The sequence below is a fragment of the Ricinus communis genome, chromosome 7 (assembly GCF_019578655.1).
Source record: "Ricinus communis isolate WT05 ecotype wild-type chromosome 7, ASM1957865v1, whole genome shotgun sequence".
NCBI classification, from domain to species: Eukaryota; Viridiplantae; Streptophyta; class Magnoliopsida; order Malpighiales; family Euphorbiaceae; genus Ricinus; species Ricinus communis.
The window spans coordinates 1,407,516-1,545,034 of record NC_063262.1 but is presented as its reverse complement, the minus strand read 5'-3'; the positions used below and the strand labels follow the sequence as shown (position 1 = coordinate 1,545,034).

The 137,519-nt window shown below is 30.9% G+C and overlaps 20 protein-coding genes and 1 long non-coding RNA gene across 30 annotated transcripts in view; 14 read left to right on the top strand and 7 right to left on the bottom strand.

Annotated features, from left to right (window-relative positions):
• Positions 1-3,852: 3,852 nt before the first annotated feature.
• On the top strand, positions 3,853-7,006 carry LOC125370729. 2 transcript variants are annotated; one of them, XR_007216820.1, is made up of 4 exons: positions 3,881-4,330; positions 4,444-4,519; positions 4,759-4,833; positions 6,614-7,006. It is a non-coding gene; the product is annotated as an uncharacterized LOC125370729 (long non-coding RNA). The 2 variants fall into 2 exon arrangements; XR_007216819.1 differs by having other exon boundaries at positions 3,853-4,330; positions 4,444-4,833.
• Positions 7,007-20,365: 13,359 nt separating this feature from the next.
• Positions 20,366-21,381, bottom strand: LOC8269101 (trans-resveratrol di-O-methyltransferase-like). The gene has a single exon (XM_048376533.1). It carries the CDS (start codon positions 21,379-21,381, stop codon positions 20,779-20,781), a length of 603 nt encoding a protein of 200 aa, XP_048232490.1. The 3' UTR covers positions 20,366-20,778.
• A 2,688-nt stretch (positions 21,382-24,069) lies between these two features.
• Positions 24,070-25,811, bottom strand: LOC8266236 (probable O-methyltransferase 3). The gene is made up of 2 exons (XM_048376310.1): positions 24,935-25,811; positions 24,070-24,555 (listed from the first exon to the last, which is right to left on the bottom strand). Exons 1-2 carry the CDS (start codon positions 25,700-25,702, stop codon positions 24,253-24,255), a joined length of 1,071 nt encoding a protein of 356 aa, XP_048232267.1. The 5' UTR covers positions 25,703-25,811; the 3' UTR covers positions 24,070-24,252.
• Positions 25,812-37,764: 11,953 nt separating this feature from the next.
• LOC8269102 (trans-resveratrol di-O-methyltransferase) lies at positions 37,765-39,844 on the top strand. Its single transcript, XM_015718419.3, has 2 exons — positions 37,765-38,647; positions 39,260-39,844. The coding sequence occupies exons 1-2, from the start codon at positions 37,877-37,879 to the stop codon at positions 39,560-39,562; spliced, it is 1,074 nt and encodes a 357-aa protein (XP_015573905.1). The 5' UTR covers positions 37,765-37,876; the 3' UTR covers positions 39,563-39,844.
• Positions 39,845-52,112: 12,268 nt separating this feature from the next.
• LOC8269103 (trans-resveratrol di-O-methyltransferase) lies at positions 52,113-53,678 on the top strand. The gene is made up of 2 exons (XM_002517787.4): positions 52,113-52,929; positions 53,123-53,678. Exons 1-2 carry the CDS (start codon positions 52,114-52,116, stop codon positions 53,423-53,425), a joined length of 1,119 nt encoding a protein of 372 aa, XP_002517833.3. The 5' UTR covers position 52,113; the 3' UTR covers positions 53,426-53,678.
• Positions 53,679-55,411: 1,733 nt separating this feature from the next.
• Positions 55,412-57,613, top strand: LOC8269104 (trans-resveratrol di-O-methyltransferase). Its single transcript, XM_002517788.4, has 2 exons — positions 55,412-56,263; positions 57,192-57,613. The coding sequence occupies exons 1-2, from the start codon at positions 55,484-55,486 to the stop codon at positions 57,498-57,500; spliced, it is 1,089 nt and encodes a 362-aa protein (XP_002517834.1). The 5' UTR covers positions 55,412-55,483; the 3' UTR covers positions 57,501-57,613.
• A 3,256-nt stretch (positions 57,614-60,869) lies between these two features.
• LOC8269105 (trans-resveratrol di-O-methyltransferase) lies at positions 60,870-62,429 on the top strand. Its single transcript, XM_002517789.3, has 2 exons — positions 60,870-61,681; positions 61,875-62,429. The coding sequence occupies exons 1-2, from the start codon at positions 60,914-60,916 to the stop codon at positions 62,175-62,177; spliced, it is 1,071 nt and encodes a 356-aa protein (XP_002517835.1). The 5' UTR covers positions 60,870-60,913; the 3' UTR covers positions 62,178-62,429.
• Positions 62,430-63,974: 1,545 nt separating this feature from the next.
• Positions 63,975-66,497, bottom strand: LOC8269108. Its single transcript, XM_002517792.4, has 2 exons — positions 65,604-66,497; positions 63,975-64,460 (listed from the first exon to the last, which is right to left on the bottom strand). Coding segments are annotated over exons 1-2 (696 nt in total). The 5' UTR covers positions 66,299-66,497; the 3' UTR covers positions 63,975-64,459.
• Positions 66,498-69,172: 2,675 nt separating this feature from the next.
• Positions 69,173-72,827, top strand: LOC8269109 (MLO-like protein 12). The gene is made up of 14 exons (XM_002517793.4): positions 69,173-69,551; positions 69,700-69,757; positions 69,850-70,049; positions 70,288-70,404; positions 70,530-70,590; positions 70,716-70,804; positions 70,883-70,957; positions 71,060-71,148; positions 71,270-71,319; positions 71,402-71,442; positions 71,541-71,714; positions 71,818-71,853; positions 71,934-72,062; positions 72,159-72,827. The coding sequence occupies exons 1-14, from the start codon at positions 69,435-69,437 to the stop codon at positions 72,552-72,554; spliced, it is 1,632 nt and encodes a 543-aa protein (XP_002517839.1). The 5' UTR covers positions 69,173-69,434; the 3' UTR covers positions 72,555-72,827.
• A 1,089-nt stretch (positions 72,828-73,916) lies between these two features.
• Positions 73,917-74,939, top strand: LOC8269110 (fasciclin-like arabinogalactan protein 6). Its single transcript, XM_002517794.4, has one exon. It carries the CDS (start codon positions 74,012-74,014, stop codon positions 74,750-74,752), a length of 741 nt encoding a protein of 246 aa, XP_002517840.1. The 5' UTR covers positions 73,917-74,011; the 3' UTR covers positions 74,753-74,939.
• Positions 74,940-77,751: 2,812 nt separating this feature from the next.
• LOC8269111 (prohibitin-1, mitochondrial) lies at positions 77,752-81,949 on the top strand. Of its 2 annotated transcripts, none has more exons than XM_002517795.4 (6): positions 77,752-77,908; positions 78,442-78,629; positions 79,751-79,867; positions 80,511-80,681; positions 80,992-81,204; positions 81,513-81,949. In XM_002517795.4, the coding sequence occupies exons 2-6, from the start codon at positions 78,453-78,455 to the stop codon at positions 81,705-81,707; spliced, it is 873 nt and encodes a 290-aa protein (XP_002517841.1). In that variant the 5' UTR covers positions 77,752-77,908; positions 78,442-78,452; the 3' UTR covers positions 81,708-81,949. The 2 variants fall into 2 exon arrangements, with proteins under 2 accessions (XP_002517841.1, XP_015574012.1); XM_015718526.3 differs by having other exon boundaries at positions 77,770-77,908; positions 78,408-78,629.
• Positions 81,950-85,062: 3,113 nt separating this feature from the next.
• LOC8269112 (glutaredoxin-C9) lies at positions 85,063-86,010 on the top strand. Its single transcript, XM_002517796.4, has one exon. It carries the CDS (start codon positions 85,222-85,224, stop codon positions 85,669-85,671), a length of 450 nt encoding a protein of 149 aa, XP_002517842.1. The 5' UTR covers positions 85,063-85,221; the 3' UTR covers positions 85,672-86,010.
• Positions 86,011-86,231: 221 nt separating this feature from the next.
• LOC8269113 (protein ECERIFERUM 16) lies at positions 86,232-90,459 on the bottom strand. Of its 3 annotated transcripts, none has more exons than XM_002517797.4 (5): positions 90,303-90,459; positions 89,547-89,992; positions 88,656-88,768; positions 87,753-87,857; positions 86,232-87,024 (listed from the first exon to the last, which is right to left on the bottom strand). In XM_002517797.4, the coding sequence occupies exons 2-5, from the start codon at positions 89,926-89,928 to the stop codon at positions 86,320-86,322; spliced, it is 1,305 nt and encodes a 434-aa protein (XP_002517843.1). In that variant the 5' UTR covers positions 89,929-89,992; positions 90,303-90,459; the 3' UTR covers positions 86,232-86,319. The 3 variants fall into 3 exon arrangements, with proteins under 3 accessions (XP_002517843.1, XP_015574021.1, XP_015574020.1); XM_015718535.2 differs by having other exon boundaries at positions 88,656-88,765; positions 89,547-89,996; positions 90,303-90,455; XM_015718534.2 differs by having other exon boundaries at positions 89,547-89,996; positions 90,303-90,454.
• Positions 90,460-99,955: 9,496 nt separating this feature from the next.
• Positions 99,956-103,218, top strand: LOC8269115 (zinc finger protein MAGPIE). The gene is made up of 3 exons (XM_002517799.4): positions 99,956-100,685; positions 100,852-101,248; positions 101,828-103,218. The coding sequence occupies exons 1-3, from the start codon at positions 100,565-100,567 to the stop codon at positions 102,783-102,785; spliced, it is 1,476 nt and encodes a 491-aa protein (XP_002517845.2). The 5' UTR covers positions 99,956-100,564; the 3' UTR covers positions 102,786-103,218.
• Positions 103,219-104,808: 1,590 nt separating this feature from the next.
• LOC8269116 (protein N-lysine methyltransferase METTL21A) lies at positions 104,809-105,796 on the top strand. The gene has a single exon (XM_002517800.4). It carries the CDS (start codon positions 104,964-104,966, stop codon positions 105,633-105,635), a length of 672 nt encoding a protein of 223 aa, XP_002517846.1. The 5' UTR covers positions 104,809-104,963; the 3' UTR covers positions 105,636-105,796.
• A 1,751-nt stretch (positions 105,797-107,547) lies between these two features.
• LOC8269117 (homeobox-leucine zipper protein ATHB-52) lies at positions 107,548-108,532 on the bottom strand. Its single transcript, XM_002517801.3, is given in 3 exon segments — positions 107,548-107,657; positions 107,660-107,816; positions 107,818-108,532. Coding segments are annotated over 3 exon segments (594 nt in total). The 5' UTR covers positions 108,223-108,532; the 3' UTR covers positions 107,548-107,625.
• A 435-nt stretch (positions 108,533-108,967) lies between these two features.
• On the top strand, positions 108,968-117,736 carry LOC8269118 (myosin heavy chain, skeletal muscle, adult). 4 transcript variants are annotated; one of them, XM_015718495.3, is made up of 12 exons: positions 108,968-109,316; positions 110,038-110,199; positions 110,737-110,802; positions 110,978-111,121; positions 111,276-111,389; positions 111,523-111,624; positions 111,725-111,910; positions 112,878-113,000; positions 113,648-113,733; positions 114,144-115,836; positions 116,090-116,167; positions 116,283-117,736. In XM_015718495.3, exons 1-12 carry the CDS (start codon positions 109,122-109,124, stop codon positions 117,324-117,326), a joined length of 3,993 nt encoding a protein of 1,330 aa, XP_015573981.2. In that variant the 5' UTR covers positions 108,968-109,121; the 3' UTR covers positions 117,327-117,736. The 4 variants fall into 4 exon arrangements, with proteins under 4 accessions (XP_015573981.2, XP_015573982.2, XP_048233240.1 ...); XM_015718496.3 differs by having other exon boundaries at positions 108,978-109,293; XM_048377283.1 differs by having other exon boundaries at positions 109,157-109,293; positions 111,052-111,121.
• Positions 117,737-118,081: 345 nt separating this feature from the next.
• LOC8269119 (NAC domain-containing protein 73) lies at positions 118,082-120,544 on the bottom strand. The gene is made up of 3 exons (XM_002517803.4): positions 120,066-120,544; positions 119,719-119,908; positions 118,082-119,150 (listed from the first exon to the last, which is right to left on the bottom strand). Exons 1-3 carry the CDS (start codon positions 120,219-120,221, stop codon positions 118,612-118,614), a joined length of 885 nt encoding a protein of 294 aa, XP_002517849.1. The 5' UTR covers positions 120,222-120,544; the 3' UTR covers positions 118,082-118,611.
• Positions 120,545-123,625: 3,081 nt separating this feature from the next.
• Positions 123,626-127,295, bottom strand: LOC8269120 (receptor-like protein kinase HSL1). The gene is made up of 2 exons (XM_002517804.4): positions 124,432-127,295; positions 123,626-124,308 (listed from the first exon to the last, which is right to left on the bottom strand). Exons 1-2 carry the CDS (start codon positions 126,998-127,000, stop codon positions 123,926-123,928), a joined length of 2,952 nt encoding a protein of 983 aa, XP_002517850.1. The 5' UTR covers positions 127,001-127,295; the 3' UTR covers positions 123,626-123,925.
• Positions 127,296-132,067: 4,772 nt separating this feature from the next.
• LOC8269121 (protein DMP7) lies at positions 132,068-132,733 on the top strand. The gene has a single exon (XM_002517805.1). The coding sequence runs from the start codon at positions 132,068-132,070 to the stop codon at positions 132,731-132,733; it is 666 nt and encodes a 221-aa protein (XP_002517851.1).
• A 3,779-nt stretch (positions 132,734-136,512) lies between these two features.
• LOC8269122 (homeobox-DDT domain protein RLT2) overlaps positions 136,513-137,519 on the top strand; it is a 13,152-nt gene continuing 12,145 nt past the window's right edge. For all 3 annotated transcript variants that reach the window (XM_002517806.4, XM_015718484.3, XM_015718482.3), the window contains exon 1: positions 136,513-137,265. In XM_002517806.4, coding sequence (XP_002517852.1) covers positions 137,136-137,265 — 130 coding nt within the window. In that variant the 5' untranslated portion in view covers positions 136,513-137,135. The remainder of the gene's footprint in view (positions 137,266-137,519) is intronic.

The following is a 137,519-nucleotide window of genomic DNA, read 5'->3' as shown; positions in this document are numbered from 1 at the left end:
TTCATTTTCCTCCCTATATTGACTTTTGGTCCCTGAACTTTTCTTCTTTACCATTTAGTCTCTCAATCTTTTAATTACTAACAATTTCATCCTGTAAATTTTCTGATTAACCCTTCAACTTTTCTTTAGCTTTTCAATTAAGCCCCTAACTATTTAATTTGGGCCAAAACAGAATTATTGAAAATATAACCCTTGTTTTTAAATATAAAATTACCAATAAGCCCTTGCCGACATATTTAATTATAAAAATACCAAACATACAAATTTTCATTAAAATCACATATTAATAAAATTATATTTTTAATCCTTATTCCATAATAAATTTTCAATTTAATCCTAACACAATTAATTTAATTAATCAATTTGCTAAATATTTTTCAATTAAAATTAACACCATTAGCTAATTAAAATGTCATTTCTCCAATAATTTTTTTATAGAATATCCTTTACTAATTCTTTCATAACTTTCAATATAGAAATTAATTAATATATTCATATTGGGAGAAAATTGAATGACTGAAAATATAATCCATTTTTCAAAGAATTTACTTAATTAATTTCTTAAAAAAAAAACAAACAAATTAAATATACAAAGTAACTCCCTTATTTTTTCTAGCATTAAAATTCTATTTAAATCATTCCAATTAAATCAAATAAAAATAAAATAAAATTGATTTAAGTAAAAATCCATTTATTATATTATTATTATTAAAGAAAAATTTTGGGTATTACAAATATATACATAATATGAACCTGTCAATATTACAACCACATTTTTAACTCACTCTGAGATATTACAAATGTTGAATGGCTGAGAATTGGTTGGCTAGCTTTTTCCATTAATTATGGGCCACAAGTTGTTCTTACATGTTCAACATGCAAATATTCCTAAAAAATCAACTGAGCTTTGAATATACACCACAATTTCAGGATTTGTTCAATACTATTTATGGCTCTAGATAAGATTAAATTTGTGACACTCTATAATATAAATATACTATAGAAATTATTAAAAAAATTCTTATCTTTTAAGATGTAAATCACTAATTAAATTTTTATATTTAATTTTTTAGAAATTAATGATAGTATAGCTAAATTACTCAATATATATTGTGACTATAGAATGAAAATTAGATTTTATCAATTCTTTTTCAAATAAAAAGTTTATTTCGCTGAAGCTACAGTAAAGAAATTGTTTTTAATGTTGTGAAGCTACTGGAAAACCCAATGAGTTTCCTTTTTTTTTTTTTTTTAATCTTTGGAATGAATTATCTACTCGAATACATCTTATGACTGAAATGGAAAGTGGAAAAGAAAAACATGCAGATGATATTTCATGTATTGGTTTACTCAAGAAATGCAAAGAGGCCATAACAAGTAACAATGGGGAGAGGCCCGGAAAGGTGATAATCATAGACACACTGATGGGAAATAAAGATTGGATTAAGCAATCAACTGAGACCATACAGCTCTATGATCTTGAAATGATGGTCCTTGTCTCCGATCAGGAGAGGACAGAGAAAGAGTGGGCTAAGCTCTTCTTTGATGCTGGATTTAGCAGCTACAATATAAACCCTGTTCTAGGCTTAAGGTCAATCATTGAGGTTTTTCCTTAAGAATATCAAAATCTCTATGTAGCTATTTTTATTCCTAAACAATAATTGATGTAATGAATAATTGAATATCTAATATAAATAAAAGTAATTAAAGTGATTCTCCGGTTATTGTTTGCATTACAGTACTGATTTAATATTTATTTTTCTCTGATTTGTTAGATTGATTTTTCTATTGACTTTTTATCATATTTATTTGTAAAAAAAAAATATCAATTCATTCATCTTTTTAAAAGAAATTTAGAAGTACATTTAAAAACGCAATCCCAAATGGAGCTTGCATGCTCTACAACTTATTTAATTAACTTTTACATAGATGAGTTATTACATTTTTTTTCAAATAATCCAGCGGTGATTATCTTCAAACTAAATATAAAATGTTAAGATAAAATTCAACTAAATAAAGATATACATTTAAATTAGTTAATTTTTTATTAATATTTGCTCCGAGAACTTCTTTTAGTTAGCTTCAATGAGTTCAAGATTACTATTATATTAGGCGTAAGGTCTCTTCATCGAGATTTACCCAATCTCAGCCCTCAAATAATCATAAGTTTCTTTTATTTATGTCTAGTATTATGAAGTTACGCATTAAATTTTTTATTAAGATTTAGATAAGCATAAAATAAAAGATCAAAACTAATTTAATTGATAACCTGAATGTACAAGAATTGTCAAAATTGAATTGGTATACCGGACATCATAAAAAACAACCATGCCCAATCCATCACGCTTTCCAAGCACCTGGTTGAGACCCTCCAAGCTAAAGCGGACTCCATTCTCCCCTTATGCGCATTCTAATCCACACAGGCTTAGGCTTCTTTGTTCTGGAATGTAAAACCTCTGAGAATGACCAAGAAGAGGAGAGTATCTTCTCACTCCTGCTGCACAAGAAAGAACCTCTGGAGTTTAGCACCAGGTTTGCTTCTCAATCTTGATCCTGCATTTGTCAATTCATGGCTTTTCTCTGAATTTGTAAATCTTGCTTCTCAATCTGATTATTATAAACTATTACTTTGGACTCTGGATGTCTAGATCTAGACTGGGGACTACTAACTTATGAGAGGTAAATTGTCCATTCAGTACCAAATCTCTGAACTTAATATTCAATTAACATCCGTATTTTAAGTTTTTTTTTTTTTTTTGGTAATAGTATTTCTATTTCTATTGTTTGACTGGTTTTATTATGAATATTGGGCATTGTGGCGTTATTGAGTTTTTGGACTATTATATATGAAGCTCAAGTATACTTATAATGAACCTGTCATTACTTACGAATTTATAGTTTTATGATTGATGTTTTCAGTTTTTACTTATGAACTATACTTGTGTTTTGTACTTTATACTTATGAAAATAAAATTATTAATTTTAATGTTTCATTATTTTTACTAAATTTTAGAAATTAAAATATAATTATGTAATAATAAAAATAATTTAAATTTAAATATTTGTGAACTAAAACTAAATAGATAAAATATAAACATACATTAAATATAATTAAATGTAATATTCTTATGAAAAATATGAAACATTAATAAAGTTTCATATATATGTAAAATTTTATATTAGAATATATAATATTTCACTATAAAAATACTAACATATTACTAAAAGATAAATTTTATACTGTAATAAAAACTAAATATGAAATATACTTAAAATTTATCTTTTAGTAATATGTTAGTATTTTTCTTACTATAATAATAATAATATAGTAAGCAAATAAAGAGATGGTACACTTTGTATAGTGTAAAGTAGCCTTTATATTTTTTTAAAAAGAATATTCACACATGTATTGTGTGTTTGGTTGATAATGAATTAGAGACACAGGTCCATTCCTACGAAGCCGAGTATATGTAGATTTAATGTGTTGAAACTTATATAATCTCATGTATCATTGAAAATACTCCAAGACATCAAAAATTGTAAAAATAACTATTCGAATATCTATTATATTAAAATTATAAATGTACTATAATTTTTGAAATAATTATTTACTTTTCTAATGAATGGATGTTAACTGAATTTATAATTTATAATTTTAATTAATTAATCTATAATTTATAATGAATATGGTAAATTATTAATTTCAATCCTTATTCATTTCAAATTTAACGTTTCCTCCTGAATCTTTGAATTTTATATTTTATAATATAAAATTATAAAATATTAACAATATTAATAAAAAAATTAGAAAAATACAAATCCTAAAAATAATAGAAAAAAAATGCATACGCTTCTTATTTTCTTTAATACCTTTTCCTATAATATATATTTACAGAAAAAGCAGAAACATACAACACGTCATAAATAGCTGCAGAAATAGCAAACCAGGCGGTGTCCACCGGACAGCGTCCTCCTATTACCGTGACTTGCCGAATCACACATTTGAAAGTAACCTAAACCCTAAAATCTTTACTTTCTCAATTCACACTATCTAATCCCTAAATTCCTCTGTGAAATTTGTTACCCTTTGAGTCCTGAGTCCTTAATTTTTCATTAACCACTTCAATTCGTTTACTGCTTGTTTTCTTTTTTTGGCGTGTAATTATTGAAGATGGACATCGAACAAAAACAAGCAGAGCTAATCGATCACTTCGTTAAAATAGCATAAGCTCTTAAAGGCTCAGCTCTTGGGCCCGTTATCGTTGAAGCCACTTCTCACCCTTCACTCTTCGCCTTCTCCGAGATTCTCGCCGTACCTACTGTTGCTGAGGTCAGCATCATGTCCACTTTCCGGTTTTTTCAGTAATTTGATTCATGTCCCGTAATTTCCCAATTTATGCTATTTATGAATTTGGATTCAGAATTAATTATGGTTCTTTGCAGCTTGAAGGAGTTGACAATTCCGTGTACCTTGATGTGCTCCGGTTGCTCGCACATGGCACATGGACCGACTACAAGAGTAAGCTTACTCTCTATTCTTTTTCTTTGTGTTGCATCTCTCTGTAGTAGTTAGTTATGACATCGACACCTGAAGCTTAATTTTGATGAAAACTTATGTCAGATGCGCTTTATTTATATTCTTGTGAATTAATTGTTGAGATGCTGTGTTCTTAAAGGGATCCGAGATTTTTGGGCTGGCAGACTTTTGCTAGATTAGTTAGTACAATGTATGGAATATAAGCAAAGGTATTTCCAAAGTTAATGCAGGCGGTGGATGAGCTCTTCAATCTTTAATTGTCCCTGAATTTGATTCTCGTCACCGACACTTAGAGGGTAATTACTGAATGTACATGTTATATTTGATATATCAATACTCGCAAGGATATAAACCGAATGTTAGTATAAAAAAGTTGACTACGAGGTCGATTTCATAAAAATCTGTTGAGCAAATATACTATAAAGACTAACCATTACACAAAAATACTTAAAGTAAATCTAAACACTTTAAGCGAATGTTTGAAAATAGTTTTAAAATTTATAAAAGAAATTAAACAAACCGTAAAATAAATATGTAGATAAATGATTAGTATAAACTATATAATAAAATAGTATTAATCTACCTTATACTTAGTACCTTTTATTTTTCTTTAAGTCCAAATCTAATGAATGAAATGGTGATCTGTCTTTTTTCCTAAATCACTATTTTTAACCAAAAAATTTTCATAACAAATATTACTATTAAATTGATATGATGGTCAATCAACAATAATAGGTGAAACTAATACAAGTATAAAGGTAAAAAAATCATTCATTAAATTTATAATATATAAAGTTCATACATAAGTAAAAAGACAAACTAAATACTTATGAAATTTAGTCTGATATATTTAATCCAACGGTCATTGTAATTAAATAGAAAGACATAAGAAATATAAATAGAAAATTAAAGCTTCTTCAAAATTTAGAAATTCTTCAAGTGACGAAGAAGATTGATCTTCACTCTCCACGTCCTAAAAATCTTCTTTGATCCTTGAAAAAATAATGTAAAACTAATTAAATGGCGTAGAAGATGAACTGTAGAGAATTCGCAGAGAGAAAATAATCAATCTTCTTTGTTTAATTTATCTTTACTTCTTATAGAGATTTCTTTTTCAAAGTCCTTCTCTAAACAAAACACTGTTATATTATCTCTTAGTTATCCTAAACAAAATAAACAACTTAAAATGTAATTATCCTTATTTACATCATAACTAATTAATTCCCCATTTGTGGGCCTTCATAAATTCGGCTAGGCTGGTAATACTGATAGTTCATTTATCTTTATTCCGAGCATTTTACAGCGCAATTCAATTAAAGCCCATTTATGTATTTTTGGCTCATATTTTCTTTTTTTTTTTACTAATATCACCTAAAAATAGACAATAAAGATAAAATGAAGTAATAAACACATATTTTTACATATTATGTATATAAAACAATAACAATAAATCACTAAAACGTCTTAATTATATATATACATAATATGAACATGTCAATATTACAACGACACTTTTAACTTACTCTGAAATATTACAAACACTGAATGTCAAGTTGTTCTCACATGTTCAACATGCAAATATTCTTAAGCTTTTAACTCACTCTGAAATATTACAAACACTGAATGTCAAGTTGTTCTCACATGTTCAACATGCAAATATTCTTAAGAAATCAACTAAGCTTTGAATTTACACCAGAATTTCAGGATCTGTTTAACACTATCTGTGGTTCTAAATAAGATTAAATTTGTGGCACTCTATAATATAAATATACTATAGAAAATTTCTAAGATATTTTTTATCTTTTAAGATGAAAAACCACTAATTAACGTTTTAGAAATTAATGATAATATAGCTAAATTACTTAATATATCTTGCGACTGTGGAATGCAAATTAGATTTTATCAATTTTTTTTTTAAAAAAAAAAATTATTTCGCTGAAGCTACAGTAAAAAAAATAGTTTATAATATTGTGAAGCTACCAGAAAAACTCAATGAGTTCCCACTTTTTTTTATTTGATCTTTGGAATGAATACATCTTATGACTGAAATAGAAAGTGGAATGAAAAAACATGCAGATGATATTTCGGGTACTGGGGGACGAAGATTGCCTGAAGTTACTCAAGAAATACAAAGACGCCATGACAAGTAACAATGAGGAGAGGTCCGAAAGGTGATAATCATAGACACAGTGATGGAAAATAAAGATTGGATTAAGCAATCAACTGAGACCATACAGCTCTATGATCTTGAAATGATGGTCCTTGTCTTCAGTTAGGAGAGGACCCAGAAAGAGTGGGCTAAGCTCTTCTTTTGATGTCCCTGTTCTAGGCTTAAGGTCAATCATTGAGGTTTATCCTTAAGAATATCAAAATCTCTATGTACCTATTTTTATTCCTAAACAATAATTGATGTAATGAATAATTAAATACCTATAAAAATATAAATAAAAGCAATTATAATTTATTTAATTGATTTTTACTTAAATGAGTTATTACAATTTTTTTTCAAATAATCCGATGGTGATTACCATCAAATTAGATATAAAATATTAAGAAAAAGTTCAACTAGATAAGGATATACATTTAAATTAGGTAAAAAAAATTTAATATTTGCTCCGTCAAATTCTTTTAGTTAGCTTCAATGAGTTGAAGATTACTATTATATTAGGACTAAAGTTTCTTCATCGAGGTTTACCTAGCTCCAATTCTCGAGTAATTATGAATCTCTTTTATTTATGTCTAGTGTTATGAAGTTGCGCGTCAAAATTTTTATTAAGACTCATATAAGCATAAAATAACAATTGGTATTTATTTAATCAAAAGAATCTAACTAAATGAAATCAAAATTTGAGATGATTTGAAAAACAGCATATCAAATAGCATTATTAATAAATGGCCAATTTGTTGTAAAAAAAATAATCACAAATGTTTTATACTTTCTACAACATCAATCTTTTACTTTGTTTTTTATTTTGAAAAAAAATCAGATTCAACAATTCATATACCATTAAACTGCATTTTATATTAAAACACCATGTACTGCTTAAAATATTAAATAAACTCCTATTACGAAAGAGCTGAGCTTATAACTATTACTTTATTTATATTATGTTAAAATTAATGGCTATTTTCTATTATATAATTTACAGTTTATTAGTTTTTATAAAAATTAAAAATAAATAAATTAATTAGAATATATTTTATATAAATAAATATTATAAAACTTATAAATTTATTAACATCTTTATAATAATTTAGATTTAATTTAACGTTGCTAGTTACATACAATTAGCTATATTTAGATCCCATTCGGATTTTGCAAATGAATTCGAGATAAAGAGGCTTCAAATTTAATAGGATCAAAATGCCATTGACCTTTTTTTTATGCCTTTTTCTCTCTTATAAGTCGGTAAAAGGCTAAAAGGATAATTTGACCCCTGCTTAAAGTCAATAGACAATTTATTTAGATTTTCATAACAAATTTTACTATTAAATTAATATGATTGTCAATCAATAATAATAGGTAAAACTAATACAAGTATGAAGGTAAAGAAATCATTCATTAAATTTATAATATAAAAAGTTCATACATAAATAAAAAGGCAAACGAAACACTTATGGACCAGATTACATATTTAATCCAACAGTCATTGTAATTAAATAAAAAGACATAAAAAATATAAAATAAAAAATTAAAGCTCCCTCAAAATTTAAAAATTATTCAAGGGATGAAGAAGATTGAACATCACTTTCCACGTCCTAAAAAGCTTCTTTGATCCTTGAAAAAATAATGTAAAATTAACTAAGTGTTGTAGAAGATGAACTGTAAAGAATTCACAGAGAAAAGAGTAATCCATCCCTCTTGTTTAATTGGGTAAAGGGTTTCTCAAGAAATCATAAGAAAGTAATTGGAGTATGGATATCTGATTATTATAAACTTAGAGTTTGGAGTACGAATATTTGATCATTCCTAAACCATCACTGTTGGGTTTGGACATTTGACCATTCTGAACTATTAATTTGGAATTTAAAGGTTTAAATATTCTGAACTATTACTTTGGACTTTGGATGTCTAGACTAGGCACTAAGGACTATATAATAACTAACACTTACTTTAATTTTTGGATACTAAGGGGTAAATTGTTCCGTCTCTGCCAAACTTTTGAATTTAATATTTAATTAATATTAGTATTTTAAGTTTTTTTTTATAATAATATTTCTATTTCTATTTTAATTTAGAATATTTACTATTTTGTTAATCTATTTTTACTAACTCGGCAATTGAAAATAAATATTTCTAATTGATTTGCAATATTAGCAATATAAACTTATTAATAGTTTATCTTATTAAACATGTGAATCCACTTTTATATTTTTTTTAAACTGCATATATATATATTTGAAAATAGACTATATGTACTTAAATTATTAGATAGTTATATTATTCATATATGGTAAATTAATTATGAATATTTTATTTTCATGGTAACGTCAGTAAAAATAGACTAGAAAATAGTTATAGGTGTTCTTAATTAAAACAGAAACATAAATATAAATACTAATATTAAAAGAAAGAAAAGTAAGTAACTAGAACCACTTAAATACATAATCCAAACTTTTAATACCGACATAGTAATTTACTCCCATCTTTATTTCCAATTTATCCATACTAACGTCTAACTTAATTTTTCTGTTGTTCATCTCTATTATTTATTTGTTTTCTATGACGAAGATGATGAAGATCCATTTTCATATCTATGAATTTGAAGATGTTCTTGGTGAATAAACTAGCAAGTGGGAGAAAGAAAGGCCGTTACAGGAATAGTAGCTTTGCTATTACAAAGTCAGAAGGATTGAGAAAGATGGAGAAATTTATGAGACTTTATAAAGCCATGAATCCGCAAACGGGTAAGCAAGTATACAATGTGTTATGGTCTTGGGTCCAAAATGCATGAAATTTATTGATATAAGATTTATGTAATGTTTTATTGTTTTATCTATAGTTTTGTACAGTATAATAATAATGTAGTAAGAAAATAAAGAGATGGGATAGGGTACAAGAAAAAATAATGTTTGTATAATGTAAAGCAGCCTTTATATTTAAAGAAAAAAATTAGCACATGTATTTGATAAGGATTTCATTCCTATAATAGCTAATGTATAGTTGTATATTACTTTCCTATTATAATTAGGTTAATTCTTCTATTGTATTTAGGATATTGCAATACTTGAAAATCACGCATACTGCTGGTTATATAAATAGGCTGTAAACAATACGTACAAATCAAGTTTAATATTTTCTGATAACATTAATATGGTATCAGAGCTGGAGGCTTAATAGCAAAATCTTTTTCGATTCTCTTTTTATTTATTTTTTTCAGATTTTTCTCTTCTTTTCTTTTCCTTTTATTTTACAATGAATTTATCATCTTCCTCTCTTGTATCTATTTCTATTCCTTCTCTTAATGCTCTTTCACCGAATATCACCAATCATATTCCCATTACACTTAATGCCACTAATTATTTGCTATGGAAGGCACAACTTGAGCCTCTCTTAGACACCTATGCTTTGGCTTTTCATATTACTGAAGGCGCTCAAGCACCCCTAATCACCATTGACGGTGCTGCCAATCCAGCTTACATTAATTGGTTTCGTTGTGATCAAATGGTTCTTAGTTGGATCATTGGTTCTATATCAGAACAGTTTATGCCTCAAAATTATTGGCTCTACTATTGCTCGGGAAGACTGGAAGAAATTATCTACGGCCTATGCCTCCAGTTCTAAGGCACAGGTTCACACTATTAAAAGTATTATCTATAAGTTGCATAAAGAATCTATTGAATATGTTTCTCAATATATTCAACATGGAAGTCCATGTTTGATACTCTGGCTTCTCTTGGAAGTCCTCTACAAGAAGATGATCTTGTTCAGGTATTAATTAATGGTCTCGAATCTGATTATAGACCCTTCATTCGCTCTTTGGAAAATCGTTTTGATAGTGTGGGATTTGATGACTTCTATGGCTTGTTGTTAAGTGAGGAAACCAGCCTGCTAGCTGAAAAATTGCAGGCTCATTCCTTTTAGCCGTCTGCGTTTTCTGGTCAAGTTACATCCTTTAGTCGATCTGCTCCTTGTTCTTTTCATGGTCACAGTGGACACAATTCTAGGGGTAGAGGACATGGGCACTTTAGGCCCAATTATAATATTGGTTACTCCTCTTATAATTCTTATTATCAAACTATATTTGCTCCCTCTTTGATGTCTTCATTGAATTATTCCTCAACTTCTCAATATTCATCATCATTGACTTGCTTTAATTGTAATGGTATTGGTCATATTAGTCGTACTTGCTCATCACCAAGAGTAAATCGACAGGCTCTTCCTCCTCTTCTACCAACACCTCGTCCATCAATCAACTTTATCCATGCCTCCTCAGCCGAACCATCAACCCTGGATTTTAGACTTTGGCGCCTCTCATCACTTCACTCCAAATTCTAAAAATCTTCAAAATTATGTTATTTATCCAGGCAATGATGGAGTTATCTTTGGCAATGGTAAAACTTTTCCAATTACTACTATCGGAATTTCGGTTTTTCATGTTGCCAATAATTCTTTTTATTTACATAATATTATGATGTTCCAAAATTACAAACAAATTTGCTCTCTATTTCTGGCTTTACTAAAGCTAATCATGTTTGTATTGAATTTTTCGTTTCGTTTTGAAATTAAGGATATCCGCACGAAGGATTTGCTGCTCAGCAGCCCGAGCAAGGATGAATTTGCCTCCTCCTGCACCAAAGTCTGCGTTTTTATCAAATTTTAGTTCTTGGCACAAGCGTCTTGCACATGCCAATAGTTATTCCTTATGGTAATTTTAATAAACAGATATATCAATTGTATAACTTTTAACTAAGTAATTTTAACTATTAAAGGTGAAATTGAAAATTACTTATCAAATTCATGGATTGTGCTTATGGAATGGGTGCAAGAAAAACTAAAATGAGAACAGGGGCTTCATTCAACTTGAACTTGAACTCATTGCAGTACAAAGACGTATGACCCTATCCGATATTTTCTGCATTTATGTTTGTTAAACAAGAAAATACATATATTAGGTGGTGAATTTTCTTTTATTATTTTTAATTCTCTTTGAGCTATATTATTGTTTATGGGTGGAGACTTTGAATTTTTTTTAAATGAGGATTAAATTTATTTACCAATTACCTTAAGCTTTTTCAATTCAGACTTTCTGGACAATTATTATTTATTATTATTATTACACTACAAAAAAGGCTCACAATTTGGAATCAAAGGAAAATTGTTAAACTAAATGATTCTAAATGCTGTTACAAGTTATTTGAATAAATCAAGCATTAATTGGACTATGACCTGTTCATAATGTAATTTTATAGGAAAATAGTATATGCTTTATTGTAGTAGATTTTCTGCAAGTTAATTGTTCCTTCATCTGTATAAATAAATGAATTTAATGATTAATAATATATATTCCTTTCATCTCATATATCATATTCTAAATTTTACGTCAAATTGGTGTCAGAGCATTAATCTTAAAGGTTCTATAAAATTCACAAAATAAAAACATGAAACCCTCAACCACATACAACCACCAAGTAACCTACACACAAGCATAATGGAATCAGAAATTTCTTTCACTGCTATTCTACTTAGATGGAATGAATTATCAGATGTGGACTGTTAAGATGGAAGCATATCTTGATGCTCATGATTTATGGGAAGCTGTTGAAGAAGATTATGAAAAAAACACAACGATTGCTCAGATGAAAAATCATAAAGATAAGAAGCTAAAAAGATCCAAAGCCCGATCAATTTTGTTTACAGCTATTTCATCTATTATTTTCAACAGAATAATGACAATGAAAAAAGCTAAAGAAATTTGGAATTTTTTAAAGCAAGAGCATTAAGGAAGTGAGAAGATAAAAGGAATGCAAGTGTTGAATTTGGTTCGAGAATTTGAGATGGAAATGATGAAAGAGTCGGAAACTATAAAAGATTATGCAGACAAGCTTCTAACTATAGCCAATAAAGTAAGACTCCTTGGTACTGTTTTCTCCAATTTTAGAATTATTAAAAAATTTCTTGTAACAATTCCTAGAAAATTTGAAGTTATAATCACTTTCCTAGAAAACACAAGATACCCATCAAGCATCACCTTGGTAGAATTATTGACTGCACTACAGGCTCAGGAACAAAGAATGCTCATGAGACAAAAAGATACTCTTGAAGGAGCTTTGCTAGCCAAATCCAGAACAATGATAGTGGTAAGAATAAGAAAAAGAAGAATAACAAGTCAGGGAGTTACAACCACAACAACAGCAGCAATAATAAAACCTCTAAAAACTTTTCATCATGTCCTTATTATAAGAAAACCAATCATTTACAGATGAAATGTTGATGGAGGCCAGATGTAAAATGCAACAAGTATGGACAATTAGGATATGTGGAGAAGATTGTAAGTCTTCACAACAACAAGGAAAGCAAAAGCTGCTATTGAACAAGTCGACGAAGAAGAACTTTTCGTAGTATCTTACTTCGCCACTTCAAGCTCAATAGAAAGTTGACTAATTAACAGTGGTTGTACAAACCACATGACTTATGATCAAGATTTATTTATAAATCTCAATACAACCTACATCACCAAAGTTAAAATTAGAAATGGAGCAAAAAAAAAAATAAGTGTAAAAGGCAGAGGAGCTGTGGCAATTAAAGGCTGCACAGGTTTGAAACTAATCCTTGATGTTCTATATGTTCTTGAAATTGATCTAAATCTGCTGAGTGTTGGTCAATTACTAGAGAAACGCTACAAAGTTCTCTTTAAAGACAAAAGTTGCATGATTAAAGATTCAGATGGCAAAGAATTGTTTAGCATTCAAATGCAAGGCAAAAGCTTTGCTTTGAATTTGATAGAGGAGGAGCAAGCTATAGTGCACAAGGTTGAAAGCAATACAATGCTTTGGTATAAAAGGATGGGGCATTTTCATCATGATGCCTTGCTTTACATGAAAAAAAATAATCTTGTGCAAGGGCTCCCTGAATTAGAAGAAGAATTACTTACATGTGCAGCTTGTCAATACAGCAAACAAACAAAGGTGCCCTTTCCAAAAAGAAAATCTTGGAGAGCAATAAACAAGTTGTAATTGGTGCATACAGATGTAGGAGGACCATAGAAAATACCATCTTTGAACGACAGTAAGTACTATATTGCTTTCATTGATGATTATACGAGAATATGTTGGATTTACTTCATGAAATATAAAGCTGAGGTTCTTGACATCTTTTACAAGTTTAAAACTTGGGTGGAAACTCAAAGTGGAAGAAAAAATGCAGATGATAAGGTCAGATAATGGAACTGAATATACATCTAAAAAACTCAGTAAGTTTTATGAAGATGCAGGCATTGAACACCAATTATTGTGGAGCACAAAAATAGAACAATAATGGAGATGATGAGATATTTGCTTCATGACAGAGATCTTCCAAAAAAGTTTCAGGCAGAGGCTGCAAATACGACAGTTTTTTTGCTAAACAGATTGCCGTCAAAATTTGTTTGAAAAAGACTCCATTTGAAGCATGGTATGGTTGCAAATCAAAATTGCGGAATTTGAAATTTTTTTTATTATGGATCCTTGCTTCTGCTATCCTCGAATTGTGTTAAAAACTGGAACTATCCAGATAAAGTTCCAGGAGTTATATAAGTGCTGGTTTTATCGGACAATTTACAGATTCTGTAGCATATAGATCTATTGTATTTATTTTTACTTTTGTTTGTTGTTTTCTCTTGAGACAATGTAATTGGGCTAGTTGGGGTTTTTTTTTTTTAGGTTAAATGGGTAAAGTGTAATGGTTTGGATAGTTTGTTTTCTCAATTAAAAAGAATTAGTAAAATTATTATCATAAAAAAATATCCCTATTATAATATATAAACCACATTCTGACGGAAAGAGAGAATCTGATTGGATTGTTTTGAATTTTGTATCTGAAAAAGAAACAAAAAGGAAAAGAAAAGAAAGCAAGAAAGAAAGAAGATGGTTTTGAAAATGATTTTTATGCTTTCTGATTGATTGGATTATTGTAAATATGATTATTTATGAATCATCAGCTATCATTGATCCTCTTTTCTTGGGCTCGATGTTATGTTGATGGTGATGGGGACTCTTCATCTCCAGCCTCATTCTCTAAATATGTGGTGGAAAAGTATTGGACAAATTGAATAAAGGTAGAAAATAAAAATTGGAAGTGATTTTTCTTTCATTTGGAATAGAAGAAAAAGAAAGAAGGGAGATGGAGAGAAAAATTATTTGTTATATGTATTTATATATCATTAATTAAATTCAAGATTATGAATTTGTAAATAATTAAGATGTTGAATTCGAGTTTTTCAAATCAAAAGATATTTATAATTGAAATAAAAATGTCAATATTTAAAAGTGTGTAAATGATAAAATAGAGTTTTTTCGAATTTAATAAAAACCTTGAATTTGAGTTTAAGTATGGAAATGCGTTAAAATTTTTAAAATAATATTTTACTATTTATAAAGATTTTATACGACACTTTCTAAATTATTTAGACTAATTCTGAATATTAAATTAAAAGATAATCACAACAATCCGTGCAACTAGTAAGTAGTCTAAAATATATGCAAAAAGGCTGAAACATTGAAAAGAAAAAAAAGATTTTTGACATATGTTAATTTTGACAAATAAACATAGTGATGATTTGTAGTTTTTATATTCATTGTATTAATATAAATGAATGATTAATATTATCTTTTATATATTAAATTAATTTAAATTGTACTGTTGTGTGGATTTATATATTTTGTACACATAAAAATTTTAAAGTATTTTGAATTTAATTTTGTTATTAGTGATTTTAGATTATTATAATTTTTTTACTATTAATATTCTATTCTTCTTAATTTAAAAGTTTACAACCTATTTCCTCTTACATTCTTTCTCTCCTATCATTTTTTTCTCTGAAAATAAATTCTATTTTTTATTTAGTAGTGACTAATTTACTATTAGAGTATTACAATATAAAATTAAAAATCTTAAAAGAAATATTGAAGCTAAGATATTAAATATTTTTATCTTTTATTTATCAGCATAGATATTTTATTTTAGTATATTCTATTAAACAAATATTAAACTTTTGTAGCATAACTAAAAGAATTGATTAACAGCATCTCAACTATATTTATATTTGTTGAGGTCGTGATAATCTTTTTATTATTCAAATGTTAATTATTCTCCAAACAAATTAGGTTGTTATTATACTCTCCATTTTTTGGGAGATTATATAATATTTTATTTTTATATGAATTTAAAATAATTATATTTATAGATTACAGAATTTTATAAGTTAAACTCATAAATATGGACTATATTATACGGATTTTCCTTTTCTTTTCCTCTCAAATTTTTTTGAGCTTGACTCATTAGAATTTATTTAGAACTTATTTATTAATTTTAACTTAAATTTTTTAATTTTATTGATTTATTTAACAATATAATTTATTTTATTATTATGTTGAATTGATTGATTTTGAACATTAAATGCTTAATAGAAGTTAATTATACTATATAATAAAAACAAATATATTTTTACACATTAATATATATATATATATATATATATATATATTAAAATAAAAACATTATATATCTCTTATGAGTTTAAACACAAATTCATTAATGAGTTAGCTCACGAATAAGCTTATAAGTCTATAAACGAGTTAGCTCACAAGCTAACGAGCCGAGTATTGACAAGTTTGAATTTAGTTTGTTAATACAATCTGACAATTAACTCTTTTATTCCGTCATTCTGCTGAAATCAACTTTTAGGAATAATTTTATATGAAATGTTGGATCTTGTCCTTAGCCCATAATTTAGCCTTAATAGAATTACATCTTCCAAAGTTAATATGAATCCTCCATTCGGATGTCAATTATCTGTAATCTAAAATTATCTGCGATATGCTATAGGCTTTGGTCCTGCAGTTTAAATTCGAAGTTTGTTAAACGTCTTAGCAATATCCTTTGCACATCTTATTACATAAATCATACTGTGAATCATATTTTTCATGTCAGCATTTACCATGAATAATAATTCAATAAAAAACTAACATAAAAAATAATAAGAAAATAATTAAAATTTACTAATTGTTTATTACAGTGGCTTCTATTATTACTTTGTTTAAAGCAAAGTAATTTTACTTCGGTTTGAAGACCATTGATTTGTAAATTTTTAAATTTTATCTCTTTAATTTTAAATTTAAAAGTGACTAGCTACCTGATAAGTCTTACTACTTAAAAAATATATATATATAATATTATTACTTTTGTGAAATTTAATAATTTACGAAAGATTGATCAATTTACGAAAAATACTAAGTTTTTTTTATAAATGTGAAATATTGAGTTTCAGCCTGGATATAAAGGTAATTCTCCCTATTTTTTCTATTATGGAGCCTTGCTTCTGCTATCCTTGAATTCTGTTAAAAACTGGAACTCTCCAGATAAAGTTCCAGGAGTTATACGAGTGCTGGTTTTTATTGCAGATTCTGTAGCATATAGATATAATATAAATGAATGATTAATATTATTTTTTATATATTAAACAATTTGAATTGTACTGTTTTATGGATTTATATATTTTATACAGATAAAAGTTTTAAAATATTTTGAATTTAACTTTGTTATTAGTGAATTTAGATTATTACAATTTTTTTACTATAGATATTTTATTCTTTTTAATTTAAAAGTTTAAAACCTATTTCCTCTTACATTCTTTCTCTCCTATTTTATTTTGCCTGAAAATAAATTCTATTTTTTATTTAATAGTGACTAATTTACTATTAAAGTATTACAATATAAGATTAAAAATCTTAAAAAAAATATTGAAGCTAAAATATTAAACATTTCTATCTTTTATTTATCAGCATAGATATTTTATTTTAGTATATTCTATTAAAAACATATTAAATTTTTGTAGCATAACTAAAAATAATTGATTAATAGCATCTCAACTATATTTATATTTGTTGAAGTCGTGAGAATCTTTTTATTATTCAAATATTAATTATTCTCCAAACAAATTAGGTTGTTATTATACTCTCCATCTTTTGGGAGATTGTATAATATTTTATGGGTATGATAAATATAAATATATTGTTTTATGGGTATGATACAACCCCACAAATAAAGAGGGCATTAACCCACTCCTGTTTGTTGCCCCTTCACATCAAAAGGTTTATGCCACAGCCCTTTACGATCACTTTCATGTTTAGTCATCTTTGTTTTCCTATCGTTGGTTCAAGTTGAGCCACATCTACATGAATAATTAATGTATACAGTAAATATCATTGATAGCATATATATATATATTGTCATCTCTATTTGTGAGGATAAATTTTTTAATTTCTAATCTTATCCTTTTCTTTTTCTTCCTTCCGCTAAACCTTCAAAAAAAAAAAAAAAACATGAGCCAATTTTATATAATTTTAACTTAATATTTAGTAAAAGCTCATAATCAGTAATTATAAATTGTGATATTTGTTTTATTTATAAAAATTAGTTAGCATTATATAAATTATATTAATAATAATTGAAGTAAAAATATTTTAAATAGGTTTTTGCATGTATATTATATATATATATATATATATATATATATATAATCTAGTGGTTAATCCATAAGTTGAATCAATGACTTATTATATATACTTACTAGATTAAGATTTAAATTGAATCTGATAATGAATTACTTGTTGGTTCTCCAAAACCATATCAATAATAATCAGCTTTTTCTCTTTTTATGTGTAGTAATTATTGGATCATCAGATTTGAGTGCAGCATGCGTAATGCTTGTTTGGTATGCATGATTTTTCATGTAGCTGGTGGCTCAACCTTTGATGTGAAGGGGCAAGAATTACTTTTTGTTTGAGGGGACACAATTATGGCCTTCAAATTTAGACGTGTTCAGTCCTTCGTTTCCAATTTTATTCTATTTCTTCCCTCTTCCATCACTTGCTCTCTTCACATTTCAACTGTCTTTATATCTTTTTTATCATCAATTAAATTTTAATTAATTTTCTGAAAGAGTAAGTTTATTTTCATTCTTCGCTTTTTGGTTGATTGTATAATATTTTATTTTTTATATATAAATTTAAATGATTTTATTTGTATATTACGAATCTTATAAATTAAACACATAAATATAGACTAGGTAAGCGTTTGAAGCTCATCTTTTAATTTACAATTGCAAGTAAATAACATCAATTATAAAAAGATTAACGAAAAAATTAAATTGAGCAATTGACCGGTAAGGTGCTTTAACTCCCGTGAAGAGCTTTTCTTTAAGTGTAAAAGGATTTACTTAAAGTACGGATATATATAGTGGCGGATTGTTTCACGGAATAAATAAAATGTTATCCCTATTACAAAGAATATATATAAAAAAAAGAATTATAAAGAAAAATCTAATATTTTTAGAGGGGTAAAACAACAATTATGAAAAAAATACATGAACCTAAAAAGATTTTAAAAGCTAGGGGATAAATAAAATGTTATCCCTATTACAAAGAATGTAAACAAAGGAATTATAAAGAAAAATATAATATTTTCAGAGGGGCTAAAACAACAATTATAAAAACTACATGAACCTAAAAAAGATTTTGGAAAGCTAGGGGAGGCTATACCCTATATATATATATATAATATTACATAATGGGTTATGTATTTTAATATATATTATATTTTAAATAAATTTAATTATATAAGATTATAAAATATTTAAATTCTTTCACTGTATTTATTAATAACTCACTATCAATATTAAGCTTTATATGTTTATGTTATCTAATTATATTTATTACAATTATTATTTATCAAAAGTAATTAATTTTTAGTTGATAATTATTTTTATTTAGTTTCTTAAAATAATTTTGAAATCAAATCTCCATGTTAGTAAAAAAAATGAAAAGAAAATTATATTTTAGTTTATATTTTTTATTTTTATTTTTATAATATAATATTTTTAAAAGTAACACTATTATATTAATTTTATTAAGATTAAGAAATTAAATTCTCACAATTATAAGAAAAGAAATTAATTTTTTTAGACTAATTTCTTTGCCAACATAAAAAAAGTTTACTTAAATATCTTGATAATAAAAATTATAAAAGTGCCATAATGTTTATAATTCTCACAAATAAGGGTTTAGAATTATAGAAGTTCCACAAAGCTTATAATTGATGTTAAATGATAAGAATTGTAGAAGTCTCAGCCTACAAATTATGCTGTCTGGTTGCTATTTTAATAGAAAAAAAATATATTTTTTTAGTGTACATGTATCTAGAGTTTGCCGGAAAGAGTTTTACAGATGGTAAAATATTATCTCAAGACTTTTAAAGTAATTGCATATTTAGGGTTTGAATTCGAAAATTTTAGTTAAACTAAAAAAAACTCTTACTATCTCATCTACGTTCTCTTAAATAAAAAATTGTGATTTTTTTTTGTACTATTTAGCTTCTTTATAAAAATAGTTTTCATTAAAGCAGCTAAATTTGGTAAGAAGTAGATAGCAGTTGACATCATTTTCAACCAATTTTTTTTCCAATGTAAAGTCAGATTATCATATGTAGGATCCACCCAATCCAGCCAAATAAATTTTGTAGCCCTTTTGGTAGTTATGGAAATGTCTAATTGATTGAATTAAACAAGGGTAATCAGTCCATAGCTTTTGTTTTATTAATATTAAGATGCACTCATAAACATACAAATGCAATTAATCACTAATCCAACCATAAAAGTGTTGAAAAATCACAAGCTCAAAGTTTGACTGAAACCAAATTAATACGACGAGAATACATTATATATTTAAGGATAAAGTTCAATGACAGACCTTAAACCCCATACAGGAATTATCTTATAGTCACTGAAACCAGCATCTAAGAAAGAGTTTGCCCCATTCTTTGCTGTTCCTCTCCTTACCAATTTGCACCGCCATCATTAACACATTAATTAAATGTTGTGTTTCAATATACTCATAATCAATTACTTGTCTGTTCTCCAAAACCATATTAATAATAATCGGTTTTCCTCCTTTCTTGCCTTTGATTGCTTCTTTACTTCGCTTAAGTATCTCTAACCATTCCTCATCGCTCCAGTCATATGCATAATCCATTGTTTTTTTTTTTATCAATAATAAAAATCACTAGCCATAGCTTTATTAAAAGAATTGGTGACCTTTGGTTCATTGCCAGCATACTCCCAAAACCTCATTTCATGAGCAGTATGAAATGGAGTAGCATCATCATTTTGAAACCAAGTGCTCACATAATGCCATGGTTCTGTTAAAATTGGGTCAAGCATGGATAGCAAGAACGGTGCAGCACTCGAATGGTTTTCCTTAAGGAGGAGTTTAGATGCATTGGTAAGAACATACCCTTCTTCTTCATCGTTTTCTTCGATCTTTGCTTTAGCAAAGAAACCAGAATGAATCAAAATGCGCATTAGGCGAGGGATACATCGGGCTTTGGCTGGGTGGACAGGTAAGGCGGCAATGAGCTGGGAGAAGATGGGTCTGCTATGGCTATGGATGGCATCAGGGATGCCTAGCTGAATTGCAGATTTAAGAGACATTGAGTTTATGAAGTTGAATATATGATTCCATATATGTGCTTGAGCTTGAAGCAACTCGTGAGCATCATGCTTTCCATCAGCCATCTTTAGAATTTCTTGATCAGATGGTGTTTGTGTTCTCAAATATATATATATAGAATTATCAACAACTTTGATCATACAAGGCCATAGAATGCACCAATATATAGGTGAAAGGATAATAATATAATGCTTATTAAACTTTGTATTTACGTAAGATGCTTTTTTTGAAGTTTCGAGAATTCAACCTCCGATGATGAAAATATTTTTATTTTTATTTGCCAAGAAACTCATCAAGCTTATCCCATGAGTCCATTTATCAGTTCATATATTAGTTTCTGAAAACTCAATATTTTGATTTGTATCGCCATATAAAGATACTTATTGGTTTTTTTTTTTTTTTTGATAAATAGATTATCTTATTACAAAGATTCCTATTGTTATTGAATATTATTACCATCTTATTTATTAGACGGTAACTACAATATTGCAACATGAATTAATACTTATTTTATTTAACGTATAATATTTGTGTAAATTATAGTAAACTATGGAGCTTTCTTCTTAGTAGCAAAAAAAAAACCTCATGTTAACATTCCATAATCTAGTTACTTTTTTTATTTAGAAGAAATATGTATATTCCATTAATAAGGATTAATAAGTACATCTTGATATAAAAGATAAAAATAAACATCAAACATCAAGAAATACAAGTAAAGAAAGCTACATATAACAATCATCAATCATGTTGAAGGAGCGCTAAATTACAATTCTGTAGGAAGAACGTTCAACTCGGTGGCACTAAGTCATATATCGCTTTATTGATGTATTTTAACGAGCCTGATTATTTGAATGTCAGATTTAATTTTTTTTTTCTATTCACCATTCCCATAGAGGGAGAACTCAAAATCACTATAATGGATGAGCATAAAATTTCTATAAAATGAGAACTCAAAGCTTCTATAATGAAAAATCATAAAGCTTCTTAAAAATATTAATATTTATTTATTATAACTAATTAATAATAAAAAAAAACCGCTGCAAATCTAAAAGTAACCGGCGGAGGGCTAAAAAATGAAATTTTGCTAAGAATAAAAAAAAAGAGAGAAAAATAGGAGAGGCGGCTAAGGTTTTACTTTTTTTTCCCATAGTCTAGTTATAAACAAATTTTCAAGATTCTTTTGATTATTCTTTATTTTTAAGTAGGGTCGGCTCAACATCCTCTATGGCCTTAGATAATATTTAATTTGTGACTTTATTAATATAAATAAATTTTAGAAATTATCAATTTTTTTTTAATTTTTTGAGTTGCAAAATCACTAATTAAATTTTTATATTCAAATTTAAAAAGTATATCTTTTTTAATTGATAATACAACTAAATTATTTACCTTTTGTGTAACATAGTTGAATGCAAATAAGATTTATTAATTTTAATTTTGGAAATTTTTTCTCTAAAGCTACCGGAATGAGAATGATTAATAGAATTTATAAGTTATCTGTGCATTTAAAAAATAATATATCTTTATTTATAAAATTTAATATTGTAACGGATGTTTTTATTTTTTATTTATAATTATTTTTTATAATTTTTAATTCTATAAAATAAATATAGATTATCATTATTAGGAAGCATGTCATGTTTTAGAAAGAATACAATTTTCTTAAATTATCATTATTAAGCAATTTTAACTTAGATATATAATATAATTAATATTTATTTATTTTTAATTTAAAATCCTTTAACGAGTTACTAAGTAGATTATTAATGTTAATTATTACATTATACATCAAATTTATTTAGAATTTTAATAATATCAGAAGTTTACAAAATTAATAATTATTTATATATTAAAAAATCGAAACCTCTGATTTTTAGAGGCTCGCTGTTTTATTGGGCGGCCTTATGGATTGGTCTCAGTAGCCTATGTCTTGAGCCGGTACTATATTTAAGATATATTACAGATATGCAAATTCTTAAAAAAATATCTTTCAGTATCTTATAGATATAATTTTGGTATTTTTTTTCTAATCAAATTATGACAAAAAAAAAATCGTATAAACAAAATATTTTGAAAAAGAAATTGTAAGAATTTCTTTTGACCGGAAAAAGAATTTTCAAAAAATGGTGCGCTATGAAAATTCTTATAAAAAATATAAATACGAAATGGAATTGATGAAGAAGAATGAAATTGCTCCAATAATTAAGAACAGAAGCACTGAGATTTAAAGAAAAAGAAAACTATCAATATAAATTTATTTCTCATGAAAAAATAAATTTGATGTATATAACAAGTTTCTCAGTTTTTTTTTTTTTTTTTACAAAAGAAATAGTTAAAAGAGAAAGATTGGAAATTAAGGAATGAGCATATTTTGATTTTGAAGTTAAAGGTGACATAATATTTTTATACACCCTATTAAAGGGTAATCTTTTACTATGTCTTATAATAATTTAAGGGGTCGCATATATTAATCCCACCCTATAAATTATATCGTCTGGTTGCTAGTTTAATAGAAGAAAAAAGTTATTTTTTATAAAAATATATTTAGAATTGATTTAGAGCATATCGAGCATATGATCCTTATAGGTAGTAACATATTATTTCAAGAGTCTTAACACAATTGCATATTTAAAACTTAAACTCGATACTTTATTTTTATACATCCTCTTAGATTAGAAGAAAGTGAATTGTTTTCATACTATAGACTTTTTTATAACAATAGTTTTTATTAAAGCAGATAAATTTGGTGAGACGTGGATCATAGAGACCATCCAATGCAGCCACAAAATTTGGTAGCCCTTTCGGTAGTAATGGAAATGTCTAATTGATTGACTTAAACAAGGGTAATCAACCCACAGTTTCTGCTTTATTAATATCAACATGTATTCTTAACATAGTATCGTAAACATACCAATACAAGTAGTCACTAATATAACTATAGAAGTGTTGAAAGATCACAAGCTCGAAGTCCGATTGAAATCAAATTAATATAACGAAAATATATTATATATTTAAAGATAAACTTCAATAACAGATCTTAAACCTAATATTGGAGTTATCTTATAGTTACTGAAACCAGCATCTAAAAAGAGTTTGCCCCATTCTTTGTTGTTTCTCTCCTTACCAGTTTGTAATGCCATCATCAGCATATCAAAGAAAAGTTGTGTTTCAACATATTGATCATCAATTACTTGTTGGTTCTCCGACACCATATCAATAATAATCAGTTTTCCTCCTTTTTTGCCTTTAATTGCTTCTTTACTTCGCTGAAGTATCTTTAAGCATTCTTCGTCGCTCCAATCATGCATAATCCACTACTTTCCATCAATGATAAAAATCAAAGTATGTTAATTGGAGTTTAAACTTACAGCCCACTAATTGAAAAGAAGTACTACAATAATATAAAGTCACAGCTCATTAATAATTTTAAGAGTAGAGTTCTCGTTTAGCCCATTTGACCTATGAATTTTTCTTTATTTAAGATAGATGATATTAATTTAGTAATTAAAGTAAAAGGTCACTTTCAAATTCTTTATTCATAAAAGTTAACATATCAAAACTATTAAATTTGTCTAATTTTATAAATTGAAATTCGTATAATTTTTTTAATTATTATAAACTGAATGACATGCATCCTTATTTAAATTAGAAAAAAGAAGAAAGAGATATATAAATTGTAGTTATTTAATGTACCTTGAGTAAAATTGCATCTGCAGGAGGAACCCCCTCAAACATGTTGCCTCCAACATATTTCAAGTTCGCACTGCTTTGCAGACCAGCCACTACATGTGGAAGATCAAATACAATGCAATCCAACTGAGGAAATGCTTTAGCTATGGCTGCAGCCATAGTTCCTGTGCCACCTCCAACATCAACTAACGAATTCAACCCTTCAAACACTCCCTTGTACTCATCAATCAACACTCTCATGACCAGCCTTGCATCACTAGCCATAGCTTCATTAAAAAAATTGTTGAGCTTTGGTTCATTGCCGGCATACTCCCAAAACGCCATTCCATGAGCAGTATCAAATGGAGTAGCATCATCATTCTGAAACCAAGTGCTCACATAGTGCCATGGTTCTGTTAGAATGGGGTCAAGCATGGCTAGCAAGAACGGGGTAACGCTCAAAGGGTCGTCCTTAAGAAGGAGTTTAGATGCACTGGTAAGAACAAACCCTTCTTCTTCATCGTTTCCTTTGATCTTTGCATTAGCAAAGAAACCAGAATGAACCAAAATGCGCATTAGGCGAGGGATACATCGGGCTTTGGCTGGGTGGACAGGTAAGGCAGCAATGAGCTGAGAAAGGGAGATGGGTCTACCATGGCTATGGATGGCATCAGGGATGCCTAGCTGAATTGCAGATTTAAGGGACATTGAGTTTATGAAGTTGAACATATGATTCCATATATGTGCTTGAGCTTGAAGCAGCTCAACTGCAGCATGCTTTGCATCAGCCATCTTTATGCCTTTCTTGATGAGATGGTGTTTATGGTTTCAAACAAATAGATGCAATTAAGAACACATAGAAAGGGGAGAAAATTTGCTCATGCAAGACGTTACAGCCCACCAATTTATAGATGAATTATAGGTGTAATTAGGAGCGAAGGGAAGCGTAGACTAGGGGTAGCCATGGCCACCCCTAGTTTTTTAGAACTTTTAATTTTTCATTATAGTTTTTTTTTTCAAGTTAGTTCCTTTAATAAATATTATTATATGCTTTTGCCCTCTTAAATTTTTTCTATTGTGCCACCCTAAAATGTAGCTGAGTAATTATTTTCAATTTTATCAAAAAATAATTATTTTATTTAGTCATATACCTAATTATTATGCTGATTGTTGCTATTATTTTTTATTAGATTTTTTAGAAGAAATAATATATATATTCTATTAATGAAATTAATAAATTTATTTTAATATAAAAGATAAAAAATATTAAACATGAAGAAATACGTATAAAAAATTTTATTTTCGATAATTATCAATTTTATTGACGAAATAGTAGATTATAATTATGTGGAAAGAACGTTTAATTCGGTGGCACTAAGTCATATATTAATTTTATGCCCGTCTTTTGACGAGCTCGATTATTTGAGCGTTATATTGAATATCTTTTTTTTCTTCACCACTCCTACAGAGGGAGAACTCAATCCCTCTGTGACTAAGGACTATAAGACTTTTATAAAATTAGAATTTAACATTTTATAACGGAAAATCATAAAATATTTTTAAAAAATACTAATATTGATTTATTGAATTAAATAAAAAAATATTACCAATCTAAAAGTGACTTTGGTGAACCAAAATATGAATTTTTAATAAAGAAAATGAGAAACTACAAAAGAAACGTTATGATTGGATTTATTACTATTTGTATAATGAAAATAAATGAAATTTAAAAATTATAAATATCTTCAACATTAAATTTACTTAAAGCAAGATTGTAATATATTAATATAAATTGCTTGTATATTAATGAAAATTTATAATGTATCCAATGGAGACTCTTAAACTTTTTTTTAGCGGATCAATTCTTATATGATATCGCATATACCGCGTGACTCAATTTTTATTTTTTTCCTATATTATAATATATTCTAAATAATCTAAGTCATACTCAATTAGTAAAAGAGTATTGATTCTAGTCTAAATTTAGCTAAAATATTAAATATTATAAATTGTATATAATAATTAAATATTATTATTGATACTAATGGTGAATAGAATTTAATTCTTATTTCACACTAAATTAAAGAATTTATAAAAAGCTTCCAATCTCATTTCCGATTTTTTTTCTCATTTTTAACTTCGAATTAAACGTGTTTAAGATTGAAAGCTGTTAGAGTAAAATATATAACTTGGTTCTTCATTAGTGCTATTTCTTGTGCAGATGGGAGTGGGCAAATATTCAAATAATTGAAAGAGACAATTTACCATTTTTTTTATCAGCAGAGATAATCTTTTTCTATCATGGTATATATAATATATATCTAAAATTAATTTAAAATATTGTCAGATAAAATTTTTATAGGTGATAAAATACTAATTTAATAATTTTAATATAACCATATATTAAAAGTTAGTATCTTAGTTAAATTAAAAGAGATATATTATCGTTCCATCAGCAAAAGTAATTCTTTTCATAGTATATATAAATGTTAAAAAGGATAAATATTACTGTATAAAAAAAGAAAGAGTGGAGGAAGCAATAAAATATACAAAAATGAGACGCAGAAGTAACAGTAGCAGATAAACGTGAATGTGGTCCGACATGTAAGTGAAAATGATGTTTTTAGTCCCCTTGCTGCTATTTGTTCTATTATTATTATTATCACTGTTACACATGACATAAAGCATTTATATGAGCATTTGAGGCTGATTCATTTGGCCAATAAATAATGCATTTCGTAAGTATTTAGAACATGTCTTCATCACACTTCTTTTATTGCAAGATGGGATATTCCTAAGATAAAAACTTATTTGGCTTAATAATAAGCATATTTATCCAAAATTATGATCTCTTCTTTTTTCTTTTCTAAATAAATCTATATTTTAAAATGTAACAATATATATAAATAAAATTTTGAGTATATTTTTTTACATGGCTTTTTTTTTTAAGATATTTCTCTTGATTTATATGAATTATTTTTATAAATTATTCCTTTTTCTCTTAATTTTGTTATTTTTTCTCTTAAAATAAAATATTTTAAAAAAATATTTTATCTAGATTTCTTAACTTTTTTATTAATCTTGCATTTAAATTTTTTATTATCATTTTTTTTATATATAACTACTCATACTTTATTTATATTAGTATGTGATTATTTTATTTATTTTATATCTAAAAATTTTATTTTATATATTATGTAATTCATCAATTATCAACTATCGGCTATAAAAAAACCGAACCACTCAGCTCATTCCACGCAAAGGGAAAAGTAATGTTTCCGAACTCTAATCAGTTTTTAATTGATAAGATATCCTAAGCTAAAATGGTAATATTCATTTCATTGGTGGATTCTAGATATGACGGCTAGCTCCGAGATTTACCTAACCTATGTACAAATTAAAAATAAAACAATAATACTAAAGGCAAATGTCACATCATCCAATGTGATATCCATTAATCACATTATTTGGCTACAAAACAGTTCCACCACTGAAATTTTTTTATTTTATACATCCCTTTTTTTTAAAAAAAATATCAACTCATTATTTTTAAAAAATAAATAATCAAATTAATTTCATAATATTATAATTTTAAAAATAATCAAAAAATAAAATATTTTATAAAAATATTAGCTACCACGTCAGATAAACAAAAGTTAGATGAAAAAATAAAATATTTAATATTTTCTAAAAATTAAAAATTTAATTCAAATTATATATCTGATTGATTTTGATTTGAAGTATCAAAATACTAATTTTATTTTTAATTTGGTTTATAATTTCAAATGATTAAAAACTAAATTAATTTAATTCAAGCCAAAACTAAAAATTGATCTAAGATTATAATTATAAAAGACATTAATACTATTTTACCTTAGCTAATTTTCTCATATTTTATAGATTTTAAAGAAGAGCTTTCAATCATTTTGTTAGGCACTTTTTCTGATGTAATTACAAGATGCCAATATACCACTCCTTATTTTCACTTATAGAGTAGTCGGAAATATTAATATGAATCTTTCATTCATTGTACAAATTCTATAAACTTTTAATATTAATTAAATAAAGAAAGAAGGGTGATGTAATATGAATTGTAATTGTATTAACAGTCATAGTATTAATAATGTTCGGATGCAATTTTAGCTCTGAAAGTGGAAAATAATATGTTTGCCTCTAAGGTATAGTTTGGATTATGAATTTAGTTATTTGTATTAAATATAAATATAAAAAAATTTATTTAAAGATAAAGATAATTTTTGAATAATAAAAATCTACTAAAGAACTCTAAAAGAAAATTCTTTTACTTATCAAATAATAAATTTGAATTTAATTTATAAATTATATAAAATCTTTTATTCAAAATCTCTCAATTTAAATCACTACTAAATTATTCCTTTTTCTGATTTAGTATATAAAGGTACCCATTCCAGTGAGCAAGTTGACATAAAAAGGATACTGCAGATCTTCAAATTCAGTAAATTATTATCCGAATTGTCCTTTCCTTGAAGTATGGGTTCATGCATGGCATTGGAACTTGAGGGAAACTCTCGTGGAAATAAAGTACCAAAAAAAGAAAATTTAATCTGGAACTTCTACAATTGTCAGATTTTGCCAGCTCTACTTGAACATTTTGATTTTGATTTATTGTATATAATAGTAAAGAATGTGATTGATGGTTCAATTCAATAGCCCTTTTAAAAATTTAATGATTAAATATTTTAATTTTTAAAAATTATATAAAATTAAAAATTATTAGTATTTAAATATGTAAAATCGTTTACTTATACGTTAACTTTAATGTATTCAATTTTTTCATATCTTTGTTTCCAAATCAATTAGCTAGCAAAATAGAATAGCATATTAAAGAGTTTCAGCAGTGTCGCCAAGAGTATTAAAGGACCCAGATCATGAAAATTGAGGGTTCCAAGCCAAGATATTATCAATTCAACTAGTAAAATCTGAAACCAAACCTGAGTAGTAGCAGATTATGAGAAATGTATTCTGGGTATGAATGATCTAAAATTATTGATAGGGCAAGGTTATGCCATCTGAATACAGTATAATATATGATGAAGAGAATGATTTCGCCAGATTGATTTTACCATTACATTTTAAGGGATAACTTTCGATTTTGATTTTATTATATGATAGTAAAGATCTTTTGGTAATTTAATTTCAATTCAATAGTCTATTTTTATTATAAGCCAAAGTATATTATTAATCAAAATAAAGCTTAAACTTGCAAGAAAAGTCTAAATGTATCTAAAATACACATGAGATTTAGTTCAAGAGATAAGAGCGAATGCTCTTTGGATGTGTAGGTCTTGAGTTCAAGTTTTTACCTTTGCAATAGATGAGATTCTACCTCTATAACTAACGAGTGTAAAAGAATAATTACTCCTGTTGTGTGGCCCATGGTCTATTGGACTTCCTATAAAAATTATGAAAAAATGTTATTTTTATGGTTAAAAGAAATTTTATTTTATGGTTCTTTTTAAAAAAAAAATTATTTATAGAGTATTTTTCAGTATTTAGTCAGAAAAAAGACACCAATAGTATATTTAAAAAATATAAAAAAATATATTATTTTAATTTATATTATTATGAAGTTAGTTTTTATCTTTTTAGAATTTCGTCAAAACAGAAAATACTAAAAATTATACTTAAAAAGATACTCAATATTTATGTATCTTAATTTATATTATTATGAAATTTCTTTTTCAGAATTTCGAATGAAAAAAGATATTAAAAGTACATTTATAAGATACTTAAAAGGATATTATTTTAAATTGTACTAAAATTGGCCAAATGGAATAGATTTTATTATTTTTATTTTATATTTTTATATTTGATATTTGTGAATTGAATGATTTTACATATTTTTATGGCAACTAAGGTATTTTGATGACATAAAAATGTTTATTTCAAAAAAATATACTATAATATATAAAAAGTACACCAAATGCAGTTTAAATACATAAAAATATAATTAAAGTCAAACTAAAAAGTTTATTTTACAGTAAAAAAATTGTAGCGGATTTCCCGTATGTATTTAAAAGTCTCCAAAAAAATATACATCCAACATAAAGAAAGAAGATAAATAAATAAAATTTGAACCCCATTTGTAAAAGGTGCCGGAGAATGGACCAAAATAAAGTCGAAAAAAATGAAAGGCCCCAATCACATATAACATGTCATTATATGATTAATTACAATTCATGCTTACAAGTCATGACAATGACAAAAGAGAAATAAAGAAATTAGCTAAGGTACGGTTGTGTCAGGATGAACTTTGTAAATCACAATATTAGCACAAAATTTCTTAATTAATAGTTTGATGTAGTTTAAAAAAATTAATTACTGAATAAAAAATTAGTCAAATTATTAAATGCAGTTTTATTAGGATAAACTTCCTAAATCATAATATTGAAAGTGCAAAAAGAATAAAATTGAAATAATTTATGTAAGCCGTTTTATAATTAAGTATTTTTTAATAAGTAAAATACTGGTGACATTTATAGTAGTATCTTTATATTTTATATTTATTTTTAATTTAATAATTTAATTTTTCAAATATTTAATTTTAATTTCATTTCGACTTACTCAATCCGAATGATTTAAAAAATAAAATTACGATATATATTTATACGGACAGTTAAATTAAAATAAAAACTGAAACTAGATGAAATGTATAGTAATTGTGTCAACAATACTCGAACGAGCATGTTCCTGTCCCATCTTTGTTATATTAAACGTGTTCTCTTGTTGCTGAAACATCTTGTCACGTTATTTGGAAATGTGGAGCTGTTCGAACTTTTGGGTTTGGCTGGTTTGAAGTTCTTGATCATTTGTTTATGGTCCAATTATAATGGAAGAAATTCGGTTCTTCATGGGGGTCCCCAACGTGATGTCTATCATCAAGTGGCTTGGACAAAATAATAAATTTCTGATTATGATTTAAATGTGTCTGCAATTTCTTCTTGTCCGGCCCCAGAACAGGTGTCTTTACAAATTATTAGGGACCTGAAATGTTACAAGATTTTTGTGGATGGTGGTTACATTTCTTCAACAGGTAAAGGTGGAGTGGGAGTAGTAATTTTTGATGATGCAAATCTCTTTGTGGAGTCAGTTTCGATGCAATTTGAAGCTGTAGTCTCTCCTGAACTGTTGAAAGAAGAAATGAAGAAGGAGTGGCCTCAGACACTGTACAGGCAGAAAAGCCTGTGCAGGGCAGTTCATTACAGGCCCTGAGAAAGGGAGCAACCATCCCTGTGACAGGGTAAGGCCACTCCAACCTTTCCCAGAAAAGAAAGGGACGTTGGACAGAGATACTAAGGCAACCAAGTAGAATAGGCTACCGTTGTGTATGTACATATAAATACCTACAGAATCAATTGTAAAAAGATAAGAATTAATATACTCAAAAATTCATCATCTCAATTTTCTACATGGTATCAGAGCAGGTTTAACCTGTACCCATCATCTACCAATTTTTTTCCAGCCATGTCTCAAAATGACAAATTAACCAACATAACACTTAAAGGCAATTCCAACTATTTCGAATGGTCGAAATCCGCATACATTGCCCTCAGCGACAGAAGAAAGCTGGGGTACATCACTGGGACCAAGCCACAGCCGAAGCCAGAAAGGCCGGAGGCCCCAACAGAAGAAGAACTAGACAGAATGGAAGAATAGCAAACGACTGACCATTTGGTCATGTCAATGCTTACAAACACCATGGAGACATAGATCTCCAGACTCTGTATCTTACTAGAGTCTTCAAAATCAATTTGGGATAAAATGCAGAGCCTATATGGCCACCATCACAATTTCGCGCACATATTTAGACTCAAGCAAGAGTTGTCACAAGTCACACAGGGGACCAAAAACTCATCTCAATATGCAACAGAAATACTCACAAAATGGGAAGAGTTGCAGAGTTACCTTCCGCCATCAAACAACCCAGAGGAGCTACAACGACGAGCAGAACAAGATCTCGTTTTTACCTACCTGGGAGGTCTGGACTCAAGCTACGAAAGCTTGAGATCACAGATCCTCCTTGGAGGAGAACTCCCCAAAATCGACATTGTCATCGCAACAATACAGTGCGAGGAGACTTGAAGGAGCACTATGAACCCTGCCCCCGACCTTGCAGATAGCCACGCCTTCAACATCCGTCGAGAATCAGCCCGGGCGAGGGGAGGGCCATCGCGCTGTGACCAGCGCAAGGCAGGGTCACTCCTGCGATGGTTGCTGGCACCTCTACCCCCACCTACGGCCATCTCGGGGGTGGGAAGGACCTGGGGGAGTGAAGAAAGGGGGTAAAGGAGAGAAATGGGGTGGCAACGGCCGAAAAGACCATCAACAAGGGTTATATGTCGAGAGTGAGAGTGGGAGCAACGGGAGTGTTTTTTTAGGGTTAAGGGAGTTGGGTGTACATACCGGGTCAAATAAATAAACCCGACCAAGATCGCAACCCGACTCTACGACCCCACCCGACCCGACCCACCTGTCTGCTGCCTCCAATTCTGACCTGATCCGCCCTCCTGAATCCGACCTGACAGTCTCCCTTCAACTGAACCAATTACTGTCTCAAATCCAGGCTCTGGTTCAGAATCAACAACCCAGTGGGTCAGGTTCGGTATCTAACTCATTTAATTCTGTTCCAACAAGAATTAACTCGCTCTCTTGATTGGATTATTGACTCGGTGCCTCCCGATCACATGACTTGGGATTTAATGAAATTGCAAAATTTCTCTCCGGGAAAACCCTTGACATGTGACGATCATTCGAACACAATATTCCAATCCAAGGTAGCGGCAATACTGCATTACTCAATCAAACTCTCAACAATGTCTTATTTATTCCTGCCTTTAAATCTAATCTTTTATCTGTCGGCCGGATCACTAATGAATTCAACTGCAATATTATTTTTTCACCTTCCTCTGTTATGTTTCAGGATCGCACTATAGGGACGATGATTGGTGAAGGATATTATGACAATAGTCTATACTATCTTACGAACTCCATTAGTCAATGTTTTGTGTTTGCCAAAAGGGACAATCAGGGCATGTTGATGCATCTACGTTTTGGACATCCGTCCGACTCTGTCTTGAATACATTATTTTGTTATAATTTAAATTCCAGTCATTGTGAGATTTGTAAATTTTTCAAACACACTCGTCTTCCTTTTCCTCTCTCATCTCGCACTTCTGAAAAACCGTTTGAATTAATTCACTCTGACGTTTGGGGCCCGGCCCCGTCACTGCTTACAATCATTTTAGGTATTTTGTCACCTTTATTGATGATTACACCCGCATGACATGGGTCTATTTATTAAAAGGCAAAAATGAAGTTTTCTCATGTTTTCAAGACTTCTTCCACTTTGTTACAACTCAATACACTGCCAATATTAAAAAATTTCGATCTGACAATGGTACAGAATATATCAATCATCACTTTAAAAACTTATTTAAAAAGGAGGGCATTCTTCATCAGACTACATGCATTAATACCCCTGAACAAAACGGGGTCACTGAAAGAAAAAATCGGCATCTGCTTAATGTCACCCGTACCCTACTCTTTCAAAATAACGTTCCCTCTATTTTTTGGTCCGATGCTCTCCTTACTGCTACTTATCTTATTAATCGTCTTCCAACTGCTAAACTCTGCAATCTCAGCCCTTTAGAACTCCTAAAAAGTCAAAAAATTGAGCTAGGACATATTCGTATTTTTGGATGTACTACCTTTGTTCATGTTAAGCGCCTTCACAAATTTGACAAAAATTCTGCCAAAACCATCTTTTTAGGCTACTCCATTGGCAAGAAGGGATACAAATGTTATGATCCCCTCACTCACAAAGTCTATATTTCCAGGGATGTCACCTTTTTGGAACACGAACCATATTACAAATCTCATGATATTTATAGTACTAACCCGCAGCATTCTCATGGACCATCCACAGTATTTCTGCATATTTTTTCTTTTCCAGATCTCAGCAGTTCCAGTCCGAATCCTCATCCCGAGGGGGAGCCTTCTTCCGATTTAAGGCCAATCCCTTCAGGGGGAGACACTATTGCTAGAAGTGAGGAAATTACAACTCTACAAGAAGCGATTGCCTTAAGACGCTCCACTCGACCAACTAGACCGTCTGTCAAGTTAAGGGATTATGTATCCCATAAGGTATCATATCCAATTTGCAACTTCATCTCTTATGATCACATGTCTCATAACTATCGAGCCTATTTAGGGAATCTCATGGCATACAAAGAACCCAACTCATTCTACGAGGCCAACACTAACCTAAAATGGTGTAAGGCCATGGAGGAAGAGCTATCTGCCTTAGAAAAAAATAACACTTGGAAAATTGTCCCCTTACCATCAAATAAAAAACCTGTAGGATGTAAATGGGTTTACAAGATTAAATTCAACTATGACGGATCAATCGAGCGATATAAAGCCAGATTAGTTGCCAAAGGGTTTACTCAAACCTATGGCGTCGATTATCCGGAAACCTTCGCTCCTGTAGCAAAAATGAACACAGTTCGTATTTTATTATCTGTTGCCACTAACTCAGGTTGGAGTCTATTTCAAATGGATGTAAAGAATGCCTTCCTCCAAGGAAATTTAGAAGAAGAAGTTTACATGACTCTTCCTCCAGGTCACAAGTCCACTTCAGATTCATCATTGGTATGTAAGCTAAACAAAGCAATTTATGGTCTAAAGCAGTCTCCAAGAGCATGGTATGCCAAGCTATACCTTTTTCTCCTTAATATTAATTTCAATAAATGTACCTCAGATTCCTCAATGTTTGTTAAATACAATCACTTATGCACCATTATTATCTTGGTTTATGTTGATGACATCATCATAACCGGAAACAACAATGAAGAAATTGAAAAAGTTAAGGAAAAGTTAAAAAGAGAATTCGACATCAAGGACCTTGGTCAGCTCTCATACTTTCTTGGAATAGAAATAGCCAAATCACAAAAAGGTCTATTTCTATCTCAAAGAAAGTATGTACTCGACCTCCTAAAAGAAATAGGGAAACTAGGAGCTAAGCCTACGTCCACTCCCATAGAAATTAATGTCAAACTCAACTTAGAAGATGGTAATCCACTAGATAACATAAGACACTATTAACGGCTAGTAGGGAAGTTAATTTATCTAACTGTTACTAGACCTGATATTTCCTATGCTGTAAGTATGATAAGCCAATTTATGCATGCTCCCCGTACCAGCCACTTGGATGTTGTTGATAGAATCCTTAGATACCTCAAAGGCACTCCAGGTCAAGGTATTTGGATGAAAAATAATCACTCTAACACTATAATTGGTTTCTCTGATGCAGATTGGGCAGGAAGCAGCGATAGGAAATCAACAACGGGTTTTTGCACATTTGTAGGAGGCAACCTGGTAACATGGAAAAGCAAAAAGCAAAGTGTAGTGGCAAGGTCAAGTGCAGAGGCAGAATATAGAGCTATGGCTTCCACAGCAAGCGAGCTTACTTGGATCAAACAAGTACTCTTCGACATGAGGATTGATCATAAAGAACCTATGTTGATGTATTGTGATAATCAAGCTGCCCGACATATTGCATCCAATCCAGTATTCCATGAACGTACTAAACACATTGAGGTAGACTGTCACTTCATCAGGGAGAAGGTACAATCGGGCGAAATAAAAACTCCATTTGTCAGGAGTCATGATCAGTTGGCCGATATATTTACAAAAGCCCTAAATAAGCTTAGTCATCAGACCATTCTCAACAAGATGGGTTCGATCAACCTCTACGAACCCAACTTGAGGGGGAGTGTTAAAAGAAGAAATGAAGAAAAAGTGGCCTCGAGACACGCACAGAAAAGCATGCGGGCGGTCATCACAGGCCACGAGAAGGGAGCAACCATCCCTGTAACAGGGTAAGGCCACTCCAACCTTTCCCAGAAAAGAAAGGGACGTTGGACAGAAATATCAAGGCAACCAAGTAGAATAGGCTACCGTTGTGTATGTACATATAAATACCTACAGAATCAATTTTAAAAAGATCAGAATTAATATACTCAACAATTCATCATCTCAATTTTCTACGTGAACAAATCAAGTTTATGGCCAAGGAAGAGGGTCTGAAATGTGCTACAATAATGGGGCTTTTCGATTGTGTTTTTTACTCTGACTGTCATAATTTGGTGCCTTTGCTAAATCATAACATTTCCTTTTCTTCTCCTTTAGGTACTGTGTTAAATAATTGTTTAGTTCTTGCTAAGTCTAGCTTTTATAGTATTCAGTTTCAGTATATTAGACGTACTATTATTTTTGCACCTCATTGTGCTGCTTCGAGGGCTCTTAGATTTCCCAAGCCATCTATTTCTGGCTGGCTGATGTAATTGTGGGCATGTTTTGCCCAAACTAATGTTATCTATATTGGCTTTTTCTTCGAAAAAAAATAAAATCGAACGAACACTAAACGGTAAAAGATCTTGCACAAAGCAGTGGTCAGTGTAGCGCTAAAATAAACCAAGTAAAATGCATATGAACCGGACTACAACAAGTTGGAAGTATCAGCTAACAAAAGAATTACAGAGAAGAAAAGAAAAGGAAAACGGAACTCGACCTTTCGGATCCTTCATTATTAGATTAGTAGAGTGTGAACCCCTGAGACACAGGATCAAATGCGCCTCCAGAGTTAAATCAAGTGGCAGATGAGCTCATCAATCTATAAGTAATTCTGAGTTTGATTATGATTTGTAAAATTATGACACTTGAATTTACTTTGAGATTTTACAAACAGTAAATGGGTGAGGATTATCTGGCTAGCTTTTGCCCTTAAATACGGGCCACAAATTGTTCTCACAAGTTGAACATGAGAAATATTCTTTAAAAAAATGGTAATGGCTGATTCCCACTGTTATAAAGAGAGTTTACTGATTTGATGTATCCATCAGCTGATAGCAGGATTAAAATGACCAAATGGAGATAGTTGATGAAGAAAAAATAGATGAGCTAATTAAAGCTCAAACTCATATATGGAATCATACATTCCATTTTATCAAGTCCATGTCTTTGAAGTGTGCAGTTCAACTGGGCATACCAGATATCATCAATAGCCATGGTCAACCCATGACTCTTTCAGAGCTCGTTCTTACTCTGCAAGTTCATCCAACTAAAACCGATCATCTCTATCGTCTTATGCGAGTCCTTGTCCATTCGGGTTTCTTTAATTTGCAAAATGCTTCTGATAATCATAGCCAAGAAGGCTATATACTTACCCCAGCTTCTCGTCTTCTGCTCAAGGACTGTTCTTTTGATACTAGACCCTTTATATCTCTAGCTCTTGATCCAGTTGCAACAGAACCATATAATTATTTAATACCTTTTCTTCGAAATGATGATCCTACGGCTTTTGTCACTGCCTTTGGAGAGACATTATTTGGCTATGCAGGAAATGAAGCTAGGATTAATCATTTGTTTAATGAGTGCATGGCGAGTGATAGCTCAGTCATTGGCAGGGCAGTGATTATTAAGTGTAAGAAGGTATTTGAAGGGGTGAATTCTTTAGTGGATGTTGGAGGTGGCACTGGAAACATGGCTAAGGCTATTGGCCAAACTTTTCCAAACTTGAAGTGCACTGTTTTAGATCTTCCACATGTTGTTGACAAGTTGCAAGGTAGCAACAACTTGAGTTTTCTTGGTGGGGACATGTTTCAGGCAGTTCCTCCTGCAGATGCAATTTTACTTAAGGTATATTACTTAAATGTTTGAATTTTTCCTTCAGATTTATTCATGTTTCTGTCTCATAAATGGGTCACAAAATGTTTCTTCTTTCTTTCTTTTTCTTCTTTAATTAGTTTTGGATCCAAAATTATCAGTTTCTATTGAATCAACTTTAATAATTGCTCTCACAACTTTGTTAAAATTATTTAGGAAGCTTTAGCAATCAAAGACTCTAAATCGTGAATTACTTAGAGCCCAACTTGATAAAAATTTATTTGAGTAATTATTTAAATACAATTTAATATTGAATATATATATATATATAATTTTTATAGTTTTACTTCTTATGGATATAAACATAGCTCTTTTAGATTTATTTGCTAGAGAATTGAAATCGTAAATTTTAGTAGATTTATTATAATTTTTGAAACAAATATTTAATTTTAGTGAATTAATGATTAACTGAATCTATAAGAATATGATGAATTTTCTTGAGAGCTGATTTATAATGATCAAGTCAATTTTCTTGAGAACCGTTGATAAAAAACAATCAAGTTTCAAACTAACATTTACGATTCACTTGCGACGTAAAAATGCTTATCTAACATATATAAAATTGTGATGCCTAATGACAAACAGTGGATATTACATGACTGGCCTGATGAAGAATGCATAAAGATACTGAAAAATTGCAAAGAGGCAGTATCAGAAAAGGGCACAGGAGGGAAGGTAATGATCATTGACATGGTGATGGGAAATCAGTCTTGGGATGACAGTTTAATGGAAGCGCAACTGTGCTTTGACATGCAAATGATGGCTCTTCTTATGGGTAAGGAGAGAAATGAGGAAGAGTGGAAAAAGCTTTTCTTTGATGCTGGATTCAGCAACTATAAAATATATCCTGTGTTGGGTCCCAGAGCTCTCATTGAGGTTTATCCTTAACAACTAATCGATAATCTCTTGTACATTAGCATTTTGCAGTGTACTCGAATTCAATCTTCTCTAATGTATCAAGTACTACAGGACTGATACTTAGATACTCAAGAAGGTGTGCTTAGCTAATAGTACAAGCACTTGAAGAATTGAATTGCAATGTGGTGTTTTGTGTTACAGTTTTTGCCTTATCGATCAGAAGCTTAGTTGCTTAAGTTTAGTCTTGGTCTGTATTTGTTATTATATTTTTCAATAATTGGCAATGGAATTTGTGATTTTCTTTTTTGGTAATAACTTTCTATTGATTAAGCTACAGGAAAGCAATCTTTCTTCCCCTCTAAAGTCTCGACCATACAATTCAGCAAAATGTATATACGGAGTGAAGCTACATACCCCACTTGCACCTTCACAATTATAGGTTAGGATTAGATGATTTGAAGATTTATTTTTAACAAAATAATTTGTATCTTAGAATGGATAAAAGCTAATCTAAGAAACGTTTGGTTTAGCAGTTGAAGATTAGCTTATAAAGCTAATCTATTGATTAGCCTTTTCTTCAAACACTCCCATGAAACAAGGGTACTTCATGCATGATGACTTCTGTACTTCTTTCTTACAGATTATTCCGGGAATAGCAATACAAAAGGAAAGTCAGTTTTTACTTTCACCGTATATAATTGATAAGAGGGCTTAAACTGAAATCTCTTAGTTCCCGAAATTTAGATTTGAGACTTTTTGTCCTCTGTCTTGATCAGGATCGGCCTTGGAAACTCAAAAACATGTCCTACGTGACTGTCCAAGAGCTCAAAAGGTATGGCTTCTTAATTAGTCCACACTGACTCCGCATTATAGATTTGCAACAGCTTCCTATTTCTCAATGGATTCACGAGCTGGTCACTAAGTTTCAATCGAGCCAATATAATTTGGGTGTGATGATTTTATGGGCTCTTTGGAGAGATAAGTATCTGTTAGTACTTCCAAAATCAGGTTCTTAGGGAGATTGAAATTCTGTCCAACTTCAAAAAGATTTTCTGATTGTGCTTATTCCTCCTTGGACAGTTGCTCATCCTGGGGCTGTCAGTCGATGGTAACCTCCCAGTTGAAGCAGAAGCAGCTTTATTAGTGAATCTGAAACAAATTTTCGTTGGGAGTCAAGACTCGTTGTCGGTGGTGGAGCTCTTTCCGTGCAAATACCAAGGATGATAGTGATACTCGTATCACAATCTTAGACTTAAATGGGTATTTAGTTCAGCTGATGGAAAGAGCTGATAGCCGACAGTGTTTGATAACTGAAATAAAAATTTAAACAAGTGGTCTTCAATCAGCTCAATATTTGGTGCTTTTCTGCATCGGAGATAATTACATTTTATATTTTAAAAAATAACTTTTATAAAAAACTCAATAAATAATACAAATAAAATTTTATATTTTTTTAGAAAACAATAAATACTTGTAATGATATCTCACATTAAAAGTGATATAAACATATACAGTCACATTTGAAACCAAATAAAATTTATAACTATAAGGAGATTATAATTTAATGGACGTTTGAATATTAAAATTCTTTCTAAGACTTAATACTTAATCTTATAAATGAAGTGTCAGAAATCAGAGATAAAAGATATTAATATCTTATTATATTATACAAATAAGATCGATAAAAATAAAACAATATTACAGTTAGCAATAACATAGCATAACATATATTTTTTAAAAAAGTTATATATACAAATATTATTATATAGAATAATATTTTCTTAAGATGGAACTTAATAATTTATAATTTATTAAAATAAAAAATTTATTCCTATTTATCATTAGTCCAAATTAGAACCTTAACTTTTTATTATTATGTGAAGTTGTTCCTATGGAGATTTTACCATAATTGTTTGTACTTCATATTATTATTAATTACTTTATATGTTTTGAGCTAATTTATGGAAAGAAATAATTTTTTTTGGTGAAAAGAAAAAAATAATTTATAACTTAATATATAAAGTGCACGTGATGGACTAAATATGTAACACCCGGAATTTTTTTTATATATTTAATAATGAGTTTTTATTTAAGTTAATTTTAGCTTTATTTTTATTCGGTTTAATTGGAATGATTTAAATACAAATTTTGAATGTTCATGTTAGATAAATAAATGAGTTATTTTCCATATCCAATTAGTTTGATTTTTAAGGAGTAATTAAGTAAACTATTTGAGAAATGATTATATTTTGGTTATTCAAATTTTTTTTTCAAATGTATATTTATATAAGTAAAATTATATATTGGAAAATTATGGTAGAATTGTAAAGGATGTTTATAAAAGAATTTTGGGAAAATTGGTATTATAATTGATTAGTAGTATTAAATTTTAAGTTGGAAATTGATTATTTAATTTAATTGTGTGTTAGGACTAAATTGGAAATTTATTTTGTAATAAGGATTGAAAGTATAATGTTATTTTTATGGGGATTTAATGGAAATTTGTGAGCTTGGTATTTTTGTAAATAAATATGTCGGTCAGGGGTATTTTTGTAATTGTGTATTTTCAATAATTCGGATTTGGCCCAAATTAATTAGTTAAGGGCTTAATTGAAAAGCTAAAGGAAAGTTTGGGGGTTAAATTGGAATTTTGATGGATGGAATTGTAAGTTATTAAGAAAGTTGAGGAACTACATTGTAATAAGGAAAAGTTTGGGGGCCTAATGTCGATATTGAAAGGAAAGAAAATCGGGGAAGAAGAAAGGAAGAGAGAGAGAGTGCGGGAAGAGAGGGAGGGGCGTTGCAGTGGTGGCGGCCGGCGCGGAGGCCGGAGGCTTGGCGAGGAGCAGAGAAGCCCGGCGGCTGGGCGCCTTCCCGTTCGGCGGCCTTTCCAAATGATCTCGGTGGCGATCGGCTCCCCCGGAGAGAGCTTCCTTTTGGCCGGCCAGTTTTGGTGGCCGGGAGGAGAGAGTTCTGGCGAAGTGGTGGCAGCCGTGTTTTCTGGTTTTTCCGGCGAGCTCCGGCGGAGGATGGACGATCGGAGGACGTGTCCCGACTCTCCTCAGCTCAAGCTTTGCGATGGCACTGGTTTCGTGGCGATCGGGCTTCGTTTGCAAATTGACGGTCGAGATCGTCCGCAAATCTCTCCGGATGATCGGGTATCAGATCGGAAAATCAGAAGCGGGGATCGTCATCAGCGCGTCGTTGTGAGTCCGTTGGTGTGTTCGGATCGTCGATCGGACTCCGGCGGCCGGAGGCGAGTCGACCGAGCGATCGAGCATCTCGGTAATTTTCTCTGGCCGTTGATCTTAGAAATCCTTTGATTTTAAATTTGTATTTATTGGGTTATATTGAGTATTTGATGATATTTGTGAGTCATAAATAATTGTCTGTCAGTTTGCTTGCCTCGTATTTTGTGCTGTGTGGCGGAGTCGAGAAATAGTGAAGTTTGGGGACCCGACTCCTATTGTTTGAATCGTTAAGTATTTGGAGTGTTTTTCTGGCAGGTCCTAGACCCGTTTTTACGGGGGGTAATGTTCGTGTTGTAGGGGAGGTTCTGCCGAATTTTCGGTAGTTCCTGAGTCGAGGTTCTTAGACAGTCAGTCCTAGGAATCTAGACCTAGGATCTATTGTAATTGTTTCATCGTTTTGATAAATTGTTTTCCGTAACTAGATTGTCAGTTCGTTCGGCTCGCTCCTACCGAGGCACCGGAGCAGAGCTAGGAGGTCGCCAAACCTGTGAGTTAAAGTCATTTAATCATTGCACTATTGCTAAGTTTGATTTTAATATGCTATTTTGAAAGTTTATGTTTAACATGGTTATTAATATCTCAACGTAAATAATTTTTACTGGATTATTAATTATTGAAGATAATATGAGTATTATTATAGTAATGTTATAATAATTCCAAATATTATCAGTTTTCCATCTGAATTGCCTGATGTTTTACTCTTAATTGTTAATCATTAATTTGATATGGTTGAATGACTTCATTATACAATGATATTTATTAAATGGATGATTGCGATTTGGGAAATGTGGCTTGTAGAACATGCCGTCTGATGGGTTACATCAGGACCGCGTGCGCACCGGTAATGATCATGGACATGTAATAAGATATTTATGGGTTTGCCCTGGTCGAGCATGGCTCTCTGGGCTGATTTGAGTAAATTGTCGGAGGTAAGGTCCCTGGTCGAGCATTGCTCTCGGGGCGCCAGTTTTATTGGATTAAGAGAGCCGAATGGCTACTAGATTTCTTATTTGGATACTTAAGTGACCAGACTGGAGGTAAGGTCCCTGGTCGAGCATTGCTCTCGGGGCGCCAGTCTTATTGGATTAAGAGAGCCGAATGGCTACTAGATTTTGGGGTTTAGGGTTCTACCGAGCCACTCGTCCCGTAAAAGTAAAAATATATTTTTATTTATTTATTTATTAATTTATTGTGGTATGATTATAATATGGATTGTATTTACGTGCATGGTTGATATTTTGATTCGAATGATTAATATTTTATGTGAAGGAAATAGTAGGGTATGATTATAGTATGGTTTGATATACTGATTTGAATAATCTATGTTTTTTTTTTATAAGAAGCAATAGTCTCTAGATTATTTGATTTTAACTCACTCTCGAGACTGACAGTCTCATTTTTACTGTTTTTCAGATTCGTGACTGTTAGTCCTCTCGCGACTCTTATTCAGTAACCCGACTCCTTCATCATCGGGTGATGTATTTGATTTGGTATGTAAATTGGTAAATCTTAGATTCTCCGCAGTAGTAATAGTAGATGTATCAGTTGTAAATTTTCTGAGTTTCAGGTCTCGCTTAGTTTTTCTGGCAGACCGATTAAATTATGTAAAATGTAGCATTTAAGATAATTTGTGGCTTTAATAATATTAATTTGAGATGAGATTTGTTTAAATCAGTGAGTGTCAGGCTTACTACGGATTTCGGTGGCCTTAAGCCTACCCATTTCCTAATGCCGGTCACGAGCCCACGGGTGGTGTCGTGACAAAATAGCTATCAAAATTTTGAAAAAATAGCTAAATATTATTTTGAAATGAGGGAAAATTTGCATTTTTACCCTTAATGTTTAGATAGCAGAATACATTTACTCGTAAATTATTTTTAGGCGCAATTAAACACAAAATTCACTCCAATATGAAATTTATGCCCTTCAATATGTTTGAAATTTAAACGAACTGAACTTCCGTTTATTGTTGATGACATGGATTACAAATGGCTCCCATTTTTTTATACATATTAATCTTTTCTTTTTTTTGACCATTTTTTCTTCTTATAAATCAGCCTGTGTTGTCACCACGTAACTTCTATAACCATTGGCAGTCCATATTCAATTTAAAAGAAAATAATTAAAAGCACTTAATATTACATAAACATGAATTCTTGCATAGACCTAACTGTAGATATAGTTAAATTTTGATGTATTTTGTCCTTTATTAGTCTTTGCATTTGTCTGGAAAATTGTATGGCAATAAACTCACTTTCATTTTGAATTCTTCTACTTTTTCTTCAAATAATGGAAGTCTCGTCCTCTAAGCAGCTAAGATTGAAAAGGCTGTCAATAGCCTCCATAAGCATGGATCACAAGGGATTTGTCATCTTGCACGAGTTCTTATAAAGTAAGAGTACAAACTTATGACCTTCTCTTTAACCGCTCGTTTGTACTGATAGGAAATTGAAGGTTTATTACAATTTGCTAATTAGAATTCACGAATTGTTGGCTTATGCCATTAAATTTCAAAAAAATTGCACGAGTTCTTATAAAGTAAGAGAACAGTCTGAAATGAGGAGGCAAATAAGAAAATAGCAAGAGGAATGTAATATCCGGAATTTTTCTTTAATAATGATTATATTAATAATAATTAATAAATAAAATTTTTATTTAAATTAATTTTATTTTATTTTTATTGGTTTAATTTGAAATGAGTTAATGAAAATTTTAATGTTAGACAAATAAAGGAGTTATTTTTCTATATCCAATTAGTTTGATTTTTAAGGAGTTAATTAAATAAATTATTTGAGGAATAAATTATATTTTTAGTTATTTAATTTTTCCCTAAATGAATATATATAAATTAAATTCTATATTGGAGAATTATGGAAGAATTTGTAAAGAATGTTTTTATAAAAGAATTTTTGGAGAAATTGGTATTTTAATTAGCTAATGGTATTAAATTTTAATTAGAGAATATTTAATAAATTGATTAATTAATTTAATTGTGTGTTAGGATTAAATTGGAAATTTATTTTGGAATAAGGATTAAAAGTATAATTTTATTAATATGGAGTTTTAATGAAAATTTGTATGTTTAGTATTTTTATAAATAAATATGTCGGTAAGAGCTTTTTAGTAATTTTACATTTAAAAGTAAGGATATATATGTAATTGTATATTTTTAATAATTCTATTTTGGCCCAAATTAAATAGTTAGGGGCTTAATTGAAAAGCTAAAGAAAAGTTTAGGGGTTAATTGGATATTTTTCAGGGTGAAATTATTGTAATTAAAAAAGTTGAGGAACCAAAAGGTAAGAAAGAAAAGTTCAGGAACTAAATGACGATATGGAGAAGAAGAAAAGAGAAAAGAAATCGGGGAGAGAGAGGGAGACCGGAGGAAGAAGAAGGAAGTGGCACTGCATCGTCAGTGGTCGACCACCGCGGGCACTGGGCTGGCCGGCAGAGCGGCTTGCGCATTTAAGATCCATAATTAAGCACAAATACTCAATAATAATAATAAAAATATGATAATTAGTATGTATAAAATGCATACTACCACATACCCCACTTGATCAGGGTGAATCCAATTTGTAAGGTGTGTAGATCGGCCTTGGAAACTCAAAAACATGTCCTATGTGACTGTCCAAGAGCTCAAATGTGATGACTCCGCATTATAGATTTGCCACAGCTTCCTATTTTTCGATGGATTCACGAGCTGGTCACTAAGTTTCAATCCAGCCAATATAATTTGTATGTGATGATTTTACGGGCTCTTTAGAGAGATAAGAATCGGTTAATACTTCCAAAATCAGGTTCTTAGGGAGACTGAAATTCTGTCCATTGCTTCAAAAGAATTTTCTGATTGTGCTTATTCCTCCTTGGACAGTTGCTGATCCCGGGGCTGTCTGTCGATGGTAACCTTCTCCATATGGTGCTTACAACATATAAATAGATGCTTCGTTTGATAATGTTGGTCGAACAGGTCTGGGGTTTGTTATTAGAGACATTGTAGGTAATTTGGTTGGGGCAGGCGTCAAGCGGCTTGATTTTATTCTCCCAGCTGAAGCAGAGGCAGTTTTATTAGCATTGCAAATGGAAGGGAAGTTGAATCTGAAACAAATTCACTAGGAGTCCAAGACTCCTTGTTTGTGGTGGAGCTCTTCCATGCAAATGCCAAGGATGACAGTGATACTGGTACCAAGATCTTAGACACAGATAGTGTTTGGTTCAGCTAATGATAACTGAATTTTATCAATTAGCTCTATTTAAGTGTTCGGTAGACTCTTCTTATCAGCAACTGATAGCTAGAATGAATCCTCAATAAGTGATGTTCAATCAAATGCCACATTTGATTACTAGAATTATTGTTGCTTGCCATAACATAGCCTTTTTAGTTGTTGTCTCTGGACAAAGATATTCATGTTTGCAAAAACAGGGCAAGCAGTAATTTTTATTTCTTTGGAAATATTGCTATACATCAGCGATATATGTGTTTTATATATCAATATAGATAGAGTATCACCCATGTGAATGTATCTTGTCTTGTGTCAAAATTGGTCCTTGATATTGCAAGGATAATTTGCTGCCCAAAAACGTATGAACAGTAAACCTTTAAACAAAATACACTTTCCATGGCTAACCGCCCTTGGACAATATGAGAAAGCTTTTACAGGAAACAAGAAAGTTGAGGGGTAAAAGATATAGCCTAATTATGATCCAAACTGAACCAAATTGAAAATTTCTTTTACCAACTTAATCTCAAAGATTATCATATATAATTGTAAATTGTCCCTCCTAACAATTCTCAATCATGAACTTTAGAGACTGCATTTTGTTATTACAGGCATTCAATCCCCACCAACAACTTTTTCTTTTCTTTTTTGTGGTGGAAATAAACTAATTATTATTTAAAGTTTGAATTCATATTTTTTAACACTTTTATTCAATTATTTTAAACTTTTAAAATAAATACTTATAATTTTAATTTGTTTTTCAAAATACACTTTATGGCGATAATTTTTTGTAATTTATGATAAAAAAAAAAAAGACGAATCGATTGTACTTACTAAAACAATAACAATTACGAATTAACAAAAATGATTTGCTCTAGAAATAACAATATGACCACTACAAATTTCATATATATGCATAATTTCACACATCTTACATCTAAATATAACAAATATTTTATTGACTCACTAATTTTTTCTTACTGTAAAATTTTATGAATTATTGTTAAAAGATATTTCTAAAAATAAATTAAAGATACAAATAATTACTTTAAAATTTTAAAATAATTAAATAAAATTGTTAAAAGATACAAATTTAAAAATATAGTTAGTTTTTAGACCAAATAAAGACGCTGAGGCTTTGCATTCACAAAGAGTTAATAAGTGTTTGATTACTAGATAGGGTTCACCTTAATAACAATCAAATTTGTCTTATTTATCAATGATATTTTAATTACCTATAATTAGTTTTAAGTCTAATTGATGAATAAATTCAAGATTGTCCTTCTACACGGGAGTTAAATTTCTCTATAGAAGTCGAGATAAAATAAAAATTACTTTTATTTTTTTTTTTTTTTTTCATTTTAATTTTTCATAAATCTCAAAATTTAGTGCTGGTTTGTATTATATTTTTTTTTTTTATGCATATTATTATTTATATCATTTTAAGTGAAGATTTATGAGTTTTTTCTTATGGAAGTTTTATTCATTCTTTTAATATGTGTGGATTTTTTTTTTCTGAAAATAATAAAAAGGCTGTTGATGATATCTATACAATAAGACTTGTTTAAAAACTAAAAAATTTATACTGAACGTAACAATTTTTAACGATTATTAAAAAAATTTCTATTAAACACATTTGAAAAACATTGAATATAATTATTGTTTTTATTTTTGTTTCAAAACGTACTTCTAAATTAAATTTAATCAAAATTTATATTTTTTCTTTCAAAAAATCTAATTGATGAAGGATCCAACCTATATTGTTCAAGCAAAATACATAAACTGTGTGACAAATAAATTTATATTTCAATGTAATTTATAAATTAAAGAACAGAAATTAGATCAGATTACAAGAAAGATATAAATTTTTTAATTATCGATATCTATGATCTAAAATAATTAACTAGTGATTATGATATTTATCTAATTAAAATATTATATATTATATTATATTTTAAGTTTATCTGAAAAAAATGTCATTATGCATTGGATATCGGAATCGCGATTGATTTGTTATAGGATAGGAACACATCCAATAAAATATTGGAAAACAATACCAATCACTTACCATTAAAGTAATAATCTTTGAGTTCTTTTTTAATAATGCTAATAATATAGAAAAAAAGTAATCAAATGTCAGTGTATTGCTGATAATATTATTAAAATAGAAAGAAGGGTGACGTAATATGGATCTAAGGTCACTTGCATTTAGTATATGATAACAACAATTATATTAAAAATAATGATATTGACGCAAAAAAGGATAGCGCAGATCTTCCACTTGTGTTGATTTTGATAAATTTGACAAATTATTTATATATATTAATATTAGAATTGTCCTTTTCCTGGACTTTCTATTTCATTTTCCCACACTTTCTAGTATTATTGCCGACAAAATCTATGTTGCTTGGTATTGGTATCTGAGTGGAAGGAATTCTCTTGCAAATTAATTGCCAAAAACAAAATGTGATCTGCAACTCTTTTCACAATCTTCGCGTTTCTCTGTTTATCTTTTAAAAAATTGAGTGTGTAATTATAATAAAGGTGCTAAATAATTTCAAATTAAAAATTTTAAAGATTATAATATAAAAAATTCATACATAATTTAATTAATTATAATAAAAAATTATTCTAATTGATTGCACCTGTTAAATAGGTAACAAGTTATTTAATCTACTGGATAGGATTAAAAGATTTCAATCAAAAAGTAAAAGTTTTATAGGTGCATTAAGGACTCTAAAATAACATATCGATATTATTGAAATTAAAATTTAGTAATTAATTAATTAAAAATTAAAGATTTAGCTAATATAATTGTATATCACTGACGGTATCAATAATTTCTATATATTTGCTGCTTCTTGTTATGTTCTTCGCTTTCTGTTTCATGGTAGAAGCTGAGATTTCCTCATATCATGCTCTAGCCCCATTTGCTTAGTTTAGACGACATGTTTTCTTTTTTTGAAAGAGCAAGCTAGTCTTTTTCATGTTAATAAACACAAACTTGCTTAAAAATCTTGAACTTGCCATAGAAAAAGCAAGATAAACACAAGACGATAAAGGCTAACAACAAACTGTGCATGCTGAGAGGATAAGACTTGCCCTATTTTCTTTTCTTTTTTTTTTGGATATTGAAGAATTTATGAATATGTGTATTTACTATATGATGGAATTCTGAATTCTTTACTCTAACGGTTACTTCAACGGATATTTCTTTATGGAATCTATATATTAACAATCGAAACTCATCAAAATATCTATGCAAATAGATATAATCCATATAAAAAGAAATAATTTTCTTCTTTTTTTTGAATTTCTGTGATGCAAGATAATCATGAACTCAATTACTAAGAGAAATATATTATTTTTGTTTTCATATTGAGATGAAGCCCTTTTTTATAAAAAAAAAAAAAAAAAAAAAGCAGAGAGAAATACCATTTTTTTGAAGGGAATAAAATGGTAATGGCGCGAAGCCATTAAAGCACCAACAATGTCATCAATGAATTCCAACTTACTGAAGGTTCTGGTGATTGCACAATAAAAGTTGTTGATATAAAAGAAGTTATTTGATCCCTGAGAACGTGCAGAAAGTGATTTTTCACATTATTGAAGTTTGTGAAGGTGATCAACGAAGAAAACTAATAGGTGTTTGCGGTGGCAAATTTCACAAGATTGGAGAAATGATTTTGTTAGTCTTGGATAAACAATACATATATAATTTTAATTCTCTTCTATTTTTAAAGCTCTTTGCTAACATAGTCATTAGAATAAATGACATGATAATAACGTCTAGCACTTTATTAATATTTTGTAAAAACTTTGAAATTCAAGTCGACCAAGAGATTATTATTAATAGATAACTATTTTTAACTGTAAATAAGTATTTTGATTGTTAATAAAATACAAGTCATCATTTTGACAATTAATAACAAGAGAAGAAAATGGATTAAGCTCCCTCGGTTGCAATTTAATAGCATAAAAGCCTCACAGAGATCAGCAGCCAGCAAATCAATAGAACCCACGAAATGCCAGCTGAAAATAGCCTTTGTTAGGAACTTTGGCTGCTCAATTTCAATGCACTTGCAAAGGGCAATTACCTTTGCACTTTTCACCGACAGTTTCCTTTCTTTTTCTTGAACAGATAGAAATAATTAATATTCATATGGACTGGACTATAAGAAGTTGTGAGCTAGGTTTGACGGAAATGAAAAAAGAAAATAAGAAAAAATACAAATATACAAATATTTAGAAAAAAAAAAAAAAAAACGTTCTAGAAATATTACAAAAGAATACTTTTATATTTATAGATATAAAATATGGTATAGTATTAGTTTTAATGATCTTTTACTGATAATGTGACATGATGTATAGCATAATTATAATAAATTAAAAATATTAACTCTTGATAAAAAAAATAACTATTTATTATCAACTAAAACATAAGATTAAAAAGATTTAATATCTATAATAATATTAAAAATTAAAATAGATATAAAATTTAACAATATCTACAATTATTCTTTTATTATTTAATTTTTAAGTGTATAATATTTTACATTATAATCAAACTTCTATTTAGTTTTTTCCTTCTTAGTTTGTCTAGGATTTTTTAAAAAATTTATTAAGGATTTCAAAAATAAATGAAAAGTAAGTAATTAGAAACACCTTTAAAATCTCTGAAATATTTTCCAATGATTTTCGAAAAGTTTTGATGTATAACATAAAAGAAATATTACTATTTTAAAAGTATTGGTGCAACCTAAATTTCAAGTATTAAATTTATTATGAACTATTACATTATCATGCCAATTTAGCGTGCATTATTTCAGCTAACAAAAGATTATATAAGTGATATATTGTTGAAGGAAGAAAGCGACCCGTCTGCATAGATTAATAGAGCAAAAATGAGCAAATCCTCCTCCAAATTTAAATCTTAGATAAGCTCTTCAATGTATGAATAATGCTCGACCACTTAAACAGACAAAGAAAAGAAATGCAACTGCTCCAATAAACAATTATACAAGTTAAACATGTTGAACATGAGAAATATTCTTAAAAAGATTGTGGTAATAGCTGATTGCCACTGTTATTTATAGAGGTTATTGGTTTGATGTCTTCATCAGCTCATAGCTACAGCAAGATTAAAAATAATCAAATGGAGTTAGTTAATGAAGAAAACATTGATGAGCTAATTAAAGCTCAAACTCATATATGGAATGAGACGTTCCATTTTATCAAGTCCATGTCTTTGAAGTGTGCAGTTCAATTGGGCATACCAGATATCATCAACAGCCATGGTCAACCCATGACTCTTTCAGAGCTCGTTCTTGCTCTGCAAGTTCGTCCAACTAAAACCCATCATCTCTATCGTCTTATGCGAGTTCTTGTGCGTTCGGGTTTCTTTAATTTGCAGAATGCTTCTGATAATTATAGCCAAGAAGGCTATATACTTACCCCAGCTTCTCGTCTTCTGCTCCAGAACAGTTCTTTTGATACTAGACCCTTTATATCTCTAGTTCTCGATCCAATCATAACAGAACCATATAATTCCTTAACATCTTTTCTTCGAAATGATGATCTTACACCTTTTGTCACTGCCTTTAAAGACACATTATGGGGTTGTGCAGGGAATGAGGCTAGGATTAACCATTTGGTTAATGATTGCATGGCGAGCGATAGCTCAGTCATTGGTAGGGCAGTGATTATAAAGTGTAAGGAGGTATTTGAAGGGCTGAATTCTTTGGTGGATGTTGGAGGTGGCACTGGAAATATGGCTAAGGCTATTGCTCAAACTTTTCCAAATTTGAAATGCACTGTTTTGGATCTTCCACACGTAGTTGATAAGTTGCAAGGTATCAACAACTTGAGTTTTCTTGGTGGTGACATGTTCCAAGCAGTTCCTCCTGCGGATGCAATCTTACTTAAGGTATTAAGAGTGGCAATTTTTGAGAAAAAGAATTTAAGATTTAAGTTTTTAAATTGAACGGCTAATTTAGCTATGAATCCGTGCATCTAGACTGCATTAATAGTTGAAATAAATTATCAAAGTTTTGATTTTTCATTCTCCAATACAATTGTCATTTAACAAATATATAATTGTGATGCCTAATGACAAACAGTGGATATTACATGACTGGCCTGATGAAGAATGCATAAAGATACTAAAAAACTGCAAAGAGGCAATTTCAAGAAAGGGCAAAGAAGGGAAGGTAATGATCATTGACATTGTGATGGGATATCAGACTTGGGATGATAGTTTGACAGAAGCGCAGCTGTTATTTGACATGAAAATGATGGTTGCTGTTATGGGAAAGGAGAGAAATGAGAAAGAATGGACAAAGCTTTTCTTTGATGCTGGATTCACCAATTATAAAATATATCCTGTGTTAGGTCCCAGGGCTCTCATTGAGGTTTATCCCTGATAATTGATAACCTCTTATGCAGTTTGCTCTCTCTTCCCTGATTCGATAGAGAATTAGAGGAACTAATTAATAAATATTTTATATATCAATTATGTGTCCTATACATTAGAGGATCCATACTTAATTACTCAAGAATCAAGCAAATTTTAGGTGTGCTTTAATTAGATAAAGCAACTCAAGAATTTGCATTGTACTGTGATTGTATTACAGTGTTTGCTTTATCGATCAATGAGATTATTATATTTTTCATTAATTGGCAATGGAATTTGTGATTTTCTTTTGGTTTTGTAAAAACTTTTCTATTGATTAAACTTCAAGAAAGCAATATCCCTTCCCCTTTAAACTCTCATACAATTCACCAAATTGTATGTGTAATACATATCCCACTTGCAAGTAAACAATTATATGTAAGCATTAAGTGACAATTAATTTATTTTATTTGGAGATTTATTCTTAATAAAATTATTTGTACCTTAGATTTCTTGACAAACGGATGTTTGATTTTGTTGTTGGAAACTAATTTCAAATCAAAGACATAATAGTGCATAGAGTAGCTAATAGCTAGTTGACAGTTCATTTGGATTTTTTTCTTATTAAAGATAATTAAAAATAAAACAATTTATTCTAAATAACCTTTTTTTTTTTTAGTAATTACTAGGTTTTATTTTTTATATCTTGAAAAATCCTTTTGCTCTATTTATTTCTCTTTTAAATTTATGTTAGTTGTAGGTTCTATAGAAACTAGATGATTTTACAGATTGAAATAAATAGTAATAAATTTATATTTTTTAATTATAATATTGAACTTTTCTTTTATATATATATATATATATATATAGGAGTGAATTCTAGATGGATTATATTAGTTAGATTGATTTTTTAATATCTTTATATGTTTATTTAAAAAATTATAAAATTTAAATCAAATTTATATAAAAATTTATTATATGTAACTTTTATATAAAATACATACTAAAATATTTTTATGTAAATTTCTAAAAAAAAAAAGCTTTTTATATAAATTAATCTAAAATTTTATAATTTTTTAATAAATATATAAAAATATTAAAAATATTATAACTACAGTATTCTAAAATTCATATAAAAGTACAGTGATGCAATTAATGAAAGTGATTTTGATACGAAATTGAGATTTCTAACTATAAATATGAGACTATTCTCAAAAAGAAAAGAAGAAAAAAAATTATAATATGAAAATGGAAATAAACTTATTTTATATCAACTAATAAACTTCAATACCAATTAGTAAAAGAAATCCTTGCGTAATAGGAACCCACACGTTGATAATGAGATAGCAAAGTAGGTATAAGACAGCTATAGAAAGCATGATTTAATTTATTAATTAGTTTTATAGGGCACTCAAATTATAAATTAAAATAATAAAATAATAAAAAGGGTATTAGCCCAATCTAGTGGGGAACAAAGATTGCCCCCTCCATTGTTTAGATGAATTTAGTACATTATTCTATTCATAAAATAGATTCGGTTCATAATATAGAAACTTAAGAATTTTTTTTAATTTCATTTATTGAAAATGAATAAGTTAATTAAATGAAATAATCCCTCCAGCTAGATCAAGGATAAACCCTAGGATTTGAGAGCAAAAGGAATAAGAGTCTGAAAGTAAATAAAACCACCTTTATGTATTTAATCTAGTTGAAGACTTTTAATTAGAAGTTTTAAATTTGATAAAAGAAAACATAAAAGCAAAGGATCTCAGACCCTCAATGATCGAAAGAAAGAAAAAGAAAGAAATAACAGATCTTCACAGTAGATTCGCAATACGCAGAAAAGACTTAGAAAATGCAATTGACATCACCGCCTTCAATCATTAACTGCTAATCTTTACATGAATTTCACATGCAAATTTAAATTTCACATGCATGGCAAGAATGTGGAAAATGATTCATCACCGTCATCACTTGTCCAATGTATATATATATATATATGTACACATATATATGCTATTGGAGATATATAGTAATTGCAGAGTATAGCAATTAACTCGTATTATAGTTTTAAACATTATACAAAATAATGGAGTTGATTAATGGAGACTGTGGAAATGAGCTACTCCAAGCTCATGCTCACGTATGGAGTCATGCATTCAGCTTCATCAAATCCATGTCACTGAAATGTGCAGTTGAATTAGGCATACCGGATATCATCCACAACCATGGCCAACCCATGACTCTTTCTGAGCTTGTTGCTGGTCTACCTCATGTCCTTCCATCAAAATCCCACCACGTCTGTCGTCTTATGCGAGTTCTTACTCATTCAGGCTTCTTTACTTTGCAGAAAGCTAGCGACAATCGCGACGAAGATGGCTACTTGCTTACCAAACCTTGTCTTCTTCTCCTTAAGGACAGTCCCATCAGCGCTAGACCATATTTATTTGCAGTTCTCGATCCTATTCTTACCAAACCATGGGATTGCTTGAGCTCATGGTTCCAAAATGACGACTCCAAGTGCAGCCCATTTAGTATCGCGCATGGAAAAACATTCTGGGATCTTGCTAGCCATGAAGCTAGGTTTAACTCTATCTTTAATGAGGCCATGGCTAGTGATAGCTCAGTTGTCAGGGAGGTAGTTATTAGCAAGTGTAAGGATGTGTTCATGGGGCTGAATTCGCTTGTTGATGTAGGAGGCAGCACAGGAATTATGGCCAAGGCCATAGTTGAAACATTCCCGGAGTTAAAGTGCACTGTTTTGGATCTCCCACACGTGGTTGCTGGTATGCAAGATGACCATAATTTGAGTTTTCTTGGAGGTGATATGTTTGAGTCCATTCCTCCTGCAGATGCAATCATGTTAAAGGTATATATGTTTTGCAATCCCTTTTGTTTATTGATCTCTACTTCTTGTAGAGATTTTTTTTTCAGAGTACTTCTCTAAGCACAGTACTGTTATATTATCTCTTAATTAACCTAAACAAAATAAACAACTTAAAAAATAATTATCATTAGTTACATCATAATTAATTAATTCCCCCCATTTGTGGGCCTTCATAAATTCGACTAGGCTTGCAATACCGATAATTCAGTTAGCCTTTTACAGCTGCAATCTAATTAAAGCTTATTTATGTATTTTTAGCTCATATTTTATTTCTTTTGCCAATATCGTTTGAAATTAGATAATAAAAATAAAGCGAGATAGTAAATATATATATTTTTATATATTATGTATATAACACATACCAATAAATTACTAAAATATCTTAATCATATATACATAATATGAATCTATCACTATTACAACGATACCTTTTAACTCACTATGAGATATTACAAACACTGAATGGCTAGAATTGGTTGGCTAGCTTTTTCCATTAATTATGAGCTACAAGTTGTTCTCACATATTCAACACTATCTGTGACTCTAGATAATATTAAATTTGTGGCATTCTATAATATAAATATACTATAAAAATTATTTAAAATTTTTTTATCTTTTAAGATGAAAACCCACTAATTAAATTTTTATATTTAATTTTTTAGAATATATAGCTAAATTACTCGGTATATCTTGTGACTGTGGAATCCAAATTAGATTTTTATTAAATTTTTTTAAACAAAATTTATTTCGCTAAAGCTACAGTAAAAAAATGTTTATAATATTGTGAAGCTACTGCTAAAACCCAATGAGTTTCCTTTTTTTTTATTTATTTGATCTTTGGAATGAATTATCTACTCGTATACACCTTATGACTGAAATGGAAAGTGGAAAAAAAAAAAAAAACATGCAGATGATATTTCATGTATTGGGGGACGAAGATTGCCTGAAGTTACTCAAGAAATGCAAAGAGGCCATAACAAGTAACAATGGGGAGAGGCCCGGAAAGGTGATAATCATAGACACAGTGATGGGAAATAAAGATTGGATTAAGCAATCAACTGAGACCATACAGCTCTATGATCTTGAAATGATGGTCCTTGTCTCCGGTCAGGAGAGGACCGAGAAAGAGTGGGCTAAGCTCTTCTTTGATGCTGGATTTAGCAGCTACAATATAAACCCTATTCTAGGCTTAAGGTCAATCATTGAGGTTTTTCCTTAAGAATATCAAAATCTCTATGTAGCTATTTTTATTCCTAAACAATAATTGATGTAATGAATAATTGAATATTTATAAAATATAAAATAAAAGTAATTAAAATGATTTAACATTTATTTTTCTTTGATTTGTTAGATTGATTTTTTTTTTTTTTAGATTTTTTATCAAATTTGGTTGTAAGAAAAATATCAAATCATTCATCTTTTTAAAAGAAATTTAGAAATACATTTAAAAATGCAATCCCAAATGGAGCTGGCTTGCTCTATAATTGATTTAATTAATTTTTACATAAATAAATTATTACATTTTTTTTAAAATAATTCGGCGGTGATTACCATCAAATTAGATATAAAATGTTAAAAAAAATTCAACTACAGAAGGCTATACATTTAAATTAGATAAAATATTTTTAATATTTGCTTCGAAAACTTTTTTTAATTAGCTTCAATGAGTTAAAGATTACTATTATATTAGACCTAAAGTATCTTCATCGAGATTTACCTAGTCCCAGCCTCGAATAATTACGAGTCTCTTTTATTTATGTTTAGTGTAGTGTTATGAAGTTGAACGTCAAGATTCTTATTAAGAGTCACATAAACATAAAATAAAAGATGAAAACTAATTTAATTGATAATATGAATCCAAAAGAATTGTCAAAATTGAATTGGTATACCGGACATCATAAAAAACAACCATGGCCAATCCATCACGCTTTCCAAGCACCTGGTTGAGACCCTCCAAATGAAGCCAGCTAAAGCGGACTCCATTCGTCGCCTTATGCGCATTCTAATCCATGCAGGATTAGAATATGAAACCTCTGAGAATGATCAAGAAGAGGAGGATCTTCTCACTCCTGCTGCTCAAGAAAGAACCTCCAGAGTTTAGCACCAGTTTTACTTCTCAATCTTGATCCTGCATTTGTCAATTCATGGCTTTTTTTCTCGTGCAAATGGCAACGGCAATATCATAGTTTTTGAGTCATCATGTGGCGTGCCTCTTCAAGAACCTAAACTCCAAAATATAGTTCATGAATCTATGACAGGATACCTGGTTAATTGGAAAAGTTATGGTAACAGAATATAAAAGAAAGTTTTTCTTTCTAGTACATTTGTACAGCTGAAGTGCAGTAGCTTCATTCCAAAGCTTATATATATATGGTCAATAAGATCACTACGAAAAACAGAGCTTCTTTTGCACAAATATTGTTTTCTGGTATATGGTTAGTTGTAAGTGTAAAGTGGTGTTTAAAAGTTTGACATTTTTAAAATTAATGTTAATATATTGTCTAAGATGTATTTAATAACTAAGTCTAAAAAAAATTACTATGGCAGAAGCTGAAAAGAATTTGAGAATTAGGCAATGGGTAAAGGGTTTCTCAAGAAATCATAAGAAAGTAATTGGAGTATGGATATCTGATTATTATAAACTTGGAGTTTGGAGTACGAATATTTGATCATTCCTAAACCATCACTGTTGGGTTTGGACATTTGGTCATTCTGAACTATTAATTTGGAATTTAAAGGTTTGAATATTCTGAACTATTACTTTGGACTTTGGATGTCTAGATTGGGCACTAAGGACTATATAATAACTAAGACTTACTTCAATTTTTGAATACTAAGGGGTAAATTGTTCCGTCTCTGCCAAACTTTTGAATTTAATATTCAATTAGTATCAGTATTTTAATTTTTTTTTATAAAAATATTTTTATTTCTATCTTAATTTAGAGTATTTACTATTTTGTTAATCTATTTTTACTAACTCGGCAATTGAAAAATAAATATTTCTAATTGATTTGCAATATTAGCAATATAGACTTATTAATAATTTATTCTACTAAACATATAAATCCATTTTTATATTTTTTTCAAACTGAATATATATATATATATTTGAAAATAGACTATATGTACTTAAATTATTAGATAGTTATATTATTCATATTCAAATTAATTATAAATATTTTATTTCTTATGGTAACGTCACTAAAAATAGTTTAGAAAATAGTTATAGGTATTCTTAATTAAAACAGAAACATAAATATATATACTAATTTTAAAAGAAAGAAAAGTAAGTAACTAGAACCACTTAAATACATAGTCCAAACTTTTGATACCGACATAGTAGTTTACTCCCATCTTTATTTCAATTTATGCATACTAACATCTAACTTAATTTTTCTGTTGTTCATCTCTATTATTTATTTGTTCTCTATGATGAAGATGATGAGGATCCATTTTCATATCTATGAATTTGAAGATGTTCTTGGTGAATAAACTAGCAAGTGGGAGAAAGAAAGGTCGTTACAGGAATAGTGGGTGCTCCTTTTGTTGTTTGGAGAAAGAATTAAGAGTTGGCTTTGCTATTACAAAGTCAGAAGGATTGAGAAAGATGGAGAAATTTATGAGACTTTATAAAGCCATGTATCCGCAAACGAGTAAGCAAGTATACAATGTGTTATGGTCTTGGGTCCAAAATGCATGAAATTTATTGATATTACATTTATGTAATGTTTTATTGTTTGATCTATAGTTTTGTACAGTATAATAATAATAATAATATAGTAAGAAAATAAAGAGATGGGATAGGGTACCAAAAAAAATAATATTTGTATAATGTAAAGTAGCCTTTATATTTAAAGAAAAAAATTCGCACATTTATTGTGGCATTTTGTTCATAATTAATTAATTAATTATGGACACGGGTATATAATATAATAATTCCTGTAAAACTAAGTATATATTGAACTACTTTATTGAAATTTATATAATATCATGTATCGTGGGAGATATTCTAAGACACCAACAAATTAATAAATAATTGTTTCGAATATTTATAAAATTATAAATTATAAATGTATTATAATTTTTGAAACAAATTTTTACTTTTCTAATTGAATCTATAATTTATAACTCAAATTATCATTCTATAAATTATTAAAGAGTGAGATAAGTTATTAATTTCAACTCTCGTTCATTTCAAATCCAAAGTTCCCTACTGAACCTTTGAATATTAGATTATTAGAGCCTGGACCCTCGAGCCACGACAGGAGCAAATGCTCCTCCAAAGTTAATGCAAGTGATGGATCAGCTCTTCAATCTTTAATTGACCCTGAGTTTGATTCTTGTCACCGACACTTAGAAGGTAATTCCTGAATGTACATGCTATATTACAACGAAACTTTAAGTCACTCTCAGATATTACAAACGCTGAATGGCTGAGAATTGGCTGCCTAGCTTATGCCATTAATTATGGGCCACAAGTTGTTCTCCCACGTTCAACACATGACAAAAATCCTTAAAAAGATCAACTGAAACATGTAGTGCTAAAAATGGATTCCCACTGTTGTATATATAGGTTATCGGTTTGATGTATCCATCAGCTCATAGCTATATAGCAAGATTACAAATAAGCGAATGGAGTTAGTTAATGAAGAAAACACTGATGAGCTAATTAAAGCTCAAACTCATATAAGGAATGAGACGTTCCATTTTATCAAGTCCATGTCTTTGAAGTGTGCAGTTCAATTGGGCATACCAGATACCATCAACAGCCATGGTCAACCCATGACTCTTTCAGAGCTCGTTCGTGCTCTGCAAGTTCATCCAACTAAAACCCATCATCTCTATTGTCTTATGCGAGTTCTTGTCCATTCGGGTTTCTTTAATTTGCAGAATGCTTCTGATAATTATAGCCAAAAATATGTACTTACCCCAGCTTCTCGTCTTCTGCTCAAGGACAGTTCTTTTGATACTAGACCCTTTATATCTCTAGTTCTCGATCCAATTATGACAGAACCATATAATTCCTTAACACCTTTTCTTCGAAATGATGATCTTACACCTTTTGTCACTGCCTTTGGAGTGACCTTGTGGGGTTATACAGGGAATGAAGCTAGGGCTAATCATTTGGTTAATGATTGCATGGCGAGTGATAGCTCAGTCATTGGTAGGGCAGTGATTATAAAGTGTAAGGAGGTATTTGAAGGGCTGAATTCTTTGGTGGATGTTGGAGGTGGAACTGGAAATATGGCTAAGGCTATTGCTCAAACTTTTCCAAATTTGAAATGCACTGTTTTGGATCTTCCACACGTAGTTGATAAGTTGCAAGGTATCAACAACTTGAGTTTTCTTGGTGGTGACATGTTCCAACCAGTTCCTCCTGCGGATGCAATCTTACTTAAGGTATTAAGAGTGGCACTTTTTGAGAAAAAGAATTTAAGATTTAAGTTTTTAAATTGAACGGCTAATTTAGCTATGAATCCGTGCATCTAGACTGCATTAATAGTTGAAATAAATTATCAAAGTTTTGATTTTTCATTCTCCAATACAATTGTCATTTAACAAATATATAATTGTGATGCCTAATGACAAACAGTGGATATTGCATGACTGGCCTGATGAAGAATGCATAAAGATACTAAAAAACTGCAAAGAGGCAATTTCAAGAAAGGGCAAAGAAGGGAAGGTAATGATCATTGGCATTGTGATGGGAAATCAGAGTCCCGATGATAGTTTGACTGAACTGCAGCTGTTATTTGACATGGAAATGATGGTTGCTGCTATGGGAAAGGAGAGAAATGAAGAAGAATGGAAAAAGCTTTTCTTTGATGCTGGATTCAGCAATTATAAAATATATCCTGTGTTAGGTCCCAGAGCTCTCATTGAGGTTTATCCTTGAAAACTAAAAACCTCTTATTAATTAGCCTTTTTGCAGTTTGTTTGAGTTCCTCTCTTTCTTGATCCAATGGAGTACTAGAGGAACTAATTAATAAATATGCTTTAGCTAATATTGTAAAAGCAACCCAAGAATTTGCCTTGTGGTACAGTGCTTGCCTTATCGATCAAGAGATTAGCTACTTAAGTTTAGCCTTGATCTATTACTATATGTAATATTATATTTTTCAATGGAATTCGTGATTCTTTTTTTTTATTTTGATTTTGTATAAGCTTTCTATTGATTAAACTTCAACAACAGCACTATTTCTTCCCCTTAATTATACAATTCATTAGATTGTATATGTAAGGTAGCTGCATATCCAACTTGCACCTTAATAATTAAAATTGTTCTAAACTAATTTATTATAAATAAATATTATTTAATATTATAGCTATGAAATTTATAGTTGCAGTATTCAAAAAATAATATATTCTAGTCCAAATTTCTTTTTGTAATATATACACTAAAGTTAATTATGAAATTTCTGGATTTGTTTTTTTTTTTGTTTTTGATGACATGATCTCTGCAACTTGATGAATTCGTTAATTTAAACCGATTTAAGAAAATCACAAATTAATTCTCTGAGTTTTGAGATAGCATTAGTAAGCAGTAATGGTTGTTTGCTTGGTGGCTGGTGGAGGTTGAGGCGAGAACGTCCTTTTCCTTCAGGAACCTGTGCTTATCTGTCTTAGTCGGCAGTAGTGCCCTTCTAGGTGGTGATGGAGGCGGAGGCGAGAGAGTTCATTTTCATTGCTCTAAGATAGACGGAGGGAATGAATATGTTCCGGTTGTAAGTATAAGTGGTGTCCATGGATAAATTAAGCGGTCAAATTTTTTATTATAACTTTTCAGTAAACTTTTCAGCTAGTTTACGATAAAATTGCATGAATGGTCATTAAATTTTATCGGCGCTATATTTAATGTTATGAAAAAATAATAAAAAATATTTTAAGATATTCATTCTCTAACTCCACATCACCAATGCTACATGTAAAATTAACTTATGTCATTAAATTTAGTCATAAATTAGACACATAGGCGTTATTATAATTCTCACAACTAACTTACTCTCTTTTTTTCTTTTTTTTTCTTGTTCTCAAGCAAAGTTATAGTTTCTTTTCTATACAAATACAGTATAATTAAATAAATATAAAAAAATAAATAAATCAGTTTTAAAGTTTAGAATAATGCATATATATACAATTGCTGATTAAATTTAAAATACTTTTTTTAAAATGTTATATCATCTAAGTGCGCCGTAAAAATTTTACGGTATTTATTAAAATTTAAATTTAAATAAATCAAAATTTTAATATTTTTTTATTATAAAAATGCAGATGCAGCTTTAGTTTTGCGTTTTGTGGATGGAGTAATGGGCTTAGATTTTAACTAACTGTAGTTTTGAATATGACAATTAGTTGATCCTGCATAACTAGGATGACGAAGGAAGCATCAAGCTATGAAATGCTGTAAAGAGGCAATTCCAAGAAAGGACAAGGGAGGGAAGTTGATCGTAATAGATTTGGTCCTTGAAAACCAGAATGAAGATAAAGCGGCTGCTAGAGCTCAACTCTCATTGGATATGCTGATGAATGGTGATTACTGCTTTTAATGGTAAAGAGAGGAAGGAGAGAGAATGGAAAAAGCTCTTTCTTGCAGCTGGATTCAGTGACTATAAGGTTCATCCTATTTTAATGTCTTGAAAGTACTATCAAATGCTTTTGCTATTTCCACTGTAGCAGCAAATGATAAATGCAATGAAAACAGAAGAACTAAATCATATCATCTTACAAAAGAAAATTTATTTTAAAGTACATCAAAATATGAAAATGAAAGCCGGCATACTGACAAGATGCTTGCTTTGAGAATTCTTAAAACCAATAAAACAGGGAAAAAAGAAAATCAGAGCGAGTAAATTCTACATTCTTCAGGCACCTTAATGTCTATCTTTAAACAGCAAGAAAGATTGAATCACTAAGCAATGATGCAACTTGATTCCCAAATCCTTTTCTTTTTCTACACCACTTAAATGTAAATTGATTGTATTGTTAGGGTTAAAACCCAAAAGATGCCACCAGGTTTGATCCTATCTTCCATGAGTTAAAATGCCACTGATCTCCAAAGTAATAAACCAAATTCCAGGGGGACAAGAGACAGCATCTTAGGTGATGAGGAACATTCAAGTAAGCTTTCAAGATTGTTCCATCCCTGTCCTTCGAAGAGCCTTCATCATCATAAGAACCTCTGCAACCACATTTAACTCGGAGTAAGATATTTTCACACCAAAAAAAGATAATCCAAATTTACGACAAGATCACACTTAGCTTAATCGTGTGCAATATCTCGAGTAAAATTGCAATCCATGTTGTAACAATGACTTGGTTTGACAATGGCACACAATGCCTTCAAAAAACTGCTTTCAGTTCAGAGTCATAACAAGGCCTATCTAATTTGGCGATTCTTATATTTTTATACCCCTATTGTAAGTTCTTCACTTTCTTTTTTCAGCTAAACGCTAATAGCGGGCATCCTTTTTGTTTCATTGCCGAGCTTCTATCTCTTTACAGGACAATTTATCTAACTATAGTTAGCCTGATATTCTCCAGCAAAATACACCACAGCGCAACATTATTCAACACTATAAGAACCTTGGTTCTACCTTAAAGTATTCACAGAGTATGACAATAAGCCTTGCCACCAACACAACATGTGGAGGAATAAAGCACAGCTAGTAGGCCATTGTTGCTACGAGCAACAAATTCCACAAAATCTCAATCCTGACAGCCAAAACCTTTATACAACCTGAACAAAATTTCTTTCCAAAACTTGGGAAAACTCTAACAACCAATAACTTCAGTTGCATGGAAAACTAATGGAACTGACTTACTTGAACTCGATGTTTACTTGATTGATATTGTGGGCAAGAGCAACTAATTCTAGATGTCTACCAGTATCACCACATGCATATTCCACAAAGAATACAATGCAGAACACCATTGCCTCTTGCATAAGAGTGATTTGATGGCACCATCATGCAATACTCTGAAACTTAAAACTGCTCTTGTAATTTCTACAACTCATTAAGCTATGACTAGACAAGAATGCTAAAGCTACTCCTTTATTTTTTTCCTAGTTTCAGGTTAACTCTCCACAATTGCAATCATTGACATCGGCATATTAGAATCTGATCGAAACCTTAAAATATAGACATAATCATGAAATAAAAACCCAAATTCAGGTAAATAAGAACACATAAAGGAAAACATGTAGAATAGCATAGCAATAAAAGCCAACTATACGACATAATTCAATTAAACATGAAACAGCAAACAAAACTTGATCGAATCTAAAGCAGAAGGAAAAAAAAAAAAAAAAGAAAGAACATACCATCCACTAGAATTGGGTCGATTCCCACTAGATCTAGGTCGATTGATAAAATTCAGATCTGACTCACCACCTCTTGTCATCCTGTCATAACCACCACCTGACTTAGGCCTCCCATCCTCCCCATACTGAACGGGAGACCCGGACCCGTAACCGGAATAACCTTGTGGCTGTTGCCTATGAGCTGCATCCTTCCCTCTGACAACTTCCGGTCCAGGCCTCTCCTCTCTCCCAACAAAACCCGGTCTAAGATGCGGCGGCACGAACTTACCGGCGCCCACCTCCTTCTCCGGTATCTGAATCTGAGCTGAAACACACAAACTGGATCCGGTTCGACCAGAAGGACGAAGAGATATCAAGTTCGAATCAGGTTCAGAACGATCTTGATCTTGAATATCAGGCGATTGGGTCGATTTGATTTGCGGAGAAGGTGAAAGAGGAGGTGTGGTAGCGATGTTAGAGATGGGTTTGGGAGTGGGTCGCGTCAGAACCAGCATACGGCCATGAGAGCGTGAAGAAGAAGAAGAAGAAGAAGAAAGGTGGTTTTTGTAAGTATTAGGAGATGAAACTGTTGAGTACAAACCAGAAGGTTGTTTTGATGGGTCGGTGTTAGAAGCTGAATTTTTATTATTAGTGGTTAAGTTTTTGTCATAGACATGGTTAAAATTAATTGATGTGTACTTGTTGGTTCTTGCCATCCACCACCACCACTAGTAAACTAAAGATTGATTCTTTTTAGAAAGATTGAAACTTTAATCGGAGAATTGAATTGGGCTGTTGTTGTTTATGTGTTCTTTTGATTTTTAAAAGGAAAGATTGGGATCTTGAATTTTGGTTGCTTTGCTCTGTTTTATGTTTCAAGCTGTGGGCTAGAAAGAGGAGAGAGAGAGAAAATAATAATAATAATAATAATAATAATAATAATAATAAAGACTCTTGATTGGTGCTGTTGGATCTAAATGTGGGGTAATGGGAATAAGAAACGTGGCGAAACGTGAGTGGAACTTACTGAGAAAACATACAAAGTAAACTAAACATTGAAAAGGAAAAACAAAAAATTAATGTCTTCCGCAAGGTTCTTTGTATTCAAGTTCTAATGGGAAGTGAAAAGCACAGTTCAGATGGAGATGGAGATGGAGAAGGAGAAGAAGAAGAATGTTGTACTTGTACTTAGATACGTTGGGACTGAAATTTTCCAGGATGTTGCTTAAAGAGGTTTTGTCCGTATTCTTCTCATTCCGAAACACGTCTTTCACTGCTGTTTTTCTTTTTCAAGACATTTATGAATTTTAGGAATGAAGATTAACTGACATAGATTAAAATTTAATGAAGTAGTTATAGATTAGCACTAATTGAATGTAGTTCATAATTGAAGATTAACTAACATAGATTAAAATGTATATCAAACACTATTTTTCTTTGGTCGTAACACTTTAGTTAGACTAACCATTATAAGAAGTCATTTTTAAATATTATTTAAGAGAAATTTAATATCAATTGAGGAATGTATTAAAAAATATACTTCTTAAGGTTTTGAATAAAAATTAGTAATTGAGCAATTGCTTTTATACTATAAAGAGGTAAAAACTTTCAAATATATAAAGCTTTATTTGATTAGATTATACATGTCTTACTATACTTTTTATTGTTAGTTAAGCTTTTGACAGTATATTTTTTAAGAGTTTTATGACCCTCTTATAAGAGTATTAATTTTTCTTTCTATAAAAATTGTATAGTTTTCTATTTATGAATGTATTAAATTCTATCTCAATATGAGTAATAAAAAATTAAGAAATTTAGTTCGATATTTAAATAATTTAACTCGTTAAAAATATATATATAAAAATCTATATAGTAGTACTATCGAGTGGAACGTTCTTTTCGTAAAATTATTATTTAATCAAAATGTATTTATTAATTGGATAAAGAAAAAAAAAAAAAAAGAAGAAGGTCAAGCTCTTCACTTAAATTGGTGTAAGGGGTTCATAACTTGGACAAATGACAATTGGCATTCATTAGTGGCCATGGCATAAATTACTAATTATCTATCATGATTCTCGATTTCCAAGGCCATGACAGACAGACGTCCTTGAAGCATTTTTGAGCCAGGCCCATAGATCCACGATTTTACATATCATCTTCTTCATATGTTGTTCGCGACTCTAGGGTTAAGCCCTACGAAAAAGCTCTTTCTTTCGTGAGGAAATGGACAAAGAGTCAATTTGCCCCTTCAATTTATATTCAAAGATTAAATAAATATTTTTAGCAAATAGTCTCGTGCACTTAAATTCAAGAATTAAATACATTCGATCTAAACTTTTTTAATAAATAATCCCTCAACTTTTTTTTTAATAATCAAGTAAATCCAATTTAAATTTTCTTTATTTATTTCTCAGAAAATCATTAGTCATAAAACTATTCATGAGACATTTAATTACCTTTTTTTATGAGCAATTTAATTACCTTATTAAATTAATTTTATACGTTTCTTATAGATCTCCCTCTACTTATACGAAGGACGCATAGTGGTGAAATCAACTTAACAATTATGATTATTATAAATAAAATAAATATTCCAAATTATAATCAAATGGTGTGTTTTATTATAATGATTGTGGATATAGAAATTTGATGCACTTTTCTAAAATTATAAACAAGAGAAGAAGGAATTCAAATTTAAAACATTGTCAAAATAGAAAAATACATCTACTCACAAGCTAAGTCTGGATGCGAAATCGAAATATATGTGATGCTTATTACATTATATCATTGAAAAACTTTTCATATTATTATGAATTGTATTTTCATATGACAAATGCCCTAATAAAGAAGGTCCATCTCTTTCATCAACTTGATACTAACTAAATTCGTTGTAATCCCTAAATCTAAGAATTAAACAGACTTTCGGGAAAGTTTGGCTGAAATGAAATGGCAAGCACTAGCAAATGGAAATTTTTTCCAACCACTTGCTAATGAGGTACTTAGTCAAAACAAGCATCCATTCTCGTCTTTGACAAGTTCATGTCCTAACAAAGAATGCCTTCGCTTTTCTGTACGTATCAACTTGATGTTAATTATCTCTACGAACAACTCTGTCTGAAACTTGGCTAGCTAATTGGAGATTTTTCAAACCTTTCCAACTTAAGGACGACGAAGGTTTCTATCTCCTTAGCTTTACAAATTTATTTTCTATCTCCAATTTTCAAAACTAATAGTTCCTTTCAATAGAATAAGGTTCAATATACCTAAATATTGTTGTATTGGGGATCGTTTATTTTCTCTTACAGTAGTAATGGCAGCGATAATGGCCTGATAAGTGATAAAAAAACAAAATAGTACCTTACCTAGAGAAATACAAGTACATACATACATGCGTAGGCAAATTGATTTCTCCATAATCTTTTCAAGAAAGTGTAGACATGGCGGTCCTTATGATCTTACGACATTGACCAGCTCTGTTGACAAACGGTGTCTAATGTAAGTGGCTCTTAGTTGTTCTACTTCGAAAGGATAATTCTATAAATTATTACATTGCTTCTTCGAAAGGATCAAGTCTAAGACATTATAGAGTATCCTGACAAACTTTCTTTCTATATCGCCACATACAGAAGGCAACAGAATTGAAAATCTTCTAGTCAGTCTTCACAAGGTTGACAAAATCTGCTAGCTAGATTATGTGTTTAAGTCAGTATATACACAAGAAATTTGTAACCGAATCCATTCACAATTTAGCTTGTCGGGATCACTTGTTTCACTATATATAACTCAATTTTCTGTTCTTACACTAATTTATTGAACAACAGAGAAAGAATAGTTTGAAACAAAATAGATAATATGGCAAAAGGGAATGCCTCACTCGAGCATACACCAACATGGGCTATATCAATTGTTTGTTTGTGTTTCATTCTCATTTCTCTTATACTTGAAGCTGCTCTTCACTATCTCACTGAAGTATGTATGCAGTCTCTCTTTTCTTTTCTTTTCTTTTTTTTTTTCCTCTTAATTCTCTGTCTTGCTTCTTCTATTCTAAACTTCTGATCTTGATCATTCTAAGGTTGTGAGTGTGCTAAAATTCATTAGTTTCAATGATGTTTATCAGTTTCTCAGGAAAAGGAAAAGAAAATCACTTGTTAGAGCCTTTGAAAAGACTGAAACAGGTTAGCACTAGCCTAGCAACAAGCTCTGTGTTGCCCAATTATTTCTTCGTTTTTAATTATTTAGTTACCTAATTGATTTGGGCTTAATTTAGAGATGATGACAATGGGTTTCATATCATTGCTTCTTACAATATCGGAAGCACCTATATCAGAGATCTGTGTAAAAGAAGCTGTAGCAAACTCCTTTCATCCATGTAAAGATACCGGGTCTCATGAGTCTTCTCTTTCATCTGCAACACGTAGTTCATCCCTTTCTACTGACACAACAGGTGAAACCTACTGTCAGGCAAAGGTGAGCAATAACAATTGAACATATGCAATTTATTTAGTCCTAATTTATTTGTCAAAAGTTTGTAAGCTGTGATAATTCATGCTATTGGGCTAAGAGTTCAGACGTTGAGTTATTGTCTCATAGTAAGTACAGGATCATGTTTTCGCAAACCAAGTAAAAAGAAAAAAAAAAAAAAAACAAAATCATGAACCGAAGTGATATTACTTCATGTTCTTTGTTTATTTGATAATGGATACAGGGAATGGTATCACTAATATCAAGGGAAGGAGTGATGCAGCTAAAAATGTTCATTTCTGTGTTAGCTGTGTTTCATGTTATCTACTGCTTATTAACTATGTTTCTTGGAATGGCAAAGGTACCAGTCCTAATTCACTATCCATTCTTAAGTTTTACTTTTCAAAAAAGAAAAAATTTGGGCATCATAGTTTAGATTATGCAGACAGCAAGTAAACTTAACAAGATGATAGCTAATTTGGGCAGATGAGAAAATGGAAAGCATGGGAGGAAGAGACTCAATCCCTCGATTACAAGATTGCTAACGGTAGCTTATGACTACTACTAATCATAGTATCATGTATTATTTAGTTCCATTCTTTGTTTCTGCTCCAACATGCAACAGGATTATTACCATGTTTCTGTCCTGTTTTAAAAACTTGATAAGTGCAGATCCAAGGAGGTTTAGGCTCATCCGCCAAACATCTTTTGGTAGAAGACATTTAAAAATGTGGAGTGATCATCCTCTTTTGCTTTGGCCAGTAAGCGTTCATATAATCTTACGCCTCTTTTTTTAACTCCATGTCTGCCTTGATGATGTTGCTTGGTGCCTCTTATAGGTATGTTTCATTCGACAGTTTAGTGGTTCAGCCTCGAAAGCTGATTACTTCACACTTCGCAATGGATTCCTCCTGGTAATCAAGTTCATGCCAAAGTTTAGCAATCCTTGTGTATATTTAATTAGTTTTCCAAATATATGATGCTATGCATTTGGTTACATCAACTGAATTTAATAGGCTAATGTTGCCGAAGGCAGTACTTTCAACTTCCAGAAATTTCTTGCCAGAGCTTTTGATGATGATTTTGAGCTGGTGGTTGGTGTCAGGTAAAGATTGTTTCACTACTTGGAATTGAAATGCATAATTCATACAGGATAACGAACGTACTTTCAGAACATCAAGAAAATAGACGAACAACGTATAAATGTCTGTCAATCCTTCTTGCAGATTATGGATCTGGATGCTCTGCCTACTTTTTATATTCTTCAGTGCACAAGGTGATAAGATTTCTTTATTATTTCTCAGTACAATTATTTTCTTGATTCTTTTTTCTCAACATCTAATCTGATTTATCTGCAGAATTTTACAACTATTACTGGCTACCATTTTTCCCTCTAGTGGTATGGTGAATTATATTTCACAATATATTGTCAATTGCAAAGACAAATCTGCTAACTGGGGATTAAACTCTTGTCTGCTATTATATATTCTATTACAGCTTGTTCTAGCTGTTGGAACCAAGCTGGAAACAATAATTACCAAAATGTGCAAGGAGACTAGCAAGAATAATTCTGTGATTCGAGGTACTTTCCTTGTGAAGCCTAGCGATGAATTTTTCTGGTTTAATCATCCTAAATTGCTGCTTTATCTCCTTCAACTTATCCTGATCCAGGTAACTTGTTGGTTCTAGTCCTGCAGCTACCTTATTGCTTTAAGTTAGTTGTCCTTGTTTATTTTTACCGCGGCTTCAGGAGTTCCTTTTTACATGATTGCAGAACTCCTTTCAGTTGGCATTCTTTACCTGGGCATGGGTAGGTACATATCTCAAGTTAGTGACTGAAACTAAGCTGATTTTCAACATCCTAAGCTGACTCTTTATGGTAAACAACAGTATCAATATGGCCTAAGATCTTGCTTCAATCAAGAAACTGAAGATATAGCCATCAGGATTATAACAGGCATGGTTGTGCAATTCCTTTGCGGTTATGTGACTCTCCCAATCTACGCACTAGTCACTCAGGTAAACTCGTTTTTGGTTTATATTGGAGGACTTGAGAGATGCACTTTCTGCTAAGTTAAACCTCTGAGTTTAATTATTGTAAAATTTTTGTCGCAGATGGGTTCTAACGTAAAGAGAGCAGTATTCACTGAAAGAGTAACAAAAGGGCTCAAGAATTGGCATTTGAAAGCAAGGCACAATCTTTCCAAGAATCTACCCACATCCGCCCCCTTATTAGCAATCATGGGACCTCCTATTCCTGATACTAGGGAAGATGAAGAGCAGAACAATCATAGGCATATTGCAGCCAGAGCTAGACTAATCACTTCTACACCAGAAATCACTACAGAGGAAGCTAGTTCCATGGTCTTCACCAGAGGTCCTGATGATGATGATGAAATCTCCTTTGCAAGCAGTTGGAAAAATCTCGACAGCAGTAGAGCTTGTGGAGAAATTAGTTCAATCTTTGAAGAGGAAGAAGATGAGATCTCAGTATATATTCCAATTAAATAGAAGCAACAAACTCAGATTGATACACTGCAAACTGAACAGAACTTGTTTCTTGTACATAGGAAATTTCACTCCGTTTGCCCACATGCAAGTGATGCGCTTTGACGAAATCAGTAGGAAATACACCAAAGCTTCTTGACCTTGGATGATATAGCAAGTCATTAACATTTACATTATTTTTATAAAAATATGAAGGTTAGCCAGGAAATGTGTCAATTAGCACACGCCTATGGGTTGCTAAATTGTCTTTATGATAATACTAACAACTTTAATCAAGCAGAGCTGGTGAAATTAATTAATTTTATGTTTGCTAATTAAATACACTCATAATGTTAGCATGACAATTGACAATGGAGTTCTTGGACGTGTAGGATCCAAGCTTTCCTCTTTCTTTTTTTTCTTCTTTTTTTTTCTTTTCCTGAATAAAGAGAGAGGAAAAGTGGCTTGCTCTGAAGAAGAATTATCAAAAGAAACATTGGTCTTTTTAGGGTCTACGGATAATCATTTCGAACAACAAAAATAATGTCTCTGTACCATTGGCAGTATTTGGGGCAGCATGATATTGTTGTTAGAGGTATCCCATTTTCTCACTCACATGCTATGTTTTTGCCAGCCTGCCTTACTCAGGACAGGATATATACATACATGTATTTGTAAACCTTCTGCTTTTTGTTTAAGAAAATTTACAAAAAGTTTGCTTGTTTTGGATCAGGTTCAGTTTGGATGAAACATGACCCACAAACTCTAATTCATCATTTAACAAATTACTTGGATGAATGTTCAAGCTAGTTAGGTCCGGTAGGATCCTTATAAAATCATGAGTTTTAATTCAGTTCTATATTCAAATTGAACTAAAAGAGATCATCAATATCTCATTTACACAATAATTAAATTGTTTTTGACACGTAATTTATTTTAATATTTTTATTAAACGAGATATAAGAAAAAAAACAAATAATTTTTCTTTTCAAATAATATTTTTACTTCAGATGAATATATGGTAATATTATTTTACCATTATGAAGTGTGAATATAAAATTTTAGCTTTAAAAATATTATAAGTTAGGCACACATAAAATTAAAAATAAAGTGGTTGAACCATCGCTTGGTTGACAACTTTAAGATTTCAACTTATACAACCACATGCTAGCTAAAATGCAGCTAAAGTTTTATATTAGTTTATATAGTAACTCAATTATTGGCTTGAATCTCTATTTCAATTCTCTTATTTCTGAAAAAAAGAACAATTAATTAACTTACTGCATGATTTAATCTGTTTTCAAATTATAAATGGTACTAATTAATTAATTTGGAAGTCTATGGCCAGCTTTGTCACTAACCTTTGTCTATTGATTCTACTTCATAGCCAGCTCATTCCAACAAAACAAAGTCCAAATCCTATCCCATTTATATAGTCCCCATTACTCTCCCTCCTCCACCACACAACTAAAAGAACCACCATGGCCACCACCACTCTCCTCCCTCTCACCGCCCTCATCCTTCTTCTCTCTCTCCAAGCTCAGGCCCAGAACCCTGCAGCCCCAGCTCCGGCACCTTCCGGTCCGCTCAATGTCACCGGAATTCTTGACAAGAATGGTCAATTCACTACATTTATTCGCCTTTTAACCTCAACCCAAGTAGCAACCCAACTTGAGAACCAGCTCAACAGCACAACTGAAGGGTTTACTGTTTTTGCACCGACGGATAACGCCTTTAACAACCTTAAAGCTGGCACTCTAAATGACCTTTCTACTCAACAACAAGTTCAACTTGTTCTAGCTCACATCACACCTAAATTCTACACTTTGAGCAATCTTTTACTAGTTCCTAACCCAGTCAGGACTCAAGCTACTGGTCAAGATGGTGGTGTTTTTGGTCTGAACTTTACCGGCCAAGCCAACCAAGTTAATGTATCAACTGGCATTGTTGAGACTCAAATCAATAATGCTATTAGGCAGCAATTCCCTTTGGCACTTTACCAAGTTGACAAAGTTTTGTTGCCTGAGGAGTTGTTTGGAGTTAAACCACCAACAGCTTCTCCAGCACCGCCGGCTAAAACTTCTTCTGGTGGGTCCTCGAAGAACGACACTGTGGCTTCAGAGCCGTCGTCTGATAAAGGTACTTCAGGTGGTGTAAGGACAAATGTGGCTTTGGGATTTGTTATTGGGTTAGGATTGGCTTGCATGGGAGTTATTTCTTGAGAAAGAGATGGAGTTAAACAGGTGTACTTGCTTATGTATTTCTTCATTTTTCTTCTCAATTGGATGACATACTCTTGGATTTGCTCTTCTATTTTTATTTTTTTCTACAATTTCTTATTAATAATGTAATTTATTTTTCTGGATTTAATTTTCATTCACATTCTTGGTAATTTAATTTCTATTTACATATCTTTTCTTTCTAATTCCTCTTTTTCTTTTAATTAGATAAACTCTAACCAAAATTCGGATCTCAAATTGTAAAGACGTTCATATTGCTGTCCATCCATGATTCATTAACTCCTAATTAATTATTGTTTTCATGAAGTAACTAGATTTTTAGAAAATTAGAAAATATCCCTTAAATTATATAAATTTAGTCTTTCTCATTAAAGATTTAAAAAATTCTTACATTCCTTATTCTACAAATAGATTTTCTAATAATTATATATTCAGATTATAAGTGAGAATTTATTTTTTTTCCATCACAATATGCCATGAGCGATATTATATATATAGTTATCCATTTAAATTTATTATAAATACTTTTATATTCACTATAAAAAAATAAATTTATACAATGTATAGAAAAATAATTGAATTTAATATTTTTTATTCGTAAAGATATATATTTTTTATCAGTTGAACTAATTTTTAAATGGTGAGGATTTATCTGTCATATCTTATTTAGCATTAAATTATAATCTTTTGATATATGACAAGTGGAATTTAATTAACATTTAATTCTTGAAACAAGTCTAATATAATTTTTATTTATCCGAGACGAATCGTAAAATATATAATTTTTATATCTATTATAAAGATGAGAATTTATTTAATATTTAAATATTAATTAAATATTGATAAAAGCTCGATGTTCTTTTTTCCAACAATTACAATTTTTGAAAGGAAGAAGAAAGTGGGTCTCAAACTCAAGATGCCTTCGAGAGCTTCATGGCTCTAACAGTCAGGAAACTGCCTAGTGGTTCAGAAACTCAATATAAATAAATAAGTATATGAAAAACTCAAGCATCTATAAATTAAGCTTTATATTGAATTCATGCAAGTAAAAAATGTGATCTAAAATAAAGAAAACTTCTTACCTTGGTATATGTACCCACTTATACACCAAACCGATAGATGATTAATAAAGTATAAATTTCAATTCTTCTTCGCATTCAATATGCATATATTAATTCTCATAAAAGAATATGCAGATAATAATTTAATTCAAAAATATGCATGTATATATATTAAGAGTAATTCAAACCAAAAGGATACATATAACATAATAGTCTCAACTCAAATCTATATGCAAATTTATATTGTTTCTATTTGCAAATTTAGTAATAATATTAATATTTTGTGATTAAATTGATATAATAATTAAGAGGTGACATATTGTGAGAGCTCCATCTTCATTTTCCACATGCAAGTAGCAGAATTGACATATATAATATAGACCCTTATGAAGAAACCCTAACGTGGCCACCTCATTTGTCTAACTTCTACATTGTAAAATTTTAGGTCAACTTTTTTAGCTCTTTAAAATCCTAGTGATTAACATATACGATTTCTGAAACCTCTTAATGATTTATCATAATATATGTAAAGATTTCTCTGTTTTTATTAGTAATTTACTTAATTAGTTGCTGACTGAAAACAGAAGTTATAAAAAAATACTAGTAAATTAGCAAACTGAATAGTTTAAACGCAGATTAACTAGATATTAAGTTTAACCTAAGCAGGACTAATTACTAAGCAGGACTAATTACATAGTGTTTGTTTTCTGCATTTGGATGCCGATTCAGTTATGTTTGAGTTATTGATTTAATGTTTTTGAGTATTTGATTGGGTTGAATAAACAATTAGTTTAGTTTAAAATTGGACTCATACAACTAATTTACTAATTATTTATAAAATAATATTGAATCGACTAAACCGAACCGAAAAAGAGATAACTTTTATTGTTTGCTTAGCCTCATACATTTCAAAGTTTAAGCTGTTTGAATATTGATTATGAATGGCGCCTCGATCTACAAGCTTGAGAAATTTACTATAGATTATATTACAATCATAAGGTGAAATATATTAAATAATTAATTTCATTTGAAAAAAATATATATTAAAAAAATTAAATAAGAATAATAAAATTGAATGAGATATTTTGATTTATGAAATACATTGATAAATTAATTTAAAATTAATTTATAAATTCTATCATTATAACTAATCTTATACGAATTTGAATATATAAAATTTTAAATTAGTTTTCACTTTTTTCAAATTACATAAACTTTGGATTTGTAAATAAATTCATAAAATTTATGGATTTCAACCAAACACAATATTAATGTTTATTAGAGACGACAATACTAAATATGTCAGGAAAATTTGTGCTGCTTAAATCTCAGAGTTTAATTTTATTCAATCAATAGTGTCGACGGATGGATTTAATCTCTTGCCACAGATCCACCAATTTGTTAAAAGTAATAAAAATTCTTTTCCATTTGTTCTGAATGTGTATGTATTTCTAGATTTAATATATATTTTCACTTATATATCAAATCAATAGATAATTAATAAATATTTATTAGTTTTAAATAATGAAATATGATATTATCATCTAATATTAAAGTGTAAAAAAAGACTCATAAATATTCACTTTTTATTAATTATATATACACTAAATTTAAGTAAAAATATTTTTTAATTCTATTTTTGTTTATATGCCCGATAATTTTTCTTCTCTTGCAATTCCATGATTTTAGGGTGTGAATAGAAAAATTATAAAACTTAGTTTGTGATGCCATTTTCAAGTAAGAATTTGGTTAATTTTATTGTAGAGTAAATAAAAATAATTCCAAAATGGTGTTATTGATAAATTGAAGATGGTGATTTCCTTCTTTCACAGAGAAGTACAAACATAAAGTTTTCATTTGTTTTTTCTTCTCTTTTCAATTTCTGTTAATAATTATTACATTTTCCTTTTGCAGCAAGAAATGAGAAATGAATGGGCCAATTTTAATGCAAAAAGGCCCGAAGCCTTTGTAAAACCCTATTATTCTTCTAGACCTTTCTCATTTCTCGTCTCCTTCGAAGGCTTCTAAACCCTAAACCCCTTCTCCTCTTTCTCTGTTCTTCGAAGAAGACTGCAAGGTCTGCACTTTCTCACACTTCTTTTGTTTTTGTTTTCTTTTTGTGATGCTGTTATCTTCTGATTGATACCCGATTTCCTTTTTTTGTTCTTAAAAAAAATTGGAAGACTAACATTTTAAGGATCAGATTTTATTTTAAGGTAGTTTTGTGGAGTTTTGTTATTTTTTCATGTTAATGAATACCAAAAGAATAGAATTCAATTTTTATGAGGTTTTTTATTTTATGATTTTGTGAATGAAATATGTCTGAATTGTCCTTCAATTTTTGGGGTATTGTTATCTTTTGGAGTATTTTAATGATTAATGTTTAGGTTTGAGGCTGTAAATTGGTAGAAATGTGCTTGTGTAATAAACCCAAATGTGTTTATTTTAAAGATTGTATCATAGTCCTGTTAAAGACTAGAGCTATAGAACTTTAATTAGGGATGACGTATTAAACTTGAATTTAGAAGAAACTAACATTGTTGCAACTTTGGATATTGTATACTTTCATATTTCAGTTTCCCCTGATTGACATTGCGATTCTGTACTCAGCTTTTGGGAAGATGAATTTCAACAATGTGAAAGTTCCTAAGGTGCCAGGTGGTGGTGCGGCTTCCTCTTTGATTAAGCTTAGTGCTATTGGTGGGCTTGTTGTGTATGCAGCTGCTAACAGCCTTTACAATGTTGATGGTGGACACAGGGCCATCATGTTTAACCGTTTAGTTGGTGTTAAAGACAAGGTTATCACTTCACATCAGAGTTTCTTAACTTGCTTCTAGCTGTTTATATGCTTTTAAATGGTGTTGCCAAATCTGATTCCTTCTCACATATAGTTTTATTATTGTGTACTGATTACTGTTTTTTCTTTAAATCTTCTTATATCTTTTGTTTTCTAAAATTTTGTTACCATTTCTCAAGTGTTTTTCTCTTTTCCTACTTCCAGTTATTTTCACCTCTTATCCTTTGTATTTTATGGTATTTATGCTATATACTTTCTCTGTCATATTATTAGAGATAAGAAATGCAGGAAGGAATTCATTTTAAGCAGTTTAAATGGATCTGAATATGTTCATGTTTGGCCTCATGGTGGATATGTGTGGTTTCCATTGGGATTGAACACTAGTAAAGTTATAACCCTTTCTCCTACTTAACCCTGTTCGTCACTAACCCCACCACAAAACAATCATCAAAATGTTCTTGTCTAAATTAGGGTTCCAAAATTTTGGTGAATGTTATTTGAGCTTTTCCTTGTGTCACGTAGCTGTATGATTGCTGAAATTGATGGCTAATATAATCTGTTTGCTTGTTTGTCTCATTTATATGTGGTGCAGGCTTAATTAATACCTTTTCTCTGAAAGATTTGCTTATGTTATTCGCAAGGCATGCCTTTGTTACTTTTTATCTTCTGCAATCTTGTGTTGTTGAGGTCATCTGTTGATTTCATACCAACTTTCTTGTTTCATCTTGCAAATCTGGAGATTTCATGAATGAGCACAAACGAGCATCATGTAGTTTTGTTGCTGATTAATATAATCAGAAGAACATCAAAACCTTCACGGGCCAGTAATATTATTAGCAAGTTTCTTTAAGATTGTTACCTGCATTGGTTCTTGTTGAATTCAGAAAGCTTGTATTAGTCACTTTTCTGGAATTTGGTACTTTGAAAGCTACTGGCATGATTGCCCAAACATTCTTCTGATTGCTGGGTATTTACCATCTTTTATTATAACAATTATATATTCTCTGAGGCACTTCAATTCTTCCAGCCTCTCTTGCCATGGTGTTGTTTAGCTATTTCATAAATTGGTTTTGGGGAGGAGGGATTGATATCTTGAAATCAGTGTACTTGTTCAATATACAGGTTTATCCCGAGGGGACACACTTTATGGTTCCATGGTTTGAACGCCCAGTCATTTATGATGTTCGGGCACGACCTCACTTGGTAGAGAGTACATCCGGGAGCCGTGATCTCCAGATGGTAAATTAATTCTTTAATTTTCTTCTTTAGCAAATTGTTAGAAATTTTTGTGAAAATATTCTTTTTCCAGCTGATGCCTTCTTTTTTTTTTAAAACTTTGAAACCTTTTCCGGATGAAGTTCTTCAGTGTTTAAGTTGTTATCTTTTTTGATATTAAGAGCCATTGTTTTGTTGTTTAAATTATTCTCCACTAATCATCGAAATGATGGGACCCCAGCTACATTATCCAACCTCCTATATTAAATATTATTTACTATAGTTTGATGTGCCAGACTATTTGCTTCTTTGTGAATCCCATATTGTTCTTGATTATGCCCGACTATCTTATGTTCAGCTTCTGTTCTTTTTCCTTTGCATGAACAGCATTGTTTTCTTCTTTAGGTTATTATCTGCAAATTTTCAAGATTATGGATCACCGATTGAGATTATTTAACCTTTTTGTATTATATATTATTTACTACTTTAATTTGATAAACAAACAATTTGCTTGTTTGTGTAAGTTTTCTAATCCCATATTGTTCTTGATTTACTTGTATGAGCGGATATCATATTCTTGTTGTTCATATTCCCCTATCTTTATGCATATTCAAAGTATTTATAAATGAATTGTTTTTGAACTTCGGGTTTTGACATTGCTGTACAGGTTAAGATTGGGCTTCGAGTTCTTACTCGTCCTGTGGCAAACGAATTACCTACAATTTATCGCACCCTTGGTGAAAATTATAATGAAAGAGTTCTGCCTTCTATTATTCATGAAACATTGAAAGCTGTGGTTGCTCAGTATAATGCAAGTCAACTCATTACTCAAAGAGAGGTAATGCTAAATCAAATTATTATAAATTCTTACTGATTCTCATTGTTTAAAGTTCTCTTTCTTGTCATTATTCTTTTGATACTTGCATCTTGTATATGTTGTTGTTCGAGCATCATGTCCATCAGTTCCCTTGGGTTTCATGTGCTGTTAGCAGAGAAATTCACAAGATGCTCATCACATCTTCTCTAGATTCTCCATTTTGAAAATAATGCTTTATCATCTTCTTCATCATCATTATCATATTGGTCTCTGTATCCTGTATTTGGTTATTAGGCATGATTATCTGTTGACTGACTTTGGTATCTTGAAGGCTGTTAGTAGAGAAATACGGAAAATTTTGACAGAGAGGGCAGCCAATTTTAACCTGGCGCTAGATGATGTGTCCATAACGACCTTGACTTTTGGGAAAGAATTTACAGCTGCAATTGAAGCCAAACAGGTGGCGGCACAGGAAGCTGAGAGGGCTAAATTTATTGTGGAAAAAGCCGAACAAGACAAGAAAAGTGCTGTTATCAGAGCAGAGGTGAGAGAAGAAATTCTTAGTCTCTATGTGCTTCTTGTTAGCCATTGCAGGGAAATGAAAAAAAATATATATATATATATATATATATATATACATAAATTTTTCTAATAGATTAATCTTCCAGGATGATACTTAGCACTAGATTGTTCATAGAAAAAAGTTTGAGCTTCTGCATGCTAAGCTGAGTTGTGAAAATAACTGTACAACACTTTTACCTCTTACTTTATCGCATTATGTTTCTTGATTGTTTTACCAGCCAATTCACACTCCCATCCACCTAATCAGTTCTGCCTATTTATGGTTGACAGGGAGAAGCTACTAGTGCCCAGCTAATAGGTCAGGCCATTGCCAATAATCCTGCATTTATTACACTTAGGAAGATTGAAGCTGCTAGAGAAATTGCACATACAATTGCAAATTCAGCCAACAAGGTTTTCCTCAATTCTGAAGATTTGCTACTGAACCTTCAGAAGATGGAGTTAGAAGTCCATCCCAAGAAATAGACATCTCTTTCTGTAATGCTTTTCTTCAGAGAACAGTCAATTGGGAGTTTGTCCTGAAAACTAAATGCAGTAAATGTAGGGGGAAGAAATTATCCTGTCCATTCTTCTTTTGGTAGATGTGTTTTTTTTTCGCAAACATGGGATTAAATATGGCTTAAGAGACTACTGTCGAGTGAGATGCACAGTTACCTTGGGGAATTCTGGAATTTTTGATTGGAATGCACAATTAGTTGGATGTTTTATTTCCTGTCATTTTAATACATCTAAGTACCTGTATCTTTCTAGTTATTTTTCCTTGTTTAATTCAAGAAAAATTCAGGAATAAACTTGATTTTGAATATAATTCATATCTCTTCCGTCTGATTTTGATAATTATTTTTGTACCTGTTATGAATTTATTCTTTTAAATGTTAATTCAACAGTTAATTATCAAAATTTTTATATTAATTAATATAAATATTATCACAAGTGGAGTAAAAAAGTAGTATAATGATAAAAATCAGTAGTATTAATATGAAAGAAAGTTCAGATTTTCTTGCTTCAAGAAAATTTATATAAAAATCTGATATGTGTTGTGTCATTTTCTTGCAACCTCAGCAATGTTTAGGGTTGTGTAAAAGGGTCCATGCGATCATGTCAGCATGTTAGATTAATTTATAAGATGTTAATCTAAATTTAGGGTTAGATGATGCAAGCTACTTTGAATTTTTCAAGGCCTTACGTCTAAGATATTTGGCATTAGCATTAATTTCTAAAAAATGCTTTTCTTTTTTTGGATTGCTTGGAAACGTCAACTATTTGACATATTAACTACTGGTTTCGTGCTTCCCTTACTTTACATAACCAAATTTAGTTGCACATTATGCCTTCCTTATCTCTATAGCTGCTTTTGCTTTGTAATTTCTTTTTCTTTTTCTTTTTCCTTTTCTTTAATTAACTTTTTCCAGCTCTGGTATCTGCTCGAACTCTATCCAATTAAATTAATCAAACCCGTTAATAGATATGAATAAATTTAAAATTAATAAGATAACATTTCCATTTCAATAAGGTAAGTAGGATACTATCTGTATTCTAATCATACCATATTTAGTTTCCATCCATCTTATTTATTATGAAATACTGTTTTTTTTTTATAAATAAATTATGAAAATACCCAATATGTTGCATCTGGAGACCTGAAAAAGCTTTTCAATTATGCAATTTTCTTTTAGTATTTTCATTAGATTTTTTTGTTTGAATGTAGTCTCTTTGCATATAATACATATTATTATAGTTAACTGGGTGTTACTTGGACACTTAATGTTTTAATTTATATAAATATTGTAACAGTATTTTGAGAACTATTTGAGTTAAATGTGTTATTCATGGATTATTTGAAATGCTATGAATACAGCAATAGATTTAAAATTTATTATCCAAACAAGTTTAATATCTTTTATCATATATGATATATATCAAGATAAGAATGAAACAATAGTATTTTGAATATAAATAAGAGTTAAATATGGCCACCCTTTTTTGAATTTAATACATTTTATAAAATGTGTGATATCACTTCTTTCTATATATATGATATAAGAATGTGATCAATGCTGTTGAATCAATTTATTGCACAAAGATATTTATTGAATCAGAAATTACTCCTGAAAAAAGGTAAAAAAAAGAAAAAAAAATGTATAGGCTCGAGTGACTTGACATGAATATGACAATATAGATTTAAGTGGTACCCATTAAAACAAAACTATATAATTTATACTTAATTCTAATTTTCTCTGTGCTAAAAACTATATAATACCACTTAAATCTATAGAAATTAAGCAGTCTGTCTTTTCCATGAAGTCCAGGCGGACCCTACACATACATTTGTACCATACACTTCCTTATTACCACTCCTATTGAGACACGTAAGCATGTCCATGTCCAAGAGGATAGAATAACCAAAATATCAATCTTTTTTCTGAAAAAGAAAAGAAACACATTATGTCATCAAGATGGAAGGCCAAATGAACCTGAAAGCGTGGCAGATAACTATAGGTTACTGTATTGACAAATTTACTTTTTTTAAAAAAGGGTTTTTGAAATGGTAAATCTTAGAAAAATTAGTGTAAGATCCCATTATCATCAGAATTTGTCGCTGAAACATATGCTTATCTTTATGCGGGATAGATGAATCGATCCTGACTGAGAACCCTTATTCTCCAATCCCGGTGAATCAACGTCCATTTCATGGTGGGGCACCATAAGGTGACGTCACCTACAGGTGGATGACGTAGCGGTGAGTTTAAAATGTAGATAGGTTTACGTCAGCGTCCCGCGCCCACCGTCCAACAGCGGCTGCTCTGTTGTTATTACCGTACTCGGTTTTCCACTTCAGTTCGCTGTTTTATTATTATTCCCCCACTTCTTTAACGTGATTATTAGTTATTTTTCTTTCTTTTCTTGAGAAAAATCCTTATCCGGCAAGCAAAGAAAGATTATTGTTATCTATGAATATTATTTCTAGTTAATTTATATATATATATATAAAAAAATAAAAAAAAGCACTTCTGTTTTTATAAAATGATAGTTGAATTAATAAGTATAATTACTTAGTCACAAATGAATTTAGTTGGTGTTAAGTACTAATAATTAGTAGTAATTAAACAATGAATTTTATGTATGAAATAGTATTTTGGTTCACTTTGTAATTACACATAAATTTGTGGTAGATATTACGTAAAGATTATTGTAGCTACTTATCTCTAATTTTTGGTAAACGTCACTGCTTGTTTACACCATCCTTAACCATACTGTTGCCTTCTGTAATAAATTATTGATTTCTTCTAAACCTAGGATGGTTGTGTGAACGAGGAATATTAGTTTGAAAATGAGAATTTTCTAATTAAACAAAAGTCGAAATTGACAATGAAATTATTTATAAATTTAAATATTTTTGCGATATTGGAATTTGAATATAAATTTTTATTTTTTTAATTTATTTGAACACTAATTCGCATAAATTTTGATAAAAATAGTTGTGCTGGCTGAATTTAATTATAAATTTAAAAATTTAAATTTGATAGTTCGAATATTTATTAAAATTATGAAAGTTCTCTGTTATGACCAATTAATTATAAAGATCTGTACACAAGTACGTACGTCAAACAAGCATATGTATATAAAAAAAAAATTTGTAGGACAAAAAGAGGAAGGAGTCATTATTAGAGAAGACGTAAGGGCCATTACGTTCCATGTGCTCATACATAAAATAAACAGGCAAACAGCCAAGAAAATGACACAATTTGAAACGTCACCCACAGCTCAGAAACAGTGTGTATAAGTATAAACAAGAAAAATACCCCGGCTGCCGTTGACGCCCAAATAAACCTTTCTTTTGCAATTATAATTCAAAGTCTCCTCTTCTTTCTTTATATATATATATACACACACACACATATATCTCTAGCCATTGCACCCAAAATCTATCTTCTCTTTTGTATATCTCTCTCTGCGTCTCTCTTCTTATCAAGCAAGAATGCAGCAAGCAATTCCTTACAAGTCATGGCTGCCTCTATACACCAAAACTACTAGCCCTTTAACCCTTTTTGGTACTGCTACTACTGCTGCTAAACAAGTGTTAAAAGGGTCGACAAACATGGGCAACATGGTTCGAGAAAATGCTATTATAGTCTTTGCTAAGAAAGGCTGTTGTATGAGTCATGTGGTCAAGAGGTTGCTTTTAGGTCTTGGTGTGAACCCACCAATCTTCGAGATCGATGAGCAGGAGGAGATTAGTGTGTTGCAGGAGTTGGAGCTGATTGTGGATAATAATAAGGATGATAATAATGGTAATGATGACAAGGTGCAGCTTCCTGCTGTTTTTATTGGTGGTAGATTGTTTGGAGGACTGGATAGGCTTATGGCTACTCATATATCAGGAGAATTGGTGCCTATTCTGAAAGATGCTGGGGCTCTATGGCTTTGAAGATTACTGCAGTTTTGTTCCTTATCTAACTTCTTTCTTTCTTTTAAATTTGCTGCAGCTTAGCTTAGAAGAAATGGAGAATTGATTAACTTTTGGGTCTTTTAGAAGATTTAGATTTTGTAATTTAGGAAGAAAGAAAAACAAATTTGAACTCTTTTCTTTTCTTTTCTTTTCTTTTTTTTCTTTCATCTGTCTATGTCTACCCTTGATCTATAGAATTCTTGTTTTTTTTTTTTCTCTTGTTTTGGTTACTGTTTCTTTAGTGGAGGATGGAAGACTTACATGTCTTTATTGATTTTTAGTAATTAAACAAATTTCCACAGCTGTTTCCTGGAATAATAAATCTTCTTCAGGGTTAAAAGAAAAAAATGATATATTTTATTGTAGTGCCACATATTTGTGGACCGACAAGCTTACGTGTTTGATTTAAATAGTAATAAGGCTGGTTCAAGGGCTCATTCACTTCACTGTCATCAATGGCTAATGCTTATGTAATCACATCCTCTAATTGGACCATTTCAATGGTTTGGTTTTTAACCAAAGTATGCTATTCATGCAAGTAACAGAAAAAGAAAGTATAGATTCTAGTATTGTTTAAAGCACAACAAAAAAGGATACATTGGTCAGGTGTTTTAGCTTTTACAGTAATCAAAGTGTATCTAACCATGAATCAAAATCATCCAAAACTTTAGATTTTGTTACAGACCGAGAGGAAGAAGAAGATTGCATTTCGTTTGAAGTAGCTGTCACCTTCACCGACTGGTATGAATTGTTTTGGTTCGACAAATTGGATGTTTGCTCGAGTAAGTCATCAAGTGCATCATCCAGTGTGGCAGAAATGGATGTTTTAGAAGAACTCGGGGTGTTTCTTATGAGTTGTGGCAGAGCTCTAGGAGCCTCTTTTTTGGACAAGGGAAAAGCAGCAGACGTAAAGCCAGAAGAATCGAGAAACTTGGTCTCATTAAATGAATCGAGAAGCATATCAAGTTCTGCCTCAGCAGCTGTTGCCTCGAACATATATGGTTTCTTCTTGGGGTCTGCGATAGAACTCCCACTGATTTCTGCTGGGGACTCCATAGCTCTGTTTTCACAGGAGCTGCTGTGTCGACTTGCACTGAAGTCACCCTCAGTTTTATTTATCATATCAAATTCTTGATTAAGTGAAATGGGGTCTGATTGGCCAGTAAGAATAGATTCTGATGACATAACCTCAGAGCTCTGTTTTGCAAACTCATTCTTCTCGGATAAATCTTTTAATATCAATTCTTCAGAGACTGTTGAATTTACTTTCATTTCACTTGTTTGCTTTTGTTCTGATTCCAGGCTACTGGTTGCCTTTGCTCCATGGCCAGACTGTCAAAGAAACCGTGTTACTTTTAGCAGGAGATGCTGAAATCAGGACAGTAGACATGCAATTACAAACATGCTACATGAAACCATGTTACTTTTAGCATGAGATGCTGAAATCAGGACAGTAGACATGCAATTACAAACATGTTACATGAAACCATGTTACTTTTAGCATGAGATGTTGAAATCAAGACAGCAGACATGCAATTTACAAACATGTTACATTTCAACCTCGTTTTGTTGTTATATTATATGATTCAACATGTGCAACTTTTGGATGCAAAGGAAAACCAAGTTGATAATTTTCAGAACTGTATCATGCACAAGAAATGTGTTTGAATGCCAATGTAACTTCAAGGACCTAATTCCAAGTAAGAAAATCAGCAAATTATTGTTATATCAGTCTTCCAGACCAATCTGTAGCATTTGTGACATACCGGCAAACTCTTTCTTACAGTTAGGGCATCTTGTAAGCATCTCAAGAGATTTCGTTGCAGGATTGAAGTGAAGAAAATTTTGTTGCAGGCCAAACTAGTCGAGTATTAAAAGCTTATTATTATAACATGACTCCATAATTTTCAGAAACCTCAACTCAGCTAAACCTTAATCTCAATCTAGATGGAACCAGCTATAGGGATCCTTTTCCGTGCTACTAAATAAATCTAACCTGACATTAAAATTAGCAAAAGATCTCAAAGTATTCACAAATCGAATTAGAATGTCAAGCATACCAGCTCTGGTGGTAATATGTCTGCTTCCATGAAGAGCCTCTCTGAAATGTCTACTTTCAGTAGTTGTTCGGCAAGAGCACTCAAATTCAGGGAGAGAAAATGTGCCTGATTAAAAAACCAAATTGCAGGTCAGCAATATCAGGACAGGAAAACAGAGAACATCGCATAAATAAGCTAAGCCAGGAAGAAGAAAAAATCTGAATTAAGAAAAGAGAAGTAGAGTGCTGATAAAATAGTGAAAGGAGAGGAAAATTGACGTTAGCATAAGAATCAGTGCCTAGCACTTCTAGTACCCATCATATGCCCAAGAACTGCCTTATAATTACCAAGATGCATTCCATCTTTCTTTACCAATTTCATTAATCTTTTAGATCCTACATAATTTGTGTGATGTGCTGTCGATATTAAATGGAGTTTGCAGCAAGCACCAAATATTCTAGGAGAGGATTGTATTCCTCACCTTCTCTGCAAGGATCTACGCACCTAGCATATACCAGTGTGACACATCTAATATTGTTTTTGGTTTTTCCAGGTTTGTGGATGCATGATGCCAATTCAAGTTATTACACAAGGCCAAATCCCACTGACTAGGAAACTCAAGTTTGAAGGTTTCTAGCTATCTTAAGTCAAAGAACACTTTTTATTACAAGAACAATCAAAAAATAATAACAATCAGTAACGCTTTCTGTATTATTTGATTTCAAGGTAAGGATACTGATAAACCCTGGAGTAGAGCCAAGCTTCATTTGCATGAAACTTAGAGATCTGGGCTTATTATATTAGCAGCTGATATATAACCTATCTGGGCAAGGGGACAATGAAAAGGTGCAAAATGAATGTCTCAACAGTTATTATATGTCCCAGCTTACTATCAACAAAGGAGAAAAAAGAAAAACCAATTACCTCAGGGCTCACAGCTGATTCATCCTCCACAACAAAATTATCATCCCCAGTCCATGATAGAATGCCCTCTCCCCTGACAGAAAGCATTGGCCCCACTCCGAGTTTGAAGTCTGCTGTTACATCACATCATACACCATTGATTTCATGCCAAACATTAAAAGTAATACCTCAATAAGACTACTGCAGGAAACAATGGCAGAGACAATGCGGTCTCAACCTTGAAGCCAATCTGTTTTCACAAATAAGTATGTAAACAATCGATTTATAAGCTAATCTAAACTCTTGACAATATCAGATGCTCTTAAGATTTAAGAATTGATAGCCAGAGACAACAGATGACAACTCAAATATGGTCATGGAAATATGCTAGTCAGGTGAAAAATGGACAAAAAACTTGACAAGGATATAATATATCATTGTCAAATAAAGGAGAATCAGATTTCTAATTTCTTTAAAACAAACAAACCAAAAAAATTAACATTGCCTGCACTAAAGTCTTTTCACTAAGTTTGTCAAAGAAATAAGATTTTTAACTCTTGAACTGAGCCATATGACTGATAAAAGGCCTAGTCTAATTCCACATACATGCTTTAATTTTGTTGAGAACGAATTAGACCTCTAACATCCCATACTAATACTACTTCAGCCGTTTTCAGAAATGCACGTAAATTTTTCCTTGCAGCATTTCAGACTTCTAGCAGAAAGATATTGCATTAATTTACTCATGTATGTGGCTACAAAGTCATAAGGACATAATCATATTTCTTTCTTTCTTGATCAATGGCAATAAACACCACTAAATTAATAAGTAATCATACAGCATTTCTAAGTCATTTAGACAATTGAACAATACCAAATAAATGACAAAGTTAAAAGCATCAAGAGGAATACCAGGCAAAATGTCCTCCAATGAAGGAAACATATCCAAGTAAGAACCTGACTGGCACTGAGATTGAGCTTCAGCAATCAGGTGACGATAGTCTGCACCTTTACTCTTAGGCAAAATAATATCAGAAGCGTTATTTATACTATCTCCTAAAGGATCTCCAGAACCTGAATCAAATTCTTCCTCATAACGATCACAATTCGAAGGGAGCCCAGACTGTCGAGCTTTCTCCCTAGTTTGCTTCCCTACCGCCTTATTTCCACTTGCAGCATCAGTAGCACCTCCAGTTGGGGCTTTAACTTTTGCTTTTTGACCAGAATGAAACTGCTTTTTGCTATGGTGTAATGAGTGAGCTCTCTTTGATTTTGCCAATGCTTTTGAATCCATTATTGAAAAACAATGCTCATTTAAACATTTAGAACATCCCCATTTTGGAACTTCAAATTCACCACTGCCTAGCACAACATAGAAAAATCAAAACTTTAATATAATAGACCAATAACCAATTACTTTCCGGTTATCAAAAATCAAATGTTTAATCACATAAAGTTTTCTATTTTACATGTCATTTTACAATAATACGATATACCCATTAAGCAAAAATTCGAGAGTTTTATGCAACTAGATCAACAAAATGAAAAAAAAAAAAAAAAATTATAAAGAAAAAAGTGTCAATTTCCCTAACATACCAACAAAACCAAACCCAGTAAACTGACAGGGCACATAAGAAACCTTTGATAAAGTAAATTCGCTGATAGTACCTGAATTGTCTAAGCTGAGCTTGTACAAGGAGAATTCTTTTGGTACGGAATCTGGGCAACTACTATAAAGACCAGAGAGTAATAAATCATGAAAGTGAACAGTGCTATGCTGAGAAAGTGAGACTCTGTCGTTTCAGCGGATTTGAGTTGGGTTCTGCCTCTTTCACTTGAGTTGGGCTGCACACTGGATCCCTATGCTTAAGCCCATGATCCTTTCACAATATTTTGTTTCTTTTAAGAAAAATTATTAACATATGTAAAAATTATTTTTCAAATTTATAATTAATAATATCACATAAAAATATATTTGACGCCTAACTCAATTGGTAAAAAGTGTTTACTTTTATTAAGAATTCTTTTAGTAAAATTTTAAATTTCGGTATTTATAAATTTTAAGTCTTTTAATTTTTAAAATTTTAGATCTTATTGTTCCCACTCCTAGAGAACTTAGTTATCTTTTAAAATATTATTTTCATATTAATTTTAAATTATATTTTTATCTTTTAAAATTTAAAATAAGATCTTTTAATATTTCTTTAAATGTGATAAGTGGACATTTAAATGATATTAACCATTTAATTTGAAAGCAATGGTAATTGAAAATTCATAAACTTAATTTAAATATTTTTATTAAAATATAGAGAATTATAATTTTTATTCATAAAAGTCTTAGATGTTAATTCTAATTGTAATAGGAGTCAATTTGAAATTTATTTTTCTTATAATAAATTTCTTACAAAGTAAATTTTTATCTTAATTTGTCTAAAGAATAATAAACTTCGATTAAACTCTCATTACTTATGATTTTTAACTTTATTTTTCTCTCAAAATAATAGATCTTAAAAGAAGATTGATATAAAAGTAATTTTTAATTCCTAAAATAAACAATAATAAATTGAAAAGAAACAATAATAAAGGAAAAAAATATGGGTACCATGACTGTATATTGTCATACCAAACATCATAAGTTTAATACATCATTTATCATCCCTTGATTGAGGGAGAATCATCAAAAGTACCATGAAAATCCCTTTGATGGAGGGGGGAAGTCTCAGCAATATCACAAAAGTACTTAGTTTTACAAATAAGCCAATCAGAAAGTATTAGTATTTTTACTTATTAAAATTAGGGAGAATTAAAATATCAGTATTAATGACTAATATTTTCTATTTTGTAGCCATCAATAGCTAATTGAATTTATAATAAATGAATAAAAACCCATTTTGCAAATAAATTGCAAAGAGTGTAAGCAGCTTATAATTGGCTAAGTTTGAGACTTTCTACATGTTTTAAAAAGAGAAAAACACATCCATATCTTTGATATGAAATTTTGATTTGCACTTCATTAATCTATAACAATTTATATTATTTTAATTTTAATAATTTATTAATATAATTAGATGCTAGATTAGCTAATTATATAGTAGTTAGTCGTCGATTAATAAAATATATTATTTTTATTAGTTAAAAGTTTTTATCTATTTTTAAAATTTAGTCAGCGGGACTTAACAATTATATAAGAATGATTTATATAATTTTAATTTGTATAAATAATTAAAAATTATATACAATTTTACAAACAATTAATAAATTAATTAAAACAATACCAATTAATTGCCTACATCATTAAAAAATAAATCTTATAATGACAAAGTACCTTGTGAAACCCTTTGATTTGTATTGTGGCATTTTATTGCTAATGTTGGGAAAATTGTGGAGATGGATGAGAAGGAGAAGCCAAATTAATTCATAGATAGTGAAGCAATTTGAGATAAAGGGAATGGTAATGGATGTAGTGGCAACTAATAACAAGGCTCAACATGCAACCTAATTAATTAGCTTTTTTTAATCATTTGTTTCTTTGATAATTGATAAAGTGTGCTACGATAAAGCAAATCAATTGCTTGATTTGAATCTTTGTACTAATATTTTATTTTGAAACATACCACCTAGATATGTATTATTTTAATGATCACATCAACTATAAGTCTATAATTGTTTTCCTTTTCCTCTCTTTTTAATACTAAAATATAATTATAATAATATGATAACTCTTCCTCTAGAATCCTATTGAATCGGTTTTACAATACAATAATAGGTAAGTTTACCAATTTATCATATAATTTAGGTAGTTACTAACGATCTTAACTAGTCGTTTATCTGTACGTTGCATAACCGCTATTATTATTTCGACTATAAATCAAGTTAATAAACACAGTTTAATAAAGATTTTAATATTTATTATTATTTATAATATTTTAAAAATAATAGTAGACTAACTATTTTTAAATATATTTTTTAATTTTTTTAAAATTTTAAATTTTATTAGTGCTATAATATAAAAAATATTTTAAAAATATCTATTAATTAATTTTAGTATTACATAAATTAAATTACTATATTTTAGGATTAAGAGTCTATTATATAATTAAAAATTAATTTATTATTGAATATAATATTAAAATTATTACTTGATTAGAAAATTAATTTATTAGTTAATAAAATATTAAAATATAATTAATATGCTATTTTTAAGATAGATTATTATTATTTGATTAGAAATTATTTATTAGTTAAAAAATATTAAAAAGTTATATATATATATTTTAAATTAAAGTTAGTATTTAATTAGGAATGTAACTTATTAATTAATAAATTAATAAAAAAACTATAAAATTACATATAAACTTAAATTTTATGTGTTAAAAATAAATATATATGTCAAAATAAAAATTTTATGTGTCAAAAATTAAGCACGTATATCAATAAAATTTAAATATTAGAAATTAATATATATATATATATATATATAGATGCTCACTAGTTAAGATTTGCTAAAAATGATACATGTCTTGAATTTTGATTCGAATCTAATATGTTTTTCGGCCCTGCAAATACAAGATAGAAAAAGCTAAAAGTAACTATAGTAATCCTGGTTTAAACTCACCTAATCCTTAATTTAATTATAATTAGCAAATCTCTTGCCATTCACATTAATTAATGGCATGCATGCCATTGCTATATATGTAATTGGAGGAAATTAACGTCAAATTGGGCACTATAAAAGACCACTTTTTGTAAATAATTAAAATTTCTTTTTAACTCTTATCAATCATTGTATACTTTTCTTGCTCAAATAATTTAAGTGACAAACCGAGTGGAAGATACATATGGCCTTCCCTTTTGAATATGTGTTTGAATTAATTAGCTATAGTGAATAATGGTTTGAACAAGTTCTTTGTTTTTGTCTTTTCTTTTCTTTCTTCCCCGCGTGTAATATATGCACTAATTGCATGATTAACGATGGATAATCTCCAACCAAATTCTTAATTATCAATTAATTAATTAATTACTCATTGAAACCCCTTCTTTCTTTTCTTCTCCTTAGTGGAATTTCAGTGCTCATCAAAAAAAAAAAAAAGAATTGATGGGGACCCTTGTTTCTTATCAATATATACATACATAACTTAATTTTTGTATTAATTAAGTTCTGAATATGAATACTTAATTCTATGATTCGGGCATTATGTGGTGCCTTTCTCTATCTCAAACACATACAAAGATGTATCCAAGAATGGGTTTATCAATTAGAATTTGCCTTTTAAGAGAACATGTAGGGACCATAATTTCATGTAAGAGAGAGAGAGAGTGGGGTGCTTTCTTTCTTTAACTTTGCTTAATTTCAATCCAAAAAAGAGGATCTTTAATCTTCTGAAATGGTATTTGAATGAGTATATTATAATTTGGTTGATTGAGCATATAGTGGTAGTCTCTTTCAATGTTTTTGGGAGGATATACATATAGCCATATAGCTTGAGCAATATTTAGTAAAAGAACTAAATATAGTTCCATCATCAAGATACATTTTTAATACATTCTTTTTTTAAAAAAAATTCTTTGATACTAATTATGTGATTAATTATTTGGTGAAAAGGAGCATAATGCAATTTATATATGGTTAACATTTTCTTTTACACCATTTTGTTACATTCTTTTGTTCTCCTTTTTCAGTGTATTGAATTTGAGTTTATGACTTAACTTGAATTAGTCTTCACCAACGTTAATCCCTGCCTGAAGTCCTGGCGTTAAATTCACAAACAAAAGTGAGGAAAGCACCATACACTTTGTCTAGTCACTAAATTTGATGTCTAAGTTAATATTTAAAAGAGTATAAATAAAATTTAAGGAATGAAGAATGAACTGGGGAATACTGTGATCATTTTGTAAGAAAATTCTTGACTATATTTGGTGTATGCACTATTTATATAATAAACCGATAAATTATTGATACATATTTATTAATTTTAAATGAGTGTGTGTCAATTATCCAATACCAAAATATAAAACACTCAAACATATATATTACTCTCTTATATAGTGTATTAGAAAGCCTAGATAAGAATTTCCTCATTTTGTATATACAAGCATAAGAATAGTTTCCTTATGTGAGCAAAAAAAGAAAAAGGAAATATTCTCCTTATCCTAGTTATAAACTTCTTATTTAATAATGTTATAATATAATTAATATATTAACTAATATGTTATTTTTAATTAAATAATAACTCTATGATTGAAAATAGTATATAATTATCATACTAATTAATTATAAATTACTTTTCAATTAAACAATAATTTCTGATCCTAAAAAAATAATTTATTAATCATATTTTGATATTAATTTATATAAATATAAATAATACATTAGTTGATAGATTAATAAAGTCTTTTCATCTTATGCTTATCAATTTTATATGTCCCATTGATTTATTTCTAAATACAGTTAGTTTAAGTTAGTCAAATTCTATACATATAATTTCTTTTTGAATTGGAAAAGGTTTAATCTTTTTAACTTAAGAAAATTATAATTTTTATACTCAAAATAATAACAATAATCTCATAACGGACAACCGATTAATATATTTTAAAGAGAATTATTAAAATTTCAGTATTTGATTCCTGCAATATAAAGAAACACACATTCGGCAATTGAACAACTAATGACGGTGCCTTTGCTAAATTCTTTTTTATACAGTTTGCTAATATTTCTACTCATTATTTTCTTTAAAGGGTTTATAGATCTCTTTAGGGATCTCAGTGTCCACCCAATATCAAGTATATATATATATATATATGTATATATCCAATTCAAATTTGAATAAAGTTCATACAGTCTTTAAATGAATTTAGAACTTCACTTAAAATTCCACCAAACCCCCAAATAATTGCTTAGACTGTGAATAAGTTCAAATACTCATACCAAATACAAATACAGCTAGAACAATTAAGTTGATAAAAAAAAAAAAAAACAAAAACTCAGATCTAAAATTTGACGCATTTACTATCGAGTTAATCCTGTGAATACGGTCCGACTTACATTTTTTAACATGAATACTCACTAATTGTTTGTAGCATGCATGCCTTGGCAGCTATATGTAAGTAAAGAATTGAGTCATTAAGGTTAATTATAAATCAATTTTTTGGCAGTGGGTTAATATCAACTGATATGCTTCTTTCCATACTGAACAATTCTATACAGTCACACTCAACAAGTTAAAGATATAAGAGCTACTTTACTTTTGTTTGGTTTGATCAATTTGACCAACAGCTTATGTATGGTTGAAAGTGAGAGAATAGGTTAAATGAGTTGGTCAATAAATTTTTTTGTAAGTGAAAACAAACAAGAAACCCATTACCATCTCCACTAGGTGACATTTACATACTTTAGTTGATATTCTCACAATATATATATACACCTTTCTCTTGTTTTAATCTCTCTTATATAGAATGTATATATATATGAATATATCATTCATTGAATGATTTCATGAAAACACAGTTTGTCTTGTTCGATATCAGAAAATAAGTTAGATACTATTCAGCACTAATTCATTAGCAGACGAAATTGTGCTCCTTTTTGTGTTATACCACTTGTCCTCCATCTTCATCACCTGTTTAATATAAGTGACCTGACCAGGTGGGAAAAAAAAGGATCCTGTCTACCTACTTACCCTTTTTCTTTCTTTTTTTCCCCTAATCATACATTCATTTGATTTTGCTGCCCGAAATCTTACTCTCCTTTTTTTTTTTTTTAATATTTTCTATTCACATATCAACATCATGACATGAACTTGGGCTCCCATAAATGAAATTAAAACAAAGATCACAATTATTAATAATATATATCTCTATTTTAATTATACGATCGCTTCTGATGGTTATTCTGTGTTGAATTTCGTTTTATACAAATATAAAATTATTGCGAGTAAAAGATATTTAATCACTCTTATATTAGTAATTAAGTATTTCAACATAAAATAGAATAGATTTGTATATAGAAGTGTGTTAGAAATATGAAATTAATTTTAAAACTTCATTCCAACTGTTTAAACTTTTAGATGAAATTATTTTTTGATGGTTTTAATAATTTTATATAAAAATTGAGATGACCAATTGAATAATAATTTATTTTAATAACTATAATTTACAATCTTGAATTATAAGCTAAACTTGATTGACTTGATTGAGTAAATTGTAAATTATATACAACTGATTTAGAATAAATTCAATTAATTAAAATTTGTAATATGCTTCTAGTTATGAAGCACTATAGTGATGATCAACCAATATCTTGAAGGAATATTCACATAGCTATTTAAATTTTATTTTATTTATTTTTTTAAAGTTATTTGGATTAGTCATGCTGTTATGACATGTGTATCACAAATAAAAAAGATAGTTAAAAGAAAAAAAATATAAAAATATATATATAAAGGAGGAAAAATAAAGATTTTACAAAAAAAAAAAAAAAAGGCATATATTCTCTAACTTTTGATATAGGCAAAGCATGTGAATTGCTGTACGTAGGAATCCTAGATCCAAAATCTGCTTTCCCTTTTGGGATATCTTTTTGTTCAAAAGTAAAACTAATCTTAATTGCCTTACATATTTTCAAATTTTAATTTTAACCCAAAGAATTCATGATTTAATTGCAAACTTATAAGCTTTTGACCCATAAAATCACCACCCCAAGTATTTAATTTTTATTTTTAAATAATTATTATTAACAAATGGAGCTTCAAAGTCAAAGGTAATTTTATTAATTTAATGTAGTCTAAAAAATATTTATGGATAAATATATTGTAATAATAGGATACCAACAACTTGATCCAATATAAATATGTTTTATTCTAAGATTTGAATCTTATTGAATTCTAGAAAAGAAATTACAAAGTTAAAATATTGTAATAGTAAAAACTATGTAAGGACTGAATAGGAATGGTTCCATCTGAGTCACATGATCAGTGACTAGGTTTTCAGGAGCTGTGACTTATGTCCATATATGAATCTCTTGAAATCAGTAAAAACACACAGCTTGGTTTAGGATTTCTTAGAATTGCACAAAACAATTATAAACTAATTAAAAAAAAAAAAAGGCTAAACCTTCATTTTCAAAGTAGAAAAAAGACAAGCAAAGAAACAAACATACCCTTGGTGCCAACATTTTGCTTTTCCCTAAACCCCCCCTCCTTCTAACCATTTCAAAATCTCTTATCTGTGTACATGGTTTCTAACTTGAGAAGAGAGAGAGAGAGGAAACCCTTTTCTTTTATTATGTTTTTCTTGAGAAAGAGAAAAGAAAAGAAAATATTATTAGAAAACAGTTTTATGTGGGGTTTTGTATAAGACATTGAAAGTTGAAGCCTTTGAAGGGGTGTTGGAGATGGAGAGAATATTCTTAAGTTGCCAAAGTTCAACAGCTAAACTCCAAGATTATACACTAAACTATCTTACAAAAGCAAAAACATCATTAGATAATTATGATTATGATTAAAGGGGTTAGCAGGAAAAGTCAGCCCACAAGGAGACTACTACTCCACACTTCCAAAAATTCACTGCCTTTGTCAGCTCTCTGTCTTTTAACCTCTTCCCTATACCCTCTCTTATACTAATATATATATATATATGATCAATAATTTATTTGATCAAAGATGACATGATATATATTCATTGCACAACTTCAATGAATTATCTTAATCTCTTTAAAACATCTGCATTGTATTTATTTATTTGTTTGTTTGTTTAGTTAAAACCCTACATGAGAGTGATTCCATAAATAGTTTTAATTCATACTGAAGCAAATAATCCTTCAAGAATTTAAAGGTAAAGACTATTTTATATATGGACCATCTAAAGCTAATGCACCTCTCATATCCAGAGCTTTTACAGGAAATCAAAAAAGAATTTTTTTAATTTTTTTGAAAAAAAAAAAAGAACACTTTACATTTTACAAAAGAGAAAAGCTAACATGCATAAAGGGTGACTGAAGAGAAAGAAAAGAAAGTGTAAAGTGATTGTATCTATCTAGCTACCATTCAAGAAATAAGCAGCCAATCAAACTTCCATCCTTGAACTTCATTAGGCAACAATTAATTACCAATTGTATTGTATATATGCTGCTTAATTAATCATAATAATCCTCTTGGCAAAATACTCATCTGAAAATAATACAATGGCAAGTGGGTTGTTTCTTTTTGGCTCTGGTCAATTTGAACTGTGGGATGCCATAGGCGTACTGCCATTAGGACGATTATTCCCTTTTATGTGTTATTTTCGTCGTTTCCTTTGGAATTTACCTTCCTTGACAGTTGGGCACGTGCATGGATGCACGTGCATGGCAGATTTGCAATTCAAGAAAATACATCATAATAATAATAATAATTAACCCAAAAAAAAAAAGAGAAACAACTGATCATATATAGACTTCCCTTAATTTGAAATACGTAAAATGTAAGAACCATCACTTCGGAAAGAGACTTGAGAGCTTTAAAATTTTAGACTAAGGAAGAAAAACTGATGATGATGGCAATGTTTTTACTTTTGTGGAAAATGAGGTTAAAAGAAGGTTTCTGAGTGGAGAGGCGTCTCAAGCCAGTCACACTAACCTCAGACATGTTTAACTTATCTTTCTTTTAATTTTATTTTTCTTTTTGACAAGTTACAACATATAAATCCATGGCACTGCTTTTTCCATATGATGACCACTAGCCAGCATGCATGGTTTCAAAATTTCTTGTATATATATATATATCTGTCTTGGGTAGGGAACCAAGAGACCAAGACTTCAAATTTGGAGGCAGCACCAATTTCGCCTTGAGCTACATGCCTGCATTTGTGTGGGACATGAGTTAGGTTTTCGTTGCAGGTTCTATGGGGTAATTAACCTTTTAGGGATGCCGAAAGTTTAATTATATAGCCTCAACCTATATATTAGTGTTGATGTCAAGTACAATCACTGATAGTAAATGTGGGACTAAAAGAAAAGAAACAAAGAACAGCAGTTCTTGTAATTATTGAGAGAAGCCTGTATGGTTCTTACGAATTAATGAACTAAATTTTTCAGGTTAAACTAGTATTAATTGTAATACATAAAAAAAAAAAACAAAAAGTTTTATATTAGACTGTATGATTAATTACAAAACTATAGGTCATTAGTTATGGCTAATTGGTGAGTAAAAACCAAGAGAAAGAATCCAATCTAATTGCTTTTGAGGAGATCTGGTACATATATGTTTAGGATAGAATATAGGTAGCTCAAGCTAGGGTTCCATATACAAATATTTGGTGGGGTTCTTTGCTTAATTGTAAATTAATAAACAACATTTGCATATAAGATATATACTAATGTTGGTATAGATTAGAAGAGAGTTTTAGCTTAGAAAAATAAGAGAAAGAAAAAAAGCAAACAAATTATGGGATAATCATTCCAAATAGAAAAGGCATGGAGACTAGCTTTACCCCAACCTCATCATATGTGTCATCATGCACCTTTGGTCTTTGCTCTTCTTTCTTTCTTCAACTTCTCTTCCTTCCCCTCTCTCTTCCTCTATCCCAACTTTAACTTTTTCACCACCTCCCCAAAAGAATTTATGATTATTCTATTCCAACCCTTAGCCAAAAAGCAAATTTAAGTAATTAAAATGACTGCAGCACATTAGAGAGAGAGAGAGAGAGAGAGAGAGAGAAACAGGAACATAGGTATCAAAGTCTTGCATATATCTGCTTATGTTGTTAGGGTTCAAACCTCATAAAGACACAATCTTTTCATTCTTGGGTCTTCTCTTAATCACAATTCTAATTAATATCAACCCTTTTTTTTATGAGAACTACTTTCTTTCTTTCTCTTGTGTTTCATATAGATTGAGTACTCAAGTTAACTTAGATATATATATATATATATATATTTTAAGGTGAAACTCCGAAAGATGTTAGAGAAGATCATGGCAGAAGAAGCAATCTCAAGTAATGGTTTTGTGGAAAACAACCAAGTTGTTGGATCTAATCTTCCTCCTCTGAAGAAGAAGAGAAACCTTCCAGGAACACCAGGCAAGAAGCTTCATCATCATATACTGTTATTCTTTTTGTCTCTCTTCTATAGCTTTATGATGATCATTTAGTTTTTAGTATATTCAAAGTTATTCTTTCTTTTTATACTTTTAATCCCATATGCTTAATGGGGACATACGTACTAATTCTATTACAAACTGTTCAGATCCTGAAGCCGAAGTAATAGCCTTATCACCAAAAACACTCATGGCTACCAACAGATTCTTGTGTGAAATATGTGGCAAAGGATTCCAGAGAGATCAGAATCTACAGCTTCATCGGCGAGGGCACAATCTTCCATGGAAGCTCAAGCAAAGGACTAGTAAAGAAGTAAGAAAGCGCGTGTACGTCTGCCCTGAAAAGACCTGTGTCCATCACCATCCTTCTAGAGCTCTCGGAGACCTAACTGGAATAAAGAAGCACTTTTGCAGAAAGCATGGTGAGAAGAAATGGAAGTGCGAGAAATGTTCAAAGAGATATGCCGTGCAGTCAGATTGGAAAGCACACTCCAAAACCTGTGGGACTAGAGAGTACAAATGCGACTGTGGAACTTTATTTTCACGGTAGGTACTAATAGTGTATATATATTGCTTATAAGATTTTTCACACTGGAACCATTTTCAGGACAGTGAAGTGAAAACGTAAATTATTACTAGAATTTATATAGTGATGGTGATACTGAATTTCTTGTCAAATATATGGTAAGAATTAAGATGTTCAAGACGATAACGATTAAAGCATGAATCGAAAGTGATCCTTGTGGTTCTAATATGTTTGTCTGTGTGAACTATGATAAAGCATCACTTCTCTTTCTTTAATTTTTTTTCTTTAATGTCAACACAGAAATAATCCAAAGAAGAAAGTTGTTTTTGTGGTTGTGATATCGTTGTCTATCCACCGTCCACTCTTTCTCTGTTCTGAAGAAAAAGGAAAAGAAAAATTAGTAGAGACATAGTGAAGACAAAGAGACATAGGTAGAAAGACAATATTATTTCCACATACTTATCAACATTTTGGATTTAGTGTCCTTAATTTACCTTTTATGACCCATACCTATTACTGTTAACAATGCTTTTTTTAATAGTAATCATGAATATTTGAAATGATTATTAATTAATTAATAATGTTTGACTAAACTGCAGGAGGGATAGCTTCATTACTCATAGGGCATTTTGTGATGCTTTAGCAGAAGAGACAGCAAGAGTTAATGCAGCATCTAACATAAATGGATTAGCTGCTACTGCAAACAACTTCAATTATCATCTAATGGGTGCTCCAATAGGTCCTAACATGGCACAGCATTTCTCTTCTATTTTCAAGCCAATCCCAAGCAATAATGACCACACAATGGACCAAACAAGAAGAGGATTGTCCTTATGGATGAGCCAAAGCCATGAACCGATTGCTCAAGAAATTCACCAACTTGGGTCGATGGGTTCATCGGGAGCAATCTTTCACCATGATCCTCTTAACAATTCATGCTCAAATTCTTCACCAACTGATTATCACTTAAGTTGGCCAATTTTTGGAAGTAAACTCTCTTCCACTAATGCCCATCATCATGAAGAGTTAACAAGCACTACTTCATCACTTCCATTGAACAATGTTAAAGAAGCAGCTGCAGCAGTTCAACTAGTAAGTGTTCCTTCCTTATATAGTACTCAACAGCAGCCAAATCAAACCGCTCCTTCAGCTAATATGTCAGCTACAGCTTTACTTCAAAAAGCTGCTCAAATTGGTGCAACTTCAACTGATCCAACATTTCTGGGAAGTTTTGGGTTAAAGAGCAGCACTAACAACAGTCAGGTTCAAGATCAAGGCAGCAATAAGTTTTGCGGATTAATATATGGTTCGAACCCAACAATCACAAACATTATTGCAAGTGATCATGTGGAGAACAACAATGATATTTCTAGATTGAATCAGCTGCAAATGTACATGCCATCAGGACCGGTGGCCAAACGCCAAAAACTACACAGTCATGATCATGATCAAGATACTAGTGCTGCTGCAGCAGTAGGAGGGCAAACTAGAGACTTTCTTGGTGTAGGTGTACAACAAGCAATATGCCACCCAACATCAATCAATGGATGGATTTGATCATTACATGGAGAATGCAAATTAATATCATGGGCTGCATGTTTTTTCTTTTTTTTTTTTAATTTCTTTCTCATTTTGATGAATAGAAAGCAATCTTGGTAATTAATTATTATAATAAAAGTGGGAACTGAAGAGGAAAGAAAGAGAGATATGGAGATTTTTAGTATTGGGAAACTTTGCAGGGAGGAAAAGGTAGCTAAGTAGGCATGGCATGATGGAGGCTAAAAGTTATGCTTAGATAACTAATTTGAGGAGTTGAAGGAATGCATCCATGCATATTCCTGTGGAACCTAGAAAGCTGATTCCATATTAAAAATGGTGACCCTTTCTTTCTTCTTTTTTTTTTTTTTTCTTTTTTTATTTTAAATTTTTTGAGATGATAAAAGGAGAAGGAAGTAGTGGGAAGCAAAGTATAAGCACCTTTTGAGCTCCATTATTGCATCTGTTTCATCTCTCTTTTTACTTTGTTGTGGTTTAATTTGTCTTGTCGACCTAGGACTTGGAAAAAGAGAAGCTTAGTTTAGTAGCATACTCTTGCAATTAAAAGCAGAAGCCAAGTTATTAGTATTTGTAATTAAGAAAATAAATTAAAATTATTTCTTCATTATAATACTATGTTATAAATTTCATAAAATAAAAAGAATAATTTATTAATTTATAATTATCTGAATTCTTTTTTCTAGTATGGTATTATAATGTAAACTTTTTTGACAGAATAAAGAAATAATTACTTCTTATAGATTACGTGGCTTAGAGTCATAACTAATTGGTAAAAATTGGAGGACAAGTAAAGGACATGGCAACCAAAAAAGAGAAAAGGAAAAATAGCCAAAAAAATAAATAAAAAGCAAGCAACCATGAAAAAGAAAAAGAAAGGATAAAGGGAAAAAGAGAACTAAATTCTTGCACCAGTCTCTTTGATTTTGTGAACTTTTGATTGATACGATTGATTGAGGTTTATCATTCTTTCATATTTTTTTTTTCCCAACCTTTAAAAGGTACAGAAAATTTACCATGCACATAAGAACTTATTGGAAATTGGGAACTAACAGTACTTCTCACCTCCAAATTTGAGCTTTTATGGAGCTTAAGATTCAAAAGGAATTGCAATTGGTGTAATGTCAAAACAAAAGTGAACTATGGCCCTCTTGCACACTACAATTTTGAGTTACATGTTTTTTTTTTTTTTTTCTTCTTCTTTTCATGTGTTGGTGTTAGGCTTTTGAGCTAAAGCCAAAAACACAAATGGGGTTTCAGATTCAAGTGGACCATGTTTGGGGAAAAAGGATATTTTTCCTGGCTTATTATGAAGGAAAGAAAATGTACATAATGATTATCATAAATAAATACATATCCTTGTTGTGGTGACACAACTTTGCCCCCACAAACAGCCTCTTTAAATTGCAGATATGATATATCCACAGTTTCAGCAATTCCTTTTTCCAACCAACATTGAGTAAATTCTGAATGAATAAATTTAAAGTTTATTGGATAGATTGATTGGTTCTATAGGGACCTAAGTTATAGATGTGGATGAAAACTTAATTATTTTGGTGAATTTAAACATTGCCTTCTTTCTTTCTTTTTTCATCTGCTTTTGATTTTGATTTTTTTTAATTTTCTGCTTTTTGATTTTTTCTTTTTTATAAATTCTTTAGCATCCAATTTTCGAGAGAGGTGTATCCATAGATTTTCTTTATTTATAATTTAAAAATTTTCTTTTTAAAATATAATTAAATTATATTTTTTAAAATTAAAATTTAAAAGTAGAAATAAAAAAGAAAATCTAAAATTTTAAATTACAAAATCTTCTACCTAATCTAAATATATGTTCTTATTTATATACTGACATAATTAATAAATATTAAATAATTAAATATATAATAATTATATAATTTTAAAACATGAAATATTTATACATATATTAAGATTTATTTTTTAAATTATAGCATGCGAACAGTAAGCCTTGCTGGCCTTGAGCAAACATTTTCTCTGTAAAATTTGAAGGCCCATTTTAGTTTATGACGTCGTGTCGTATGGGTTTAACGAAAATCAACAAAGCCCAATCATACACCATGCAAATGAAAAGTAAGCCCAAGATCATAGCTGTCCTAAAACCCTAGGGCTAACTGAAGAAGGTGAGGCAGCCAAGCTAAGCTAAAGTTAACAGTAGAGAAAATGAAATTCACAGACTCACCGGTGATAGAGCTTCCGATCGGAGACAAACTCCTATCTGTCCAGCAAGACAATGGTTCCATGCATGTCGGAACCTCCGTTTGGCCGTGTTCTCTTATCCTGGCGAAATTCGCCGACCGCTGGTCCACCGCCTCCTCAAACCCCTACTCCACTCTCGTCGGCTTCCGCTCCAAGCCCTGCCGCGCTGTCGAGCTCGGCGCCGGATGCGGAGTTGCCGGCATGGCATTCTACCTCCTCGGACTTACCGACATTATCCTCACCGACATCGCGCCGGTGATGCCGGCACTTAAGCATAATTTGAAAAGGAACAAAGAAACCCTAGGCAAGATGTTGAAGACATCGATTCTTTATTGGAAGAATGGGGATCAAATAAAAGCATTGAACCCTCCGTTTGATGTAGTTTTAGCGACGGATGTTGTTTATATTGAGGAGTCTGTTGGGGAGTTAGTTGGGGCAATGGAAGCGCTTGTGGCAGACGACGGTGTCATTTTGTTGGGGTATCAGTTGAGGTCTCCGGAGGCCGATATCAAGTTTTGGGAAATGTGTAGAGAGGTTTTTGAGATCGAGAAAGTTCCACATGAGGATTTGCATCCTGATTACGCTTATGAAGAGACCGATGTTTACATTTTTCGCAAGAGAAACAAGATGATATAGCTAAACCTACACCCATTTACATTGTAAATTTTTGTTCTTGCTAATGGTTCATCCTTGTGTTTTTGAAATGGGTAAATAAAATTGTTGCATTCTATTTGTCATTTATTGAAGTCCTGATCTTTTAATGTAACAGCAGAATAGTATTCTGCTAATTCCGCCAACCATTGTGGGCCAACCATTTCTTGCTGTTGCTATGGTTCATTGAATTCATTCAGTAATTATGTATTACGTTAGATGACTTAACAAACATTCAAGTACGTTAGCTATGGTTCCCCGCGTGCATTCTGTTTTTTTTTTAATCAACAATGTCAACTGGTCTGGCCAAGTTCCTTTGTTGTGTTGGGATATGTCCTGTTCCTTTATTATCTTTTGCTGAATGATGAAAGAAGAGCCTAAGGTGAGGGATCTCACAATGTAATTCTTTTTCTTAGTCTGGACTGCTAATTCTATCTTCTCGAAGGTTTTCATTTCAAATATTAATGTGGTTCAGTAATTATAAGGTTTCGGCTTCAGAGGAGTTCAGGTTTGGCCAAGCTCATTGATGTTCCCTTGTATTATACTTGCATTCAGTCGACCTACAGCTAAATTGTAAGCATTTTAACACTCTGTAATTTGAACTGTGTTGCACACATCAATCATATCAAAGTTCTGTGCGTTCTCTCAATTATGTTCCTTCCCCTCCATATATACATATATGTTTAGATACAGAGAGATATTGCATATGTACATGCATGCAATTTCTGCCTTTATATCATAATTTGTACTGTGTAAATACTGTTCTCAGTATTTGACTAATACTATTATCTCAGTTTGTCAGTAAAGGCTTTCAATAGGCATGAAAATTTGTTCACTACGTCTTATCAGCATTAATTGCCACATTAACAACTTCTTTGAAGATGGAGATGAGAATAACTCATAAATCATAAACTCTACAAATTTGCAACAGTTTTTCTTTTATTTTCTTAATTGCAAGTATGTGATTGTAGTGTTTTGTATTCATAAGCATTCTAATTGAAAAGTTTGACCTGATGAAATGATAAACTTGTTTAATTATAATCTTTCTATGACATCAAGGGTATCTATGCTTCATGAATGAGTATAATTTTCAATTACGTTCTCATTGTGGAAGTTGTACTATTTCTCACTGCAAGTGTTTTGGTAAACTTTCTTTCTTTTTTGAATAATAGTTTAGAAATGGGAGCTCAGCTCATGTCAGATGGAGCAATCGCTCAATCTGTCTTCAATTTCTCTTTTTACTTGAACTTACAGATTGATACTTCTAAGAATAAACTTAAGAAAGCTTTTATATGCTATAAAGTTTTGATTTACATTTGTCAAAATTAGGAACAGTTTAAATCATTACTCAGTCATCTTGCTGTAACCATCTAAATAAGAATTGGTGCTTCCCGTGGTATCAAGTTTGCCTTATATTGATGTTGCTGTTTTTCTCTTACTCAACTTGCACATCAACTTATCACAAGTTTGGAGGGAGGTGAGAAGTGTCTGCCTCGCTTTTCAAATTGAGCGAACCTTAGGATGTCTATACGCATTTTGAAGGGAGAATGCTTCTGAGCTGGGACCCATTTTGACTGAGGTACAGGTAAGCATTATGGACAATTCCGGCTAGGCTGTTTATTCAATACCTTGAAGAGACCCACGAGAGTGGGAAGTTGTGAAGTTCATGCATATACCATCTAAGCATAAATGCACTGGGTCCCAGAACCAATGTTGGGGGTAAGTATTGGAACTAGAATTGTCAAAAATGAGCTATAGACACAGTACAGAGTCGAGAATTTGAAGCTACAAACTTATATAGCAATCCTTATCAATATCTGATGCTTCTAGATAATAGTTCTTGTGTTGATTCCATAACTGCATACCTCTAAAGACATATTTATGTGCAGTGTGCATCTGAACCATGAATATTCAGTGATATTATTGAATGAGCTCACCTATAATCATAGAAAAGTGACATAAAACTTCTTAAGCTCTACATTTTATTGTCATTATTTGCATCATGATTGGTTTCATTGATTCAGCCTTTAGGCCTTAACTATTGGTATACTTCTGCAGCATACTAACAGGACCAGTCAGACAAGGGTGTAGCTCCTTTCCTGGTAATAACTTGCCGGTATCAAGCCAACCATAAGTGAGGTTTGCAGGTGAGTATGAGTTGGCATATATCATCATCCGAAGCTGAACTTGATAAGAGAGAAGTTGCAGATGGTGTTGATGCAAGTATTAGCATCTCGTGAGCCTTGTTTAGCTCATATTTCAACATGTCAACTTCTTTCTCAAGCTTAATCTTCTCTGCCGACACATTACGAAGCTCTTGCTGGATGTTGTTGTATTCTTGCTCTTTGGTTTCAACTCTGTGCCTTGCCCTTCTGTTCTGATACCAAATCGCAACTTGTCTAGGTGGAACTCCTAGTTGACGGGCAAGCTCGAGCTTGAATTCTGCTTTTAGTTTCTGGTTGGCATTGAAGCTTGATTCCAAGATTTGAAGTTGCTCTCGTGCGAGCCTTTTCTTGCTTGGTTTGGAAGAGTGTTGGCTTGGAGTTTGGGATTGATGGAAATGGGAGTTCATCTTCTTTCTGTGGATCAATCTTTGCTTATTCTGGAGAGGCTGGACTACTCTCTTATAGGCCTCGTGGCAGGCGGATGTAAAGTGAGGGAAACGAGAATGGCTTGTGAGGGAGCTTTAGGTTGGCCCTACAAGTGCATGGACGTGTTTGAAATTGCAAACTATATATCAGCCTTCTTTTAAACCCGGACCGAAACGGCCAGACCCGAAAACCCCAGTAACCGGACCAAAAGCTATAGGTTTAATTAAGCCATTAAACAATTCAAGACATTTTAGTCACTCGCTTTGTTCCTTTTGCCCGCTTTCCCTCCCTCTCTTGGACTGCAAATGACGATTTCTTACTTTATTAATTTGGTGGAGAATGAAAATGCATAAATTTTTCTTTTACAAAGCAAATAATAAAGACTAAATTAGATTAAAAAATTTGAGAATTAAATGTTTTTTTTTTTTTTTATTTGAGTTACAAATGAAAAGAAGGGATAAATTTGAAATCTTTTCCGAATTAAGATATGCAAAACTATTATGTTATTATGTTATGTTTTCTTTTTGTGAGATAATTTTTTTAAAATTATCATTAATTTAAAAATTAGTTTAATTTGCTCTGTTTTTTTTTTTCTTTTTCTGATGCGGAGCTCAACCTCATTATAAGATAAAAAGAAAATATATTTATCTATTTCAAGGATTTTAAATTTTAATTAAAAATTATTATATATATTATTAATGTCAGTTTTCGAAGAACAGACGATATTTCAAGTTATAATAAAAAATATATATCAATATTATTTAGTATGTCTTTGGGCCTCTCCAGTAACTTGATCGTTTTTATAATATCCTTATATGATTTGTATTCTATATCTATAGTGTTTATTAGGATTTAGGACTGCGATCACAGTAAGCGCAAAATGGTAACAATGGAAGACAATACTAAGGAAAGCAACTCAGGGAAGCCGATACGGTTCGTGTACTTTGATGATGCAAATGGAAAATTTAAGGTAGACCCAGATGCCATTGATCTTCTTCAACAAATCAAAGGACCTGTTGGTGTTGTTTCTGTATGTGGGCCTGCTCGTCAGGGTAAAAGCTTTATCTTGAACCAGGTTAATTCCTTTTCTTTCTTCAAAACATATTCCTCAATCAACATTTTGGGTTTCTTATTCATGCAAAAGGCTACTTGGTTATGTACTTTCTTTTTGGCTGTTTGGGTAATTTGGAGGTTTACTAGTCCTGCCAATTATGTGTTTTTTGGAAGTCTTTGATTGCTCTTGAGTACAGGAATGTTCATTGAAAGTTTGGAGTTATTGTGTTTTATTCGTCATTGTGGGGCAATTTTTTTTTCTTTTTCTTTAGTTTCTATCTTTCTTGTTGGTGTTTGGGGTTTTAAGGCTTTCTAATATTGTACATTTCTACGTTTTCGTAAGAGAATTACGGAGAAGGTAATCTTAGATAGTCAGAAGGGTTCGGTCATGATTAATTCTTCTTTTTTGAATTTATATATTCGTGGGAAATGCTTCCTGTTAATCATCATTGCTTTAGTTTAGGTTATTGCTTTTTAAATTTCTGAAGCATCAATTTTCTTTAAATGGCAATTGCTTGGGTTTATAACAGTAGATAGTTTTATTGTGGAATTTAAGCGTAAGAGCTACAGTACTGGTTTTTATCCTAAGTGCAGCATGTTATTGTGACATTAGTAGAGGTTAGGCTCTGTTAATTAATTATTCAATTGAATCCCAATTACTTTTCTGCGCAGTTATCATAATTTTGTCCAAATGTTGCCTGAAATTAAAACTCAAATTTGCATCTTCTGTGAACTTGTTGCAGCTTCTTGGTAGGAGCACTGGATTTCAAGTTGGGTCCACCCATCAACTATGCACTAAGGGACTTTGGATGTGGAGTGCACCATTGAAGAAAATTGCATTGGATGGAACTGAATACAATTTATTACTGTTTGATAGTGGAGGAACCAACACTTGTGATCAAACAGTTAAGTTTCTCGTTATCTTCTGGTTTTATGCTGTCATAGAAAAGTGTCAATGGCTATCTGCAATTTTGTCATATTTAAATCAATTAAAAGTTCATGTTATGTTTATGTTAAAGAGATTACTATCGGCAATTTCTGAATCTTGTAAAATAGCCTCAGTTTTGTTTCATTTGTTTCGTTGTGCTTCACATCATTGCTGGACTGGGAGAAAAAAGATTGCAACTTCTTTTTATTGTTATGAAAATTTGTGAAGGAAAAGAAAAAAAAGCAGGACAGGCAACATTTTATGCTACATCAACTGCCGGTGGTTGCAAGTATAATTTTATGTCAGCAATGAGTATGAAAGATAATTTTAAGCTGGTCTTGTTTGATCATTCTCTTTTTTCTTTTTGGCATTTTCTGAAGATAATTGCTTATCGTTGGACAACTATTTCCTTTTCCTGTGAAATAATAGCTAAAAGTATTCTGTCTCAATAATCAGACTCTCCCTCCACTCCCCATACCTTGTAAACTTTTATCTGACTGTTTCCCTTCAACAGGAAATATACAGCACCCAGATATTCTCCGTGGCAGTACTCTTATCGAGCTTGTTTGTCTACAACCAGGTCAGTACACATCTTGCATATGGTTTCTGAAATTATTCACTGGTGCCACTTCTCCTAGCATGTCATGGCCAACCATTAATTTGTCATGTTAATGGAAATGCAATCTGTGCACCATAGTGGAGGTAACTACATTGTGTATCTTCATTACATCCTATATATTTTTGCTTATTTTCAGGTAGGTGTTATTGATGAAGCTGCACTTGATCATCTCTCTCTTGTCACTGAAATGACTAAGCATGTTCATCGTAGAGCCTCTCAAGGAAAGAACTTGGTCTCTGAACTTGGACATTTCTCTCCAGTCTTCATGTGGCTTTTAAGGGTAATGATTAAGCATGTGCCCGCAATAGCTTGATGATGTGCTGTTCACATCGTATGTTTGTTTATATTTACACTTCTCTTCTTGCTTTGTTTTTCTCACAAAAAATAATATCTGCGGTGCCTATTGCATGCCATTTTTGGTTTGCTACTTTCAGGATTTTTACTTGGACTTGACAGAGGATAATATAGAAATGAAACCCCATGATTATCTAGAACTTGCTTTGAGCCCAGTGCTGGGTAGTGGAAGGGACATTGCTGCCAAAAATAAGGTACTTTCTTTGACAGAAATCTTTAAACATAGCAGTAGGCTCCCAGGAATATACAAAGTGAACTTGGGATTTTTTTCCTTTCTTCTTTTTCCATTATGCATTTGGTAACTTATATATATATAATAACTAACAGATTCGTGAGTCCATTCGAGCTGTTTTTCCAAGTAGAGAGTGCTTTACTCTTGTCCGTCCTTTGAACAATGAAACTGACCTTCAACATCTCGACCGAGTTTCTGTAAGCAATTATTTGTATTGATTCTAGTATTCCTGTCTAGAGATTATGAACTTATCATGCCTCTTCTTTCTATGTTGACAATTCTCATGTTTTGTATCAGTTGGACAAATTTCGGCCAGAATTTTTATCCGGACTTCATGCATTTGCAAATTTTGTTTATGAGAGAACTAGGCCTAAGCAAGCAGGAGATAATGTTATGACAGGACCTTTGCTTGCTGGTATTACAAAATCTTTAGTGGATGCTCTTAACAATGGTGCAGCTCCCACAATATCTTTCTCATGGCAGGTTTATGACTGATCTTGACTTCTAATTTTTTATTTTCTTGTGTTCTTTCTGCCTAATTATTATTTGGCAGTTAAGTCTGCTTCTGTATACTAGTTTTTTCCTGCATCATCTGGAAAAGAATAAATTAAATATGTGTTCCTTTTTTTTTTTCTCTTCTTTTATACACTGAAGGGACCAAATGCAATTTTAATTCTCTTTTCCCCAATTACATTCAATTGTTTACATAGCTATTCTTGAATAAACTTAACTGATTTATGTTTAATACGTGGAAAGAACTTCCAAAATCGTTGTCCAAACCATGTTTCCCATGAAGCCCACTTTGCGAGGCTCAAAGGGTGGATAAGATTATAAAATGGCTAAAATCTTGAGTTGAATTTTCTAAAGCTAAAATATGATAACATCTTTTACAGGTTCAAATTGTAAAGAAGGAATCATAAACCCCATAGGCTAATACAGGAAGCAATCCTTCTAGAATTTTTTTTTTAACTTATTTAACTCTGTGATGATCAACCTTGTGGAATAACACTATATTCATAATGCTTAGATTTCCATTTTTCATAACTTCCATTATTTCTGCACGGCATATAAGAAGCTTTCACATCTTTTCTTTTGGTCTTAATTTCCAAAGTGGACGAACTTACTTTGCGGGGCAATGGGTTTTTGTGTTCTTCTAAGATTCTAATATTATATTAACACTGCTGTCAGCTACACTACCATTGTGGGTAAACATCTATTGATTTAGAAATACTAGTTTACTTTATCTATGAGGAGATCGAAGTTTAGAAGATGGTACTATAGTTTGTCCTAACATGGATTTGATATTTCTACTGTTCAATGAAATCAAAACAGTTTATTTTGTATGCCAAGTACCCCGATATATAACAGACTTAATATAAGACTATTACAGCCATTGCTTACCCTTCTGTTTACAGGCTAATTAACATTTTCTTAAATGGTACTGGTGCAGGTCTGCACAAGAGATTCAGTTATAGAGACAGATTTAGAATGTTCAAATGCTATACAAGGCATGGAAAAGAGATTGCAAGAAGCTTGCCTGGCTACAGATGCAAAGATTGAAAACCTTGCCGTGGTAAACCAATTCATACTTCTCTTTTGTTCCTTAGGTTTAGAAATTCTCCACTCTTCCTGCATTTGTTTACTAGTGACATATTCTTATCATCAAATCCTAATGACTGTGATTGTGCCCTTTTTCCTTTAAGCTATAACTCTGAAGATTATTTAATTCCTAAACATAGCAAGATCAAAGTGTTTGTTCTCTCTCTTATGTTGTTTAATCCCATAGCTATTGCACATGCCATGATATAAATCTCCATCTCAAATTCATGTTGCATAGGGTGAGATAGCACTGTTTTAGTCTGACACCTTAAGCTGATAGTGGTGCCTGAGCTGGGGCCTAGTTGCTCCAATCACTTGCCAAGCAAAGCCTTGGACCGAACAAAGACACCTTCATAGGGCCAGCATTCTCATCTGTTATAACCTGATGAGATTCCTTGCTATTACCTCTAAATCATTGTCAAAGTCTCCTTTGTTGACTTGCAAGAAGCTATTGATACGTGTGCTTTATTTTCTCTATCAGTAAAGTGGTCTGTTTCTATTGCATGGATTTTTTTATATATATATTCGGATTAATGTCTTCAGAATCTGCTGTAGGCAGTTAGCAGCATATCACTTATCTATTCATAATAATCTTGGTGGGTTAATTATGTTACTGTTCAGGTTCTTGAAAGTCTTCTGTCCAAGTATGAAGAATCAGTTCATGGTCCAACAAAATGGCAGAAGCTCTCCTCCTTTTTACAGAAGAGGTTGGTCTTTGTTCGTTCTTTGCAAATCTTACACCCTGATTCTTGATCAGGTCTTTTAACTTTACTGAGTAGACCGATTGCCCATGTCTTGGATTGTTTCATCAATATGGCATGTGGATTATGTGATTGGAATGCTATATTGATGAATCAAGCATCGAGAATTGCATGGTCAATAAAAAGTAACTTTGATTTTATTACTGCATCATTTGAGCTGTATGGTCTAGAGTATAATTACTTAGCCTCACAGAGTCCTATAAATCTTTTAACAAGAAAAAAAATATAAAGAGAAACATAATGATATAATTCATCTAGTTTATTGATCAAGTAGAGGCCAAGTGATCCTAAATCAATGAAACGCCAACAATATATTATTCTGTGACTTGACTTTCATCTAAAACTATTGCACTTAGCTTGCAAGGTCCTTTTCTCCACCATGCTCAGAAGCTGATAGATGAGGCTTCTTTAGAGAAGAGCTCACTCATAATGAAATGTCGCTCAAATGAAGATAAGATTGAATTGCTTCATAAGCAGCTGGAGGCAAGTGAGAAGTCAAAAGCTGAATATCAAAAGTGTTATGCAGATGCTATAGATGACTTCAAGAAGCTATCTAATCGGTATAAGAGCCGTAAAATTGATCTGGAGAGCAAGTCCAGTCTATTGGAGGAGAGGTGTTCTAGTTCACTGGAAATGTTGGATTCTGCGAAGCAGGAAGCCTTGGAGTGGAAGAGAAAATATGAAGAGATATTGACTGCAAAAAGAGCAGCAAATGACCAGGCTAACACCAATACAGCTGTTTGCAAGTCTGGGATTTGTGAAGCTGAAGCAACAGTTGCTGCTACTGCTGAACAATCTCGAATGGCTTTGAAAGAAGCAAATGAATGGAAAGAGAAGTATGATATTGCTATTAATGAAGCCAAGGCTGCTAGAGACAAGGCAGCCGAGCAGGCAAAACTCATAGAAGAAGATGTTGCTGCTGCTGCAGAACAATCTCAGCTGGCTTTGAAAGAGGCAATTGAATGGAAAGAGAAGTATGAAATCGCTGTCAATGAAGTCAAGGCTGCTAGAGAGAAGGCAGCCGAGCTGGCAAAACTTAAGGAAGAGGATGTTGCTGCTGCTGCTGAACAATCTCGGCTGGCTTTGGAAGAGGCAAACGAATGGAAAGAGAAGTATGATATTGCTATTAATGAAGCCAAGGCTGCTAGAGAGAAGGCAGCCGAGCTGGCAAAACTTAAGGAAGAGGATATCGCTGCTGCTGCTGAACAATCTCGGCTGGCTTTGAAAGAGGCAAAGGAATGGAAAGAGAAGTATGATATTGCTATTAATGAAGCCAAGGCTGCTAGAGACAAGGCAGCCGAGCAGGCAAAACTTAAGGAAGAGGATGTCGCTGCTGTTGCTGAACAATCTCGGCTGGCTTTGAAAGAGGCAAATGAATGGAAAGAGAAGTATGAAATTGCTATTAACGAAGCCAAGGCTGCTAGAGAGAAGGCAGCCGAGCTGGCAAAACTTAAGGAAGAGAATATTGCTGCTGCTGCTGAACAATCTCGGCTGGCTTTGAAAGAGGCAAATGAATGGAAAGAGAAGTATGATATTGCTATTAATGAAGCCAAGGCTGCTAGAGACAAGGCAGCTGAGCATGCAAGACTCATAGAAGATGTTGCTGCTGCTGCTGAACAATCTCGGTTGGCTTTGAAAGAGGCAAATGAATGGAAAGAGAAGTATGAAATTGCTATTAACGAAGCCAAGGCTGCTAGAGAGAAGGCAGCCGAGCAGGCAAAACTTAAGGAAGAGGATATCGCGGCTGCTGCTGAACAATCTCGGCTGGCTTTGAAAGAGGCAAATGAATGGAAAGAGGAGTATGGTATTGCTATTAATGAAGCCAAGGCTGCTAAAGGGAAGGCAGCCGAGCAGGCGAAACTTATAGAAGAGGATGCTGCTGCTGCTGCTGAACAATCTCGGCTGGCTTTGAAAGAGGCAAATGAATGGAAAGAGAAGTATGGTATTGCTATTAGTGAAGCCAACGCTGCTAGAGAGAAGGCCACTGAGCAGGAAAAACTTATAGAAGAGAATCTGAGAGCCCAATTCAACAACTCTTTGGCAGAAAAGGTATATGCATATAGATACATGTGCCTGCATGTAAAAGTTAAATAGATGATGCTAAATTCATAACTTGAATGTTTGGTAGCACATTACCTGTGCAGCAGATAAAGACAAAAGACTTGCGTTCGGTCCATATTGGTTGTGGAAATAGCGATATGCTATAAACTCATGCTAGATAAATCTGATTTATGCATATCTGTTTATCTAACTATTTCTGAGTAAGGCTTTAAGATAATTTCTGTGAGTTTTAAAATGGTAGGATGAGCAAATTAAGGACAAGATAACTAAGCTTGAAGAGGCTGAGCAGAGATTAGCCGCTTTGACTTTAGACTTGAAGGTTAGATTGTTTTTAAATTCTTGTTATCTATTGTCATTTTCATGTTGTATCCTCCAATTTCATGTATTTTTTAATTTTATGCATGCATACATTGGTGCTTCATCTATGCTTGCAGACTGCTGAAACAAAGATAGAAAGCTATGTCTTGGAATTATCAGCTTTAAAGCATCAAATGAAAGAGTTGGCTGAAAAGTATGACTTTGTCAAAGCTGCTGCTCAATCAATGGAGAGAGAAGCACAGACTCTGATAGATGACAGAGTAGAATTGGAGCAGAAGTGCCTGTCTGAGTTGAAAAGATTTGAAGAAGCACATGAAGGTTGGAAAGTTGCAAAAGAGGAAGTTATGGTAACAAATGAATTCATAGAAGCAGAACAATCAGAAGTGCTAGCTTCTCAAGATGAAAAGCATGATGAAAAGCATGAGTCTCATCAGCTTACAATAGATAGACTTGCCCAGACCAGTTCACATATTCATACCCAGGTTTTGGAGAGAGCAAAGATGGGCCTTGCTGGTGATATTGAGAGGTCTACTGCATTGGAGGATTGTGCCATGTCTAAGATTGCTATTCTGGAAGCAATAGTCAAAGAGAGAGATGAAGAGATAGAGTTATTGAAAAAGAAGTGTGAGCAATTTGTAAATACAATTCCGACACTTGAGAGCAACTTGGAGTCTGAGCATGCAGCACATGCAGAGGTAAACAAAATGGAGAAAGCACCTTTCTTACCGCTAGAGTCTCTGCAGGAAGGATTGAACTTAGCTCAGCAGGAATTAACTCCCAATCATTCACATGGTTATGCACAGGGCTCTGGGCTGAAAACTTATTCTGGCAGGAAACATCCAAGGCTAGAAGTTCCAGATTTGAGTGTATATTCTCTCAAGATGGAGACCCCTGAAGAAATAACCAGGGAAATGAAAAAACCCAAGAGCAGTTCGGCTATGGCAAAATGCACAACTGCAGAAATTGATTCTGTTTTCAGGGCAAGTGAAGAAGATAGTGAATATGAGAAAGCTGCTTCAGTTGACTACACCAAGTTAACTGTATGGAAACTGCGGCGAGAGCTTAATGAACATGGTTTTGGGGAAGAACTGCAAAAGCTGAGGTATCCGAAGAAGAAAGATGTCATTGCCCTATATGAGAAATTTGTCCTGAAGAAGTAACAACTTCAAAATTCCTATACCATGTTTTTGGAAAAATTGCTTGGTAAAGGTCCTCTTGTATATGCATGTGACCCTGTTAGCTGTGCAATATAAGAAGGTGAATTCTGTGGAAAAGATTATCCATGAAACTCCTATAGGTTAATGATCTGCGGGCATTCCTAGCCGACCCGTCAGACGTGGATCCAGAAAACTTCTAGGATTTGAGATTAGAGAACTATCCCTAGTCATACAACATCAAGGATGGGAGCATTTCTAAAGTCAACTCAACCTTACCATCTGACTTATCAACAGATGTGGTACTATTACATGTAGATTTCACTTAAATGAAGAATTTTTTTGGTTTTTGTATCATAATGTTCATGTTGAATCGCCTCAGCTTTTAGAGTTCAGTTGTCATTGTATTTGTTTCAGGTTTGTATTCATCTGCATGCTTATGCATCCAAAATCAGCCATTTTTTTTATAAGACTAAGTCAGCCTCACTTCTAAAACAGTCTCATTTTATTAGATTAAGACACGATCAATCAACTCTAATATACTATATTTTATATTTAATTTTTATATCGTCTGTGGCCTCTAAGTATAAATGAAAAGGGAAAAAAAGGAAAACATAAACTAATCTATTTAGAGGTTCGTTAAAGAATTTCAAGACATAGGTTTAAATTAAGGGATAAGGAGCAATTGATAGCATTATGTAGTTATGGATTATTACATCATCATCGTCATTATAAAGAAGAAAAGATAGAACGTGCAGGAATTATATAAAACAAGTTAGAACATTAAGGTAAAGAATCATCTTTGTACAGTTTCCAAAGTAAACACTCTCGGAGAAAAGGGTCACGACCCCATGTGAAATTTACATCTTCGGATCACCGTACAAAGCATGTATATAAACATTATAAAACCAAAATAGGTAAAAAAGAAAAAAGAAAGAAAAGTTATAGCTTGCTATGGCCAAGATCTTCAAATTTCACCCTGAAGAATCTGACTCCTAGTCTTTAGCTAAAGAAATCTTATTCTTTTTCCATGTGCCTTTTTGCCCTAATATATAAGAACATTAAAGTAAATAAAATATATCAAGGTAGTAATTTATTTCACCATTGCTGATCAACAGCTCCACCTGCATGTTTCTTGCATTGGTTACCACCATATAAAATATAAATTTATTTCACCATTGCTCTCTCAAGATTTGAACTTCTGCATGTTTCTTTGCGTTGCTCACCACCATTTTCATGCAGCCTTTTCTCCTACACCATATAATCCTTCTTTAGCTGATTCTTTTTATTTTCAAGGGATGAAAGAAGATCCATCATGGACTGCAAAATGTGGAAGCAACTGAGGAGGGTTTGGTCTGGTTTGACCACCTTGATCAAAGGATATAAAAGAAGGAGTATAATACTCAACAAGAGTAGCATTCTTAAGGCTGTTATTAGCAACTTCATGGACACTTTGTCCTTTTAATTTTGAAGGAATAGAGTCTTTCATGATTGAACCACATTGTCTAGGTTGTGTTTGATAAAAAACTTTTGAAACAACAAGTTCTCCGTCTTTTTCTTCTTCATTATTGCCAAGATGGTATTGATGCATTACCCAATTAGTCTTCTCAGGCTTCCTTTGCTTACCATAGTTGGTGTAGAGCACAAGAATCTTCTTGTATCCTTTCACCTTCCCACCAACAAAAACTGGTCTAGTCTTGCCTGTTTTGTGCCACCTTGTCTCTCCACCTTCAGTGTCTGTATGCACCTTTCTTCTTTTTCTTGTTCCTGTTGTGTACGCTTTTGAAGGTCTATGAAAAAAGTGGCGAACTAACCCATCTTTGCTAACCCCTGCATTGTGACAAAAGTTGGCAACAAATGATGATGATTCTGTTCTTATTACATGCACTATACAATACGATTTATTATTCTCTTATATGAACTAAAGAAGAGTGATTTTCAATCAAGTACAAGAAGCAAATGCATAAGTTAGTAGCACGCTTAGTTCAAAACCAAGCGTTGTTTTTCCATGATTGGGAAACTAATGCTTGTAAGAATTATACTGTGCAGAAATTAGGGTTAGTTGAAGGGTTTCTTCAATTCTTGGTGATGGGTTTCGTCTAGGATATCTAATGGCAATACAATGTTACCAAAGTTAGTTGGTGGGTATGTATCTTCAAGTGAGAAGAAGATAGGTTAACTACTGTATATTCTGACTTGAGAATGTTTTCCATTTTCATCTTCAGAGACAAAGTGAAACTACTCCATTGTTGAATTCAACTCATTTTCATAATCTTTTTTAACTATGCTCGATCTGTATAGCAGTTCGGGTGTCAAAAACATTATAACACATATATATATGTGCATGATCAAGATTTGTTAAGATCTAAACTAGAATTATTGGATGCATGGATTTCACCTGGCAATTTTTCAGGGTGGGTGTAGCAAATTCCATTCTCCCCTTCAATTGTAGGGATGAACTCATCTATTAGAGGATGAAGCTTGCGAGCATCAGACTTCACCTTCCCTTCCAAATGCTCAAGCAGCTCTTGATCAGTCGGATCAAACTTCACTCCAGCAGGTAGCCCCGGCAAATCATGGATTCTTGCCTATATATCCATACATAAAATCATACTACTATACATTAGGAAACTAAAAAGAAATACAACCGAACTGGGATACATATACTCGTAACTAGTGAGCCAGAGCTCGTTGGTTATTGGGTTTTGAAAACTGATCTTGCGACATAAAAATGAACAGACAAACCTGGTCTGGACATTTGATCTGGTGACCGCATGAAGGACAGCATCTAAGTAAGCTTTCTTTGTGTCTTTGAGCAATAACACTTGTATTATTACTAGATGGAGCCGGAGAGCTTCTTTCAATTGTTTGAACATCACTGCAGTCATTGCACCAAGTCATTTCCAACAATTTATGATCAGTTTCCTCTTATGCCCATTCCACAGTTAAATCTTTCTTTCTTTGTTACTTTCTTTCTTGCTCTCTTCAGAATAACAAAAGACCATGCAAGAAAAGAGAGACAAAGAGAAAATGAGAAGAGGAGAAAAGAAAGAAAAAGAAGTTTGTCTCTTCTAAAGAATGTTGTCCCTCAAGCCATTTCTTCTTGAGGGTAGGGAAGGAATTAAATTCTCTTCTTCACTTTTTAGTCCTTTCTTTGCATGATTAAACACTCACACACTTCTCTTCTCTACCCTCTTTGTCCTTTCCAAAGAGAGAGAGAGAGAGAGAGATAGAGAGAGCTACCTAAAAAATCAAAATATAAAGTCAGGTGGAAGAATTTATTAATGATCTAAAAAATATATATAGTATAGACTATAGATTTAGATAGAATTTATGTGTAAAAAAGCAAGTATAGGAAAATAAAACATTTTCAAAAAAGAAAGAAAATGTATGTAATTAAATTGGGGTTGCTTGGATTGAAAGTTTAGTTGGGATTGTGGGTATATGCATATGTGTGAAAACTTGTAGGAGAATAAATGTAGTTTTCGGGTCTTTCTTACTCTGTCTAAAGGTAGCTTTGGTTTTCTTGAAATTATAGTTTAGAAATCAAGATTAATAAGAATTTCAAAAGAAACAATCAAAGATTTTAATCAGGGTTGAGTGGAGATGGGGCAATCTGTTGGTCTATCACTACTATTTCACCACATTACATATTAGAAAGAGAGAGAGATTTCAGGTCTAATGTCAACCTAGAGTGTATACAAAGCTACATATATATATATACATAACCAATTAATTGAAATGGTAGAGAAAGAAAAAAAAAAAAAAAGGCAAAAATTTATATTAACAGCCAACCATAAATTTCTATTTCTTCACGTAGACTTCTCTATGTGAAACAAGAAACCTCACTCTCACTGTAAATTGACAGTCTCTCTCACACCAGTTTCTTCAGTATTCTTTTGGGATTTTCTTCCACATGGCTACGGAGGGAGTGAGCAATGTGTTGACACATAAAGAGCTAACTAGTGAGGTTTGAAGATCAACTGAAGTATATTAAAAGGGGAAAAAAGAAAAGAATTTGAAGATTCACTATACAAAACAAATGATAGAATAGTTCTATCTTATTATATAACTTAATTATAGTCATCGGTCTTTCAATTAAAGGAAAACAAATTACTTTTACAAAAATAGTTTAATGATGTTAAAGAACACCTCAGTTTAAAGATTGAATCTCATAAGTGTCTTGGAGTTTAAAGACAGAAATTTAGTTAATATTATTAATAAATGACATAGAATGTTACAGAGAAAAAAAAAGAAAATGGAGGATGATGTATAGAGGATGATGTCATTTCTTCTCCTTGGTTAAAGTTTAAGAAACTCATTGTATTTTTATTTTTTTTAAGAACAAAAGAAAATACTCTATTGATCGCTTTAATGATAATATTATTAGAGAGATTTTACAATTGAAAAGTTTAAAATTCGATCATTACCGCAAACACAGAATAATTGATTTATATTCTTATCGCTAAATTTGAAAGAACTCTATAGAGAGCTTCGATATGCGTCTTTATTTTTATAATAATCATAAAAGAAGAAATTAGCATATATTTTTTACATTTCAAGTTCATTGAATATTTTTACACCGAGAAATATATTAAAAATAATAAAATTACTATTAATCTTAAGATGTGATACAGCTGTAAAATTTAGAGTGAAATTAATTATAGTAATTATGGTAATACTGAGATTATCACTTTGGAATTGGTTTTATATATCATTCTCTTCCGTACAACGTGTTTCATGAACTGGAGCTGAATTTGTGGGACAATCCTGACAGAAGTTCTCATTCTCTCTTTCTTTACCATTGATTGGCTCCTTTCTTTTTTTCTTGAATTAAGTTAGAGACCAAGACCCTCAAAGAAGAAAGAAAATTAATCAAGAATATTGCCATGTTAGAGAAAAGAGGAATTTCGTTATGGGATTTCAATATCAGCTGTAAACATAAAGTGAAAAAGAGAAAACATTAGTAAATAAATTCTTTTGTTTACCTCTTTTGGATATACTTAGTCCCAGCATCAAGGTATTGTACCATCTCAAATTTATGACCCATTACTTAGTTTTGATTGTCCTTTTTATTTTAATAAAAAAAAATTTAGATGCCATATCATCGGTAAATAAATAAAATTAAATATTAATAAATAATTATTACATGTTAACTGTTAGTTTTATATTGATTGGTTTCTTTATTACTATTAACCATCTATAATTAAAAATAATCAATATTAATACAATAATTAATAAATAAATAATGTTACATGTTATTATATAACTAATTTATCTATAAATGATGTGAATGACTGTATTTTTTTAAAAAGAAATTATTTTAATCTGATATTAATTTGTGCTATTTATTTAAAAGAGATTAGACGTTTTTAATCGGAATTATTTAATCTATGTAAATATGAATTAAGAATGTCTAGAGTTAAGCCTTTCCATCCACCTCCGCCAATATTTCTTCACAAATCAACTTAATATGTAAAAATTAATTTTAATTTAATTTACAGAAATCATTGTTTATTTGGAAATGGGAAAATTATTAAACATAGTCTCGACAAATGAAAATGTTAATCCAGAGTCCAAACATTCATTCTCTAATGTTTGTGTATCCAAATGTGAACCCAATGGGCTAAAGGTACTTTTATTTATTTTTATCAGCCCACCTTGAATTAGAGAGACTTTTTTTATTTCTTTTCAAGAAAAATTATTGAGTAAAACATCCTTTCTAGTTTTACTGCATACAAAAAAAGAAATTCAAGTTAATTTATACATGAAATAAATATTATTTTCTTCAAATTTCAACAATTTATACATGAAAGTTTGGATATTGATGTTCTTCATAGCTTTTTCTATATATATATATATAGTTAGAACTAACTTTTTTGGGGTCCATTATTAAAAATGTAACATGTAGTCAACTTTGGTCGGTCAGATTGTCAATTTCCTGATAAATAGAGAGCCCATAATAATGCTGTTCCTCTGATGATGAAGAAAAATACCCAATTCAATATCTCCTTTAAATGTGGGACGGCAAGACAGAAACAATCATCTCCATTCAATTAGCAAACCTGTCCTACCATTTTCACCAACCTGGCTTATGATTTCCTCCATTATAAGTACTTGGGATGGTAATTTTTCTCTTGCAATTCTCCTGATAGCAAGGAGACTGTTTCTTGTTTGATAGCACACTAACAGTTTCATTGTCCCAAGAACTCAAAATGTAAAAGAAAACAAAAAAGAACGAGGCAGATTATTACAGACGGGATCTTTCAGATCTTCAGACTGCTGATATGATTGTAGAACAGCTGTTACTGAAACGGAAAGATGTGGTATCATTCCTTGAAAAAGTGTCTTGTTACAATTACCTAACTAAAGACCAAAGCCGCAACTAAAACTAGGTGGCAGTAATAATTACAACCTTTTCATGTCTTAATCTATGGTCTTAATGTAGGCTAAAAAGAGTGGCATGTGCAAGAATCTACTCCCATTCCTTTCCATTGCATCAATGATTCCCTTTGCCCCATGACATCAAACACCAATGAAAATGAGAAAATTCACCACCTAACTTTTCCCTAATTCTTTTAATTAACTAAAATTCTTTTTTCTGACTACACTTCCTCTGTGGCTTCTTCATGGTAATATGGAGAGAGTTTCCCCTCTTTTTTGCTGGATTTAGGCTTGATCTCTGCACCAACTTCTTGCAGCATGTTCACTACCCTTCTCATTGATGGGCGGCCGATGGGAAGTGAGCTTGTGCAGCGAAGGCCAACATCAAGAACCCTGCAGATTTCAGTCTTGAAAATGGAATCAAGCTTTGAATCAATTACTTGATCCACTCCTTTTTGGTCCAAGGTGGTGTAGACCCACTTCACCAAGTCTTTCTCTCCAAATTCTGGATCTATTGGCAGTCTGCCTGTCACCAATTCTAATATCACTACTCCAAAACTATAGATGTCACTCTTCTCATTCACCCTCAGAGTATAGGCATATTCTGCACCAAGAAAATTAAGACCAAGAGAACTAATTACATAACACAATAAATTTTGTACCAAGGAAACACTTTAACTTAACAGACAATAAATGGCTATCGTTGGCATATATATATGTAATGTACCTGGTGCAATGTATCCACAGGAACCAGCAATCACAGACATGGATTCTGTCCCCTTGTTAACTCCTTGGACAACTTTAGCAACTCCAAAATCTGCAACTCTAGCTCCAAACTCTCCATCTAACAATATGTTGTTGGATTTCACATCACGATGAACAATTGGAGGAACACAATCATGATGCAAGTAAGATAAGCCCTCTGCTGCATCTAAAGCAATCTTATACCTTGTTGGCCAATCCAACAACCCACTTTTGCTACTGTGCAACAAATCCCCTAAGCTCCCATTTGGCATGTACTCATAAACCAGAAGCTTGCAATCACCAGTGTTACAACAACACCACAATCTAACAATGTTCTTGTGCCTGATCCTTCCCAAAGTTTCAACCTCCACTTCGAATTCATCTTTGTCGGAATTACCACTAGCATCATCTTTCTTGCTCCCTCCACATAGTTTCTTCACTGCAACCGTCTCGCCATTACTAAGCACAACCTTGTAGACTTTCCCAGAAGCTCCACTTCCAATCAGATTACCTTCCTTTAGACAATTAGCAATCTCAAATTCACTGAAACCAAGCTTATGAAATGATCTCCACTTTGATATAGTAATAACTTTCTTGGATTTCTTGAAACTCCTCAACTTGAAGTAGAACCAAGCAACTCCCACAACAAAAATTAAACTAGCAATTATAAAGATTGATCGAAGAATCCATAAGTAACTCAGTTGTTTAGACTGACGAAGTTGAGGGCAAAGACCCTCCAAGTCACCACATAAGCCTGGATTCCCAACAAAACTGTTCTTGTAAATCTCCTTGGCAAAAAGAGGAGGGAGATCTCCAGAGAGCATATTATTGGACAAGTTTAACAAATTCAGCTTCAGTTTCTGCAACTCAAGTGGGATTCTTCCTGAAAAATGATTCCCAGAAAGATCAAGGTAATTGAGCACCGGCAAATCTCCAATTTCATCTGGGATTACACCCGATAGCTTATTATTTGCCAAATTAAGCTCATTTAAACTCTTCCAACCTCGAATGCTTTGTGGGAATCCACCAGATAACTTATTGTTATTAAGAACAAGCCTATTTAACATACTCAAATTAACAAATGTCCCTGGAACGGAACCTGTAAACATATTATTACTAGCAGAAAACTCAATCAAATTCCCAAGAAAACCAATCTCTTTAGGAATGTTCCCGGAAAACCTGTTATTTGAAATCAATAAAACAGAAAGATTATGAGCAGAAGAAATTATTTTGGAAACATACCCCGATAAAGAATTCCCAACAAGCTCAACCAAATAAACTCTTGGAAGCCCCCAAAACTCTTCAGGAACTGACCCAGAAAGCTGATTATTCCTTAACCGAGCACGCCCTAAACTGTAACATCTTCCAAGACTTTCAGGGATTTTCCCGGAAAATGAATTGTATATCAGAATAAGATCCTCTAGTTCCCCTTTTGCACACAAATTCTCGGGTATTTCACCAGAAAATCCATTGTATGATACATCTAACGACTTCAAGGGCGCGTTTAAACCAAGTTGACTCGGTAATTGACCAATGAGTTTGTTATTAAACAACTTGAGCTCATATAAATTTGGAGACTTTGCTATACTCTCTGGTAATTTACCTTCAAGTCTATTCTCAAACAAATTTAAAGATTCAAGTTCCAACTTACACAACTCAACAGGGATCATCCCGCTTAACTCATTCATAGAAGCATCGAATCTTCTCAAAGTTGTCAAATTTGAGAATCCCGCAGGTAAAGAACCTGACAAAGAGTTATTGTATAACTCGATTTGAACAATGCTTTTAAACTCAGCAAACGAACTTGGAATTGACCCAGTAAGTCTATTCTGAGACAAATCCAAATTCTCCAACTGAGTTAACCTACTCAAAGCTGCAGGAATCGGACCAACAAGCTTACAATCAGCAAGCCAGAGTTCTTTAAGATTGGTTAAATTAGCGAGCTGACTCGATATTTGACTCGGTTGAAACGGGTTATAAGCGAGTAAAAGATGCTGAAGCGTAGATATGTTACTGAGCTGACTGGGTATAGTTCCATTCAAATAATTCCCAGCGAGTACAAGAGTTTCAAGATTCTTGAATTCGCCAAATTCGATCGGTATTTCACCGGTTAAACTGTTTCCCGCCAAATTCAAGTACCGGAGATTTTGAAGCTGAGACAAAGATTCTGGTATTATACCAACTAAAAGATTTTGGCCCAAGTCCAAAGATTCAAGCTTTTGACAATTGGAGATTTGGGTTGGCAGAGAGGAGTTGATTGTATTATTGTAGAGAGAAATGGAGGTTAAATATGGAAGACGACAAAGGAAAGAAGGGAAGGGACCAGAGAGTTGCGACTCGGAGAGGTCCACCGAAATGACTCGCTGAGTAGATGGGTCGCAGTGGATTCCATACCAGTTGCATGGAGTGGAGTCACGATCGTTCCAAGAACTGAGGAGGTGAGTTGGGTCGGATAGACCGAGCTTGACTCGTTGGAGATAAAGGCCTTCTTGGTTTAAAGAAAGTGGGGTTAATGGGAAGGAAAGAAAGAGAAGTGAAAGAAAGATTAGCATTTTCTAGAGAGAGAAAGAGAGAGAAGGGGGATTTCTTGTCTGAAAAACAGACAATGGAGTGAAGAAGATGATGTTTTTGAAGGTTGAAAGTGGGGTCCGGCAATGGATATTTGGATGATTGCTGTTAAGTGATACAGTGCTAAAAGAGAGTTTGGTTCAAATCTGGAAACTTTGGGTGTCAATGGGAGTCAGTAAGAGTAAGTGGAAGAGAGAACTTTTTGTGCTAAGCAAAAGAATTACACCAAAAAAAGGAAGAATACTTGTATAGAATTTTAGATGCAGATTTGTGGTCTCTCATTCATTAATGGAAATGTATAGAAAACATATTAAAATAACTGATTTCAGTATACTTATATTAAACTTGGACAACACAAATATGCTACATCATCTAATTATGCCTATGTCAACAATTGTTCCTATTTTTGGTTTAAACAAATTTAAAGCTTAAACTGTCACTAATTCTGTCTACACATGGAATTTAGGATAGGGTTCAAGTCCTACTTGGAAATATTGGCTAATTTCTCAAATTTTTAATTCAAATTATTGCACGAGATCATTAACAATTAACTTTTCTTTATTATTATTATTGATCATTGATGCGTGTGGATTATTAAAATTATGAAAACTCGATTTTCAAATGGTGTCAGCACAACAGAATCATAGGAAAGCATTGGATACATGCAAGTCATGCAGCGTTTCTTGATAAGATGCTACTACTGAATTGTTTTCTTTTTCTTTTAATTTAATAATTACTGAGTTGTTATTTTATGATTATATAATAAACGAATAAATCTCACTTTTTTTTTAATATTTAGCACTTGAATTATAAGAAAATATACATTTCACCCATTACATAGAAAGTGAAACTTAAGATTAATTAAATTAATTTTTAGTAAATTGTTTCGCATTAAAGAAAGTTAATAAATATATTTTTATAAAAAATAAAAATAAATATCAATACTTAAAAATATATCTAAATAAATTTATTTATAATAATAAATATTAATGAAACAGCAAATTGTAATTCTATAAATGTTTTACTTGTTGGTATAAGTTACATATTAATTTTATAGATGTCTCTTAACTATAAGTTCCATATTAATTTTATAAAGATTTTTTATCAAATCTGATTATTAAATATCGGACTGAATTTTTTTATCACTTCAATAAAGAAATAATTTAATATTACTATAATAAAATATTATACATTTTTTTTAAATCACTGATATTTTTTTATTATTTAATTATTATAATACAAAAGAAAAAGAAAACTACTACTCGATTAAAAATAATATGTTGTAGATAAAAAAAATTATAAAAATAAGTAAAATGAAAGAAAAACAGCTAAGATTTAATAAAATTAAAAGATTATTTTAAAGAGGGAAAATTTTATGATAAGACAGAAAGCAATCAATTATTTATCAATCACAGGAAAACACTGTATAAATATTTTTTTTAAAAAAATGAAAATGATAGTTGAAATTCATAACATGAAAAAGCAAAATATTTACTTTTTCTCTTGGAAAATGATATTTTGTTTTGTTATATTTATTGGTCCATTCTGTAGAGATGGAATCCAGACACACAAGTTTGAACGTTGAAAATTGGTGTTTTTTGTTTTGGTTATTGAAAAAGAAAAATTGAATTGGATGGTGTTTTCTTCAATTAAAAAGAAGCATTAAATTTGTCCTTTTTGAATATGCAATTCTAATCATCTATAATTAAAAAAATTAGAGTATTTTTTTTAAAAAAACAATATAAAAATAATTATTTTTTCGGTATTTATATATTTAGAGTTAATTTTGGAATGTGTCGGATAAATTTTTTACAAATAATAAAATACTGTTATAGAAATTTTAATATATTATAAATTGTAAAATCTAAATTTTTGAATGTAGCTAACCATATATATTGATTATTCAATAAATAATTTGTCTAGCAATATAAAGATTAGGAAAAAGATAAGTGCCTATGCTACAAATTCAAAAGCTTTAGAAGTTTGAATTCTGAGAAACATGGACTTGAAAAAGATGAGTGGTGGGAGTAGTGCATGTGATTTTTGGATCCAATGGAGTTTTCAATTTTTAAATCTAATCATTATTCCTTTTCCTCTGCTCTTAAAGCATTATTATTAAATAAAAAGATAAGGGAATAGTTACTATTTCAAATATAATTAATATTTGGGTCGTATAATCCAACAAAAAATGAATATAATAAGTAGGAATATAATATTATTAAACCCTCACTAATTGCAGACATAACTCTCATACCATTGTAATCAATTGAAAAGGACGTCACTAAAGCAACATAATTAATTTAAATCAAATCAACATAATTAAGAGCGGGCTACCACTCTCAAATTCTTTTTCTAAAAAGAAAATTATAAATATTTTACGAATTTCAAATTCTATCCTATAAACTTTTTAAATTCTTTTAATTCACCCCCTTAGATTATTTTTTTTATGAAAGTTTTTTTTACTAATATTATTTATATTTTAATACTTCATATAACTCTCAAAAAAAATTATGACCCTAAATATTTTAATTAGTAAATATTTAAATATAATTAAATTACTAATAATAATAATAATAACAACAACAAAAGAATAAAGTCTCTATATAGATTCGATCAACCAATCATGGCATGACAACGCACTATAAATGCATTCATGTATTTGTACCAAAATATATGTGTACAGAAAGTGCCTGCATCTGCATGTCCATGTTGGATGATGTGTTGTTAAATTTTATGCATGAGAATGAAGAGTTAGGAGTATAATTAACCTTCTTGTTTTTGTAATTATTTTTATTGATTCTAAAGTATAGTCTATCTTCTTTTTCTTTTAATTATTAAGTTATTAGGTAATTATCAAAAACATTATTCATTAATTAGCATGAATATTATTACATCAGCTTAAAATCTTAATTAATTAGCATAAATCTCTTTAGTGCACGTGATATAATAATAGTAGTCCTAAAGCTCCTAGCTGGAACCGATTAAACCCTAATCTTTGTTTTAATCAAGAAACCTAATAAAAATACAATGAAGTCTTAAACAGGTTTCTCCGAGTCAAGACTCGGAGCTTCCTATCGTTGAAAAAAGAGCTTCTATCCACCAAATCTAATTAATTTTTGAAACATGTTCTTTTATAATAATGTTTTAATATTATTAACCAATGAAAGAACACAATTGGGTTTGGACCCTCATAATTTTCTTATTTTTCAATGGGAAAAAGAAGAAAGAAATCAAAGTGCTAAACCAAATTGATGCTTATAATAAATTACATCAATCAATTCCCAACTCCCAAAATCAAATAATAGAAGGAGTGTCTAAATCAAAGGGGCAACCAACGAGTAGAAAATGGTATAATTTCTTCACCTAAATCGCTTGATCAAAGGCCCACATTTTTCTGAATTTTCTTCACCAATAAAAATCTCCAGGCCCTACTAGAATTATTATTTGATGTGTTCCTTCATATATATTCATTCTAAGTTTAATTTCTTGAGGTTGAATGGACTGTCAAGTGTATTAAATTTATAAAATTTGATGTTAATTGGACCTTTTTCCTTTAGAAAAGATATGTTGAAGTCCAGCCTTTTTAGCACTTTTAATAGGATGATAACAACCAAATAACAAGATCAATAAAGACAAAGAGAAACATGTGAATAAGAATTGTGATGTATTTATAGTACTAAAAATTTTATCACTTTCATAGTCAATGTAATTAGATAAATAACTACTTTTATTATACAATTCATGTTTATCTATTCGTATTTTATGTTGGAGAATTAAAAATATTTGAGTTTAATCATTTTCATTAGTATGGATCGATAATAATAAAAAATTATTATAATTAAAAATATAATATATATATATATATATATATATATATATATATATATATATATATATATATATATATATATATATTTCTCTCTATTATCTTTGAAAGTACATTGAAAGCTTAATTTATTCCTTTTTGAATTTAAGAAGAAAACTACATCAATGTCTTAAAAAGAGACTTGTCATAAGCCTCACTTATGATTACAGGCAATGCTGATGTGATTACTTAGACTTGGCTAAACACCCGGTTCGAATAAATTGTGACCGGTTCAGTTTATTATTTTATTACATCTGAATTGATTCAAATATGAACAGATCGTGTAATTCGGTTCAACCATTAAGAATATATACACAAACAAACACACATATATATAAAATATAAAATTCTATATTTTTTTATTGACAAGTAATTATATCATATAATTATTAAATCTTTATTCTATTAATGATCTAATACAAGATTTTTAAGTTTCATAAAAAAACATTGTTATTATAATAAATAGTATGAAAAACATAAATTAAAGAGATTAAAGAATTAATTCATATACAGTTTGCTTCTATTCTACTGGCCCTAACCAGGTGTTTTTTCTTTAATTTTTTTTTTTTTCCTGAAAATGGTTATAGGCCCATTTCTCATTCTGGACCATGCAGAATCTTGGGGAAAGGCTTGGAAGGCAATAGCAATCTTATACACACCCAAGTCCAAAATCACAAACAATACATACAGCTTCATATGCACAGGGTCATTGTGCCAATTTCCTTCCTGTTATCATAATTAGACTCCGGAATTATGTGGGTTTTCTTCTTTTTCTACTCCGGGAGCCATCTGAAATACTTTATATTGTATAAAATGTCAGTAAGTATGTATATGGATTAATTTCGTGTATGCTTTGTAATTAAGTTACTTTTCTTGTTATTAGATATGGAGGGAGAGATGTTTTAGGACTATAACTTGTCTTGTATTTCAGTAACTTGTAACAGTCATTTATTTAGTACTGCTTAATGAAACTCCCTTAACAATAAATTTATTTATGGGATCTCCTTAACTCCTTTCCTCCTTGCAGAAACCAATTCTATTTTAAGTATTCTATTCATCTCTTTCAATTTTATTTAAGAAACTTCATGCATACCCTCACAAATACAAGCATCAGAGATTTTTATTTTTATTTTCTTTAACTTCGGGTTGATTGTAGAAAGATCAGAAGTGACAATTGATCAAGGTTATGGACATTAAAGTAGAGAATGAAGGATCTCAAACACAAACACAAACACAAACACCAGTTCAAGAATATCTACAGCCTCTTCTTGATAACCCATTGATAGTACCAACCCAGAAACCAACAAAAACGCCAGCACAGAAAGCCATTAGAAAAACCTTTAAAGGAACAGGACATTTAGCTAAACTTCTCCCAACAGGTTCCGTTCTGGCGTTCCAGATTCTATCTCCAATCCTGACACATCAAGGACAATGCCGCACCACCACTAGCATGTCATTGACATTAGCCCTACTAACAACATGTGCACTTTCTTGCTTTCTTTTATGTTTAACCGATAGTTTCCGAGATGAAAGAGGCAAAGTCCGATACGGGCTTGCTACGTTCAGAGGGTTGTGGGTTTTGGATGGATCGCTTAAACTATCAGCAGAAGAGGCTGAAAGTTATAAACTAAGGTTTATAGATTTCTTGCATGCTTTTATGTCTGCGTTGGTTTTTGGAGCAGTGGCATTCTTTGATAAAAATGTCGTGAACTGTTTTTGTTCAAATCCAAGTGAAGAGGTTAAGGATTTACTTGTTGCTGTTCCTGTTGGAGTTGGGGTTGTTTGCAGTATTTTGTTCCTTCGATTTCCCACAAAACGCCATGGAATTGGCACTCCTCTATCACGTCAATAGAACTAGATTTTATTTTTTATTTCCCAACATTCCATGGTCTATTCTGATGATTCTTGTGTAATTTCTTCAGGTTTGTTTTTATCAGAAAAATGCTTGTCTATGACATTATTTAATGGGCTACTGATTCGGAATGTGGGCTGTGGCACCAGTTTCAGAATTGGATTATTTAGGACCCTGTCCTGAATTACCTTTTCACAATCATATTCTTACTAATCACTCATGAATATCAATCATATTCTTATAATTTGAAAATCAAAAACTGCTGCGTAATCAACTGTAATATATTGATTGAGTCGCCTCCAATAAATATAAATCTCTTATAATTAATAACCTTTCATGTATTTACCACAGAAATCAAAATTCGACGTCGAAATATTAAGAACCCTAGAATTTTAATAAAATAATATAAATTTGGATTAAACGTTGTTAGTTTTGTAAAAACACATTCTTTTAGAAGGGAAGTTTTTCTCAATACTTCTTCAAATAATGACAGTTTTTCTCAATTCTTCTTCAAAGATTATTGGATAAACATAATCAGGAACATTTAAAAAGGCATAACTTTAGCCTTTTTCATTTTTCGCAATCTCCTCTCATTTTGAAAGGAGACTTTAAGTTGGGAAATAAGCCTGTTTCTGCTCTTTTTCCTTTTCTTTTCTTTTCTCTTATTTTCCTCCCCTCATTTAAACACCTAAAGAAAGAAAATTACAATAATTCCTTTACATTTCCTTTCATCTCCAATTTGACCCAACCAAATATAGTGGTTCAATCAAATACCTTTGTTTTAGATTAATGCAAAAAGGAAAAATGATAATTTTATCCCCTTGTGTTTAGATTAGTGTAAAAAGGAAAAAAAAAAAATAGTTTTACATAATTTTATATATTATATCAATTTTGATCTTTTAAAATAAAAGAATTAAAATTAAAATCTTACTCACATCTTGATTATCAGGATTAGACTAAGGCAAATAAACAACATTAGTAAGAAAAAGAAAGTTGAAGGGATTTTAAAGACTTGGTATAATTAGTTCAAATTAAACAAATCTGAATTTATATTTGATTACAAAGGTGACCAGAAAAATATATATATTGCATGTAAAGTGGGCAAAGAGTTTAGTCAAAATTCAAAATGACAATATTGAAAATCAGAAGAACCTTTGAAGACAAAGTCTTTTTCTTTTCAATTTTCAATTTTTAAACTTTTTATCATGTGAAATTTAAATCATTACTTCTATTTTAGAAGAATTTTATTTTATTATTAAGAATAAATTTGAAGTCTAACATCTATTTTTAGAATAGTTTCATTTTATTAAAATTTTAAATTTTAACAACTTTAAAATCGAAATAAACAGTTTAATAATAATAATAATAATAATAATAATTGTTATTATTATCGTTATTTTTGCTATTATTAATTATAGAAGAAGTGAGTGGGGCCAATGTCCAATTCTATGTTAACCAAATTAATAAAGAAAAGAGGAAGTCCACTAACTCCCACTTATCCATGAGGCGCGTTATATGCAATTGCTAGACAGAATTATGAAAAACAATTTAGAAAAGAAATACAAATAATTTCTCTATTTCTCAACTTTAAATATACATATTTTGACAAATTAAAAACTACATAATTTACTCTAATAATAAAATTATATATTATTATAATAACGCTATTAATTTATTAAAGTGGTATTTACATAGTAAAAAGTGATTGGTTACAAAAAAATAAATAAAAAATTAAACAGTTGAAGAAAAGAAAAAAGAAAAAAAACTCGTAGATCATTTTTGTGCTGAAAAATATTAATAAAACTATTTAGCCGGTGTCGTATTGTTCCTTTATTTCTCGGATTATCTTTAATATTGTAAATCATTTAGATTAATTTGTAAAATAATTTATAAAAAAATTCTAAATTAGAGTAAAAAAAGAAAGAATTAGTACAAAGAGTTAAATCCTTATCCTCTAGCAGTGCGTCGTCTTGTCCGAGTAAAGAGGAGAGGACACTTGAACTTTGAAAATAGGACAAAAACATATCTGTCGTCGCTATAGGTGAAAATCACTGTCTTTTGGTGACAACAATACTTGTTACTAAACTTACAAGTCAACTCATTTGCTTTAATATATTAAGTTATTACAAAGTCGTCACCATGTCAATGGGGAGAACATCTCTATGGTTACATAAAATAATTATATATTAAAATTATGATATTGTCATAAATTATTTTGATGACTATATATTTTCACGAAAAAAGTCATAAGCTCTTTTGTTATCACATAATTTATATTTTAATCACAATGTTCTTTTTTAATAACGATATCCACATATATAATTTTAGACTTAATTAATTCCCACAAATTAGAATAAATCTATAAACTAAAATATTATTTATATATTTTATTACTAATAGAATAAAAAATTATTATTATTATTATTAGATAATCAAATCATAAGTACATGAAAATTTAGATTCATCGGTACAAGATTAAAATAAATTATCTATACATCATTAAAAATAAATTTTTTGATCTAAATAGAAAATTAGGGTCATAGAAATAAATTAAATTGCTATTTTTTGTCTTTTAGAAAAATAAGGTTACTGCATTATAGCTAGATTAGTATAAAAAAGAATTTTTAAGCACCATTTATAGAAAAATAACTTAATTTTATCGCTTTAAATATGACTTTAAAAGTTAGAACGAAATTAAATTAATTAAATAAAATTTATTAATAATGGGTAAATATATAATGTATTATAAATTAAATTAATTAAATCAAATTTATTTAATATCATATGTAATTGTTCTAATGATATAACAAATGAACCAAAATAGAATTGAAATGGATGCAAACTGTATCTCATTAGATTAGAAGCAATGATAAAATATGATTAAATTCCTAAAAGCCAGTAGTTATGGATCATAGTCACTGCTAATTTCAGGCCTTATATTATAATTTATTAAACATAAAAAATTGATATAAATTGCAACATAGTAATATTTAAAAGAATAGAAAAAAGTTAATACTTTAGTCCTATGGAGGAATTACCTTCATCATAATAAAAAAACAACATAATCGAGGCTAAGTTCTTTTTGTTCATTTTCTCTTGAAGAATATTTTTAGTATTTTTTTTTATGATTATACCCTTTTATTTTTGCTTTCCATTTAATATTCCTTTGATATTTCAAAATAAATTGTTTAGAAAAAATAAAATTAATTTCTTAAGAATTTCAAATTAAAAATATTACTACAAAAAATTTAATTCTCAGAATTAAATAATGACAAGTTTTCATCCATGTGACGGATGGGTCCAACTAGATTAAATGAAATATTATCCTTATCGCTAAATCAGAATATCAATTTTTATTAATTTAATACGAGACTGTATTTGTTACCTATTTTAAAAAATTTTAATATAAAAATCTTACTTTGTCACTATATATTTTCAATAACAAAATAAATAAAATGCAAATTTTAGTTACAAATTTACTCTAGGCATTCTATTTATATTTATGGAAGGCAATTTGTGACATTTTCTTCGGAATTCGTACCAAGCCAGTTCATAGCGTGGCGGATAATTACTAATGTGAAGATCCAGTGACAAATCAAAATTCCCGTCACCAAACAGATCAGAATTCCCGTCATCACATTGACGATAAATTTGCTGCCATAAAAAGCTGTCGCGAAAGAACAAGTTTTCTTCCAGTAGAATTAAATTAAGAACACTCGCTCTCTTTCTCTCTCTATAGTCTCTATCTCTTGAATTTCCAAAAAGTATCAATCTGACAAAATATAACACACCAAACTCTCTTTCTTCCTTGCTTTTCATTTCTTTGTCTCTTCGAAAATTAAAAAAATAAACCCATTTGAAAATTAACGAAATTTAAAAAACAAAAAACAAAAAGAAAACAGAAATGGGATTAGCAATTAGAGAGAGAAGGACTGTTGGTTGGGTTCTTGTTCATAATTCGTCAAAATTAATTTATTATCATTTTCAACTCAAGAACAAGAAACCCAACAAAAAAATAAAAAGGAAAAAAGAATTTCTTTATTTCAGTTACTATTAATTATAATTATAATTACTTTGATGGATAGATAAATTTTATATTCTTTTGTTCTTCTCTTGCAAATCTCACAACCGCACATCTCAATCACTTCCACACGCATCAATAACCCAATCGATACTATTAACAATGATAACTTCTTCTTCATCCATCACCCTTCTTTTTTGTTTCTAGCGAGAGAAAGTAACAATTTTTTTTATTTTTTTATACTTTTGTTTGACAGAGAAACTTTATTAACCTAATAAAGTTTGATTCTTGGAGTTAGAGTTGGATTCGATCCATATCCTTTTCCATGTTAGAAGATTGGTACTGATTGTTCTTTTTTGGGATTTTAGGGTTTTGAAAGTTATGGAAGCTGGGGGTAGTGGTGGTGGTGGCTCTGAGGGAGAGAAAAAGAAGCCTCCTGAAGGAGAAGTGAAGTCTAAAAGGAAAATGAAGACTGCTTCTCAGCTTGAGATTCTTGAAAAAACTTATGCAGGTCCTTTTTTTTTTTTTTTCTTTCATTTCTTCAGCTTTGCTGTTTTAATTAATCAAGGTCTTTTTTTTTTTTTTTCTTTACTAAAAGGTTTGCTAATTTTTGAAATGTAGCTCTTTGAATAACTTATTATGAATGCATTTTAGCTAGAGTGTTCTTGTTCAAATTTGGATTTTGTTTAACTGAATTCTTACTCTTTAGGGTTTTTAGCTTTACATGGTCTCTTTGGAGAATTCTGATTTGTGTGGGAAATTTTG

Excerpts from the sequence above, each read along its gene's own strand:
- LOC8269101 (XM_048376533.1), bottom strand. The coding sequence starts at position 21,381 with ATGATCAAAGTTGTTGATAATTCTATATATATATATTTGAGAACACAA.
- LOC8266236 (XM_048376310.1), bottom strand. The coding sequence starts at position 25,702 with ATGGCTGATGCAAAGCATGCTGCAGTTGAGCTGCTTCAAGCTCAAGCA. Across the intron at positions 24,556-24,934 it reads CAGATGCAATTTTACTCAAG|TGGATTATGCATGATTGGAG; the intron begins GTACATTAAATA and ends GATGGAAAGTAG.
- LOC8269102 (XM_015718419.3), top strand. The coding sequence starts at position 37,877 with ATGGAGATAGTTGATGAAGAAAAAATAGATGAGCTAATTAAAGCTCAA. Across the intron at positions 38,648-39,259 it reads CAGATGCAATTTTACTTAAG|TGGATATTACATGACTGGCC; the intron begins GTATATTACTTA and ends AATGACAAACAG.
- LOC8269103 (XM_002517787.4), top strand. The coding sequence starts at position 52,114 with ATGTCTTCATCAGCTCATAGCTACAGCAAGATTAAAAATAATCAAATG. Across the intron at positions 52,930-53,122 it reads CGGATGCAATCTTACTTAAG|TGGATATTACATGACTGGCC; the intron begins GTATTAAGAGTG and ends AATGACAAACAG.
- LOC8269104 (XM_002517788.4), top strand. The coding sequence starts at position 55,484 with ATGGAGTTGATTAATGGAGACTGTGGAAATGAGCTACTCCAAGCTCAT. Across the intron at positions 56,264-57,191 it reads CAGATGCAATCATGTTAAAG|ATGATATTTCATGTATTGGG; the intron begins GTATATATGTTT and ends AAAAACATGCAG.
- LOC8269105 (XM_002517789.3), top strand. The coding sequence starts at position 60,914 with ATGGAGTTAGTTAATGAAGAAAACACTGATGAGCTAATTAAAGCTCAA. Across the intron at positions 61,682-61,874 it reads CGGATGCAATCTTACTTAAG|TGGATATTGCATGACTGGCC; the intron begins GTATTAAGAGTG and ends AATGACAAACAG.
- LOC8269108 (XM_002517792.4), bottom strand. The coding sequence starts at position 66,298 with ATGGCAAGAACCAACAAGTACACATCAATTAATTTTAACCATGTCTAT.
- LOC8269109 (XM_002517793.4), top strand. The coding sequence starts at position 69,435 with ATGGCAAAAGGGAATGCCTCACTCGAGCATACACCAACATGGGCTATA. Across the intron at positions 69,758-69,849 it reads CTTTGAAAAGACTGAAACAG|AGATGATGACAATGGGTTTC; the intron begins GTTAGCACTAGC and ends GGCTTAATTTAG. Across the intron at positions 70,958-71,059 it reads TTCGCAATGGATTCCTCCTG|GCTAATGTTGCCGAAGGCAG; the intron begins GTAATCAAGTTC and ends TGAATTTAATAG.
- LOC8269110 (XM_002517794.4), top strand. The coding sequence starts at position 74,012 with ATGGCCACCACCACTCTCCTCCCTCTCACCGCCCTCATCCTTCTTCTC.
- LOC8269111 (XM_002517795.4), top strand. The coding sequence starts at position 78,453 with ATGAATTTCAACAATGTGAAAGTTCCTAAGGTGCCAGGTGGTGGTGCG. Across the intron at positions 78,630-79,750 it reads TAGTTGGTGTTAAAGACAAG|GTTTATCCCGAGGGGACACA; the intron begins GTTATCACTTCA and ends TTCAATATACAG. Across the intron at positions 80,682-80,991 it reads AACTCATTACTCAAAGAGAG|GCTGTTAGTAGAGAAATACG; the intron begins GTAATGCTAAAT and ends GGTATCTTGAAG.
- LOC8269112 (XM_002517796.4), top strand. The coding sequence starts at position 85,222 with ATGCAGCAAGCAATTCCTTACAAGTCATGGCTGCCTCTATACACCAAA.
- LOC8269113 (XM_002517797.4), bottom strand. The coding sequence starts at position 89,928 with ATGGATTCAAAAGCATTGGCAAAATCAAAGAGAGCTCACTCATTACAC. Across the intron at positions 87,858-88,655 it reads AATCAGCTGTGAGCCCTGAG|GCACATTTTCTCTCCCTGAA; the intron begins GTAATTGGTTTT and ends TTTTTTAATCAG. Across the intron at positions 87,025-87,752 it reads ACATATTACCACCAGAGCTG|TCTGGCCATGGAGCAAAGGC; the intron begins GTATGCTTGACA and ends TTTCTTTGACAG.
- LOC8269115 (XM_002517799.4), top strand. The coding sequence starts at position 100,565 with ATGTTAGAGAAGATCATGGCAGAAGAAGCAATCTCAAGTAATGGTTTT. Across the intron at positions 100,686-100,851 it reads AAACCTTCCAGGAACACCAG|ATCCTGAAGCCGAAGTAATA; the intron begins GCAAGAAGCTTC and ends CAAACTGTTCAG. Across the intron at positions 101,249-101,827 it reads TGTGGAACTTTATTTTCACG|GAGGGATAGCTTCATTACTC; the intron begins GTAGGTACTAAT and ends ACTAAACTGCAG.
- LOC8269116 (XM_002517800.4), top strand. The coding sequence starts at position 104,964 with ATGAAATTCACAGACTCACCGGTGATAGAGCTTCCGATCGGAGACAAA.
- LOC8269118 (XM_015718495.3), top strand. The coding sequence starts at position 109,122 with ATGGTAACAATGGAAGACAATACTAAGGAAAGCAACTCAGGGAAGCCG. Across the intron at positions 110,200-110,736 it reads CCAACACTTGTGATCAAACA|GAAATATACAGCACCCAGAT; the intron begins GTTAAGTTTCTC and ends TCCCTTCAACAG. Across the intron at positions 111,625-111,724 it reads AACATCTCGACCGAGTTTCT|TTGGACAAATTTCGGCCAGA; the intron begins GTAAGCAATTAT and ends GTTTTGTATCAG.
- LOC8269119 (XM_002517803.4), bottom strand. The coding sequence starts at position 120,221 with ATGACTTGGTGCAATGACTGCAGTGATGTTCAAACAATTGAAAGAAGC. Across the intron at positions 119,909-120,065 it reads AGATCAAATGTCCAGACCAG|GCAAGAATCCATGATTTGCC; the intron begins GTTTGTCTGTTC and ends ATGGATATATAG. Across the intron at positions 119,151-119,718 it reads CCACCCTGAAAAATTGCCAG|GGGTTAGCAAAGATGGGTTA; the intron begins GTGAAATCCATG and ends GTCACAATGCAG.
- LOC8269120 (XM_002517804.4), bottom strand. The coding sequence starts at position 127,000 with ATGCTAATCTTTCTTTCACTTCTCTTTCTTTCCTTCCCATTAACCCCA. Across the intron at positions 124,309-124,431 it reads CTGTGGATACATTGCACCAG|AATATGCCTATACTCTGAGG; the intron begins GTACATTACATA and ends TTCTTGGTGCAG.
- LOC8269121 (XM_002517805.1), top strand. The coding sequence starts at position 132,068 with ATGGACATTAAAGTAGAGAATGAAGGATCTCAAACACAAACACAAACA.